The 111,190-nt window shown below is 41.2% G+C and overlaps 2 protein-coding genes and 1 long non-coding RNA gene across 7 annotated transcripts; 1 reads left to right on the top strand and 2 right to left on the bottom strand.

The window, feature by feature from the left end:
* Window positions 1-17,282: 17,282 nt before the first annotated feature.
* FADD (Fas associated via death domain) lies at window positions 17,283-20,393 on the bottom strand. Its single transcript, XM_052695157.1, has 2 exons — window positions 19,945-20,393; window positions 17,283-19,210 (listed from the first exon to the last, which is right to left on the bottom strand). Exons 1-2 carry the CDS (start codon window positions 20,243-20,245, stop codon window positions 18,924-18,926), a joined length of 588 nt encoding a protein of 195 aa, XP_052551117.1. The 5' UTR covers window positions 20,246-20,393; the 3' UTR covers window positions 17,283-18,923.
* A 12,878-nt stretch (window positions 20,394-33,271) lies between these two features.
* On the bottom strand, window positions 33,272-105,624 carry ANO1 (anoctamin 1). Of its 5 annotated transcripts, none has more exons than XM_052695222.1 (27): window positions 105,605-105,624; window positions 73,141-73,319; window positions 71,045-71,368; window positions 69,189-69,287; window positions 67,948-68,099; window positions 66,809-66,863; window positions 65,191-65,242; window positions 62,617-62,682; window positions 62,063-62,118; window positions 60,352-60,393; window positions 57,179-57,243; window positions 56,452-56,586; window positions 55,007-55,167; window positions 51,370-51,452; window positions 49,520-49,531; window positions 48,622-48,693; window positions 45,570-45,644; window positions 44,641-44,842; window positions 43,860-43,971; window positions 43,129-43,186; window positions 42,920-43,020; window positions 42,311-42,456; window positions 40,465-40,617; window positions 39,643-39,695; window positions 37,887-38,071; window positions 35,976-36,081; window positions 33,272-34,989 (listed from the first exon to the last, which is right to left on the bottom strand). In XM_052695222.1, the coding sequence occupies exons 2-27, from the start codon at window positions 73,246-73,248 to the stop codon at window positions 34,732-34,734; spliced, it is 2,931 nt and encodes a 976-aa protein (XP_052551182.1). In that variant the 5' UTR covers window positions 73,249-73,319; window positions 105,605-105,624; the 3' UTR covers window positions 33,272-34,731. The 5 variants fall into 5 exon arrangements, with proteins under 5 accessions (XP_052551182.1, XP_052551178.1, XP_052551180.1 ...); XM_052695218.1 differs by lacking the exon at window positions 105,605-105,624 and adding an exon at window positions 105,201-105,450; XM_052695220.1 differs by lacking the exons at window positions 62,617-62,682; window positions 105,605-105,624 and adding an exon at window positions 105,201-105,451.
* Window positions 104,831-105,369, top strand: LOC128086520 (uncharacterized). The gene is made up of 2 exons (XR_008209398.1): window positions 104,831-104,921; window positions 105,089-105,369. It is a non-coding gene; the product is annotated as an uncharacterized LOC128086520 (long non-coding RNA).
* Window positions 105,625-111,190: the final 5,566 nt, after the last annotated feature.

Genomic DNA, 111,190 nt, shown 5'->3' with positions numbered 1-111,190 from the left:
AACAGTCTAACTCCATAACTCTGACATAAGTAAAGCGGACGGGAGAGCCAACTGCTCCCTGCTCCTCTTGCCTGTGCAGGACAGGAGGTTTAATGGTGATGGAAGCAGTGTGCCGAGCTTCCCTTCAGCAGCGATTGCCGCGCTGTATGCACAGCCCGACCCAGGTCCCACCAGCCAGAGGTGGCCTCTCTGGCACGGCTCATTCCCCACAGGAAGCAGGCTGTGGGTGCGCTGACATAATAATGTCTTTTTTTTGCTTTCTTTTTTTTTTTCCCTGCATGTGACCTGTTTCCAAAACAGCATAGATGTGTTTTCCACATAGTTTTCACTCTGTTCCTGGATGATTGTGCTGCTAGAGCTTTTTTTTTCATGCACCTGAATAAAGATGGAAAGTGTAGGCAAAGCTTTGAGAAATCTTTTCTCCATTCTTCTCGAGCTCTGTGAGAGAGTTGTGTTACTGCTATGAATAAAGCATTTGCATTTTGGTTCCTGTTCTTGCTTTTATAGTGCAAAGCTCTGAAAAGCATCAAGGGCCGGTTACACAGACAGAGGCAGGACATGCCAAGAAGTAGCAGTACCCGCGCTGAAGCTTGTGTGGTTTTGTGCCCAGATTATATGACACCTCATTTGTGAATGGAACATATTGATACCTGGCACTGAATAGAAAGGACCGTTAATTAGTCACTCTTCCTTCCCCTGAGTACAGAAATCTTTACAATTACCAGTTTACTACACTGTGCTCTTTTTCTTTCCTTTGGTATTAGAGTCTTTAGGGTGAATTCGGGTCACGTTTTTAAGCTTTCCTCCTTCCACAGCCATGAGGTTTGATTTTTTATTTTTTTTTTCCTTGAGGGTTGTGTTGTTATCACATGACTCTGGGAGCTGGAACTTTAAGGAAGAAGCCGAATATTATGAAGCACATTCAAATCACGAGTTCTGCCAAATGCTGGTTAGCAGAGTTAACACTGAGTTAGGGCACGATTTAAGCATAATTAAAAACAAACAAACAAACAAATAACCTGAGATGTATCTTTTCAGTATAGAAATGTTAAGGAAAAAAAGGGTAAAATCAACTGTGCTGTTTCAGAGGAAACTGCCCAATGCTATGAATTAACCTGTGTTGTCCAACAGTCTTAGTATGACTTAATACTATTACTTATAAGCATTGGTATATTCATACTGACATAGCTAGAAGCTTGTAAGCTTGGATTTTAACATAGTGTGCTTAAAATGATCACAGGAGGGGAGGAAGACAAGGACATTCTTCATTTGGCCTTCTCCTTTTACGTGTTACTGAGGGGTCCTGTTATATAATTCACATTAATGTAAAAACTAACCATGAAGTCTGGGCTATGGTTATGAAGCACAGCAACACATTTCTGGAGGAAAACAAAGGTAGTTACTTAATGCTGCAAAGTAGGTCCTGAGTATTACCTTGAACTTAATCAATTCTTTATTTCTGAGCACACTTCTACAGAGGAATGCTTCTATTCTTTTGCCACAAACTGCATTTTGCCAGTGTTAACAAAGCTCTCCCATAAGTTGCATGCAGTTCATCCATGATTATATTATGTACTTGTACACCACAGGTGGTGACTTTCATTCTATAAAGAAAACAAAAATATTCTGGCAAAGATACATAAACTTTTCAGATTCAAGTGAAAATCTGACCCAATTTTCTAGGCACAGTCACAAACATAGAATGAAAATGTACAGGGGGAAGAGAAAAGATGGGATTTCCTTACTTCTCAGACTAGGATTTCAGGTAATTCTTTCCTTCCTCTATAATGCAATATTCACAAAGGAAATAAAAAATGTAAATAAGTCTAATTGATACTGGTCTAATAAAGTGGGATTTTGAAAACTGAAAAGCATTTAAAAACTAAAGCAAACTTTTGGAAGGAGTGAAGGGTTGTTTTTTTTCCTGTCATGATTTTGTTGTCACTTGTACTAGTAAGTTTAATATCAGTGGTACTCTGCTTATTTTTTTTTTATCAGAAAGCCTTCCAAATTAGTATTTACCAATTATGTATCAAAATCTGGACACCAATTTCTTCAAGTAATTCTCTGCAAGGGAAATAATATTTTCAGCTGTAGTAGTAGAACAGCCATTTCATTACATCCACTGATCTATTCTAGGTCCAATTTATGCAGTTTCTAGATTTCATGCTTACACCTGCATGAAAAATATCTTGAAGCAAAGAAGAGTATTTCAGGTTAATTCTGAAAGGAGGAAAAACATATTTTACACATGAAGTAGAAAAGATACATGAAAAAAAATTCTAATTTTTCTGTCATTCTCCAAACATTACTAGGTATGGACCTCTGCAGATGAACTGTTGTGCGTAAACTACCATCACATGACAGACAGTGGAATTTTTCAACAAAATCTTTGGGCGTAACAATTACAGGATGCTGAATTAAGCTGCCATCAACTGATTGTAATCAAATATTTGTTAGGTTTCTTTATTACTACTAGAGTGATTTTTTTTCCACTGACAACAAAGAGTGTAGAACTCCAGCCAAAGCTTTCCCACTGCAGTTGTTTCAATGAATCAAGAAATACAGCTATTGAAAGGAACAATTTGTAGGATAGGGACCATGATAACTTTCGGAAAAGTAATCAAAAAAGTGCAACTACAAATTTCAAAAGACTTTCAAGTATTCAATGGAATTATCTCATTGCCACTAATTGGCAAGCAATAAACTGTTGCAGCATGGAAGTAGAGATTAAAATATGAGACAGCACAGGCAATCGGTAGTTAGTGTTGAGATCTTTTCTGCTTCACAGACTCAAAAGTTGCGTCTTGTCTCTTATGCTAAGCTGAGATCTGAATTTTTGTCCCCTGTGAATATGTTCGTCAGCTGTTCAGCCGTGGTGGCAAGGGCAACAGTCATGGGATACCTTTGCTGATAGGACAGTGCTCATTGTTTTGCCCTCGTCCTTTGGGAGTCAGAGTTCAAAGGCACTGAAGGTGTTTGTCCTGACTCTGCCTCATCAGTGTTGCAAGTCGAAGAAGTCCTTACAGGTGAGAATGCAGGTGGGACAGTACATGTTAGCAAGGGTGAAATCCTTACGTGTTATCTTGATTACTTCTGCTCTACCAGTTCTGTGGACAGAGCACTTCCATCAAAGGAGCTGCCAACCAGCCTCTTCAGAATAATGTTTTCAAGTGAAAGCAAAACTTGCTGGGAAAAAAAAAAGTAGAATTTACAGCTGTATGAACAAACACTATTTTACTTCAACTTGTCATACATAAAGAAAAATGAAAACGAATAAATTTCCCTAGAAGGAATACAGCCTGGTTTGATTTTCATTTAATACATGAGTCAAATGGAAGGCTTGTGAATGTAAGGGTAAAAGGTTAAACACCAAAGGCACAGAACTGACAAACTATATAAAACTGGACACTGCACTGCATGCAGTCAGACTAATAGACAGTGGTTATGTGGAATAAATTCATAAGTGAGCCTCTGTATCCACAGAGATCCTGAAAGATATCATTACATTTTCTCTCAGTTTGGGATGACCTAGAATGTAGATATTTTTGCTTTTGAAACTAAATGATGTTTTGGCTTTGAGTGGTTAATAACAAAACTGAACCATTCTACCAAAACTATAATCATGCTCCATTATGAAGACAGAAAAAAGAACATAACACACAATTCTGAATTGGAGAGTAAATATGTAGGAAATGAGTGAATTAATCCTGACTTCAACTAGTCAGTTCACAAGGCACAGGCACTCTCATTCAGCTTTCCCAGCTCATCTCACCTGTGGCCAGACTTCCCTTCTAAGAAGCAAAAAGTGTCACCTGAAGACTCTCCTCAGCCTAAAGGAGTTGCCACCACAGTCCTTGTCATCTCCAAATCTTGTATTACTCTATACACAACTTTTAGAGGAGAGATGGAAATGCTAGTGGTTTAGGCACTTGATAAATGGGTTTCAGTCTCCAGAGCCTCAGGTAGAAACAGAGTTCGCATTGCATATTAAATGTCTCATATAAAAGAGAGGCACTGTCTCCTCATATATAAAGAGCCAGGCATTTATTCATGCCCAAAAGGATAGCTTAGTCCAGAAGAAAACTCAAATTCAGATGATCCCATTCAAGAATACACCTCCCACACACCCTACTGCAAATGTCTTTGTCAGGCACCCTGCTTTCTGAGTGCTATACTCCAAGACTAAACCTTACGTACAGCAGAAATTTCTAGGGCACCCCAAAAAGATCAGGATTTTAAAGGCACTTTGTGTAGCCCCCTGTGTGGAATTCAGCATTGGCCAGGGCAGACGAGCGTAGGTAGGATCAGTGCTTCAAAGTGCTGAAGACTGAATCATCAAATCTTTGTGTAACACTCTGTCTTGCACATAGTACACATGAAATACCCAGGATAGAATCAGGAAAAACCCTAGGTATTTCCTGTAAAACACCAAAATACTTTTCAGCATTTCTCTTTATTTGCAGTACCAGAAAAATGGTTTCCTTCTTTCTTCTACCTGGGCACGCACCCCGAGACACACTGTACAGCATCAAGTGTGAGCAGCTCGAACATTTTCACTGAATGAGCTCGATGACTTTTTTTACTAGTTCAGTGAGAGGGCTGGCTGCTCGCCCATGGCATTTGGTGAGACATGATCAGTAAGAGCCATGCACTAAAGAAACTGGCAGCAAAGTCATTGCTTTGGAGACCGGGGTTTGATACTCAGTCACTCCCCGCACCTCATAACCACACAATGATGTTCAACAAAAGATGGTAAAAACAGAGAGCAAAGAAAAAAAAAAAAAAAAAAAAAAAACAAGAAAAAGAAAAGGAAAAAAAAAGAAAAAGCCCAGTTTTCCTGTCACATGATAGACATGGCCCCAGTGTTTATCCCATCCAAGCAGCAGCAGCCCCTTCCTGCCCTCCCCAGCTGGCTGAAGGAAGCCACCTGCTGCTCCTGGCCTGCCTGCACCACATTGCATCACCTGGGGGTGATCAGGGCCCACAGGCTTCTCCCTTCTGAGCTGAGCTTGTGGCACTGTGCTTACTCCTCATCTTTCCCAGATGCCTTACTGGGAAAATGCATTTTGAACACGTCTCTCTCATTTCTTACTGAAAGGAGAGGATTTTTGCCAACAGCACCAATTACTCTTCTGTCAGTAGATGCGTGGCCATTCTTCTACCATAACAAATGCATCCAGAGGTTGCTGAGCAGAATAGCCTCTTTGCCTGGAGGGAGAAGCAACAAGAGGGGACAAAACCATATGGTGGTCTATAGAGATGAGGACAGAACAATTAATTGCTATGCCAGAGTGTAGGGGTAAGTGCACTAGAAATTGTGTCAACCCTTTGGCAACAGAAGATGTGACTGCTAGAAAGAGTGGCTTGCCATAGTTCTCTACATCAACATATTATTTGTACCGCACAGATTTAGATGGATTTGTGTTTGATTTATGCAAGTGTAAATCAGATCAGAGTCAACTGCTCTGAAATCTCAGAGGGTTTTCGGTTGGATTGCTTCATCTGATAGGAAGAACAGCCTCCACAAAACAGACAGCTCTGAAGATGTGCAGAAAACTTTTAAGAGAGCAGATGAACGTAAAGTATGCATTTTAATGGGAATCACACAATATTTATTTTATTGGGTATGTCAGTACTATAAATATTTTCTAAATTCAGCTGCTGTTCCTAACAATCAAAAATGTATATGCCCACTCAAGTACAAACCCACTGAACTCGAAAAGGTTTGCAGATTACTTTCAGCTCCAGTTGTGCAGTTTACAGCACAGAATTGTTGCAGCTGTTGTCTTTTTTGTATTGATCTACAGTGACAGAAACCCCCCTGAGCTACAAGGATTTTCTAAAGAAAAGTATCAGTTAGTTCAATCTTGAGTGAAATATATCCCTAATATCTAATGCATGGGTAGTTTACAGTAAGTGAACATACTGATTTCAGCGCATCTTTAAATAGACTGAATTTAACAAATAACAACTTCTACCTCCAATCCCTTTCAGTTGTAAGTTCAGGGCTGAAAATTATTTAGTTGCACTAAAAAAAAAATTAAAAAAATCAGGAAATTCATGTGGCATAGCTGAAGCAGAAAGGTCTGGAGTCAAGGATTCAGAAACAGCTGTGATACTGCACCTCCTGACTCACTGGAGCAGGTCTGGATACATTCCACCTGGCTGATCACCTACATTCTGAACCCATTTACCCTTGCCTGTCTCTGTAATCAGTGGAGTGAGAGAGCCGCTCCGTGGGAGCGATTCAGACGTTTGGTGTGGTCCATGAATCACCCTCTTGGGATGCTTGTTTTCTCACTGGCTGCAGCGGGAGCCTAGGGCAGCTGCACTCTGGCCGTGGGAGACACAGTTAGTTAGGTCACTGAAGCAGCCAGAGACAAATTTGGGGCTGGGATGCCAAATACGTGTGAGAAATGGCACAGCTCGTTTGTAGGAAAGCAAGTAAAATGAACATGAATGTCTGTGGAAATAAAAAGCACTGCAATCAGCTTCTCTGCTTTGTGTTTTGCAGCTCGAGGCTTGCCTGCCTTACTCATTAATTCTAACTGGTCTGGAATTATACGACTATATTTGCACAACTGGGACCTACAAATACAGAGCCACGGCAATCTCTGAGGATATATAAAAATTCAATTACCAAGAAAAAGGAATTATATATATTTTTTTTATTGCAAAACACCTTATGTACTCATGTGCTGATCCTAGAGTGAGCTCTATAGACTATCAGTCTTTCAAGCTTCTGAATACTAAGAGGGACTGGGAGTTGATATCTGTGCAGATCATTTCAGAACTGAGGTCTCATCTTTTCAGAATGCTTTAGGAAAAGAAAAAAAAGATCATTTTAATAACACACACAGGGAGTTTTATAGATAGCCTAACTAGATTTAAAAGGATTTGCACAAAAAGTAACACTTCTGCTCCTGTAAGTTAGAGTTTGAAGGAGATATACATAGGAGATATTTATATATATAGCTTGTCTGCTATGCAAAGGCTCCTACTGCTTCAAGTGGCTATGGAGTAGGCACTAAGCAAACTGGACCATGATTTCTATGTACTCAGCATCCTCTATTATTAGCCCTTCATGCTACTGCAGGAAAGTAGACAAAGGCATTTAAAAATAAATAGAGAGATCTCATATAGTACTTAGTCTTATTTTTAATCCTTAACCGACTAGTTTTCAGGATGTTAACATACCTTTCATTACGCACACATTGCCTGCATGAAATTGCATGCAGAAATCACTATCATCATTATTCAGATGCATGCTGAATTGGAACTTGTGTATGTGAAGGTAATAATGTTGGTAAGATTACTTCCAAATCGCATGTGTGTAAAACTGACAACATTTTGCTGTGCAACCAGCTTTAGCTTATAGGCAAATGAAAATGTAAACACTGTTCTTAGTGAATCACTGGTTTATGTACACTAGAGTTAAATCACAAAATCACAGGGATTGGAAGGGACCTCTGGGGATCAAGTTCAACCCCTCAGTGTTTGTTTGCACCATTTGATAATTCCCAACGGTCTTGAAAAATATTTGCTAAAAATATCAATTTGTAAAACGAATCTGCCAAGTTAGTGCCTCAGCCTCAGAATCAATTCATACAGAAAACTGTAACAGATTAAAATATTAGCAACTATGGATACCTGCAATGGCGCCGGTGCATACTGTCAAAAAATATCTCCAGTTTCAAGGTTATCCCAAGGATCAAATGAAATTATCTGCCAATTGATATGGTGTATTAAACTGCTGCCAAAGAAAGGTCATTAGCCAACATCATTTTTCTGTTCTGATTAACAGCAATTCTTCCTAGGCAACCAAGCCATTTAAAACTAAACATCACCCTTGGCATTTGGAGGAGAAGAGGGTTACTAGGTCAGACTCTGACACAGAAAATTCGTATAAGCCATATAATAGAAAACATTCAGCTCAGAATACCTAGTAGTAGCCTTAAGCAGCAGACTGACTTTTAAAAGGAATCAGTCAGAAAAGAACCCGGAGGGAAAGTAGACAGTATTTTAGAAAAAGGAGATTTACTTATGCCAGATGAACAAAAAAAAAGACCATTGGGAACAGCGCTCAAATCAACTTGAAACAAACACTAAGAAAAATAATGGGAACACAGCAAGCAATGCTTCTCCTCTTCTGCAAAATTTATATAATGTTTTTTTAAGTAAATTCCTTCTCTGTTTGCATGTATGTTGGTCAGTCCCTACCATCTGGTGCTATTCCAATATGATAAACTCTTTAATTTAATAAGTAAATACATGAAAGTTGGCACATCCCTTTCAATATATAAGCCAAGAGAGTTGCTCCCATCCGTCTTTTGAAGAAATGCCATGATTTTGAGCAAAATGCCTTGCAAATCCATAAATCTAGAGTATACACAACATGACCTGGGTGAGACATGCAGATGGGAGCAGACTCTGCAAAGCATTTCAGAGAAGGTGGAAAGACAGCAGAGCCCTCTGCACCTCACCAGCTGCAATGGTCATCCCTACCACTGCATTCACGTTCACTTTAAAGAAAGGCAGTTTCAGGGTTCCTGTCAGAAATCACCATTTTAGTGCTGCTGGGATTTCCTTGCTTTGAGATGTATGCATTAAGGATGACCAGATTGCTGAATTATCTTTTTTTAACAATAAGATAAACATAATGAGGCTTTGCGTCCCTTCTTGGCTTGACACTGGCTGCGTGTCTGTTACTAGTCTGACCGAACTAGTTTCTTCAACACATCATCTCCTCTATAAAACTTGCAGTCATGCAGCACATGAAGGCAATTCAGGTTAGATATCAAGAAAAGGTTCTTCACTAACAGTGTGGCTGGCAATCAGAACAGCCTCCCAGGGGAAGTGGCCATGGCACCAAGCCTGCCGGAGTTCAGGAAGTTGCTGGACGATGCTCTCAGCCACATAGTGTGATTTTTGTGTGCTCCTATATAAAGACAGGAGTTGAACATGAATACTTTTATGGGTCCTTTCCAACTTGGGATATTCTATGATTCTGTGATTTAAAAACTGAGAAATGCCTTCTGCATTAAGGTCTTAAAGAGCAGTCTTTTAACTCACTTTGTCTACCAACAAAAGATTTGCTCCTGTGTTTTGCCGAATAATACTCTTAGTCACTCCAGTTCTCATTTTGCCTTTTTGTTTGCCTGAATGTCTCCTTCGTTTGAATGTATTTACATAACTTTTATCAAATATCAGTTAACCAATGTAGGCAGGTACTAGGTAAAAAGACATAATCTAGCTGCTGAAAATAAAATTACATGGTGTATAGCTTGCAAAAGAAATAAGAGGAAATGCAGCCCTCTCTTAGCTCTTTCTTCAATTATCATTATTTCTAGGAAGTAGTACAAAAGCTGAAAAAGCCTTGTCATTGTCTTGCCCCTAAGTCATGTCAATTAGTTGATTTTCAAACAAATTGAGAATAGTAATATAAAAACAAAACATTTAAAAACAGCTGAAAGCCATCCTGTGTAAGATAGAAAGGAATATAACTCTAATACAAAAATCAGCAGCCCTGACTTTTCTCATCAATACTCTAACAAGCAAGGCAAATAATTAATTTCAGAGCTTGTTCTCCTGAACATGGTTCATATTAAAGACACTATGATCATGTCCTCAATCTGTATCGTAATTCACGTTTAAATGAGTCAACTTAAATATTTACTCATGAACAGGCTCTAGCTGTGGTTTGTAAGTGAAGCTGCCATAGGACACTTACACTCGTGCACATAGGCAAAGAGTGCTGGGATCCTTCTTTGTGTGCTGCACACCATCAGTCAGACCCTTCCCATACAGGTCAGACCCTCCTGCAAATCCACATAAACCTAACTTCCCTTTGTCCCTTAAACAACTGTGGCTGATAATGCCTGCAACTTCCAAGAATCATTTATTCATATACAAATATAAAATACTTAGTCTAGCCAAGGTGAGGTTAATTTGGTAGTTTCACTTAGGTGAACCATTGCCTTTGCCACAAAGGAACTTGGAGCTAAATTATTCTTTGTACTCTCTGTCAGTGAGTCCTAAGACTGAAGCGGATGAAACTCACCTATCTTCTTCCTTAATCATTTATGGACAGGCTGGGAATCAGGTTGCTCCATTGACAGCTTGGGAGAGAGCAGCATTTGCACCACAGACAACTCATCTCAAAGTCTGCACAATGAGAAGGAAGGATCCTTCCATTCATTTTGGTCACACACACTGTTTCTGAAATATGGACGCTTATTAAAGAATTGATGTTGACTCTCACTCTTGCAGGAAGAATTGATGTTGACTCTCACTCTTGCAGGCAGCAGCTGTAACGAGGTAAAGAACAGAGGGTTCACGTCAGCATCACTGATTTGTATTGGCATCAAGTATTACACTGAAGGAAAATGCTGATCGTAATAGAAACCCATGACTGCTCTAATGTATACTAGGAAATAAGCCAACTCTTGCATTTAACTTTGTGAGACTGAAACACTGCTTTAAAATCACTTTTTCTCTGCCTGATCTTAAAGATGCAGCAGCTGGCCCTGCATTTGTACTTGATATTTAGTGTTGGCCCTGAAATATAACACAACTGTTTCAAGCAAAACTGGGGCTGATCTTGGAGACTGTCAGAGGGATGCATTTCTTTACAGCTTACAGCGATAGATGTAAGTCTGAGAAAGAGTATTGAGAAATAGCACTGTCAGGAAAATCTTGTTTTCCAGATGATATCAAATAGCTTTATTTAAGGGTGTGTGCATGTATGCATATGTATACATATATACACAGAGATATGCGTATGTACACATACACAAGTGTATGTGAATTGGGGAGACACGTCATTCTCACATCTAACACTTTCTTTGTCTCCCATAATAAACTGTACAGTTTTCTTTCACCAAAATAACACAGCCCAAGTTGAATCCACTATATCATTAAGCCATATACCAACAGGTTCAATGGAGTAGATGGCAGTTACACAAAAAAAAACTGTGCTTACTGCTGCACATTCACAAGCATCCAGCCAGGAAGGAGATTTTTCAATGACACTTATGCAACAAAAAAAAATCTTACAGAACTGTATTCTTACAGTAAAAAGATTTACCAAACTTCACGCTGTTCCAATTCTGCAATCCTGAATTTAAAGCGTTAGGTAGTAAATCTAGCAATGCTTTGTTGGATTGGGCCATTCTATCACACCCTTTGCAGAAAGGTGATGATGCAGAGCAGTCACAATGGGGAAAAGACTCCCAGCTTTCAGTGCTCATACAGAGCATCTCATACTGTTATCAGTTTGAGACCAAAATGCTGCAGAAAAATCCATGTATAAGGTCTTCAGTAAGTTCTTAGCAGTTCAGTAAGTTCTTTAAGAGCACACAAAGAAAGGTTTTTTCAGGTCCTGTGGCTCAGTTCAATTGCATGGTTAGAAGCTGTTTTGCCTGCCTTCAATAACACCACCTCTGTGGTACCAAAATACGTGACTGAAAGAAGCCAGCGGCATTCTTTAGCCAGCAGCTGCCCACTGCCTCTTTTTGCATGGGAAAACAGGAAGCTGCCACTGCTGCTGTAACATCTGACATGATAACACTTCAAAAAAAAAAAACAGGATACAGGTACCGGGGTAATTCTACTAGTGGCCACTTTCCTAGAGTTGAGGCTGTCATATCCTATTTGAAACCATTAAAACCCACTGAAACAGCCTATCTGAATAGCTTGAGATGATTCTAGCAACGTCAAAGTCCTTTTCAAACCAAGAAAACAAGTATTTGTTTTCCCTCTGGCTTCCGTATGATAATCATTCAACAACATTCATGATGTGCAGGGGTATGAGTTTGTAGGAGGGAGATAATGGATGAAAGTAATCTTTAAAGGAGAAAACGAGACAAGCCTACGAGGCACTATAGGTGCTGTTTAAGTAAAAGGAACTGACCTAATTTCTCCATAATTCCTTCTCAAATTCCTCTAAATTAACCCGTGGGAACTTCTCAGACCTCACGGAACAAATTGAGCTCCCCATAGCTTAACCCTGAGCTGCAGTCATCTCTCTTTGCTGGCATGTCCTGCAGCAGGAGGAGGAGACTGCAGTGCTGAAGGGCTGCTTGGGATCTCAGACACCTCCCTGCTCCACACCTGCTTGGTGCACTGAAGCCAGGATGGAAATAAGGGCCACATCCACAGTGTTGCTCTTAGAGTGAAACCCACTGTTTTTGGGTACCTCCTGTTCAGTCAGGTTGTTACGGTAGTGGCATATACTGTGTTAGCATAACACAAAACCACAGGTTTGAATTGTCACTCACCTCAGTGATCTCATTTGGTTGTGTGAGAAAGGCTCAAAGTGAGCCAGGGCTGGAGTGCTGGTAATGGTGAAGGTTCAGGAAATGAAAGAAAAAAAATGCTGTATGGAACAAAGAGACTGTTACCTGCAGTTATCTATTATACACCGTACCTCTTAATATCCCTTACAACTCACAGCCCAAGTGTGAAACTTGACATTCAGATGCAATGTATCATAAGAGAGGCAACATTCTTTTATATAAGAAGTGCTAATTTTTGTAAAAAGTAGAATGTTTTGGAGGAAAGAGTTGTATAATGAAATCCACTTATTTAAGGGGCATATGACAGAGCTACAAGTAGCTGTTAGCTAGAAAATGTATGTGCTTTTTATTTTTTTTTTTTTTTTTTAGCTCACATTAGCTTTCATTCATCTGCATATATATGAGTTACTTCATGCACAAACACGCAGTTAGACACACAAGTTTGAGCTTTACAGCCCAGGTTAAATGCAGAAATGGAAGCACCAAGTGCTCAGCTGATGTTTAGGAAATGTCAAAGGCAAATACTTTGATTTCTAGGACTGCTCTCCCTCGTTTTTCCCATCTCAACGGGGCAGGAAGGGAGAAAATCAAGTCAGGAATTCTACTCAATGTTCCTGCACTTGGAGTTAGGCTTTCTGACACGGTCAGCTACCAGAGACGGCAGCAAGTCTCCCAATTAGTAACAGCTTCCCAGCATTATTCAGCTAGCTGGATAGCCAGGAGGGAGCATGCTGCAGCCACATGCCCAGTGCACTCTCGTGCAAAGCAGTTGCCATGGGAATAATGGCTTTGAAGGTAATTCCGGTTAGCCAGGGTTTCCCACACTAGGGACTTCACAGCCAGGAAGTTGTGACTAAATTCTACTCCCATTTAACATGGCATAAAGAAAGAATACAGGATTTAGAACTCAGAAACCATGGGCCCAGACCTGCCAGGTGCTGCACCCTTTTGATTCCCGTTTTCTCTGCAATTTTTTTTTTTTTTTTTTTTTTAAATTTGGCACTATGCCTAGAAGCTACAGGAACCAACTCTCAGGGAGACTGCTGGTTGGAGGAAGAAAAGAAAAGCATTAAGCTCTAATGGTCAGATCCTTCGTTTCCTTTTTTTATTTAACAGATGAATCTAGATGCAGGAACCTCTTTTTCATAAAGAAAAAAAACCCACAAATCTTTCAAAAAACAAATATTAAAAATTCTGCAAAAGAGTCAGGGAAAAAATGAGGTAATTCTGTCTAGAACTACAAGTGTATAAATGCTTAAAATTCAAAAGGTTATAGCAAGAATAATTGTGAGGCTCAATTTTGCCCAAGGAAGCTGTGGATGCCCCATCCCTGGAGGCATTCAAGGCCAGGCTGGACGTGGCTCTGGGCAGCCTGCTGTAGTGGCTGGTGACCCTGCCTGCAGCAGTGGGGTTTAAACTAGATGATCTTTGAGATCCTTTTTAACCCAGGCCCATTCTACGATTCTATGATTTTTATATAAAACTTTCCTCGTAGCTTATATGCTCGCTGTATGTAAATCTGGTGCCAGGTTTGCACACATAATCACTTCCCAACCAGTGTACAGAAATACTGCCATACAGCACCTCAGGCAAATCTTCACTACAGGCAGTGGCAAAGCTGTTAAGTTGGCCACAATAAGAAGCACTCTTATTAAATTGTGCAAATTATCTTCTAGAGCTAATAATCCATCTGTGATCAACAGGAATAATGGAAGTATGAAGTAGAAGTAAATAAAAATTGTGAGCATTTTTAATTGCAGTGCTATTGCTTTACGTAGAAGTCTGTACCAGTAGACTCACCTGCAAATCTGTCATCAACAGAAAAGCCCCACTGAATCTTTATACACCTCCTTGACAAGGGTCCAAATTTCATCTTCTATAATTTCACTCAGCACAACAGTCTGATCAAAAGGCCAGAAAACTACGAAGTAAAAATGCCGGTTTCAGAACTTTGCGATAGAGAGTTAATGTTAAGCTACTCTTCTTAGCAAAGGTACTTATTACATGCATTAGAGATGTAAACCTGGAGAATAGCTTTACAATGTATTATACAATATATATTAGAGAAAATATCAACCCCTTCACAGCTTTCAAGAACACAGTTTCAAAAGCCTTTTCTACAACAGCTGGTTATTATGTAGACTGAAAGCCATCTTAAGTATAGAGCTGTCAGTGACATGAAATTAACCTTTGATTTGACAAACTAAACTCCAGGCTGAAAGAAGGGAAAGCTTCATCACCATTAACAAGCAGTACTGTGAGCACAGACTGTTTTGGAAAACAACGAAAAATCACCTCCAATATTTATCCAAGCACAGGAATTAGTGAATTTAAACTTGACTAGCATCAGCTATGCAACGTATTTTAACATGTTTAATAATGTTTTGTTTTTTTAAGCAGTCTGTTTTTAAGAAGTGAATGAGTAATGCTCTCAAGGGGAAACTGGAAGAAATAGATCTGAAGAAACTTATGCCCACGTAGTCATTAAGAATGCATGTGAGTTTATTGCACAGAAGCCCATCTTTTCTTTCTTCATTAATCCGGACTTTACTGGCAGCTGCGTACATTTCATGCTTTCTTCCTCCTAAGCCTACAGTTCCCAGAACCCACTGCAAAATACCCTCCCAACAAGGAGGAAAGCCTCCGCTATGAAAACTGTTATGAAAACGGATTCTTCCAGAGCTCTTGTACTACTCACAGGCATCAAAGCCCCATACCTCTCATCTGACCCCCATAATTCTTGCTCTGATGGAATGCAGTTGAAGCAGTGAACTGGTTTCCGCAGTTCTATTGGTGCATCCTTAAAACTTGCAATAAAAACACTGGCGGAGGAAAGAAGTAATAAATCATATAGAGAAAGCAACTTGGAACAATATTTTCTGTGCTGGAACATATTTTAAGGACATAGGTGATCTATGCAGAGAATGGGAAGAAAAACACAAACCACCTTCTGGCAATCATGGGAGAAACAAAGACAGTGACTAGAAATCAAACTGAAATTGAAAAATAATCAACAAAACAGTCTGTATTAAGGACATGCTGAGTGCCAGCGAGAGCTCTGAGGTACAGCATGTGTTATTAAGCTGTCTGCATTAGACAATTAAATGAAGCAATTAGATTTCATAAAGTAGCCCATTATTTTAGGAATGAAACAAAGGCTGGAGGAAATGCAGCTGCCTGTGTTTGAAGAATGGAGAAAAATGGAATACAAAGCACTGCATTTGAAGTAGTCACAAAAACCAACTCATGCAGGGGGAATTTAAAAGTCTAGAAAACTTCTCTTAAACTGTCATGGAAAAAAAAAATGCAGCTTCTTAAAAAATAAATAAATAAATAAAAAATCAATGTGCAATATGCAATTATGGACATCTTCAAGTATCAAAGGAAATGGCAGGCATGTAGTGAAAGGGACTATAAAGGGACATAAAGAAAACAATCTGCCAACATCAGATTCTCCTGAAATACTGCTTTTTTACTGCGCTTTGACATGTTCTCTTTTCAAGGCTGCCAAATAGTCTCAAGGGACAAAAACAAACACTTTAGTGATTCTCACAGATATTCATGCAGATTATCACAGAGAGAATTTGCAAAAATGAGTAATTAAGTTACTTGCCTTATGCATTCAAAGTGTTAATACTCTATTACCAGAAGAGACTTCAGAGAATAAGACTTCTGAATGCATTCTCTAGGCGCCTGCAGGTTTAGTACAAGGCGTAAACTACAATTTTAATTATAAAACAACTACAGTATCCTTACCGCAGCATGACCAGTATAGAAAAAGTAAGAAAATCAATTTTAATACGGTTATTTACTCATAAAAGGTGTATGTCCCATGCATACACTGTGTTCAATTTTAGGCTCCTAAGGGCTGGCAGAATTTTTTTTTTCTTGTATACCTCCCCAGGCAAAAGCATTCAAAGCTACAGCTACTTCCCGCTGGCCCTCCCATCCTTGCTGATGTTCCAAGAAGGACATGGTTAACACTAGGCCTGTTTACCACAACTCCTTGCATTAATAGTCCCCACCATTTATTTTCTCCTCACTAGAGATCTCCTCATAAACAGCAACCCTGTAAGACAAATCCAGTTCCATTTCATTTGCTTTTAAAGAAATACATTTAATGAAATACGCACAAGATTACATGGTATAAAACTACGCACAAATCCTGAAGTTTTACATTTTCTAAGGCAGGAGATTTCTTGCAGATGAACATTTGGCTACAACTGCTATTCCTAATGATTCTAAAAATACCCCGATTATATACAGTAGGCAATATACTTCTTTTTAATATTCCAGATAAATGAATCTTTGGTAAACCAGAAGATTTATGACAAGTAGATAAGGAAAACATGTTAGTGGACAGACTAAACTTGGAACTGCTGCAAACTGCTTCACCACAAACATAACTCATTTTGCTAACTTCACTTCTCTTCCACTCTGCTCACAAAGATCATTACTACATTACATGAAGTAAAAAAAAGATTAAATCTTCAAATACTGCAGAATGCGGATCAACACTATTAAAAACATCTCTAAAACTTCTGAGGTGAAGTGCAGCATTTCCTCCCCCACCAGAACTTTGGAACTGAGAATTGATGCTGACAGAGTATTGGAACAAGCACTTGAAGAACTGCACCTGCCAAAAACCAGAGGAACTTTCATATTACCCATTGTTTTTTGCTCTCATATAATCACTAATATGATTTAAATGATTCTCGCAAGCATTTTTTAAAAGGAAAGCCCAAATAAGAACTTCACGTTACAGCAGTTTCCATCAAGTACAATCAAGTATTCAAGGGTAATCTTCTAAACTAGAAGCACCAACTTCAACAAGAACTTGAAAATTATGACTGTTAACAACATTTATACAGAGCAATGATGTAATACTACATGATGATACTTGGTCTTCACAGTAATAGCACCATGCAACAAGAACTTGGGCAAAGCCAAGTCACATGGGTACAGTAGCAAAAAAAAATAAAAATAAAAAAAAAAAAAAAAAAAAAAAAGCCTTCCTGTTTAGGAATCATCTATGTAGCTAGATGAATGTTTGCAGTAACAATCCAACTCATCTAAACAATAGTAATATCAGAGAATTTTCCCCTCTGGCATAACAAATAACTCCAAGGCTTCCATTGCCCTATGTGTCTTGAAGCATGTGCAGCTTTTTCCAGTGTTACAGTAGGCATAAAATCTGTACTTTTTTAGGTCTGGTCTCATTTTACAAATGCTCCTTCAACTGTGAGTTGCTTACAGCCACTTTCTAGAAGAGTAAAGGAAAGGGAACAAAGTAAAGAATTGCAGAGAACTTGGAAGTACTACCAGTTCCAGTAGTACTCGAACCAAGAATGACAAAAGGTATCTGATCTCCACAGGATATCAGTGGAAAGTTAGTACTCTTCCCATAAGCTTTCAGGCTCCTTGACTAAAAAGAAGTCATTTTTGTTTTCTAAGTTCCTGTTACAGCATTTTTATTTATTTATTTATTTATTTTAAACCAAGACCACAAGTAACTGTGGCTGACTGATGAGGTGAGCTGCAGCATCCAGCAGACACAACCACGATTCCCCGATATAGATTATGAGATGACTAGCTTTAGAAAATCTTAAAACATTCAAGGCAATGAAAAAAAAAAAAAAAAAAAAAAGTCTGCTGTAAACATCCATAATCACTTTTGTACTGTGCAGGTGACAGAGCACTGGCACAGGATGCCCAGAGAAGCTGTGCTATCTTTCCTCTGGAATGTTGCCTGGGCATGGTATTGGGCAGCCTGCCACATGTACTTGTGCTTCAGCAGGCAGTTGGACCACATAACCTGCAGAGGCACGCTCCAACCTAAACCATTCTGTGATTCTGTGTATAAAGGCACTTGATAATTAATTTCAACAAGATTGTTTTTCAATCCAGGCACATTTTTTGCAAAAAACAAAAACAAAAAAACACTACAGTAGTTATGAGTCCTAATGCACTGATGTCTTACAGACTGAGCTTACGGTCTTCTTTGAATTATTTTACTGATAGCAAAGGTGTTAAAAAATTATGGAAGATATTACCTTATGCTACTCAAAACAAAGAGAAGACTCACTACATAGCTAAGAGCTCAGCCTCCTTCCCCCTTTTCACACTAGTTACAAACAGATCACTTAAAAAGTATATATATATATATATATACTTTTTATTAGGAGGTTGGAATATTCATGTATATATATACACACACATATACATGTGTATATGATATATACATATATATATATATAAAATGAAATTGTCAGTTCCCTCAGAAGTGTCCCATGGATGTAGTTACAGACAAGGCACTTGTAAGGAATCTGCAATAAAGCATATATTATTTTTAGGTGGGGGGCAAAACTAAAGTCTCGGAATTTTCTGCAAAAAATTTGTATTCCAAAAGTTAAAATCTCTTAAAGGAAGCACCAACTGTGAAGCACTGCCTGAAAGGAAGGATTTGTTTTCACATTAGTTATAACCTGATCTGAAATTAACCTATTAATTTTAAGGCACATAAATTAATGGCAGAATTAACAGAGCCAATGACAGATGATCAAAAGGCACTTTTGCTTCTTTCTTCATTTGCATCTGTGATGTGAAAGTGCTTTTCTCTTCATTTCACATGTTTTCTGTGTTCAGACGTGAGAGCTTCTCTTCAGCTATGTCTGCCACTAAATTCATATTACAGTCTCGAAGAGCCTTTATTAGGTCAGTCACCTTTGCATCTTTCCCCTTCAATTTCTGCCATTCTCGAAGTGACTGAACCAATTGCTCCCGCAAATTCCGTGGATTGTCTTCTTCTATTCTCTCTATCATCACTTCCGAAAGGTCAAGTTTTCGCATCAGCCTTCTCCAGTCTCTCCCAACATTTTCGCATATAACTTCGATAACTACCTTCTGCAAACCTGGAACAGCAGAAATACATATGTGAGGACATACAAAGAAAGATACTTTTATTAAGCAAAACACTATTATTGATGTATCGCTCATAATGAAAAGCTACTGCGTGCACTGGAAGCTCCTAGTACAGAGCAGGGCTTCCAATTAACCACCAGGCTGAGAGCTGAGAGACTTGGGACTCCTCAGTCTGGAGAAGAGAGAATGAGAGAAGACTAATAACTGTTTGCAAATATCTGAAGTGCAGGAGTCATGTTGACAGGAGTGGATTCTTCTCAGTGGTGTGCAATAGAGCCAAGGGCAACATACAGAAAGTGAAACACAGGAAGTTCCACAGAAATACAAGGAAGAACTTCTTTACTGTCAGAGTGACAAAGCACAGGAACAGGCTGCCCAGAGAGTGATGGAATCTCCTTCTCTGGGGATACTGAAGACCCACCTAACTGTCTACCTGTGCAACCTGCTGTTAGCGAACCTACTTTGCAGAGTTCCTTTCCAAACCCTACGATTCTGTGACTCGGTGACCAGGGCTAAAGGAGCAGCTGCTCGCAGCATATGCTGCCCTCAAGGTACGCTTCCAGGGTATGACACCGTCTCTGCAGCAGCAGTTAAGCACAGCAACAGCACCGTTGGCAGCAGCCACAGATGGGAACTGAGGGCTGAGCACTCTCACGCCTCAAACACACGTTTACTGGGATCACTTGGAAAAAAAATAACGAAAAAAATAAAAAGCTGCACCTACGTCTTTCCTTCACGTCAGGCCGCTCATCAGGAGCGCTGGCTTCTCCCTCCTCTATGAAATGCTCCAGCCGTAAGACCAAATCTTCTCTTTTAATGCTCTTAAACATGGTTTTAAGCAAGTGTACGTTATGACTTGAAATCAGCTGCTGCTCCATGAGGAAGTTGAAGAGCTCCCTGCCGCTCTGGACAGACTCCAGCTTCCTTTTCCCAATTTTGTCCTGGCACAGAAACTTCAGGTCGTGCAGCTCGCTGGCAGACAGACAGGCGGACAAAGAATTCAGCAGAGCCAGAAAGGGATCCATGGGGCTGAGGCCTACAGCGCAGCCGGCACCGAAAGAGGCACAGAGCGCACACTCCACCCTGCCGGCGGATTTCACTCGCGCTTCCGCAGTGCCACCGCGGGAACGCCAAGCCCGCCCCGGCCCGGCCCCGCTACGGCGGGGTGCTGACCCGCGCCAGCCGGGCCGGAAGTGACGTCACGGCGGCGGGTTCTCCCGCAGCTGTCAGAAGATGGCGGCCGGTGTTTCTTAGGGGTGTGGTAGCGCCTAGCAGCTGTGCGACACGGTTTGTGTCTGAGAGCAAAGACTCATGTGCTTCCAGTTTATTATGAGGAAGAGGGCCCCCTTCGCATGGGGCTGCTCAGACGCCTCGGCTCCCTGCCTTGGGACTGCAGGGCTCCCTGCCACCTGGAAGTGTGTGGGGCTTTGGCAGAACCAAAGTGCTAGTCATTGTGCTCGTTACCACTTGGCCTGTTAATTAGGAACCACACAGTGCGCAAAATCCCCTGGAGATTAACTGACTTGTCTCATAGTACTGAATTAAAAACGTGTGCTTGGAGCCAAATGTGAGATTGCCCATCTCCTGCTGCTCAAGCAGTAGTGCCAATTCCCTACACCTTGGCTTTGATTGGGCTGTCATTATAGTAATGCATCTATGCCTCAGTTGGGAGGCCTGTATGTTCCCTGTAAGTGCACAATTACTGGCTTTCTTGTGAGCTTTATCACATAGTGTTTTACCTACCAGCTAAATGAATGAGGATTATTTGGGGTTATACACTGATGAAAGGAGCCAACAGAGAGTAAGAAGTGCAGTATCACAGCCCCTTTCTCAAAGAGATACTGCTATGTGCATTATGTCCCTGGAAGCTGCTTAAGAAAGGAACCTCTGCCCTCGCCTGAGCCAGAGGCCTGAGCCATTCACTAGCAATGCGGGGCTTGTTGTAGCGGTCTTATTACTTGCAAAGATTAATTGTGACATGAAATAACTCCTGACCTTTAAAACAGAAGAAGCAAGGCAAATCTTTAGTGTCCACATTTTAAAGCCAATTCTTACACAAGGTGAAAGGTTGTGAACTTATGTTGAATGGGAAAATTCAAGTTCATGCCATTGTTTTGTATGTCTCTAAAGTTCAGAGCAACCGTACTGGTTTGTCTCACAGCACAGATAGGTAATTCAGGACTTTCCTTGTTCCTTTGGTTGATTCCCCAAGCTACTCCATTACTAGATTGCTTCTAGTATATCCTTCAATTTACTGTCACTGCAGTACACAAATAGAACTATGATTCTTGGCGTAGATTGCAGTTGCAGATACATAAACTTGGAAGTTATCATTTTCTACATCTTCTTCCCCAGTCTCACATTCCAAGCTGAGGTACAACTCCTACTACTCCCAAAACATTTCTAAAACTCCCAATTCAACTCCAAACTCCAAAACAATCTCTCCTTAGATAAAATTGCTAGATTTTCAGCATCCTGTTTCAGTCTATTACGCAGATCTAGTCTTGCATATAATCAAGAAAGCCAGTATACAGAACTAGCTACAGACATTAAGTCCATCTGTGAACTAAACCAGTTTAAAGCAGGATTTTTGGAGTCCTTAATTGCTACAAATTGGATATTGCATGGTCACATGGGAGGAATGAGCTGTGCATGTTCTCAGGGATGTATTTTCTCCCTGTAGTCCTGAAGATTCTTCAGTGTGTGGAGGAATGAACATGAATAAAATGTGTAGTGTAAGCCAAGGAGGAATGTGCGTGGATTAATTTAGAAAGCAGACAGAAGTCCCAATTGCAATACAAGAGGTAAAAAACAACAAGAAACAAAAAAACCGGATTAATTAAAATCTCACTTTAATATTGCCAAAACAATGACTCTATAAAGCAAAAACGTATAAGGAAGGACCAAAGCACATGGCACGCAGCTTGTGCTCAATTCAGAAACAAGCCTACATGAATGAAGCCTACATAAGTCAGCGTAGTTTATACCTTTTTCCTCAGTCCCTTTCATGCAACTGAAATCAACATCACCTGAGATTTTCATAGGTTTGCATGAACTCAGTGGCCACATTCTGCACTGACGTATGAGGAGGTGTGAAAACAATCCCATATGTCTGTGTAATTTTCAGGGAATCTAAATTAGTAACAAACACAGAACTATGCAATATAAATCATTATTTAAGACGTAACTCATTGCTTAAAATGCTTTTGAACTCACTTTTAACGTCTGACATAGTAATTTAGTAACACCTTCTGTTATGTCTGAAATCTGAGCTGTTAACTGCACATTCACAGATAAAAATCCTGGAGCAACGTGCTTTCCTCCAGTTGTTTCCTTTGAAAGTGGTTTGAGATGGGGTTTGCAAGGAAAATATTTGCCAGGGTCAACAGATCATAACGGCATCTCATTAGAATAAAATTTAATGGAAACGATTTGTTCGACTAGCTCAGATTTCAGCAGACGTTTCCCAGAAATTAAACGATCCGGTTCCTTACCACATAGGTTCCTTGAGGTATGACGATTCCTTCCCAAATGCTGCAGAGGGAGCTCGAGGCTTTGGAGTGCACCGTGCTGAGCTTTTTTGACTTCATCTCCGCTGAAGGAGCAGGACGAGGAGGGTAAAATGATTCATTACTGCCGAGACTTGGAAAGATGTCGGTCACTAGGACACATAGGAACAAACACATTTAAAGAGTGGGGAAGCGAAGCAGCAACACACATGGGCTGACATTCTCAGGGGCTGTGCAGTCATGGCATGTGAATACCTGTGGGCAGGGTTTATGACTTACTAAAGAACTGCTTTAAAAAGCAGCAGAGTAATTTACATGCCCATAAGAGTAGAATGTTCTAATGAAACGTACACCGCTGTCCTGACTGTAGGTGACTGACTCAGCTTTCACAGAATTTCTGGAAGATGCTGATAGTGGCCTATCAATATCTAAAGAGGGGCTAAAAGAAAGAAGGAGACAGACTCTTTAGCAGGCCTATTATGATTATGACATGGGGAAGTGGTCTCAAACTAAAATAGGGGGGATTTGAACTGGATATAAGAGAAATTTTTTACAGAGAAAGTGCTGAGGCTCTGGTGCAGGTTGCCCAGAGATGCAGTCTTCGAGAATGTCTTTGGAGACATTCAGGGTCAGGCTGGATGGGGCTGTGAGCACCTGGTCTAGAGTAGGTGTTCATCTTCCATGCAGCAGAATTGAACCAGATGGCCTTTAAAGGTCCTTTCCAATTCAAACAATTCTATGATTCTTTCCAGCCAAGGCAACTTGAATTTCTTGTTGCCTTCCTTCTTTACTCTGGAATCATAGTCTAATCTGCCACACAGCTGATGAAAGTGTGTGACATTTTCTCTGAGAGCTCTAAACCAATCTGATGTAATCTAATTTGCTATTAGTGCTCATTAGCAAGCATATGAGTGTGTAAGTCCAGCTTTGATGACTCTGTTTCCTCTAATACTGTCAAACAACTTATTCCTCATATGGCAGATAGCTTTCTATATATACTAACAGCCTGCCATCTCTTTTCAGACAGTTTCTTTTATCTAGCAAGGGATGTGCTTGTAGTGTGCAACTGACACAGCAGAACTAGTTTTAAACAAGCTAATTCAGATGCTGGTAGCAATACAGCATGCTCAAATTTGAGATAATATTGCAGATATTCAAAGAAATGCCTCTCCTGAAGCCCATAGCAAGGGCTACACATACATAGAGTTTAAAATGTTAATCTGTGTATTTTTTTTTCTTTACTCTTCTTTTGCAAAGAGCCATGCATTTTTGAGCCATATATTTGCTGCTTTGTATGTACATACTTTGCTTACCTTTGATATGTTTGGAGTTTAAATCATTGCTATCATGTCAGTCCTGTCCCATCAGAGAAGAGCTCAGCTCCTGGGTTTGTAAGGAGCAAAGAATTCACTTCTGTATGAATTCCTGTCTGGTTTTACAGAGCAGAAGGAGGTGAAAGTCTGAAAGGAATCATGACTGTATCTTTGCAGACTTGTAAAGGCATTTTACTGATGTTGTAGTTGCTTTAAATAATATGCAGGATGACAAGATGGTCAACAGATACCTTCAGAGGTGCAAACTGAAATCAAACTAATGAGACCTTGATGTTCTACTGCTGTTTCTTTACAAGCTGCATGTTGGTACTCATGAGGTTGTCTGGGCTGACTGTAGAATTGGCAAAAGGGTATTTTTACTTTTATTTATTTTTTTAATAAGTGGAAGCAAAAAGGAGAATGTCCATATGGCAAAGGTGGCATCAAAATTCAAAGCGTTCCATCATTATAAGGTAAATCTATGTGCTGCTGCCCACCTTCCAGATAGACTGCATTTGTGCTTTCAGAAGTCCTGCATCTAGAGAGGGGAGCAGACTCACCATTTTGAGCAGGCAATGAGAAATGTCCATAGAAATCAGGGCATTTAGGTGAGGTGCTATTTATGAATGAAATAGCTTTGATACCTTTTCTAACTTATCAGACAATTCAGTAATGAATAATTCAGGAAGATTATAAAATCTTCCTGTCACTTCTGAAAAACAGGTTAGACAAACTTCTTGGCAGAGACATTTTTAATCCCATGGTGAATAAACTGACTTCTTAGCCAACCTATTCCAAGTCTCACATTCATTGTTTGCAAAATCATAAAACATTTTCATCAGATAAAGTTTCTGCAGTTCTGCTGTTGTAAGGTTTTGGGTTTTTTTGTGAATAAATCAAACTGTTCATAATTCCTATATTTCCTTATCAGAGATCACCTCTGTTACTATAATATCTTGTGTAGAAAGAAATGCTCTCTAGTACAGAAACCACTTGTGAAGGGACCTGGGATCCTAAGAGAACACTGTCCATGATAAAAGGGACTACAAGAAATGACGAGTTATTGTAGGTTGTGGGAGATAAAATTAGAAGCAGACTGTGGGAAAAGCAAATAAGTACTGAAAAGTAAGTTAACTCCAGCATTGTTGTATATGGATAAAAGATCTGGCCACGTAACAACAACAACAAGCAATAAGTTGTTAACAGATGCTTGAACTTAATATTGAAACAGAAGAAGTGTTGATATAATTCTGTTGATATAATTCTGTTGTGTTGTTGTTGGCAGAAGACGTTAGTTAAACTTTAGGAAGAGGGTAAATTGTAGACTTCTGTTTATTTTCTCAAGCAAAAAACTTCTGATTTGGCACTTTACCTATTTTTGTATGGACTTTTCATCATGCTGTGTGAGTATGAAATCATTCAGACAAACATTTCACATGTCAGTAAAGCTATGTGTATGTTTTACCCTAGCACATTTCATTCCACTAAACCATATCTATTACTTAAGCTATGTAACATTAATTTTTCAGTTGGAATAACAGAAAAAACAGAAAAGAGAATTGTCTACAGAGTAATGTCATTGTGAAGTAAGCTGGGAGGTAATAAGACTCTGAATAATAACGAATTATCGTTAGATCTTCTTTGGGGCACTTTTTTTCCCCATTCTATTCAGTCCTATCTGGACTGGCTGACCTTCCTGACACTGAAAATGCCCATGCCCTGAGGACTACCTCAGCAGCATAGAATAGCCACGTGAGGTAGATATTCTGAGCAACTTCCTCAAGAAGACGAAGCTACAGCAGAATATGATACAGAGATGCCAAAGCTCACGCGAATTGGTGCAGAAGCCATGCAGAAGCTGTGTGAGACTGAAAGGAAAACATCTCCATTAGAGTGGTGCAGAGCCACTGCATTTTCATATTTTTCATATATTTTCATATTTTCATGCACGTTTACCACTCAGCCCCAGTGACTCTTGTAGTTCTCTACTGGAGACCACTCCATCATGCAGTGGTGTACTGCTTCACTGGTTGAGAAAGAAGCAAATGAAGGTAAGGTATGATGTGGAGGTTGCCAGTAATCCAGAGAAATAGTCCAACGGTTCTGATTGCCAGGCTGCTAAGCTAATATTAATTAATTTCTGATGAGCATATACATTTGTTTTTTATTTTCCTGGGCTATTGTGTTGCCAGTTCCCAAGACCAATGAAGACATGAAAAGTTAAATACGTGCTACATTAAGAAATATTTTTTTGGAAAGAAAACAGATGGAAGATTTTGTCTTCAGTTTCTTTTGCAGTGATGAAAAAGATTAGGCTAGTTTAAAAGGGTAAAACAGATCAACTTTGCACTAGTTTGTATCACTTGGAATTATTTCCTATAAGCATGCAAATTGTCTCAGGACTTCATCCTCCCCTCTAAAGAAATGGGGTTCTTTTCTTTACTTTTACCAAGTACAGCACTGCTCAGTTTTTGTTTGTGCTTATTCCAGCTCTAATTTCTTCTGGATTAATAGGTTCTATTTTGGAGGTGGTTGTTGTTACCCTGCAATTTGACTGCAGAAGGTGTCATGAAGAATGAAGCCTTTTTTCCAAACAGGTATCTGCATCCATCCTGCAGAACGACCTGTTCACAGACCAGAAAATATCTTGGCTTCCAACTATCTCCCAGAGTGACTAAAATTTTGCCTTAACGTAAGTAAAAGAATCAGCCTAGCCCCACTTTAATTATTTTTGTGTTTAACTCAGTTTTGAGCTCACTGACCACTACAAACCAAGAGGGGAATGAATTTCTTAACAAGAAGTATTGACCGAAATACCTGTGGTTGGCAGTAAAACTATCCGCTGGAGGAAAGGCTGATGGATTTCTGTTCTTCCCTTCAAGAACGTGCCAATAGAGTGTTTTCCATCTGAGTCATTATCTCACCGTCACTGAAGTTGGAAGGTGCAAGTTTTTTTAAAATCTGATTAAAGAGGGAGTGCCTTGGTCTGCCCCAACACAGTGTGGCTATTATCTGGAGCAATCACTTCCTTTTAAAACGTGAATAGTTTTATGCAACCATTAAGTGACACAGGATATGACTAGGTTAGTTACTCACAGGAATTTAGAAATAATAAATAAGAAAGTAAATCTGGTTTCATTGTGCTCCTCCCTTGATTCTTAAGTGTAGGGGCATAGAAACCATTATTTTCTGCTCTCTGAATAAAAGCTTCAATTTGAGCTAGTCCTCTGCATTGTAGTCAGATCCAGATACAGTTAGACTTAATCCACAGTTCATTGGAACTGTGGAAAATGTGATTTATTCCCAGAAATGAGAAGGCAATGACCTTCTGAGAAAAGGAGTGGTTAACATTATACAACATATAGCGTTTATATACTTTGCCTGCACTCTGTATACCTTCGAAGACAGTAAGAAGTTGCACAGCTTTGTCTGCCTACCCTCAAAAGTTTATGTACTACATTTTCTTACTTTCCTGAGTAGTTCTTGTTCAGAGACACAACCATAACAAAGCAATTTGCAATGTGAGATCAGATCTGTGTTCACATCCTCTCTCAAACACACAAATACTTCTGCCATTTTTCACTAATTTTGAGTGTTATTTTAAAGCTATAATAAAGGTAGCCTTTATTACATCTATGCCAAGTATCTGATCCTGGAATTAACTGGCATTTCTTACTCACAAGAAGCCCCAGAGGTGTCTACCAGCTTAGCTGTGCAGCTCTCTTTGGTCAGATCTAAAGGACACACATTTTAAAGATGTGGAAAATTTTGTTTTCAAAACTAAAATTCATAGGGATAAAAGTGGAGAAATTCAGTGGGAATTTGAAGCTGACTCTCAATTTTACTTCTCTCTCTGAAGCAAGGAAGAAGATGCAGCTGAAATTCACATCAATCTACTCTCAGGACTGTAATTGTTCCTTTCCCTGCTACCAGCTCCATCCCTCTTCCAACAATGCTTGTGTAGAGTACCAAAGTACTTGCAGGAGTGTGGCCCCACTTCCACCAGGCCACAGAGCCATCTCTTCATATCTTGAGCATTTTGTGCTTGCTTTGTGGCACAGAGAAAGAGCAGAGGAAGGAGTGCAGCAGTTTAGGACCAGTTTTGTAATTTGACCTTGGCATTAGAAAAAGTAACTCAAGGGAAACTTGAATGCTTTCAAGGTAAAAGTAGTCTAGACCTCAGGTCTCCAACTCCCCGCTATGTGATCTAAGCTATAAAACATGTTTGTCTCTATTTTATACAGAATGAGATTTGTTTTCAGGAATCGCCCACTTTGAGTGAAATTTTGGCCTCCAACCAACCTCCTCACCCTGTTAACCTTTAGGCAGGGCTGGAAACTCAGTTTCTTCACTGGGCTAATCCTTCCCTATCAGTAAACTTGGGGCAGGCTAGTATGCTGAGACTTACTGCTTTCCCACTTGATGGCTAATTACCTGTGAGTAATTATATTTCTTTACCTACAGATGTTTTTGGAAGATTAATATATTAAGAAATGTAAGCAGCTTGGTTAATTATGTGTTCTTACTAGGATAGATGGCAATTCCATACTTGTGAGTACTGCAAAGCAGTGAGGCAATGCTGTGGTTAGCCATTCACCTGCACGTTGTCTGCGAGGCTTCAGAAACTTAGCTGCTGAAGAGGCTGAGAGTATGGTCTGACTTCAGTATTGGAAATGGCATGAGAGCTCATAAATCATTCTGATGCATCAGAGTTATAAATCATGCTGATGTTAAAAATAACTGTTCTTGGAGGAACGTGTGAGAAACAAAATGATTGCACTGGTCTAATGCTAAGGCCTCTAAATTGTTGAGCCAGAATTTAAGGTTAATCTGAAAAAAAATACAGCAAAAAAATAAATAAGAAAAATTATTGCTATTTGGGTGATTATGTCGCCTTCCTGGCCCCCGAAAAGAGATGCTTTTTGAGTAGAAAAGATGGCTGGCATGCTCCCCGTGAAAACCCTTGGTTTTGCTGGGCCTTTTTATTTTCGACTGCAGAGGCTCGTGGTATTCTTTGCCATACAATACATTCAGAGGAGAACAAGTCAGCAAGTCTTCACTGAAGTCTGCTCTTAATGAATGTTCATTGCATTTCTTACCACATTCTAGCCTTCACCTGCACATAAGATCAATAGTATTGCACTGCTTGGTAGGGTGAGATTGCGTGTTGCTCAGAAAAGATTAGCAAAGGATATCTGATAACCTGCCTATGGGATGGTCTCACCTTAGGAAGCAATTCTAATTCCATAAAAGCAACTTCTGCAGCTGATCTGCCAACTTACTTGCACCTGAGCACATCACTCAAAAGCATTTTCTTCATCCCTTCCCTACCTACCATTTAACCTTAGCCTATATCTCCTTTACTTCAGCTAGAAAACATGGCCACTCTTAATTTAGAAGTATGGAATAACTTTTTTTACTTGTATAGTGAAATTTGCTTCACTATACATATCTAACTCTTGCTTGGAAAAATGGATTTCATTAAGCTTTTAAGTTTCTCAGCACAATACTTTGTGTCACATGTTGATTCTTTTTCTCACAAACATCTTGATGGATCTGTTAGCCATTTTTTTTGCAGGAATTTTCTCATATGTGTGGAACTAAGCAAAATGAAATCTGTGACCTTCAAATTTGTGCAGCTAGCTAAGTTTACGTGAGCGTGTAATGTCTTTGATTTTTGGGACCATTTTCCTCACGGAGGCTAATACAACAGTGTATGGAACTCTTTGCTGCTTGCACAACTTATCTGCTTCAGTGTCTTTTGGCTTTAGCTGACCCACAAGGTTATGAAAGTTGCATAGGGTGAGTACTAAAAATTCTTGTTATAAGTGAAACCAATCATTCAATAGGCAACGCTTAGTCTTATGTAAAATATACTGAAGTCAGAGGGAGTTAAAGAAAACATTTTCCTTGGCTGCAAGTAGCTCGGAATCAGGATGCATGCAGGGTACTGAAAACCAAGGAAGAGCTGAAAATTAAGAAGCCATTTTACTGGTTTCTTCTTTTGAAAGGCCTGTTTGGTTCAAAAAAGGAGGAGGAAAAAACTAACTTTCTTTTTTCCTCTGCTGTACTAAAAATGGCATATTGTGTTTGGCCATGGAATAAATAGTACTCAAATGTGAAAAGAATTGAATCAGAGCTTGAATGAGATCCATGTAAATTTTAGGACATAGTTTCTTCAGTGGCAAAAGGAAAAGTGTTTACTTTGAAAACGTCATAGGAAAATATAAATGTGCTCCAGTGATTAAAAAACTTGAGGAGAGTTCAGACTGCTGAGGTAACAAGACAAAACGTAAATTGTTTTATTATCACTTATTGGAAATGGCAACAGCCAAAAAGATCATTAACAGCTCAGCACCAGAAAGCACTGAGGGTTTAAAATAGAAACATATCTGTGCCTTGACTTGAGACTTATTCACCCTTAAGCTATTTAAGACTGCAAAATATTTGTAATATGGTATCTTAGAAACACAGTGACATCGAAATCCAGAAGATTCAGACTTGTACTGTCAACACAACAGAGTGCGTGTGATTTCCTCCTCAGATGTACCAACTGAAATTCTGCTTTTTCCACAAACTTTGGTTAGCAAAATGCAAACACTCTATTTTAGCAACAGTTCTACATAGCCACTTCCAGCTATAATCTTTCCTACTATTCTCTTTATCTGCAGCTTCTTGTCAAGACCTCTGCTCTTTGATAGAGATTTTCCTGTTTGATACACTGATTTGTTTTGTTTTAATCAAAAGACTTCTGTACTTAGAGCTTTTTGGCAGAAGTATGTCAAGCACAGGTTTGCATGCAAATCATAGGAAGTCATTCACAAGATGAATAGCTATCCCCTATGACAGCTGCAAGTCACATCCAGCTGCTTTCAGTTATTCCTTGGTCACCTCCAGTTCCCTGCTTCTCCTTCTTCCCCCCTCCCACCTCTTCCATTAAATCTGTATTAGCATAACTCTTCCCCAAATTTGCCATCAGTATAATCAGTATTTGTTACTACTTGCATCACAAATAGAAAAAAAAACACAAAACAAACACCAACCAACCTGTCAGGAATAGGAACAGAAATCTTTGGCAAATCTTTATGGAAGATATCTTCTATTTCACAGACTCAGCTCAACAGTTATGTTTTGAAGAACCAGTGAAACCAAATCAGCTACCAAGCAGGCAGTGATATACCTGCTCCTACAAAAGTTACTTAGAACAATGAGAAGTATTATTTGACACAGGTTGTTGCTTAATTCAAAGATGCATCTTTTGAAGAAAAATAAGATCTCACCTTTGTTTGGACAACAAACAAATCCAAGCACAACACAAACCAACTGCAGTGCTTGACAATGTGGTACGTAGTCCCTAAAAGCTTACAGCTTTTAGGAATTGGTTTTCACAGCCATTATCTCTGAATAGAATTCTTACCTACCAAATAAATTCAATTACAGTTAGAAGCATTAATATTTTCTGATAAAAAGGAAGAACTGAAATGAAGAATCATTCTTTTCCTTCTCACAGAAAAGTTAGAAAGGAGACTGGAAAAGGCAAGTGAGGTTCTATACCCGACTCTACTTGCACAAATCCTACTGTCCAATTAAAATGGCCTACAGTGCAACTCCAGGCCTGCACTCAGGACACAGCCCAAGGAATCACTGAGTTTAATTCCTTCAGTTTACCATTTATATTTTCTTCTAATAACAAATACATTTTTCAATTTAAATGAACAAACCAAGTAGTTGTTATGAGCTCATTTCAAAAGTCTTGGTGAAAACTCTTACAAGTTTACATTCTGCTAAATGCCCAAGACTGACATCAAAAGAAAATTAAAGCTCCCAGGCTAAGATTTGTCACTGTGCATGCACCATCCATGTCTATGCTAGAAGCCAAATCTCTCTTTGTGCTTATGGAGACAGAAACACCTAAGGCAGGATGCATTAGAATTCCAAGTGGGGTTTGATGGCACTCTGACCCAAAGAACTACAGCAGCCACAACCCAAGACTTGCCATCTCAGTTGTCAAGAAGATGGCTATAAACAGAGAAGTCAATATCTGCAGAAAAACCACCTGCTTCTGGTCTCTGCAGTCTGAGTACGTAAGGAGCACTGCAGAGTGTCAACAACCATTTTTTATGCAAACAAACACAAGTTACCATATTTCTCCAACCTAGCAGTACTTGTAGTTGCACTCAGAGCACAAGGAGGACTGGGAAGTGAGCCCACCCCACAGAAGCAGCTCTGGCACGTTTAAGTTTATTTCAAATAAATGCTCAAAGAAAAGGAAAAAAAAAGAAAAAAAAGAAATAAAACAGATTTAGTATATATTTACTTTTCTTAAAAAAAGGATTCCATGAAAGTTTTATAGTTATCTAAGTAGTAATACAGTTTTTATATACAAAATTCCATTTCAAACAATTTACTGTACAAAAGAAAATATAAGCCACTGTTACTATTTCGATTTCAGCAAATAATGCAAATTTTTGATAAGTATGTGTTCAGGATATAGTTCTACCATTTACAGGAATGTCAGTATTAAGCTGGGAACTGTCAGATCAGTATTTACAGATGAAATTCCCTTAGAGGAAGTTCCATTAAATGTCTCTTCAGAATAGGTAGTTCAGATTTAGCTTTCTTCAAGATCTTTCGGGCTACCACGGAATGAGAGAAAGCACACTTGTATAGGATTCACAGACAAAATTCTGCTTAATTTATTTGCACTTATTGCAGTCCATGGGCCTGACCTTGTAAATACTTACTGCCAGGCTTAATGCTTATAGTGTGAATAAATCAGGCAGGATTTGGCCCTATTGGATTAAGCTATCATAAATTACAAATTTAAAAAATAGTGACATTCCTGCAAGTCAAAATACAACAGAAACAAGAGTTAACAAAATATAAGCCCTTTATTAATAAAAATCTTTGGTTGGATCAATATTTTAAATAAGCTTCAAGAATATTTGGTTAATACCATTTTCTTTCTTCCACATAATATCTTTTCTGGTGCCTTTTTCGGACAGACTACAGAAAAATATCAAGTTTATCACATACTTTAAAACAAATAAATATATCAAAAGCTAGATATGGCTTTTTTTTCTTTTTTTTTTTTTCTTTTTTCTTTTTTTTTCTTTTTTAGTTCTGGCATTAATCTTTAAATTAGTTTGGCAAAGAACGAAGAAAAGAATAAAGAAACAACTACTGAAAACAGTCTTGACATTTGGTTTTGTAACAAACCATACAGTAGTTAGACTTTAAAGAAATCTTTACTTTTTATTTTATTCTTCAGTTTTATATTCATAATGCAAGCGCCATGGACAAGACAAAGCGATAAAAGAAATGAGGTTAATTGCACCAATATTATTTGGAAGTGCAGTTCATCATTTGACAAAGCAAAACTAGAATGTACTATGCTTAAAAAGAGTCGAACCGATGAGATTTAGATAGGCTTCATAAGGAAGGATTTTAGACTTCTATTCAAGGAAGCTCCATGTATAAAAGATAGGGTATTTTAAGACAAAAGAGAAGTTATGTAACTAACTGTAGGTCTGGTCCTGCAGCCCCAGTGCAGGCTAAACTTCCCTTGAAGACATTGAGCGTACATGTTTTGGATTTACTCTTCCAGCATAGCCTCCAGGAAATGCCATTCAGCAGTACAAAGTCTGCAAGGGCAACCGGCTCCCTTCTCCTGCAGAGGACAGAGGGCTACAGAGAAAAACCTGACTAAGAAGGGGATGTGCTAAAAGAAAGGGAAAAAGGGACTCCCCTCAGCAAGAATGGTGGCTGCATATCAGGCAGGGCAGTTGACTCATTGTAGCTCTACATGTGCTCATTAATTCAGGGCATTTACCAAAATGCTCCATAGTAATCGACCTGCTGGGAAGATCTCCAAAATTGTGCTGCTGCTGCTGCCTTGCTATGGGTGAGGAGCCTCTGGGGACCACTCCAACACAGGTGATGCAGCCTGGGGCACCGAGGTAGCTTCCACCACATCAGATATGCACTGGTAAGGAGGTCTTTTTCAGATCCATTTTCCTGATGCTTGTGAACAGAACAATGCCCAGTGGAAGTCTCAGGCATGCAGCAGACAACCACATGTGCCCTAGGCATGTATTTGAACCTAAAACTCAATGGGAGCTTTGTTTCAGACCTGCAGGTTCAAACACAGATGTCTGCCAGCAGAGCTAAACCTTAACTTTGACAGCAAGTAAATCTGGTAAACTTTACATGGTTCCTCTCCTGCTAAAAGGAGGCACACTCTAATGCTGATTTTGCATATGCTTTTTAAAGTTTCCTGATAGAGCTACAAGCCTGGGGCTCCAAAAGTATTTTAAATTAGTAGTATTATCATTTTTTAAAATTTAGCTTCAATGATTTAGTTATTAGCCTAAGGTCAAATTCTCAGAGAATATCAAGACATACTAAGTACATCTTTATTAATGCACACCAATGTAAATAGTGTTATCTAATGATGAAATATAAAAATTCCCTGCATTACTGCTTGTGCAAAAGAAAAAAACAAAACACATTATCAGAAATAGAATATGGTCCTCCATATTTGCAAGAAGAGCATTTCTCACAAAGATGGGAGCGAAATGGCAGCACATCCTTCAACATGCAGCAGGTTGTCCATTATTCAAGTCCTGCCCTTTATGTGATGGCTTATGTACCAGTGGAATGCCCCGACACAATCAACTCCATCCTCTTCTATACGTCAACAGGATACGAGTGACAGGAGGACAAGCTCCCACTGTGGCTCAGGGAGAGTCTGGGGCTGTGATTGTTACAGTTTTCACCTTTTTTCTTGTCCTTGTCTTTCCAGGTTTCCATTTGCAGCTTCCCTTGCTCTTCTCTCATAAAGACCTCCACCATGAGAACCTTCTCTTTATGAATCTGCTGACTAATGTCCTTGGGAATGTCTGGGATAATCCAGTCAACAAAGTCACTCATAAACATGACCAAATTCTGAAAATGAAATTGTGAGAAAATGTCAGCCTGGGCAAATGAAAGGATGACTGTAGGGGAAGGGGTCATTTCACTGTAGCTGAGAAGGAAGAACAAAGAAAAGACAATATTTGAATTGGGCTCAACTGCATGCTATAAATGCGATGCCGAGCCAAATTTACCTCAATTTCCTGTTCATACTAGAAATAGTGAAAAATACCAGGTGCAGATCTTTATGATTTATCTACAAATATTGTTAGAGCCATTTGGAAATGAAAAGGAAATACTGGACCTGATGGAATTTTACATCAGCAAGGCAGAAGTAAATAAGGAGAAAGTAAAAACAATGAAAGTTGGCAAAAAAAAAAAAAAAAATTAAAAAAAATCATGAAACATTTCAACATTTCTGATTTAAAATCTTGATTCCATGAAAGGGAAACCCTTCTCAAATGTTTCCCCCCCCAAAAAATAATAATTGAAACAAGATTAGGTAAGGTAGGATTAAAACACTTGTATCACAATAACCAGCTTGATTGTTGTGACTGAACGATGTAATTCAATGAAAAATTACCAGATTTTGCCATGCTGTTCAGACATGAAATAAAATACAACTGGGAAATCTTGGAAATTTCATTTCTTGGCTTGGTCTAGAAATTATTTTGGAGGAAATTTATGTTCACTGTAAACGTCCTACTGGAAGGATGTAATTGGCACCAGTCTTGTGCTCTCCCATTCACTAAGGTCATTAAGTTGTTTCTGCATCAAACCAATTAAGAGAATCACTGAGAATGAAGTAACCCTCTGCTGGGGGACATCTGGGACTGTATGGGAGGCAGATAGGTGAACAAGAATGGGCAAATTCCTTTGATTTTGCAAGAAACAGCTGTGAAAGAAGATACTTTCTTTGGCCTAATAACTATTTCTGAAGGTGGCTTGCTTATTTAGCTAAAGAAATATGACATCTCTTTTTCCTTCTCATAGTAGAAGTGCCTGCAGTCATAACATACCTGGAAAACTATCACAAATGCTAGTCTTGCTGCTAGGACAGCCCAGAAATCCTTTGAAATGTCATACTTATTCTCAGACCAGGGCGGCTCTCGATAATCTTTGTACCTGCAAAAAACCAAGACTCAGTAAATCAGTGATGTCATTCAGACGTTGTAGCACAACAAGGAGTTAACACTGAATGGCTGAACAGTAGGTCAAATAGTCTAAAAGAATGTTCACTTTTACAACGTGGCTTTGTATTAACCTCTCACAAACAAGACACAACTGAACCTCCCACAGCCTTTAAGTTTTATTCAAGATTAAAAGCCTTCAATCTTAATACCCCCTGATTATAAATAATATAAACTCTAATTACAGATAAAATAAACTCTGCATAAAGACAGCAAACAACACAGCTCAGTCTGGTTTCTTTGTTGTTGCCGTTGCTTGAAATAAGACTTATTTTTCAGCCAGTACTGATCTCAAGTCCATAATGTGTGCTGTGCTACGTGGCATTCTACTGGTTCATGATTGGCAAAAGATCACTGCCAAAATATAGAGAGAACATGAAAATTTTCCCTTAGCTATAGCTTCAAAAAGAAATCTGTGAGCTAATCAATAATAACCTCTTAGGAACTGGACCAAGAAAAATACATTTAATTTAAAATATGGCATCCTGTTAATATTTAGGAAGAATTAGGAACCCCTGTTTTCAAGTGATTTAAAAATCCCTGGAATGTGGGAGAAATGGAAGAAAGAGGGTGGGATTAGAAAGTAGAAAACTGCCATTTTTACATTGGACTGTGACACTAATACACCCTAACACTTCTGTAAGTTCTGTACTAAAAACGTGTTTGCCTGCCTAATTTATCCTCTATACAAAGATCACCAGGAGGAAATTGTGAGAAATCAAAAATAAGCTAAGCTGATATATATGTAATTTTGGTTGGTTCTCTCTTTCATCTCAGGGTGAATTTTCTGTTTAGCATTCATTCAGCATTCGATTTAGCATTCAGTGCAAGTTAACCTGCTATGTCAATATATAAAGAATAAATTGAAGATTAAAAAAAATAAAACTATAAATATTTTGTTTTTTTTTCCTGGTCAGTGTAATTTTTCAGTGTATCTACACTAGAATCATTTTTCTTTCTTTTTTCTTCCCTCCCATAGTTTGTCTTCCTCATTGCCACCATTTATCCCTACTATTTAGTCTTTCAGTTTTGCTGTTCCAAGTGCTTCCATTTGGCTTTCGTCCCTGGTTTATAAGGTTGAAAACATTTGTTTTGAAGACGATGCATATCTAAGGAAGCGTAGGCAAAGTATGCATTTCAGCATTTCAGAGCCAAACTGCTTGATAAGCTGAAATATGCAAACAATAATTTGCCTTTAGCAATGAAAATAATATGTAGAAATTGTTACAGGCATGGATATTTCCTGCATAATCACAATTTGAGTGGGTCTTAAATTCCAGTGCAGATCAGGCTGCTATTACTGTCATCAGCAATTGCTACAGAAATTGGAGAAGTACACTGTGAAGTCACAGTCATCCAATTAGAAGGCTGTGATATAATACCATGATTGACATCATTTTATTCCCTTAAAGTATCATTATGCTGTTTATCACTATTTATCTCCTTTCTTGAAAATACATTGTAATAAAAATCTTTGTAGAGACAAATTTGCTAATGCTACTCTCTGTTTCCCAAAATATACAGTACTTCTTATTCAGGTCTTGTGGTTAATCTGTAAGGCAAGACTTGGTAATGGCTAAAGGTAAGACAAGGTAATGGCTTGATTCAATATAAAAGACTACCAAGGTCCTCAAAAGGTGTTGACAATACAAGGGACCAAAGTCAACCCCAGGAATATTAGAGTTTGTCATGTTCTTAGCTGGTAAAGCACTTAAAATTAGTTGTTACTCAAGAGAATACCTGCATATCTGAACCTCGTAGCCAAGTTCCATGGGGTCGTTTGGAGCTGTTCCTGCTTGAAAATCGCTGACATTAAAAGAGGATAGTGTATGGTTCACGAAGCCATGCATGGTGCCATTCTCACTGTACATATACAGGTACACGAGGCGTGGAATGAAGTCGGATGTGAATGAGATCACAAATGCCTAAGCCATAAGAGTAAAGAATGAGCGCAATATTCAGGCACTGTTTCAAGTTAACAACACACTCAACTATGTCTTGCTCACACAGCTTATACAAATAAGGGGCTGTCATATAGGGGTTGCTGCAGAAACAAGGTGGAGACTGCAGCGTACAGGCCCCTAAATAGAATATTAACTGCTGTAACAAGGTAGTATTTATTGCTGACACCTTCGAGTTGCAGGGCATAATATAGAGCAGTTCCACGTTGACTAAGATTTGTATGTGGTAACAATCTGAATTCCCCAGACCATGGAGCTGCTGCATCCCCGTGTCAGGGCAAAGCAAAACACACTGCTGTTTCCTTGTGCCCCCCTATGACAACTTGACCCCTATGCATTTCATGAGGTCCAACTGATTTATTTACACGATTTCCTTTTCTGTTCTGCAAACAACTTACAGTGAGTTGACTCTAAACTCTCACTGCACTGTGAAAGCCCATTAATTTTACATATTCTTTAGCTCCACTGGGGTAAAAGGATAAGCAGACTAAGCCAGTTTTATTTTTATGGTCACAAAAGTTCCACATTGTTTGGTTATTTTAAAAGGTTTTGTAAAAACGTCATACACAAAGTGCAGGACAGCCAAGTGAATGGACATCTTCATAACTCTCGCTGTTCTTATTTATCATTGTTGCAAAACATTTTCACTGGCACAAGTCACGTGGAACAAACACAGTACAAAATGTTTTACTTGTTCTGTGATAAAAAGGGACAGTGCATAGGTCAAAGAAGGAAAATAACACTGGATAATGATGAAGAGAGACTACAGGGGAGAAAAGAGAAAAATAGAGAAATTATTTCCAAAGGAAAAGGTGAGAAATGGTAAAGACAAACTAAGGCAGCGTCCCAGATACCTACCAGATGGTTTGGCCTTAAAAGAACAGACACCTGTTGGCAAAGCTAAGGGATTTCCACTCTGAATAATGGGGAGAAAAGAGGAGAGCCCATGGATGTGTGGCTGTAAGCCCTGCACAGCTGCTATTGTGCTACATTAGAAACATGTTTTCAGCTTGTCATTCAACTGTTCTTTTCATCTCTTGCCAGATGAAGGTGACAAAAGTGGACTTATATTTATTTAGGATATTAGAGATTAACATAATGGAAAGAAGGTGAGAGGGAACACAACTTTTCTGAAGAATCAAGATGATGTAAACTATGCCAACAAAAAGGTAGGCTGAAATTTTTCCAGTGGATAGGATATTCAGTGCTGAAGTAACTAAAAATATCTTCATCGATTATCAGTGCTATATCTGAGTGAGAGCATTGCATTTTGAGGCCAGGTTGTACTCAGATTTTCAGTTCTCCCTATTGTTCTGAATACTGAAGTTTGGCCATTTTCTGTCCCCAGTGCACCACTGTGCAGAACTGTCTCAACTTTAAAGTAACCACTGGGTCCGACTCTGTAATATTTTAGCAAAATTCTGAATCATTTATTTTCACTGAATTTGAGAGATTTAAGCTAAGATAAAACTAATGGAGCAGAATGGAGAAGCCAACCTATTGAAGTAAGATTTTATTCATGCAGAATTACTTACATTTATTATGACAGCAAGCTTTCCTATCCCCCGGAGGATATTGTACCAGATTCCTAAGGAAAGAGACAAACATGTGAATGCTGTGCTAGTCATTAAAATTAGCTAAATTACATTTTTCAGATAGCAGAGTTAGGATTGTACCAAACTAGAGTAATATTGAAATTAAAAAGAATATTTTGTAAGAGACTAATTTAAAGACCCATCAAGCAAAGTGATTCCAACTCTGTCTTCCAAAATTATGCTTAGGTACCTATTTCTTTAGAGGTTTTGAGGGAAGGGGAGGATTGGTCTGCTGCTGCTGTACGACTACAGAACTAGGTTCTAGCCAGGTTCACCTGCTACACAACTAGGTTCCAGCACCTTTCCAGCTTCAGGAATGAGTTTTGGGATAAAAGCAGGGATGAAGGGACATCCTTTACCCACAGGCATTCAAGTCTTTTCTCATTCCCAAGTCTATTTCTCCAGTCCAGTCCAGAGTTACTAAACACAGAAATTTTTGCTTCTGCAAGAAAACTGCACTGCCAGGAAAAGCTGCTGGTGTGCAGAGCCACGTGAGATATTTTGCTACTGTATTGATCACTTTGCTTTGAAAAATGACACTGTTTACCTAATAAAATATTCATCTGGATTTAAAGCATTGGTCTTTCTATTTTGAAAGCAAAGCCTTGGTAAGTTATGACAGTTCATAGTTAAGCCACAATATAATGCTTTGAATTGTCCTATAAATGTCTTCCTGTTAATGAGACCAACTCAGCACAATAGCATCCTGCCATCAGTCCAGGAATAAACAAGCAGAGAGTGACAGCAGCAATGAGCACTTACCTATGTCCTTTGCTCTGACTGCGACTGGTCTCCTCAGCTCTGTAACAAATTTTTTTGCATCTAAACGGATTTCAATGATGTTGTTCAGCAAAGCAAACAGAGGCGCCAATGGGAAGGATGCGACAAACAAAGTTACAAATCCAAACTGAATAACTGAGAAGAAAAAAAGAATGTCAGTGGACTGATTCGTATTTATCAAATGCATACACAGAGTCATAGAATGTCCCAAGTTGGAAGGGACCTATAACGATCATCGAGTCCAACTCCTGACTCTACACAGGACCACACAAAAATCTGATCATATTTTTAGACAGTTGTCCAGATGCTGCAACATCATCATGTCAGTGCTATTCCCCCAGATTCTAATAAGACAACACCTGCTGGGAGAATAAAGTGCATTTTCTTCACCATGTCCAGCAAGGCCAAATGACCACGGAAACAGGGGAGTTCCTAGCTTCATCACAGCAATGCCGACCCTGCTGCTCGCTGCCTCTGTGTCCCTCCAGCAAGGCAGGGGCAAGGGGATGCTGTGCTGCAGCAGGATGGAGTCCTGCTCCACTCAGGCCTCAACCGTGGGAGCTATCTGGAATGAGGAATGTGGGATGACAACAGCTCTTCTGCCACCTGCTGCAGCATGAGCTCCCACATAGGATTGTCATGCTCCAATGGCAAGGCTTCAGCTCTCGCTAAGCCCATTGGAAACTCTTCTGAAGTTTATAAACCTTCTGCATGCCAGCCCACTCTCTCCGTGATTGTATGTGCCAGTTCTTTTGCTAGCTTTTGTGCTAGCTTTGTTCTTCAAATTGCATTCATCACCCATACTAATGCTTGCCCTCTCCGTGTACTTATGGAGAGAGATTTAAATCTCCCTTGAACTGTTGTTCCCCACCTCAAAGAAGCCAAGATCTTTTCCATGCTCTCCTAACCAACTCCCTCTTCCTCCAGCCACCCCCACAGCCTATCTGCCTCAGGTGAGGTTCTCCCTGCAGAGCGGGCAACAAGAGCCCATATAGTGGCCTGGTGCTGTGCCCCTTATGGACTTCAGGAGGGACATGACCAATTCCTGTCTGTCCTGGACACAACTACTCTAAGTTATTCTAATTCACTCTATATTAGCTAGGGAGGCCAATTTTTGGCATAGGCATATTTCATAATTTTTTTCCATTATTTTTGTCTAGTCGTTCCTGAAAACACTACATAAAGTTGCTTGTCTAAGTCTGACACTTCAGGAATCTCTGACACTGTCAATAACAGCATTAAGAGGAATAGATTTCTCAGGATTTTCAGGTGGAAAGAAAATGCAGCTTCTGGGCCTCAGTAATGCAGAGTGTGATGTCCAGTGCTTAGATTCCATATCAATCACTCAAGATAATGCATTACTTGCAAAAAAAAAAAAAAAAAAAAAAAAAACAACGTGATCTGTCAGGTTCAACCTGGCCTATGGTCAGATTTAAAAAAAATGGAACAAACCTGGTGTGAGAATAGACAGTGGAAACTCAAATCTGAATTAAACTGATATTTTTTTTTCCATGTAAGGTGCAACAAATGACACATCTGTCACCCAATCTCAGGTTTAATTATTTAACAGTAATATGGCGCATAGCTTAAAAGAAAATATCTAAAATATAGTGCTAAAGAAGGGATCATGATCACCAAAATAGCATAATTTATCCCTGAAGCAGCCCATGACTGGCCAAAATATGCTACTGTCCCAAATCATACAGATCATACATTTAAGTTCTGCACCATATCCACTGTCCTCCAAACCTACAGTTCAAAAACCTCAGCTCCCATTCCATTCAGTTAGCATAATTTGCTTAAGACGCCTTCTTTCCACATCACTCACTCATTTCCATATATTCAGGAGTAAGTCCAGAAAAAGGCTCCAGGTTATAGTCTACTTCATAACGCTGCTTTTTTTTAATGTGCTCTTCATGGTCCAAGGAGCGTCGACGCTTTAATTTCATGTATCTTATGAATTTCTTCATTTTGCTGGGGAAAACAGAAGCGATCCAGTTACCATGCCACTCTGTGCACAATGCCCACTTCTCAGGTGGGTGGAGGAACAGTAAGTTTTTTTACATTAACAGACACAATGAGCTCTGTATCTACTTTAATATAAGCTATGCAAGAGCACAATATGCTAAAAAGAAGTACCAATACTCAGATGGTTATGGCTGAATCACGTTTAGAACTGCACCAACTGCTAGTCGGTAAGAAGACAATAGATTTCCTAACTCTTCAGAGGTGCTCTGCCAGATTTAATGACAGCGATGCTGGTGCAGCTGCAGGACAGCAAGGACACAGCACTTGCTGTATGGCATATAGAGGCTCACTGCACAGTACTTGCAGATAGCCTGCAAACCACATTCATATCAAGGGGCTGTAAACACACAGTTTATTGGATACATTGCAAAAGATGTGTTTGAGAGAGAAAAAAATTGTTGCTACTTACGGGATGCCGATCTCAAATAAATTGTTTTGAATCAGCTGCTTGCCCAACATGATGATGCTCAGCTGGATGCACAGCTCCATCAGACAGCCACCCGGTGCACACTGCAGCAGACAGAGGAAAGGGAAATCAGGACACCTGTTCCACCCTTGTGACAGGGGAAGAGGGAGCTCACACGTGGTGTGAGCACAGGTAGGGTGAAATACAATTACCTCTTCCATTCGGAAAGAATGGAAAATGTAGACATAGTCTCCTGGACGTCCAACAAACCTAGAGTGCAAAAGTTAGAATTAAGAACTTCATATCGATTTCATACTTCTAGTATTTGATTCCTAAAGTAACTTGTGTGAAATGCTATGTCATTGAGCACCTAATGATCAGTTCTAGAAAAAAGAAGGAAATCAATCCATCTTAGAAGTTTCTTGGTTTTTGTTTCAAAAAATAAGTCCTATGAACTGAGTGAGCAGCTCAGTACAAATGCAAGCCACGTGCCCTACAACAGAATAGGTACATCTTGGCAGAAATCCTATAAAAAGAAAATAGAAATCCTATAAGGTATATTAAAAAGGAGAAAAAACAAACATAAAACAAAATGAGAGGGACAGGGAAGAAACATTTGAAAGTAAATTAGTGAGGTAAGGTTAGAAGAGGGGAGGCAATAAGCTGTGCAGGCTGAGCACCAGCTGTCCACCTCAGCCTTGTTTCCCCAGGCGAGCTGCCTGCTGCCCAGCACCCCACGACACCTCAGCATTGCCCTCTCACTAAGAAATCATACTAGAGCCAGAACCTGACTACCCATAGGCACTTAACCTCATTGCTGTTGTGTTAACCAGAACATGTCCCGTGGTATCTTTACTGTCACCCACCCCAAGGAATCTTCCTTATCACCCAAGTCTTAACCCTACTTGAACCAAAACTCTGAACAGACTTTTTTGTTACCTACCGGCCTTTGAAGAAAGCAACATAGAAGATGGGTGTGTAGGCATTGACAAATTTCAGAAGAAAAGCCTTAAAGATCAAACGCTCTTCAAAGTTCTTGTCAGTTTTTGGAACCTCTGGAACCAATGGGACACATGTAAGAAACATTAAGAAACTGCCCGACCTGGAACAATCCATGACCTAATAAATACGGACTTTGGAAAGCATTCTCAGCCACCTTTTAAACAAAGAAAGGTAAAGTAAGATGGCCCTCAGGGAGGTCAGTGGTAAGCCCTCTGAAATCCTCCTGTTCAGCTTCATTGCAACAACTCCAGCATCTGGAGTTGCAACTGTCACATCTGGCTGACCTTCATGACAATCATTTGCAGGATGGAGAACTTAACTGAAAAGAATTCTGGACCTTTCATCAATCATGCTTTTTGGAATCATTTTATTTTTCTGCCTTGTTTTTCTTTGCATTCACAGTTTTCCATTACTTGAAATCTCTCATGCCAAATAAGCAAGAAAAAAGAAAGCAGTAACTGTGTGATAGAGAAGAGTCAATGTCAAGAGAAGGTACAGGAATTTAGCTGTATCTCTGTCACACATAACTGGATTAGCAATTAAGACTTTAAAGCTGAATCCATCTAAGGTTTGGTATTTGTAAGTGACTGGTGAGAACTCAGGTCACCCACTCGAATTCCCTGGGTTTGCTCACTAGTTTGAAGTTAACCACGCAATGCAGTCCATCCAGTATTCTCATTTATAACTGCTCCAATAAAGACCACCTGAGGACTTGCACCTACCGATCTGAGTTAGCCACCTTGCTATGCAGCCATATACTTCATCCAGGAAGATGATGACAACCAAATTGATGATGACAGCGGTGGCAGTGACAGTGACCCTGACGCTGGACCGGCCCGATGGGGTTGCGCTGATTGCCAGTGCTGCAGCAGTGGAGATTCTGTATATTATGACTCCAAACACTATAGCGAATGTCAGCCCCACCTGCAAGTAAGAGCAGCACAACCCCATTACAAAAGATTTAACTGTAAACACTTGGCACAAGACCTAGCCATGGCCTTACACATGAGGTCTATGGGCCATACCCCAAACCCAGAAATTGTGTTAAGGCTCCTAGTCACTGTAAGAACAGATCAAATTTTACTTGTCATTTGGTCATCAAAATCTCCGGAAATATATCAATTAAGTCAGCCTGGTGTATTATACCTTTGGAAAGGACTTAAAAGCTTTTTATCCAACTGCCGCTCTGTCTTGAATTATTATTTCCTTCAAAATTTGTTTTAAATGATGATGGCTTATTAACAACTGGGAAAAAAAAAAAAAAAAAAGAAGAAATATGCCATTCTCTCCTTCCTGAGCACTTCCCAAGAGCACTCTCTATGTGTTTTAAGCTTCGTCCCATCAATCATGGTGGTAATCCCCACCTCCATGCCTTCATTTTTCCCTTACCATGTTCAGACATACTTATTTCTTCAGTGGAAAGAGTAGTACTTACACTTCCAAGAGTAGTGCTAAAGTAGTACTTCAAGCACTTCAATTTCTGTAAAAGTTTTTAAGTTACAAAAAACTAAAATGTTTGAATGTTTTTGCTGGGAAAAAGTTGTTGAGAACCACATTAATCTGACAAATGGTTTCATCAGCATTCTTATCTCTTCTGTTCTTTCTGATCACTCAGTAACGTAAATTTCAGGCTTTGCCAAGTGATGCTTACCATGAAAATAATGCCAACAAAATTGGTCAAGTAGGCTGGAAAACGATCCTTCCATGTCAGCTTCTCTTTATCCGTCTAAAATTTGGGGAGGGGAAAGGGTACATTTACTAAAGATAGATCATGTAATTTTGTGCATGTGACAAAAACACAGAGGGAAAATAAAGGCTAACAAATAAAGGCTAACAAATACACACCCAGTTAGCAGATGCAAAGACACAGTGTTTACAGTTACAATTCCACACAGGCAAATTGTTTACTATCTAGGTTCAAATTGGTCAAGTGCCTGCATTGCGGATATAAATAAAACAGATTTTTCTGTGTACTTTTTGGAGGAAGCATGCAAATAGCCTGTCATAAACCATGATGTAAGATCTCTCCCACTGTTAAATATTTTATTTTCCCTTCCCTGGAAAAATCCTTCCTCTTCTTTCCTTCTCCATCTCCAGTCTGTATTCGCAGCTTTGCATTTACCCAACTGGTGCCACTGAAATACAGACTGTACCAAAAAGCTTCAGGATGAGCACACAGTTGACAGGGAAGTTCTTGCTCTGTGATGTGACCAACCTCAATTTGCTTCAATAGTAGCAAGTTACGTGACTGTCCATATGGTGTCTGATGGACCAGGCTACTGGAGTTAAGATGCACATGTGTGGTGAGATGGTCTGCAGACTATCCTAAATCCCATCAACCTTCTAGCGACTCTGCCACAGTGAATTTGGGGATGAAGATTTCATTTAGAGCAGTATTGCTCATCAAGTCTTTCATGAACTTTCATGTCGGGAATTGTTTTTTAAACACCAGAAAATAAACAACAAAGTAGCATTACAGAAGATGACGCACACATTTTAACGGACATAAAAAATATTACTCAAAATTCTATTTTTATTCCATGCACGTTGCCTTAAGGAAGTGCAAGCAACTCTCTCAACACACAGCCCATGCTCCACTGCAAAACATAACCTCAATCCAGCACAGTACCCCTAAGGTTAGCCATGCAGTGCCATTCCGGATGCATAGAAACGGTGGCTAAAAGAGTGCTGAAGGAAACCAGGGAGGGAGGAAAAGAAACCCAAAACTGAATGTGAATATTAAACAAGAGTTCAACAGCCAAAAATAATTGATTTGTGTCTTCCATAATTACACATAATTTGAGCTTCCTCATAAGTTTGAATAAAAAGAACCAATTTCACCCCAGCCATGACTGTCTTAACTCTTTGTCTCCATTTGTTTGCTGCCTCTTCTGGAAAATACCGATGCTTCTGATGGCAATTAAAGGAAACAAAAAAGGATCGGGCAATACAGCATTACAAAGCACTGCTAAATTCATCTCTATAGTCTCTACAAACTGTATGCACTGCAGTTTAGCCACAAGTGAGCGCTCTGTTTGTGTTGCAGCCTAAGGTTAATAAAAAAATAACAGCAAAGCACAAACTTTTGTCCTAAATCTTGGGATAGGTCAAACTGTCCTGCAAAGAATTTCTCATTTTTAATTTAGGATTATGCCATTCTTGTTCCTTTATGATGTGTAAAGGATGTCCAAAGTGTTTTTCCTTTCAGAAACATGTATGTAATTTTTTAATCAGAATTCTTTTGAAAAAATGTGAGCAAGTTCTGGGTTGACATTAGATAGTTTTCATTTAACAAAATTTATGAGTTGACATTCAACTGTTGAATTTGAACTCGAACACTCCAGATCCCAATGAAAGATAATTACCAAGTCTTTCAGAAAAAAACTTCTTTTCTCACGTTTCCCAAATTAGCAACATCCATATTGAATGCAGCCCAAGAAGTTATAAATAGTCTGGTTAAAAAAAAACCTCTCTCTTTATTGCTCAGCTTTCCTTCTCTGATATTTCGAGGTTACGATTAATTGTCTGATTATCCTAATCTTCCACATTCAGGATCTGAATTCCTAATATACCAAAAGGAACAATGAGTTGCATATTTCTGGTAGAATTCAACAAAGTCTACATTCAAATGTTTATGTAAGAAGGCAGCAATATGAATTCTTTTTCTCCTGCTAGGGATTTAAACCAGGTATTCCACATTGCACAAGACAACTTTCACGCTGCACCCCCTCCATTAAGTAGAACGTATTGACATCAGCATCCTGAAAAAGGGGTGCAGCAGTACTTAAGCTGTTCAAAGGAACTGTACTGGCTGCGGGTGAGATGCACTCCAGGATGGCTGGCAGCACCTTATTCACATCAGTGTCAAGATCAAGGTAAAAGCAAAAGTGAGCAATACCTTATCCGGTGAAATATAATAGAAGTTATGGTTTTAAAAGGCAGAAAGTTAATATCAAAGCTGGAACTGGGCAAGAAAACTGGTGTTAGTGCTCCCGACTAATGCTCTAGAAATATTTTCATTTACAAAACAGTCCCAAGACCTAAAGCACAGTCAGATCCCAGCTCAGCAGCAGGACATTTATCTTATAAGAGCAGTGTTAAAGCAGTGCCTTGCCTGACCTACACTATCAGCAAATAGGCAAAAGCAGATGTTAGGGCTCCCAGGGGCTTCCCTAAGGCAGCCACAACAATGCCAGAGGCTTCCCCACATAGCCAAAACCTCTGTATGAGAAGCACCAGATTTCAGCCCTGCAGGTTGACCTGCTGGCGGGAGGATGGATGTTTGCAAGACAGTGAACCTCCCCTGAGGCACTTGTAATAGCAAAGAATAAGATGTTTTGTCCTATTTTTCTCAAGTTGCATTGGTTAGCCTAACAGGACAGCCCCTTCAATCAGACAAGATTTCTTAAACCACACTTCCATGTCTGACCACACCAATAAAGGCATTTCTAGGGTTATTTGGGTCTTAAGTATGAGAGTACACATGTATACTAGGGCTGAAAACATCTGGAATTTAAATGCTATCTACAGTTTTTCTGTTTTGTTTTTTATTCTTTGTTTTTATTATTATTATTATTACTATTATTATTATTATCACTGTAACCTATTTTTTTTTTTTTCCTGGTTGTGAGTCAGTGCCTGCTATAAATGGCCTTTATCAAAGCTTTTTTAATAGATGAAAAAATTAATATTTTTTACCATACCTCTTTATGTTTGTGTTCTTTCCTCAGTGATTTTTCTAAAACTTTTGCTTCGTATTCTGCTCTGGGATGAGCCTGTGAAATAAGTCATATTGAATAAAAAGCCAAGTCATCTGTTTTCAGCATCAGCTAAGTATGAATCATTTGCAGGTCAATTTCCCAATAACCTCTGTTTTGTAATTGAATTCTAATTCACTCAATACATTATCTCAATTGATAGTTCATTATACATTTAACCAGATGTTAAATGCTGTATGATTTGCAATTGTACAGCAGCAGATTGATTTGCAGTCATGATTTGCCTATAGCCCTGTGTACATTATATTTAATTCTTAAGAGAACACAGGACGTCCTGCAGACAGATTCAAACTGTGTGACATTGTACTTGGATTTCAGTGACCTGTCCTTGTGATGACAATTAGATTTTGCATACTAATTTTGCATTCAGTGACTCTCAGTTCTTGAAGGAAACACTTATTTGTTGTAAATATGCAAAACCCATTGTTTTGGGATCCCAGAAAATTGTCATCTGGGGTCTTCCCGTAATCCTGTCTCGACAAAATCCACACAATTAGCCATTGCAGGAGAGGGAGTAGGAAACACTCAGAAGTAAGAGACAGCCAGAAGATTCAGAAAGATTCACGGCTTCAGAATTGACAATAATTACGCATTCACAAAAGATGCAGAATTCAGAGGTATGCATTGGATGGAAAACAGAATGGATCTGAAAAATGTCTGAGCAAGTGGAGAGGGGGAGGGTGTAAAGGAAAAGCAATCAGTGGGAGCTGTAAGGGAAATCTGATGCTCAAAAAAAGAAGAGGTGGAGATCAAAAGATGGCATTCATCAGTGGACACGTAATAAAAAAGGTAGGAGCAATTTTTTAAAAAATGTTTTCCAAACCTTGACTGCCTCCTTCAGGAAACCAGAAAAAAAATAAAATAAAAAAAATACGACACACAAAAAAAAAAAGAAAAAAAAAAAAAAAAGAACAAGGGGGAAAAAATATTGATTACTGAACTGTCGCAGATTTGTATTTTCACAATTACATGAAACAAACACAGGCGCAGTGGATGGTAGAAGCTAACACGAGATCAGTCCACTCATGTTCCATGCTATCTACTGACATTACTGTAGGTACTGTATGACATCGGTGTCCCTAAAAAACACTGGAAGATGAGACACTTTGTATTTTATTATCCACTTTCGACCCCAGCTCTTAGCGTGATACTAGCTTAAGTTTCATCAAAATCAGAAATAAGGAGGGACTCAAATTCCTTGCTAACTTCACAACTTATCTAGAATTGCCTATACAAAACAAAGGATAGACTGTATTTTATTAACAGCTGCTGCCTTTGGCCACACAAGGTTTTAGCCTGGTAGAGCTCTAAACTTGGACGTGAAGGAGATGGCCATCGGAAAGATACAGTTAATCCTTTCTACTTTCATGTGTGCTATCAGCAAGCTGCCAAAAATAAAAGGGCAGTATAGCATGCAGCAAATAAAGCCCCATATTCTCTCCCAGTCGAATAGATATAATCTAGCAAAGCGCATGGTAGAGTGGCTGCTTGCACAGTGTGCCTAAATATATTAAGGAGGAGCTAAATATATTAAGAGGAGATAATTTAGCAGAAATGTCTGGGGGTGAGGGGAGAAATAACTGCCCAAGGCTCACCCAGCTGCACAGCACCCTGTCAAATCTATGAGGCTTTTGTTTCAGGGGAACAATATTTGTTGTGTATCTACTTAGGACAGCTTGTGATACGACAAGTGCAGCCGTGCTCCTTTTAGTAACAACAACAGCAATAAATCTGAACAGGCAGGAAGCAGGGCAGTGGCCCCATGCCAGCTGTATGCCCTGGCTGGGATGCTGCAGTGCATGGGGTGACACAAGGGACCTGTCCCCCCGGATTGTGACCAAGGCCATGGCAAGACTGGCACTGCTGTCACTGTGCTACGGTCAGGGCAAGCAGGTACTGTTAGTGAAGTGGCAAATTTAGAAACAAAAAGGTGTAAGGCAGGTCCTAAGCTGAGCATTTTATCTCCTTTTCTTCAAGAAATTCATTGATTTTTAATACCCTTTCTTAAATATACAGACCCCTCTTTTTCTCCTTTCATACTACTTAGCACGTTTATCATAAACCTGACTAGGGATTTTTTTTTTTTTTTTTGGGCATCCAAAATAAATACCCCTCACACTTGCATCTCTTCCAGTGCCCCCAGTGCCGCAAACACTCGTCTGACAGTACCTTCTTAACTATTTGTCAAGTCATGGCTTGATCTTGCATCATTCAAGTGGAATTTTCAGTGCCTTTTTTTTTTTTTTTTTTTTTTAATACAATGCTGTAACTTTATCAGGTTTGATACATTCATTTCTGATTTCATTTCAGCAGTGCAAGCTGAACGAAGTTCTGTGGTTGTTAGTGCCCTGACAACAGCCAGGGAGTAACGCATGAGCCATATATTCCATGCATATGCTGCTAGGTGTGACCTGGTTGCACATCTACAAAAAACAAAACAAAACAAAACCAAAAAAAAAACCCAACACCAACCATGATTTTGTGGCTATACGATTATGTTTCTATGGCAACAATACATACTAGTCATAGCCTGGCTATAAAAACATCATATGGTTCATGTAGGGATTTTCCTGTCTTTTAAACACCCCACAGGCCAAGGTCTGGTGGCTTGGGGCATGGAAGGACTCAGAGCACCGCGTAGCAAGACAAAGAGACAGAACAGAAGGGACAAACCTCCTCCTCTTCAAACCCAGTCAGGTCCCACCTGTAGTTGAGCCGCATCTGCTTTCTCTTCCAGTGTTCCATAAAGGTAGCAGCTGAAACAACAGGTTGACAGTTATTTTGATGTTTTATAAAGGTTCAGAAGCCATATCATCCCTAGGTATGTGCCTGGAATCTGTGCTAGCAGCCAACTTTTCTGTCTGTGTAAGCTAAAATAAAGGACATTTACTATGCCCACATGACTTCATGCGGAATGATGCACACAGCTTTTAAGAGGTCTAAGAAAGTCAAACACCCAAAGTTATTTAAATATTTGCATGTGACTAATAATACCGTTGGTCTTCATCAGTACATAATTCCATTTGTAAGTCCAAACAAATCTGTTCTTCATCTACACAAAATATGACTGATTTAACTAGTATTGTACTGCTGGTATAATTGTTCGCTCAAAGATATCAAAATAAAGCATTTGTGTATTCTCATTCCATCTATCTAGTCATCATAATAGTTACATTGGATCTAATAATCATGCTGAAACCCAAATACTTATCATATTGTTAAAGCTGCAGATGAGCAAAGTGCTAAAGAAGCCTGTGATGGTTTTGGGTTTTTTAATCATTAAAAACACTGAAATTTTGTTTTAGATGAGGACAACTTCCAGAAAAGAAACATCTCTAAAGCATTTCTTGAGTCACGGTGAAAAATCCCAGTCTATATCAGTCTCTCTGCCTCTGAGACTGAGCAAGTTCTCAGAGGACGTATTTAGATGCTGGGAATACACCAGCACTGTATGATAAATAAGCGATTATGAAAGAGGCAAGACTACCCAGAAGTGGTGTTCCCAGGGGAGCTTCACGCAGTGAGCATTAACAGATGTGCTCACAAACATTTGCCCTCTTGTTCAGGAAAAACAGAGGCAGGGAAAGGGCAAGAGAGCTGAACACAAAGAGGAGGACACCATCAGGTCCAGAACCTGGCTCTGTTCTTGGTATTCCAAGAGTAACTTCAACCTGCCAGCCTTTTGGCTGAGCCTCGTCACTGTACCCATACCATGTAACTGTCTCTTAAGAGAGCATGTCAGGGTCCCAGAGATCACATCTCTTGCTGCTGGGGCTCCTGTCCTGCAGCCTGTAGTCTCCATCCACAGTGAGGAATATGGACATGTTGTTTAATGCTGCTGCTAGGAGCTGTTTCGCGGCACTGCCTTACAAAGATGCAAAATTAAAATACTGCATCTGAAATGCAGCCAGTTCATTTCAAAGCAGTGAGCGAATGTGCCAGGTATGCTGCAGTAGTTGAGCACAGCCACTTCTCCACACATATCTCTGCATTTTCATACCTCATCTGGGCCCATCAGTGTACACAGAGCTCAACGCTTCCCAGAGGTTATTATCCAAATGATTTTATCTAGATCCTGTGAGGTTTTCATGTCATTTAAGACCACAGCTTCATGCCTTTGGAAGTAAGCCAGTATCACTTAAAACCAGGTAAGCTTCCGGGCTGGCCAAGGAGTGCCGGCTGTTTTGGAGAACAGCACTAGACCAAGGCTCATGTGTAATGTTGAACCTGTGGCAGGCATGGGTCAGTCCTACAGCTGCTCAAACTCTCACGGAAGCAGAATTCTCCAGAACTCTGTAATACTGGCCCAGTGAACTGGTGGAGTCACCATCCCTGGAGGTGTTCAGGAAACATGGCGATGTGGCACTAAGGGACATGGCGGGGATGAATTGGCAGTCGGACCAGGTGATCTTGGTGGTCTTTCCAAATTTATCATTTCTATGAACAACATCAGAGAAACACAGCCTGGCCAAGATGGCTCTTTTAGAAATTCCCTCAAACTTTGAGTAATTTCCTTGCCATGTTAAGGACGTTTTGCTGCCATTTTGCTGTTTTAGATTCCATCTACCTCAGTTCTTCAACTGTACAGAAGCCTAATAAAACTCCTTTCAGGCAGAAGTGTTCATAAATGGCACTGCAGAATATACACATACTTACATATAGAGGGAATGAATTTCTCTTAATACTATTTCCTTAAGAAATAAATTTCTAGTTCCCTTTAGAAAAAAAAATTTTTTAAGAAATCTTTAAAAGTGAAGTTTAAAATAATGCAAATTCACAACCTTGTGGAAAACCTGACCTCAAATTCAAAATGACATTATTGAAACATTTTTTATATGATGTTCCACCAAAATCAAGTTTTACACTGACCTAAAAATAACTTGAGGAATTTCACATCCCACTCCAAAACTATTTCAGAGATTAAGCCTTATTTTGCACAGAGCACAGAAACTGACTTCTTCCAATATGTCTGCCTTTGCCCCAGAAGGTAAAAAGCGCATGAAGGAATCCAGAGTTTCTTGCTAAGGAAAGGGAGGCAAACAGCCCTACTCTTTGGACAACAGAGCATTATGTGTCAATACCTGTGTGTGGATCACAATAACAGTAAGTGAAAGAGACCGAAACTGATACTTGACTCTCCACATGAGAACATCAGTCTATTTAAAGCCACTGACACGGCACCCAGCTTTGGGGTGTATCACGTTTCTCCCTGTGCATTATATGGCCAGATGATCTTGAAGATCACAGGTGCTCCTTCTTGCGGCGATTTCAACCTCCCAAGGTCTCCAGCTTTTCCTTTGTACCTGCAGTGCTCCTGACTCCCTGCTGCCCTTAAATCCCTCTGCAGGACAACCCTTTTCCTAGGCAGTGAGCTCTCAGCATCAGCCCTTAGCTTACTGCAATTCAAATTAAGACATTGGTGAAGACAACACTGCTCTAAGAGGAATTACATTGGCTTCTACAAAAATCAGTCCAGAGCAAACTTTTTGCACTTCTCTCACCAACACTGGGAACCATGAGGCTGGTCAAACTACACAGCTGAAGGTAGTGAAGTGTTCTATGTAGCCTCCCTGTACAGGATTCCAGTTACAAGCATGGGCTTTGGACCCATTGTTCCCATTCATCTATCTAGACAGGTCCCCATTGCCTAGCACAAGGATGACCGTGGCTCATATAGCCCTCTATAACTATTTCCACAAAAAATTTCACAATGCTTTTAACTAAATTCCACAGATGAGAAAAGAAAGGTTAAGTAACTTGCTCAAGTACAGGGCCAGTCGGCATTAGAAAAAGTACCTATTATGACACAATTCCCGGCTCACGATCTGCATGCTTGATGTCTTCTTGCTGATAAACTTAATTGCATCTCGGAACACGCTCAGGAATCAATGTTGGTTTGTCCAGAGACGTTAAAGGCCATTACACTTCCCCATGGAACCCTCCCCTCAACCCCAAAGTACATCAATACATTTCTTCCGTAATGCTCTAAAGTGGAAGCTGGCTTTGCAAATAGATTTTTTTGGCAAGCTATGCAATCTCGTTAATGAAATTTTGACATACCATGCTGCAGTTTTATGACAGATGCTTAACAATTTCATTTGACATTCATCTTGAGCAACTTCTTGAATTTTAGCTTTCAGTCCAGAATATAAATCTGGGAGTGGCAGTTTCATGGCAGGGGTGGAGGGGGGAGAAAGAGAAGTCCTTAATATAATTAACTGAGTATAAATATACTGCTTTATCTCTTCTGCTCCTTCCTGTTATATCTTAAATAATTAAAAACTTAACATCAAGGCATACATCTCCTTACCCCAGAGAGCCATGAAGACTGAGAAGAAGACAGTTGCAGGGTTATCAAACAGATGACTTGCACGAGCAGTCGCACAAGCGGAGCTCATCTTCCAGTAACTGCATGTTCTGTCACACAAGGGACACATGGTGATATTGTTTCTCTGGTCACACATTTCCATACTGCAAAGAAGCAATACAACACATGAAAGGCAATGTCAGTATGGCTCAACATCCAAGCTCTGATAGTCATTTCTGATGGGCCACTCTACTCGGCACAGTATCTGTTTCTTATCTGTAGGACCACCAAACGCTACTCTTGTAGTCTTTCCCTCTCTTGGCCTAGTCAGCAACTTCATCCGTAACCCATGCTAACGGAGGGGCTGAAATAGCAGATGCAAAAGACTCTGCTTTTATAGAATATTATTGTTAAAAAAAAACCAACAAAACAAACTTATTTTAAAATACTAACCACAGCAACAGATAAAGTACAAGGGAAGTGCTGAGGATCAACACACTGGAGTTCAACAAATTTAATTTCTCTGCACTCCATCTGCAGACAACCAATAGTAACGTTTTTGACTTTCTTCCACTGTTGGAAGCAGTACAAAGCAATCTTAACCAAAAAAAATCCATTAATCTGCTTTGTTAATCACCACTCTTGGTTGTTGTACAAACTATGTAATTTTCATCTACAGCTGATGATGCACGCGGGGCAAATAATGCAAAATCATAGGGCTTTATAATTATTATAATAACAAAACGTACTGAAATTTAAAAATAGTGGGACATCACGACTTTGTTAATCTGACTGCAATTGCTTAGTTTAGACATACACATTCTTGATTTATCTTCATGTCACACAATATGCTTTTCAGCATTTTAAGAAGGGAGCACCAAAACCTATCATCAGCAGCCTTTTGTTAGTTTCATATAATGATCTGCATTAGAAAAAAAAACCCCACACCTGAGCACCCAGCCAAGAATTAATTTTAGTACATTCAGCACAGCTCAACAAAGTAACATTAACAATAACTGCTAATGATCTTAAGACATGCTGCAGTTCTGGTGCCCACACTCAGCCCTCGGTATATCTCCATCACTTACTGGAACACGAACCTGTGGGACTGCAGCCCCCCCATCCCATGGAGCTCACCCACCCCTTCAAACACAGCTCCCAAAGGATGAAACATGCAGGATGTGAAGAGGAACATGGACAGAGAGCACTCACTGCACTCTGGCCAGTGCCAGCTGGCAGCCAGACCTGGGAATGCCATGGCACACACAGACAGGGCACTGCAAGAGGTGCAAAGAAAAGCCCAAGAAATGGGAGCCACAGTTTTCAGCTGTGCTTGCTCTAGTTATTAGTGACAGAGCATCTACACAGGTAACATTTTATTTTGAAATTCTAATTGCCTCAAATGATAGAAACATCTGTTGCGTATTTTTTTTTTTATTTGCTTTTACCTTGGTATGTTCTCATCCACAGTTGCACAGCCATATAGGAAAACGATAATCCCTACAATGGAAGCTGGAATAAGCATTTGTGTATAAACTCCCAGCCAGGCAAAATATAGTCCAATCTTCTCTCCAAAGTATTTTCTGAAAAACATTAAAGATTTTTAAAAAGAGAGAGGAAAAAATGTTTCCTATTTCTTAAAATATAACGTGGCTAAAATTATGAATCACAGCTGGATTAAACATGGAGAAAGTAAGATCCAATGACCTGTGGGAATGTTTTCCTCAGAGGACTCTCTTTTTCATGCATGGAGTTAATCCAGTGATGCAGGCACCATGAAAGCCAGTTAGTCCAACTGAACATTTTTTTCCTGTGTTTCTGCTGTGTAAGTTGATATCTCTGGATGTTCTGAGAGCTATTCCTCTTACCAAAGCCCCTCATTTTCTGTAGCACAGTTACTCCAGAGAGTCTCTGCTCTTACCAAGAGTGAACGAAACACACAGAAAGTACTGAAAACCCACACAAACCTCCTCCCTGCCCACCCTAGCTCCCCTGCCTTCCATCGTGGTGGCTGGAGATGTATGTGCAGGGACTCCTGCTTGACAAAGAGATGCAAACATACACAGCTGCGTGTCCTTGGGAGCATTATGGGGTGGCTCCACAGGACCGAAGCACTGCAGGGCACTGGCAGGCATGGCTGCAGTGCAAGAACATGCCCTCAGGGTTGGCTCTCACCTCACCAGATCAATGGGCTGGTACTTATAGAAGACTCCATAGCTTGCCCACTCCTCACACAGGAGCTGTAAAAGAGAAAGGAAGGTGAAAGCTGAATCCCAACATGCAGGGCAGATTTCTCCTTTGCAGTGCTCATGCTTTGTGGTTTCAACACATAACTCAGATCTGCCAATATACATGGTCTGCATTAAGTATTAAAAGCAAATTTGATGATCTGGCATGCTATAATGCAGTGATGAATTCTAGTACATTAAAAGGCTCTTCAGCAATGGGATTGATGGATAACTACAGCAGAGATGGAGAGAGCAGTCCTGATTTTACGACCCGCAGAAGGAATTTAGCAATACATATAGAAAAGATGAACATGCTTTGAGTTAACAAGACAGAGAAAATAAGCATTAGTGGGTTTGTTTCCACTGCACAAATATTCAGTGTTCATCAAGAGGAGCTGTGCAGAGCTGCCTTGAAACCCACATTTAAGAGATGCTCAGCTTTAAACTACAAATATGTGATGATTTCCTCTCATCCTTTCGGTTAGGATACAGGCCAAGAAGAACAATGATCCCTATTAATGATTTATAAAATTGAATCTCTCATAAAAACAGGCTCCTCTGAGACCTTCAACTTCTCTTTTACTTTGTAAAATACATCAACAGTGCTTCTCTGATCTAATTTTTAGTTCACCTAACAGATTGAACAAGAAATCAATGTGTCTAATACACACTGGATAAAAAGAACTGTTCTCACTGGTTACCTGTACCAGCCTGCTTTTCCTGGGATGAGGGAACCAGCCTGTCTACACATGCTGCAGAATTCATTCCTTCCTTTTCAGCTTGTCTCCTTGGTTTAATCAAGTTAAAAGAGATAGGGAATACATTACTGAACAAATAACTAATATTTCAAGGAGATAATCTGTTGGCCATTTCTGAGACCACTTCCTAGGGGAGCAGCCCAAGCAGGATGCCACTGCTCAAGTCTATAAGCTCTATGCCTGTGGCAGGAGAAGCTTGGCACATGCAGCCATGCTCCTTGAAGCAAAGCAGGCCGGGCAGGTTGGGCACTCCAGCCACTGCCCACAGATTGCCCTATCTCAAGCATCACAGTGCAGAGCCAACAGGGTTTCCAGAGCAGTTAGCAATTCTCCTGCCAAATCATTGGTCAGATCTTCTAAGTCGAACTGCTCCATTGTGCTTTTGAATCACTCAAAATTACGACTTTCCTTCCATGGAAATGTGATGTCAAAAATAAAAGTGGACTATGGATTTTCCCCTCTTTCCTGAAAATAATTCATCTTTACTAGTTTCCTTACAATCATAAGGTCAGAAAGTGAAACCTGAAAGGCAGGCTTTTATTAAAGATCAGCATTCTTGCGTATGTGATTTTTCGTTCTACTGCAGGTTTCTTTCAACCATTTTTCCAAGAGTTTCAGCTCTGCTGCCTGTGCTTGGGAAACATGCAATGATTCAGACAATTCAACATTCATGTGTACCAGCTGAAACTTTTTTTTTTTTTAATTCCTTTTAATAAGATAAGTTAGTGCTGGAAATGAGATGATTCCTCAGTAAGCTAATCTGGCCAAGCCTATCAGGAAACACTAAATGAAGGAGATTTTGCATCTGTGTCATTTTTCACTTTTGTATGCTGCTTCAAACCAAGTTTGCAGTTAAAGTACAAATGAATTATCTCATTTATCTTGACATTTATCAGCTTGATATTCAAAGCGTAGCTTCAAAGACATGATTATAGAAGATCAGTGAGCTATCCCTAAATATTTACTTCATTTCTATGTCACAAATTTAATTTTGTTGTAAGAAAGGCACAGTCTGGCCTAGCACTGGATTAGATTAAAGAAAGCTTCAAGAAACCAGAAGAGATGTGCCAAAGCACACCAAGAGATTATTTGAAGAAATTAGAAGCCAAAAGCCAAGGTAAACATTTCAAAACAGACAATGAACTTGTGAAATAAGTGCATCTGTGAGGCTAGTAGTGAAGATGGTAATCCAGCTGATTTACAAAACATGGACTTTCATCCATGTTTCATCATTTTTCAGGGGTGTATTGCTCAATGATGAAATGATAAGCATGTGGTATTTTTAACACAAATCAATGGGGAGGAGAAGGGGTTGGAAATTAACAGTAGCTGTCTCCTGATGACTCATTTGCATGTTAGGCCCAGCAAACCTCTAATTTTGGACACCTATTTTCATAAGGCCAACATTAAGGGTTTGAACCCACTTCTACACCCTGAACCACGCTTTTCCTCATGGAAATGTGGCTGTGAAACAAGTTGGAAGGCAAAGGCAGGCAGTCTAGCAGCCCAAAGTAGGTGGCAATCAAATTCATTAAAACTCCTGTCATGAAGCAGAGAGTTCAGGAGCATGCCCAAGCTCTCTTTTGACACACTGATAGTGAGCTGATGTGCTCTAAAGGAGCATGGTCACCAGTGTGCAGAAATTCCACTCCAAATTTAAGAAACTTAAGACATTTCTGCAAAATGTAGGGAAATTTGCATTTTTTTATGAGAAGTATTCCCTCAGAATGGTTACTAAACATGTTTTTTTTTTCAGTATACATACACTAAAAATAATTTAAACTGCAGGCTTATGCAGAAAATGATACAGTAATCAGTACACACCCAATAGGACCACCTCTGGATGTGCTTCATATTAAAGCTTAAATGGAAATAAAAATTGAGTGTTTATGAGGAATGAGCCAGTCTCTATCCTTCTCATTAGCTGACATGCCCACTTTTTGGGCCTGATTCTAACCCCATGCTCCAGAGTAGCAGCACATTAATCCCAGAGAGTGCAATGAATTTTGCATGGTTGGCTGTGGCACAAAGCAGGGTTTGTGCTGGGTATAGATATCTGAAGATAGCTGAGCATATTCTCTCATTCAGACCTGAAGTTGCAGCACCCTAACTTTAGGTGTTGTGTCTAAATGCTCTCAGTACTAATGTGGTAAGAAGTGCACTGTTACTAATCTGGCATTTCATACATAGCCATACTGAGCTCCACATGAAGGCAAACTGAAATGTTAGAAAGTATTCACATACTTCTACTGCATGGCATTTGTGTGATATGGTGTGCGAAATCTGGGCGATGCCCAGATTCCAGCAGGTAACTTCAGGCTGGGACTTTCGTAAGTCTGTCAACCCCCTGACATCCACTTACTTTTCTGTCATTGGGTTCGACGTTTTCACCTTCATAGTCGCCCTTTAAAAGAAAGAAAACTCATGTCATTCAGTGAGTCACGCCCAGAGCTGCTATGCTTCCTGCACGCCCATGGATCCCTCTTGCTTAATGCATCAAAACCAGAAAAGCAATCTGTAAAATAATGTTGCATTTTAGGAGTTCATTTGTCATAGCACACTTTGTCTCTTGTCATCGGGCACATTAAGAAAGAGTAATGGTGTCCATCACTGGGGAAAAAGAAATGAATAAGTGATAAAGGTGGCCTAAAAATGTCAAGGGAAAGGATGCGGTATTTCCGTGGTGTTTGGGGTTCACCTCAGGCCACTTGACAGAGGAGAGAGCAGCTGAGATAGCTGATCTGTACCCAAAGTCTCCAAACATTCAGGGCTGATTAGATCTGTGGAGCTATTTTTAAGTATGATAAAGGAGTAAATGAAGACAATAAATAAATTACTTAAAACAGAGCCCATCAGCAGTTATCTAAAGAAGTGGGGCCAGTACATGCAGAGAAGTTTATTTAACTGTTCTGGATTTTTAAGTGATATCACTATAGCTTACGAGTGCCTGATGTTCACGATAAGTATCGGACAGGCAACGGGCCTGTTGTGATTGCTGTTACCCAGAGATAAAACACTGGAGACACAGCAAACAGGACAGAAAACTAAGACAGCATGCTTCATTCACACGTTCCCCATGGGGCAGCCTGCACTGGGCTTGGCAGTCTCTAGACTCTTACGCAGCCAGCCCATCATGAGCAGTATTTCTGTAATGTCCTCTTGACATCCACTAGGCCTTTTTGCAAGGCTGGCTGAGGACAAGGCTGATTGTGTTTGACAGTTTTAGCCATGCCATGAACTTCCAAGGGAAGGTATCACCAGCACCCAGCTGCTGTGTGCCTCTGCCTCACAGAATCACAGAACGGTTGGGGTCAGAGGGGTCCAACCATCTGGTCCAACCCCTGCTCCAGCAGGGATACCCTGAGCAGAGTACCCAGGACTATGTCCATGCAGTTTCTGAAGATCTCTCAGGAGAGTCTATAACCTCTCTAAGAAACGTATGCCATCACACACCCAACACAGAAGTGCTGTCTGATGGTCAGAGAGAACCTCCTGTGCTCCAGTTTGTGCCCACTGGGCAACAATGAACAGAGCCTGGCTCCATCATCTATGCACCCTTCCTTTGGGTATTTTGACACATTTATGAGATTCCCCGAGGCTCCTCTGCTCTAGGCTGAGCAGTCTTAGCTCTCTCAACCTCTTCTCAAAGGAGAGGTGCATCAGTCCCTTCGCGACTTTGACAGCCATCCATTGGGCTCTTCCCAGCACGTTTAGGTTTGACATCACTCACCTTGACAGTATGAAGATCCCCAGCTCATGCATGGGCACCACCTAAATTCCCCACTTTCCCCTAATCCTCTCTATCCCAGTGAACATTATGGCTTAGCACACTTGAACATCTCATGAAAGACATCACTTAGGATCATCAGAAGTAGGACAGAGGGGAGAAATTCATTAATAGTGGGCACAGTGATGGAAACAGCCTGCAGAAATGACTACAGTCATCACACAAGCAAGCAGGAAGTTGTATTCCCGAGCATCAATGTTTGGGATGATGCCATTAATGCATTACATATTAAAAACTGCTTGGTGTCAGACAGTAGACATGGAAAATACATTCCAAGATCACTTACATCATGCAAAGGATATGCAGCACTGTAAACTCCATTGGCAAGCAGGCTGGTTATCCCTTGAAAAATAAAGACATAACAGTTATTTACAATTTTTAGGCTAGACAGTCCCACTTCATCATGCTTCCTGGAGGTTTCCCTCAAAATAACAGCAATTTGGTCAGCTAATGATTTTTCTGCCATCTCATTCCTTTCCACGTGCTTTCATTTTTAATCATATAGGTTATTAAACATGACTCATTTTATGAAATGGAAAACTGCAGAGAGCAAGAAGAAGTCATATATATTTGAGAATCAAGAATTAGAAGCCAATGACTTGAAATTAGTCATTATAATAAATTACATTTTCTGAAAAGTCAGTTTGATTTAAGGGCAAGCCTGCAGATTTGAAAGCATGTAGCAGAAGGTTTGATCACAAAAAGAATATGGTTGCAATTGATGGTATAAAGGAACACACATACACACTCACCATACACACAGAGCTTTGAATTTAGATTTCAGATTGATTAGAGAAATTGTAGGGAAAGCCTTTGCAAAGACCTTGGCGTAATACTTACCATATTTACCACATTTTCGTCTTTTATTTAAAAGGGCAGTTTCCTTCTTTCTTCCCTCTCCTTTCCCTGTTTACACATCCGTTTATTAGTTAGATGCATGAGCCTGAAAGCACTTAATGCTTCATCTACAAAATGCATGGGGCATAAGGGGCAGGTTTTTCCCTCTCAGGTGCGGTACTGCTACCTCACCATGGCAGGAGCGCAGCAAGGCCGAACTGGGGAAGGCGTGAGCACAGGGCTGAAGGGCACATCCATTGAGGGACATGGTTTAGAATGGTCACAAGTATGGGACGATGGTTGGACTAAGTGATCTTAGTTATCTTTCCAGCCTTTATGATTTCGTAGTGCTCCCTCCCACAGGTCTCTTGGCCAAACCATGGCCCTTGAGGGCGCACACAGCCTCTCACACCCTGCTGCCATTCAGACAGCTGCTGCCAGTGATGGAGGGGTGCCCACATCTGAGCGTGCCATGTTATTCATAAAGTTATGGCTGGTGATTCAACCAACTGGTCTTGGCTGTGGAACCAGAGCTACTTTGGGTCAGTCGGTGCAAAGCCAAGCAGTTCTCTTTGTGCAAGGCTAAACAACAACAAAAAAAAACCTATGGCACTGTGGAGAATTCAAAAGAACTCAAAAATTAAAAAAAAAAAAAAAAAAAAGCAGAAAAATTACATGCTATAGCATGCTCCGGGTTGACCATCCACTCATTGCTACCTAGTGTGGGACAGCGAGTATGAACCAGGAAGCAATCACTGCAGGTTCAGGAGCTGTTTTTGATTGTTCTTAAAGTAAGAGTTTTTCAACTTCAATAATACAATAGCACTAGCTGGAGAAACTGCTCCAGGAGCATTTAGTATCCTGTAGTATCATTATTTTCCAAGTCATATTTAAAATTATGCAGTGCAATAAGTTGCCTGCAAATGTTTCCACACTTCTAGCACAACCAACTAGGGAATGGATAAATTATCCTTTTAGGGCAGTGATACAAAAGAGCTACATAATACCACATACCAGCATTTAACAGTTATGATAGGTTCACATTTTCACAAATTTGCAAAATGAATAACAAAGAGCGCAGTGTTCGCTGTGCTGCTGCCCTTTTCCAGCTGGATAAAAGTGTTGCAGCATTATCTGTGTTTACTCAAATCCATCTGCAACCTTTACTGGGTTGTAACCCAGCATTCCAGCACTGTAACACAAAGAACCCAATTGAGTTATACTGATTACATCCTCGGATGTGCGGGCCTAATGACATTTTTATTGGGTATACTTTGTGATCTTGCCAGTCTATTGAAGAAGAACAATCCAGGAATCCTAACTGTTTACCTTCCTTTAGCCTCTGCCCTATTCAGCTAATCTCTAACCAGTTTCCCATTTTTTTGATAAATAAAAAATAAAAAAATAAAAAATAATCAAGTGAGCAACCAACTCTAAGGCAAGAACTCAAACTACATGGTCCTCTCCCTTCAAGAGTGCATGTACATAACTTCCAGTAAAATGATCTGGCATCAAAGGGTCCTGAAAGTCAGAAATTAACTTGGATTTCCCATGCTACAGGGAAACAAAACTTCTGTTAATATTGGCTGAACCCCAAGAAAATTTAGTGTATACAAGGACTCCACAATTATACATTGTATGCTGTTACTTCAACAGAAAAATCCAAGCATGGTAATTGTTTCTTGTATAATTGTTCTTTATTATTTGATGGATTTCTAAGCAGCTGATGGGTCAATATTGAACAGAACTACCTGTAATTCAAGTTCCCATTGTTTTACTTAGCTGCTTGTAGGTAAATAAACGCTATAACAGACTTCAACAGTTATCAAATACCTTCTCCCACATTTTTTCCTCATCCAAATATGTTTCTATTTGTCATCTGCTAAAGCAACAGGATATGAGAGAATACAGCCTTTCATCTTACACAATTTGGTTTACCATTTTTATTTTTGATTCCTCAGATAGCTATCTACCACTTCTGCCTTACAGTGCTTGAGTTCATATTTATTCACATCAGGAATTTATTTCTTAAGAAAACCAGATTTAGGTGAAATCCTAAAAACCATTGGCTGTAGCAGCATGAACTTTACCCACACCTGCCATGAGGGCCAAGGGAAGGGCTGGCCTCAAGTTAAACTCACTTCTACTCATAACAGTGATTGGGCAGTCACCACTCCACTCAAGTCCTTGCAAAGGGAATGAAGTGGCCCACAGGTTTCAGGGCAGTTACGGAAGTGCATGGCATTGTTCTCATCCACTACCATGGGTGATAAACTGAACTGCAGAACTTTTGTCACCCCTAGCTCTAGATCACCTTCCAGCCCTGCCATAAAGGTCATAACTAACATACGAAGGGCCTACATGCTCATGCCTCATTTAGAGTTGAATTTATAGATTCACATTTGAAAAAAATTCCAAATAGCTACGGTAATTATATTTCCAAATAAAACACTTACATCCACATACATCAAATCAGAGAGCAGGACAAAAAACAAAACTTCACAGCCGGTTACAGCTTGCCATTATTTTCAGTATCTGAAAACAATATTGATCTTAAATCTCAATAAAGTTCCTTACCCATGCTATATTTTGCTTTGGTACATGTTGTTCTTTTCAGAATTTCATAAACCTGTAGAAGTAAAAAAAAGAAATGCTTACTTGGGATACTGCCAGCAAAAAGCACAGTCTTTTTGTGCACAGCTCAGATACAAGTATTGGCAGAACAAAGACACTGGTGAAGTCATTATTCGTTAATAAAAATTGTCCCGCTCAGCACATCAAAGTTTCAAGACTTCCTTACACAGTTAATAATACAAGAGAGGAAGGCTCAGCTCGCTGGCCAGTTACTACTGCTTATTTGAGGGGGACAGGATTACATTTCCCTGCTGTCAGACCTCCCCTCCTTGCTGCTCATGCTCCGCAGTGACCTGCAGACACTGCTGCCTCCAGCCTCACGAGCTTGCACACGTGTGGCAGCTATCCAAAAACAGGTAAAAGAAACAGTTTGACCCTAACCTTTCAGAGCCTGGTGTCAAAACAGACATATTCATTCTATGTTTTATTCTCACTTATTGTCAAATAACCTTTCCATACTGGTGTGGAGTCAGGATGGCAGGGGAGGTCAACCTGCATTTTTGCACATAACCATTGGCAGCTCTGCAGGGGCAAGCAGCACAGTTGCTGCCTGCCAGGTCACAAGGAACACCTGAGGCTGCCCCTCTGCCCAGCACTGCCCTTCAGCCCCCACAGGTTAAAGAGCTGTCACAGAAAGATGGCTAGTTACATAATTTGATTTTTTTTGTTTTGTATTTTAATAAGTTCAAGCTCTTCAGCTTTTTCTGTTCACCAAAGTCTCTCAGGGAGTGACTGGATTCCTGTTCATTTTGCTGTAAGTGGGAGGGTCAATATTTGCACTGTGGTTTAAAAATACATATGGGAAAGGCAGGAGAGAACTTTAAGTAACAAGAATACAAAGAGAAATGCATGCAGGATAAGATGATGCTGCACACTGCTCAATCTACCTTTTATTACCAGGTTATTTGCAGGGATTTCAAATGAAGCAACACAGAATCAGCATTACTGCTGCATGCCTGGTGTTCTTTAGGAGCCTTAGGGAAGGTAGGCAAGAAATCAGCACCATGCTTTGCAGAATTGTTGCTGCAACTGCAGCTTAGCACAGCCCTGGATGCCATGTAGGCTTTACTTTTAATATCCCTTTAATATCTGACTACAGAGGAGCACTTTGTCCCTTTTCTATTTCATGTTCTGAGTCAAAAGATATTACTCAGATGTAGTTTGTGATATCTTATTCCTGCTTTAGCCTTCACTTCTGTAAGGGAGCTGCAGAGTTGCAATAGAGTAATGTATAGTTTGGGACAGATAGGCGCAATGCAGAAATCTGTTCCCTCCTGGTGATGTGCCTATGAAGAAATCATGTTTCACTTACACCATGAACCAAAAAGAAGATCCAAATCATTGTCCAAAAGGCAGCAATCTGTTAGCATCAAACACAGTTTATTGTACAAGCTAAAGCTGGAAACATTTACTGGATAAATAATTAATGTCACAGGTGATCTCTGGCCTTAGGTACAAAGGGACAAACTTGCAATAGGCTTTGTACTAAAGCCAGCAAAGGGGCTATTAACACCAGGATGAAGGCACTATCTACCATAAATTATTTATAGACAGTACTTACTATAGTGCTTCTTGTTTTGCTGTCAAAGAAGGAATCTCTGTCAGACAAATCAAATCTGTTAAAAGATCAGAAGGAAGCCATTATGTTAAAAAAAAAAAAACACAACAAAACACAGTAATTTCCTGGTCTTGTTGACCCCTTCAGTATTTTCTTTTCTCCTGGGGTTCGCTCATAGCTAACATTAAAGGGTAGCTTGTGGAAATCTCGTTAAAAAGAAAGTCCAACTCTTGCATTTTAAAGACATGCTTTATGTATTTCTAGCATTTCCACACAAAAGAGGCTGTTGGTGCTCATCTCATTGAATTCCTGACTGCTACACGCCTTAGGTTTCTTTCTCCTAATAATCTTTATATTTGGGCTGTACCCACAAAACCTGTAAGAGCACTCTGGCTTCTCTCATTCAGCAAATGCCTAAGATGGTCTCACTGAAGACAGCCACCTCTGCAAGTATCATAAGGCATTTCCAAGCACAAGCTAAGGAGCACCTTCTGGGCTTTCTCTGAGCTATCAGTTTCCTTTGCTGCAGGAGCATCCTACATGCAGTACATATATAAATATAATAGCTGCAAGCCTAAGAACACATCAAACATCACATACATCGACTGGCCCCACTATCAGGCACGTGAATCTAATACATGGCTCCATTAGTGTCCCACATCCCTTTATTTAAAAAAAAAATTAAAATAATGTTGTATCTAGAGTGAAGAAATCCTTCCCTGGGACTGGTATTTGTTCCAGCTGGCACGCACATAAACACACTCTTCAAAGCTTTGCCTCTGGGATGCTGGCCAGGGAAGAGCAGCAGCAAAGCAATCCAAGGCAAATGAAACTCTGGCTAGGCCCCACCTTATGATTTTTTCCCTCCACCCACGTCTATAGCTACTCTTACCAGTCCACTGGCTTCGTATCACTTACAAGACAAGACCTGATTTGCAGTACACGTGAGCTGCCCATAGCACATGATTGGAACTATCTTTGTCATTATCAATCCACAACTCTGCCCATAGAATCTTACTGAGCATTTTCATTTTACACGGAAAAAGACTGTTGTAAATGACATTATAAGTTTTGTTTGACATTCATTTCCTTTTCAGCCACTACCAGAGCAGCCCAGGCCTGCTGGCACCGTGGTCACTTACAAGTGCTGCTTCTCCCTGGAGAAGGGGTAGGAAAGGCGCTTCACTGTCTGTGGTTTGTGCTCAGCCACCTTGGGCTGGATGGGCTCCGTTATCTTCTGAATTACTGAGTTGATCTTTTTCAGAAGACCATGGGTCTGATTGATTTGATACATCTGAGGGGGAAAACAAAAGAACAGTAAATCTTCATAGTTTTCTGGTTCACAGAGATGCACTCACAGGTACAATTTCCTCAGTGCAACAGGATAAAGAAGTAATGGACAGAAGTGGTCAGCTCACTCTGCAGCACCAGGGGCTTTTCTCTCAATATCCTGCAGCTTTCAGGATTTTCTCCTCTTCCACGTAATCAAAGATTATTGAAGATATTTTAATTCCCTAACATTGAAGCCACTATTCTACTGCAGTTCTCTTTTTATCTAATTACGCTTCTGACTAAAATCGGCAGTAAGTGAGGCAATAATGGGGATTGATATAAAATCCAAACCAAAGGTGTAGCTTTAGTTTTGTAATAAATGATGCTAAGCTTTGAGAGTGTCTCTTTCTCCATTACAGACTTCCCTTCGCAGTCTGGGACATGCACTTAGCATGTTTAAATATTAATCAATCTCTAAGCTACTCTCACTGAGCAGGTAGCAATCTATCATAGATGACTTAGAATTTAGCTCATGATGAAAATACACCGTCACATCTTTAATGACATTTCAAATATTCTGAGAGGTAATTTACTTTGTGGTAGAGTAGTCCCAACTCCTGCAAGAATGACTGATTATGTATGTAAGTAGCCACCTAAACCCAGTTAGACTACTGTGTGCAAAGTAGTACATTCATTTTTAAGCAGCCCAACCTTTTGGGTGAGAAAGAAACCACCAAAATGTACAACCACATTTCATTATCAACCTCCTTTAAAACACATTGGGAGGGTAAGGCACTGCATAAAATCATTCGTACTGCACACAGACAACGGCGGGAGCCACAAGTCCATGATTTCCATCACTGCTTCCACTTGTTCTTTCTGTTGTCCCAAGCAAGAAATTTTGTGATCCTCCCATTTTTCATACTAAGTGCCAGGGGGTCACCGTTCTCCTTGCCAGGCTGTGCAGGTTAGTTCACTATTTTATAAATGCTTATGGGAATAAAAGTATATTTGAAAGGTGCAATGAGCATGTGTTTAAAGAATGCCTTCCAACATGGATGGGGGAACAAAACACCAAGAAAAAAAGAAAAAACAGGAAAATTGGGCTTACTTTTTTTGTTGGCATCTTGAGCTTAAGAAACTCTGCCTCTCGACACAATACATTCCATGGCGCGTGGATTTTTACAAATCCAACCCCGTGGATCTTAGTCTTTAAAAAAAAAAAAAAAAAGCAAGAGAAAAAGTTACTGGTGAGAGGAAATTAAGCATTCTCCCCCTTGTGTTTCATTTACATTTAGAGAAATGCCCATTACAGCCAACATTATCACCTCATTTGTTTGAGCTGACCAGTTTCTAACAACAGGACAATCACTGGGTACCTCTCTGCACTGAGCTGATATAAAACGTGACTCAGAAATGCTATTGTCTTCCAGAACAATTACCATTAGGTTAAACAGATAAAAAGATAAAAACTGTTTGGGAAATAAAAGCTAATGGCTACGGACACAAATATAGGCTAAGCCAGGTAAATTTGATTCACAGGCACAGGGCCAAATGCCACGTGTTGTAAGGAGTGGAGCTGAGGGGAGTTCTTGCTGCCTCACAGGAGCTGCTCGGAACCCACAGCATGAAGGGACAGCTACCTTTCCCAGCCTGCCTTCCAGAAACCCACTGACTACCCAGAGGACATAACTAACTGCCAGCCTTCCAATCAGCCATCATTTCCAAGCCACCCTTGAATTTACTTCCTTGAAGAGCATTTTAGTGACTTAATGAACAAGTGAGCAAAACTACTCGCTACAACAACCTGACACAAAGCAATTCATATTTTCACACAGGCACAGAGAAGTGGAAGATTTCTCACACTGTACCATAAGCCTCACCTGTTATTTGTGATTTAGAGGTGGCAGGTTTATTTAACACTGATTGCTGTTCTAGGTGTTTAATGTCAACTGTTGCATCCAGTAAATAAAACCAACACAAACACTCACCCTCTGTCATGGAGATTTCAGGCATATTGGTTGGATCAGTTAATTGTAATAGCTTTCTTTGAAATTAATATGACTGTGGCTATTTCTACTAATCACACATTGGCAGTACTTCACAGACATCACTTTTCATGCAGTCTAATGGTCTTTTAATAGAGTATGCTGTTTTCAGGGTACAGGTGAAAGGCTGTAATGTTCACATCTGAGAATGGAAAGAGCAAAACTGCAACCCAGAGCCACATGCTTGAACCAGAGTATTTAGCAGAACACCTTGCACAAACACAATTCTCCAGAGGCTGCACCAAGGTACGAAAATTTTACTGTCTGCATCAGATACTCTTCATCAGAGCCAGAATTACCAGTGGACCCAACCCAAGGCATACCATCAATCCATCAACCTCTGATTGCTGTTTACAGCCAATCTAAGCCTCGCCTCTAGCTATGATAACACACCAGCAAGCTGTGTGGCAGTAAGGCACGTGCCATCATGAGTGATGGCTGAGAAGTTCGGCCTGTTGCCCTGGTGAACCTCCCCTCTGCACTGGTGAGGCCACAACTGGAGAAGAGAAGGCTGAGAGGGGATCTCATAACTGTTTATAAATATCTAAAGTGCATGAGTCAAGTCAACGTAGGTGGACTCCTTTCAGACGAGTGTAGCAATAAAACAAGGGCAAGGGGCAGAAATTGTTACACAGGAAGTTCCATGCTAACACAAGGAAGAACTTCTTTACTGTCAGAGTGATGGAGCACTGGAACAGGCTGCTCAGAGAGTGGTGGATTCTTCTTCCCTGGAGGCACTCAAGACCCACCTAGATGTCTGCCTGTGCTACCTGCTGTTGGAAACCTGCTTTAGCAGGGGGCTGGACTCAATGATCTCTAGAGGTCCCTCCCAACCCTTTTGGTTCTGCGACTCTGTGATCTCCCCAGATCTACTGCCAGCTATCCTTCTTATCATTACACATCTACAGCAGCTCCTTACATCCTCATCACGTTCCAGTTCCAGGCCAGCCTCCACCAGGTTCCCTTCGTACTCCTCCCTGCGAAACCTCTTGTCATCTTCGTGGCAGTCAGTGTGGGGCTCACTCTCACCCATCTCCATTTGCACACCCTTCCCAGGCAGTGGGTCCTGCTTGGTGCTCTTGGCACTTCCATCATTGTGCAGGGCTCTCCTGGTGAGCGTCCTCCCTGCTGAAGACTTCTTGTAGTGATAGACCAGGATGTAATCCACTTTCCTCTTGCCATCTCGGAAGTAGAGTCCATACTTGCAGTCAGCATCTGGATTTTTGGATAGGGAGTTCAACAGCTGGAAGCAGGGAGTGGGGTGTGGAGGGAAGGAGAAGAATAATTAGTGCACAGTCAAATGGGCACCAAGCAGATCATGGCCTGGTATCAAGCACTGCTTTCCAAGAGCACGCCAAGACCTAACCTCAGGCAGCAAGCCTGCAGGCGGAGACCCCACATGCTACTCACTCAAAACAATTCTGCAAGTTAACACTTGCAATTTTCCTGATAGCCAGCTGGGATTTCATTGGCCAGAAGTAAATAGATAAAATGATTGGGATTTAATCTAATTCTCAGCACACTGCTTCATAAGTCAGCTACTGGGTAGCTTTGGTTGTCTCTGCTGAGGGCTAATTGCCACTAAGATCATCTGTCCTCTTCCATCTGGGACATTTGTGTTTTGATTCTGACAGATAGATTGATATCATGTGCAAACATTTCTCGCTTCTTTTATCTGTTGCTGCTAGTTTGTATCATCTGAGAAAGAGATCAGCCCCCCTACAGACTGAAGGGAGCCAGCTGGGTGCCGAGGGCAGCCAATACTGGACTCCAGCCAGGGAAACGGGCTCCTTGCTAGCTGAGTTCAACACTCTTCTCCCCACTTATCAAATCCCAGGCTGCCTCATAACTGAGGGTGGCATGGACTTTATTTCTGCCTTGAACTAACACTGCGTAGGTTGGCTGTGCAGTGCTGCAGGACACAAGAAACAGAAGTCTCAAAACACAGCCCTATTTTCACACATTTGCCTGAAAACTGGACAGGATAACCACAGAGACATACCAAAGTACTAAAAGATATTAATTTCCTCCTTTCCTTGAACTTGTTGAAAAGTTGACCCTCTTGAGGACTGGCTGACTTTGTAGGAGAGCCTGCTGCATTCTGCATACAAAAGCCTCAACGCATTCCCTAAAGATAAGAGTATCTCTACTGAACTTTGAAAGGGATGAGCCAAAGGACTCCAAAGAAGCCTGTTGTCCTGATTTAAAGAAGTAAATAGAGTCTTTGCAGGATGTTCTTTAATACTGCAAGATTCTTGTAGGCCACCAAGGTAGAGAGGTGCATCAGCTAAGACCACGCATGGCCCTGTCCCTCTGCTTGTAGAAGAGACAAAGAAAGGGCATCTTGGTTTCAAAACATTCCTGACAAAATCATTCCACAACATTCAACTCCAGTTAAACATAAACACAATGAATCAAGCACTGCTTTTATGGTGACTCTTTCTCCAGCAAGGTCTGTCACACAGCTCACTCTACTTCCATGCCTTCACCTGAATAAACTTTCTTTTATGAGCTTATGACACAACCAGCTCCTAATCCTGTGCATTTATGTTACTAACTTCCTTTAAAACTGCTGATAAAAAGTTTTAACCAAGGCACAATTAATGACACTAGAAATCTGACAATGGGGAAAAAACCTCTGCTGTGTGTTACAAACTGTTTAACATTACCTCCACTAACAGTAGTTTTCACATGCAATTTTGGAACTTCTGCTCAGCGTGGGCAGAGATTTAAAGGTTGCCACAGCCTTACTGACAGATTACTCTGAGAATAACCAACCCCTTTTTAGGCTAGGAGTTAAAAAAAGGATCCCTTATTTCCCTTTGCCAGCCCACACACCCAAGCACCAACCCCACCAAACAAGCAGGTGCTGTGGCTGGCAGCAGCCTCCTCTGCAGCCTTGAAAGGGAAGGGGAAGACAGTCAGAGCCTCCAACGAAACGGAGCATTTAGGAATAAGGTAAGGAAAGAAGCACAGTGTGCCAGCTGCTGCATATCTGGCAAGTCCTTTACTCACTGTGCTTTCATGCTGGTCATATCCTATATCCTCAATAGCTCGGATGTTGATGATGTGGATCCCCTTCTCCTCAGCAGGCAGGCAGGAGTATTTCTTGTTCACCCTCATGCCTGTCTCGTCTGGAACGTCACTGAGGTCGTCAGGCAGAAAATCCACCCCATGAAAATCACTGTCTGCGTCTGAAAGGAAAAGGAACAACTTCATCAAGACACTTTAATCCCAACACTTGCTCCTCCCAGAGCCACCCCAGCTGAGACGTATCCTGTTCCTGCCCTCAGCTGCCAATGAGCCTCACTGCAGGGCTCCCACCCCCCCTTGCTTTGGTTTGGGAGCCCATGGCCCTGAGCTCAACCTTCTCCTTTGAGGAACGCTCCCCGACATCCCCACCATGGTGCTGTGACACCAACTAAGTGTACTTTCCCTCAGGTACACATGTACTGCATAGAATGTGATGAACTGTTCCGACTCATGTGGACTTCTGAATATCAGGTTTACTCAGTCCTGCTCTGCCAGGCACCCTCAGTGTTCCTACTTAGTATTTAACTCTATAGCGGGCTAAAGGATTTAACGTATAAATTTCACTACAAACGGAACCACCAGCTAACTCCTGAAAAACAAACTGCTGCTTGCATTTGTACATTGATACATGCATATGTACTTTTATACATGCAATTGAAGGCAAAGTTTTCCAAGATTTGATTCACTTTGACACTGAAACAAAATACTGCAGAGCAATGCCTTTTTCCAAACCCCTTGGGAGCAGGATTTGCTTGTCTAAGGAGCAAAGATAAAGCAAGAATTTTAGAATTTAGCCTTGAGAGGATACTAAATTAACTTTCCCCCAAAGACAAACAAGAAAAACATGCAGAAGAGCACATTCTAGCAGCTAGGCTGCACAAATCTGTTGCTGCAGTCTGTGCTCTGCCTCTGGAACAGGGATCAGCCAAAGCCATACACATTGTGCACAGTGCCTCTGAGCCTAAAACAGAAGTAGCCCCTTAGAGAAATTCTCACTTTCTACCTACTGACTTTAGGATGAGGTGATGAAAAACATCACATTGTAGCCGGCTATTTCTTAGCCTAAGGGAATGCTGCTCTACACCCAATACTCTGTCTGAATGTGATGGAGCTTCAGGAGTTGCATGGCAAGGAAGGCAGGGGAGTTTGCATTCCCCATCAGGTTTGTTGAAGGCATGGGATGCAGAACATCTGATAAGGTGCAGAGTAGGGATGCCACCTCATGGCTCTCGACAGGCTGAAGAAATGCAGCCTCATGAAGCTCAGGTAAGTCAAATACAAGATCTGCACCTGGACAGCAGTTAATATGGGCAACACCTGCACCACAGGATGAAGATGTGGTGCTTCTTGGGCTTATCAGTCATAAAGAGAAGATCACTGGGTAAGAAGGCCAAGTTTCTCTGGAACCATCAGTCATGCTTCTCTGGAAATAGCAATTCCCATAAGTTTATGGATCTTCATTTCAGTCTCTGTACTTAGGAAATCCGCTGTCCCAAGCAACATTCAACAAGCTCCACATTTTCCCTGTGTTGTTAAGGCATTCTTAGGAACTGCAGTGTTCAGATCTGAAGTCTAGTATCCACATCCTCCCCACTCCTGACCAATTAACACCATAACCTTTGCACAGAGCTCAGGCAGCAATTATCCTCATGTATTTCATACGCACAGCACGTAGCACTCATATCTCTGCACATACGCACTTCCATCCTTGGCTTTCCTTTACAATTCTGAAGTAGTTATCTCCTAGCTCACTCCTTTGATCTTGGGACAGGATCATCAAACTCAGTAAATCACTTGAACAACAATTTGTAATATTCAAATAATTTTTTTTATGGAGTAATATAGAAATACACACAAAAAATCAAGTGTCTAATGGGAGCAACTAGCATGATGATAACAATTCCCTACACACCTCTGCTCTGTTTTTCCCCAGCATACACCTGCACACACACAAATTCCATGAGCGCTCAAGTACTTAAACATACGTAATCAGTTGCATATTTTTTTTTTTTTCCCCATAGCTTTAAAATACATAATAATACAGCTTTTAAACACATAATAATACAGCAACTTTTGGAACTTCCAACACATAACTACGTACATTTGTATTTGGAAGAATGCCTGAAATAATTTTCTAGAAACAATAGCTTAAATGCTATAGAATCTTCTTTCCTTCCTCCTCCTCTGACACATGTAGAAAATGAAACCTAGGTACTCCACCAGATCACAAAGATCATTATGAGTTAAGTGTCGATTGCTGACTTATTGAATCTAAATATTTTTTGTACCTTGTAATGGGTCTGTGAACTGAAAAGCACTAGATTAGAAACCACAGTTAGGATGAAAAACATTTGGAATGGAAAACCACAAGCTTCAGTGAGCCCAAACAAACTCCCTGTGCTCTGCTGAGCTTCTCAACTGTATTTGTTAAGACTGCAGCGCAGAACAAGGAGACCTACTCCGGTGATTCAGTGCTATTGTGTAAGCCCAAGCAATCAGCCGTCCGCAAGCATATATTTACATTTCTGTTTACGCATCAGTAGCCTGGCAATATCTGAAAGAACAGTGCTTAAGGTAGGCAATGAATCATAAAATTTTGGTTTATTACGACTACTGGAAAAAGATGAGAAATGGTGAGAACAGCATTGATACAATCTTAATTACAAGAAGTTTGATTTCTGTGCTTGAAGGTGATGTCAGGATTTACGGCTAAGTAAAGTCATCCAAGCCACTTTGGTAATTATAAACGCACAGGGATTACCAGTAGTTCACATATGCTGATTTGGCAAAGGTCAAAGCATTCTATTACAGAACACCTTTTCATACAGGACACAATATTTTAAAACCTAAGTCTGTATTTTGAGTTAATCATATTAAATAATGACAATAATTTAATCTCAAATTAAATGTACGTTCTAAATAATATGGCAAGTTAGCAGACACAGAATGAAGAGCACAGAGCATGCTGGCAACCTAATTCAGCTACAGACACATCTTAATCTCTTTGTAGGGAGCTGAAAGAGCAGGATTATTGTGACAATTGCTGGCTTCGCTGCCTTCTAACATTGACTAACCCATTCTTTTCTATTGCTAACCAGAAAGTGCTACAGCAAAGTCCTGAAGAAGTGCTTGACATGTTTCAGTACAGCCATACGAAGAGCTGCCATCTCCCCTCCCTTTCCACAGCCAATGGTGTTCAAAACTCCATGGATTTCAGGACAGCAGAAACTCCTGATACCGTAAACTCAGACCCATCCAACACTTTTATGCATTATTAAGTATTATTATGGAATTATGGAATCACTTGAGTTTGAAGGGACCCTTGAAGGCCACCTGGTCTAACTCCCTTGCAATGAACAGGGACACCTAAATTGTACCAGCCTGACCCTGAATGTCTCCAGGGCTGGAACACCCAACACCTCTCTGGGCAATTTGTGCCAGTGCCTCACTGCCCTTATTGTAAAAAACATTCTCCCTATATCTAGTCTAAATCTCTCCTTTTTAATCTGAAACCACTCCACCTTGTTCTGTCACAAATGTCTGTCTCCTTCATTCTTATAGCCCCCTCCTTTAGATATTTTGCCATTTCTTAGCGTTTGCTATGAATTTCAGATATACACTACAGTTCCAATTAATTCTGCCCCTGAACCTCCTGTGAGTATCTCACTCTGAATAATACAGGAAACAAGATAACATTACTAAAAAATACTTGGAAACATCTGCTTCTTTGAACAACTTTCAATTGCAGCTGCAAAACATCCTCAGGCAAACTCCTCTTAACGCTAATTAACAACAAATTTTCTACCACAGAAATCTGGCACACTATGCTGCAACCTGTATGCATTTAGACAGTACCTCTTCCTTCGCCAAACTTCAGTGATCAGGTGAACAACAGCTGAAAATCTGCTCAAGACGTAGATGCATTTTGCCCACTACTGGGCCTCAATCAACTACCTTGTGAATATCATAATCTCTTATAACCACTAAATATTAAAATAAATGGAAAACCGCATTCTCACAATGTAGCTTTACAGAACCATCTGGATCTAGATCTAAAACAAGGCTGAGTACATTTAAATAACTGAACAACTATTTCACCACTCAACATGAATGCCGTAATGCAGCTGAAGTCATCTCTTATCTCCTCTTGCTTTCTTTTTTTAGGGAGTATGCTTAAGAAAGTGGCTAGAACAAGAAGTTATAAAGACATTTGAGCTAGCTATCCCAGTTTTTCTCAATAAGGAAGAAGCAGGACAGTTACAATGCTGTGTGATTTAAGATTTTCTAGTGTCCAGATTGTTATCTTTTTGCTTTATATAAGTACTCATAAGAAAATTTGAGGATCGTGCAGGATATGTTCCTTGAGCTTGAGGTTTTAAAGAGCCAGGAGCCAGAGCACCACTTCTTCCCAGCAGCCTCTGAAACACTTTTAGATCCCTTAAACTGAAGGCATTTCTTTCATCTGAATTGTGATGGAAAAGTGCTGTGCGTGGTCTCTGAAACTGATAGTGATCCCACTTTGATGGAGAGGAGAGAAAGTCACTCACACACAAATATTTTTTTTTAAAAAATAGAAATATACATACACAGATATAAGTAAGTTGCATATTTTGTTTATACTGTGCTTTTTCTGAAGAAGAAATACCAGTGTAGCAAAATATCGGGGACTTTTCTGATTGCAGGCTTTTGTGTTTTTTAAACTTCAGCAGATAGAAAGAACTTCTCAGTGTGTTTTTGCTTAATATATATTGCCCCCTAGCAGCAGAATCCTCCTTCAGCACAGCCTCATCCATTTCTTTACTTCCCTTATTGCCCATATTCAAAGCTACAGGTTAATGCTTGAGCTAGGAAAACAAACAAATAAACAAGCCCTCACAATCAACTCACCCATTACTATCTCCTCTTCTTTATCTCATACCCAATACACTGACAGGCTCACTGGTCAGATTTGGAGCCTGAAATCCCTGCTTCGTCCTCAGGAGAAATAAGGCAAGGCAAATGTCAAGGAAGCCTCAGGCGTGCCAGCCCAGCAGCACGCCTCATTGCTGACCTATGGGTCATTCCTCCTGACCCACTAAATCCTGCTGCAGGCACGCCAGCGAGGATACCCGCTGCTGGCACATGGGGAGGGCTTTTTTGGGAGGCTGACACCTGTTTACAAGGCACTGGCCAGAGCCCAACATCCCAATCAGGAACCGCTGCACTCTGCAAGGAGTGCTCGTACATGTCCTGAACTTTTGTTCTGTTCAAAGTCCAGCAGTTGAAAAGTGATTAGATCCACATCTGGGAGAATGTGATGCAAACCTCCTCGCATCTGCTGGCTGCTAGCTTTGGCCTCAGGTTGCACCACTTCAGAGCACAGGAGGCTGCCCCGGTGCCACCAACAGAGCATGCAGCGGGCTGCTGTAAGAGGCAGCCGACCTGTCCCCGAGCAAGGTGACCACTTTCAGCCGTGTCGACATCTTTCCAAGACATGACTCCCTCTTCCTTTCATCTTCTGTGACATCCTGCTCAGTGGGACACCCTGGAACTCACCCATCTCAGTGCTTCTGCATTTATTTTAGGACTTGGCCACAGCCTGGGTCTGCACAGAGCATTACCTTAATGAAGCGAATAGAGAGGAGGGCACGATCCAATTCATTAACAATAAATAAATAAATAAATCAAAGAGTGATATCAAAGAGTGATATCAAAGAGTTCCAAGGACAGCCTCCTTTCCAGAACAGAAATATTTCCAAAGCAGGGCAGTCTCCATACGGCTGAAGCCGATAACTTCATCAGCACTCCCAATCACACAGCAGAGCCCATTCAGTGCATCCAGTGTTTGGGAGCCCGAAAACCAACCCCTGTCACATGGGTGAAAGAAAGGACACTCCCGGCAGGATTATTTGAAACATGGGCTCAGGCACATTTCTCAGTACTGGATCAGCTGCGGTTCTCCAGAATGGGGTTGCAGCTTTCCCAGAAGGCTGTCACAGCTTTAAAGCTATTGATCTATTATTATCAGCAACATGTTAAAAGAAGGCTGGACAACTATGGCATCATTTTCTATTTCTGCCCTTCTATTTTTGCTTATAAAGGTTAATTGGCACTGTTTGCAGCGTTGCAGCCCTAAGTTTGAACACACCTGATCTGATACAGCCCCTGTGAAATCGGAACACGTAGAACCAATTACCTTAAAAAATACGATAATAGAAAAATGAACCTTTGGGGTGAAAATGCATTTTCAAGGACGAGTAAATATAAATTCTACTGGGAGTCACAGAAGTTATCCTACCAAGATATGCAGACCTTGGAAAATCCCACATTTTATAAAAACAAAAAAACACACAAAGCCTTTTCCCATACACCCTCCTAAGACAGAGTGCACTTTTTCCCCCCAATTACCAACAACTATTTCATGGTTTATTAAGTACATCTGTTTTCAGACATGCTTCTAAAATAGGAAAAATCCAGCACACTTACTCTTCCACCACCAGACATTGGAAAAATATTTCAGATTTGCTACTGTTGCTATTCCAGGAAAAGCATCATTGAGGCCACGCTCCAGTATAATGCAGATTGTTCTTTGCAAACCGTAATTGGTTTTATAAATTATTTACATATTTCTGTAATTTGATAGCGTTTGACTGTAAAATAGACAAAAAGAGCAGGAATTCTACTTCTAGTTACTTTGGTACACATACAGAACAATCTTTGCATTATTTTCATGTTTCAACCAGTTTTAAGGAGAACAGAAACACTGGCATGATTCACCAAAGCACACTGGAACTAAAGACTGTACCCCTCCTTCTTACAGAAGTTACTGCTGCCCCTCAAAGCACCTGCTGATATTTTCCTTGGATGCACTCTGCAACATCACATCCTCAAACATGTCATGGGAACAGGAGAGTGCATTATGTAAGGAAGAGCAATTGTCTGCCATGGATGCTGGTAGGTATGTTTAGAAGGGTTACAATGCTAATTATTTTTGTTTGCATGCTCCAAGGGAAGGCAATTGCTGCCAATGAGAGCACTAACATGAAAGGAAAAGGTTACTAAAGATACTGTGGGGAAAGTACCGGTGTGCATTGGAACGACGTATATCTAAGCTCTCATAGCAACTTTTTAAAATATTTAAATACATTTAAAGTATTTCATGTATTTTCCCTTTCCAGACTATTAAAAATAGCTCTTCAAACTAAAAGTGGAGGATCTATTAGGTTTACTGCAAAGGTATGATTCATAGACTGCAACCTTGGACGAAGGGCATAGCACATACTGACCGGTAAAGCTGTTCTTGTTACAAAAGATTTCCAATTTCTAATCTTGAATCATCAACACTTATGTTTAAATTTCTATTTATCTACATCACAAGGGCATTCAGATAGCATAGATTTAGGCATGAAGACTCACAGCAGCTGATGATTTCTTGCAGGAAACAAAGCTTCTAAGCTTTGATAAGATATGCAGGGCATCTCTTGAGATGCTGCAGTTTCTTGGACCTCATTATAGGACTAAATATTCTGAAAGGTTTTGCCTAACCTGATAAGGATGTTTTTGACTACAGTCACCACATTCAGCAGCTGTAGCTCCCCTACACTTGAATTCAAGGAGCCAAGGACTCCCCATCTGAGTCAGCCTGGGTGGAGTCAGGTTCCATATGGCAAAGCTCCACGTTACACATGTTATTTGGGTGTGTCAGAACAGGTGGAGCTGATTTGATAGTGAGGTGGTGGTAGGCAATTTTCAGCCAGGGCCTAGGGCAGCCTCAGCTCTGTGCTATTTGAAATGCCTTTCCACAGCTGATAGAACTAATAATCACATGCTGAAGACATGCTGTCCAGGCTTTAGCAAGCATTAAGATCCTGCAGTTTTAACTTGGACACAGAGAAACACTGCAGTCAACTCAATCAATCCACTGCAAAGTTTCACTGGCAAATGAAATAATCTTTATCTCACATCAGGCAGGTGAACACAAATGAATTGGGGAAAAAATGCTATTAACTCTTGCCTGAGAGAATTCCCATGCAGTCCCATGTCTTAATGAACTGAGTTTAGGCATGCCAGAGGCACAACACCTAAGGAGTCACTACTGCAACCAAGCAGGCTCTTTGTTTTTAAGGAAGAGCTAACTGCTATAAGGAAGCTGATGCTCCAGCAAGGTGCCACAAGTCAGCAAGCTTGCCCTGTGCTTGAGGATGCACATGCAACAGGTGCTCCCACTTAATACTCCTGGATAGTCCTGTCCTGAATTGCAAAATTCTTGGAGCTTCCCTTCAGTTCTGGCAAGAGCAAGGACAGGGACAGGGCCTTTTTAAGGCATGTCAAGACCCCCGGATGAAAGGCACGCTTGAAATGTTTGAGCAGAGGTGTGCATTCCTCACAGTTTGGCCATCCACATGGAAGCTGGTAGTGACAGCAGCACTGAGCCCAGACGCACCAAGTTTCCTCCTTAATGAGCTTTTGATGATCTTTGCTATCTATTACATCCTCATATCAAACAAGCAGTCAAGACCTGGTCCAAGTGTAAACTGATGCCCTGTAGGTTTTGTGGCAGACTCATTAAAGAGTGTGAATTACTCAAAGGAACACTGGTCAATCCACTTTTTCTACAGAAGATCGAAAAAGAGGAAATTGCCAGGAAATCTTTTTGACTATAAAAAGCTAAGAAGCAGATCCAGAAAAGCACGGAGGGTTCTTCGGGGTGCTACGTGTGGTCAGAGCAACCTTCCAGCTCCTGGTTTCATTCCTCAACTGCTCTTGCATATGTGTTGCAGCAACAAAACAACTGTTCTAATGTCATGCAATTACAATAAGCACTAATGAAACTAGAACAAAAGAAGAGCAACTGTAGCTCAATATTATATCTCAAAAACACTGAGATAAATAGAAAAAAAGAGAGCTGCTTCTGTCTTGTTCATTATCCTTTCAGTAATCATCCATGAAAAGAGACCAAGAGCTGGGACAGCAACCAGCTTTCATGCATTAGTCTTGCTATAACATACTCTCAATACATGTATAAGCCCTCTTTCCTTTAGGAAAGAGCTCTGAACAGCATAAATGTTGGACTCACCACGACATAAGCTAGAAATCATACAGTTTGAAACAGTGCCTCTCTCTTGTAGACAAAGATTCTGTTGATTCCCAAATTTAGCTGTTCCATTATAATATAGCAAGCGAACAGCATGAGCCTCTCTTGGACCATACAATGTGAGACTCAACCAAAAAATGCTTTCATTTTACTTGTAGTGCACAGAAAACGTACTACTCCTCCTTAGAGAACAAAGTGTCACTAACAAAACTGATGACCAAAAGGTGATGAGACATTAGTGAAACATAACCATGAAGTGGACCAAAACCCATGCATCAAACCCACATAGCCCACAGTCTGAAGATATTCTGGGTAAGAAAGGAAATGACGATTCCTGCCAAGATCCAGAACTTGACACAAAGGCAGACACACAGAAAAAGAGAAAACATTATTTGTTTTCATATTTCCTGATGAAGACATTGAAAATGATGTAATCTTGATATCTGGAGAGGGCCAAGATTTCATCCTAGAATTTAAGAGCAATTTATTTTCCTCCACATGTGATTAAGTTTGCAAGCATAAAGTAAAAGTTATATTAAGGTTTTCTAAAGTTTTCACAATTCATTTGCTGCCTTTTTTTTTTTTTTTTTTTTTTAATGAAAATGTTCTGTTCATTTATTTGGTGTTTATCAGCTCAGTGAGAAAAACTAAACAATGGAACAAAACAGAATTAAAATTTAATATACCACTTCTTCAGGCACTGATATATTTAGAAAAATAATATTCTGTATGAAAAAAAGTTCTTATTTTACCAAAATATTTGGAAGAATTATTTATTTGGATACTGTCTTTTAAGGTATCTGCTATCCCATAAACTTTTTTTTTAAAAAAAAAAAAACCACAACATCATAAGTTGCTAATTGTAAGCTTTATCATATACTCTATCTTGGTTGGTAATTACTGCCAGTTTACAAAAAGCACGACACATTCTTCTAGCTGGGTTTCAAGTCTCATGAATATTCTGTTTATTTATTTAAATAAAATTACTCATGCTCTTTAAAAACTACTTCAAAGGGCTCACTTTTTAATCTAAAATACATTTAGGAGAAAAAAAAATGTTCTTCTCCCTCATCACAGTGATTAGGTCAACACTGGAACTGAAAGGAATGGAGGGCAACTAAATAAATATAAATGAAGTTGATGCAGTTCTGAACCATCTTCAAATCTGAGATAGCTCTCTCGTAATGTCCTTGAACTGTTTGCTTTACTAACCTTTGGGGTTTCTGGAACCTGTATAGCTGTTACTATTTTCTATTATGACTGGCTAATATTCTGTGAAGTGATGTGATAGAGCAACAGTGGTTACAGTGGAACAGGTGCCATAGTGCTGGATCAGCTATTGCTCAATGCATTAATTTGGGAGTCATATGATATTTAAACCTTTGAATCAGTTGCAGTGGTTTAAAAAAATTCCAAGCAGTTAAGCATTAATTTTTTGTTTCCATACTGTCACTTTTCAACCCAAACTCAATATGAAGGCAACTTTTCAGTAGCTGCTCTGGCAGACATTCAGACTTGATGTCAGAATATGGACCCATTTGGCCACCAAAGCCTGAAAAAAAGATTACTCTCCAAGGGATGGAAATCTGTTTCATGCCCATACGGAAGCCATAGAGGAGAAGCAGCAACAACGTGTGGGACTAAATATTGCTATTGAATTCCCTGGTTCTATAGCTTGTAAGAGAGCATATGTGACACAAATCGGAGGGGGCTTGGTTAGAGAAAGCTAAGGATCATAGAACGACTAAAGTTGGAAAAGGCCTCTAAGATCATCAGGTCCAACCCACCAACCCATCCCCACCCAAGCCATGTCCCTAAGTCAGATCTCCCTGAGTAGCAGCATCCTTCAAAGAAGCTCCTCTAGCAGCAAAGAAGAAATACAAGAGTTCTGTACACCACTAATACTCATGTCAAGGATATTAGCACCCTAGAACAGTGGATGGTGACTGCACTTTCAGATAACGTAGTTATCTGAAGAAATATTTCAGCATTACAACATGCAACAAGTTTCTGAGTCTGTTTTCTTGACCTAATTTTAGCAGGAGGCTGCCTTCTCTTTACATAAAATTAAGTCATCTTTCTTATTATCATTCATCTCTAATTGCATTCTTCCAGGAATTATTTATAACACAGACAAACAATTTTATCCTTTATTCCTTGCCTGCCTGCAGGGTCGATTCTTGCCTGCGAAGCCCAAGTGACTGTAGACAAAAGCACCACAAGACAACTCCTGGCAAGGTGGTTCAGCAAAGTGCTTCAAGGAAACTTTGGAGAGCACAGGAAATCTTTTTGATTAATGTTCTGCAATTGTAGAGGCTTAAAGTACACAACAAAATTGTATTTTGCAGAAAACTTGGTGCTCTAACATTAATGAAAATTGATGCAAGTATAAGCTGAGATATGACTTGACCCGATGCAAAGCTGAAGAGTGTCAGCTCTCATGTGAGAAGATATCTACTTAGACTAACGCTGTCACCCCAGAACATGACTTGCCAGCTGAAATACTACATCCAGGCTGTGCAGCAATTCCTACAGTACCCTATCAGGACCCCCTTGGAAAAGAAACTATCAACTGCTTTTTCTGCTAATCTCTCTGCCTACTAATGGGGCCTTGGGGTCTTGGAAGGGAGTTGGCCCGTGACCTTTTAAACAAGATTTAGGAAGCCAAATGCCAAAATCAGCCAATTACAAAAAAACCCTGCATATGAAATGCTGTTTTTCATGGGAAATCATTATTTGCTGGTTTGACAGACAGGATTGTATCTTGCTAATCTTGAGGCTTTTTAATACTTGTATCCTGTTTGACTCCTCTCCTTTTGCCTATTTATTTTGGAAATTTATGGTGTAATTCCCAGAGGTTTGGATGGCATATCGCATACCCACTTCAATAAACATTCTGGAGTACTGCTTAAATATGGAAACGCAGCAGCACACCCAAAGTGGAGATGTGCCTTAGGAAAAGAGGGAGGGAAGGAAGATGATCTGCATATATCCATGTGCGTGCCATTAATTCAGCCACACCAAACAGTTGTAAAATTTACAAATCGCAAAACATTGATTCAATTCAGAAGATAAAAATTTGTACTTAGCAATGACCTTTAGAACTCTGTTCTTCTGAACTGAGCCCTGTTGCTTCATCAGGAACTGAATGTAACCAAAATAGGCATGCTGGTAGCCTCCTATTAGTCACAGCCCTCACGGGTGCAGAACTTGCTGTCACTTTGAGCAGGGATGCCAAGTTTCTGTTACTTAGAATGCCTCAATGTCCCCACCATTGGCAAGATGCTCAAAAGCAAGGGTCTCTAGGTTGACTGCTCTCGAGCTGGAGTCTCTCTCTTCTGGTTTGCAGAAGGATACACATAGTTTTTACCATTTACTAACATTTCTGCCTTCTCCTTACTTCATAGGTGACAAAGTCAAGGTGGTTTCTGTAAAGATTCCAATGACACCGAAGTTGTCAAACTTTTCAGAACATGTGAAATGCAGCCAAATACAGGGTGATAATCCCCACAAGGTCAAGCAGTTCTTCTGTTTTCTAAATCTGATCTCTTGCCTAACCTCCTTTAAGAAGTATCTCCTCTCACAAACAGAACTTACTGTCCGCAGCAAGGACATATGACTCCCTCTACTGAAACAGGTAAGCATTATTAGCTCAGACTCTTCTGAATCTTTATACTACTGCCTTATGATGGTTCCCTCCAAAGAACAGTTCTAATTTTTCTTGTTTGGTCTCCAGAAAATCTCACCCACTACATCAGCTCTTCTCTCACGTGACAGTTAGGGGACAACTCTCTGAACATTTATTCTTTGGAAAGCAAGCAGAGATTGGTTTTACTGCAACTACAATTCCAAGCTGCTGGACTGCTGGAGACTCTTCACAGTGATGTTAGAAGCTGCCAACGCCATGCAGCTGAGAACATCTGGTAGCAGCATGGGTGTTCTCCAAATAGAACAGCACATATTTAAACTGTGCCAATCCAACCTATGGCTAACACCCTATGAATAAAACTACATTGACTGGCCATCCTGCACTCAAAAGCAACAGGACTTCTCAGTTTCAAGGAACATCCACAAAAAATACATTTCCTATTATTATAATTCCTTTGCAAGTCCATCAAGTCTCTAAGAAAACTGGCCTGTGTTTTCTGCTCAAACACAGTCTGTTCCTAATCTTCTCCAGAGATGTCACATGCTAGCTCTGTCTAGCATCGCAGACATTATAGGGCACCTTTCTTCTATGTCAGCAGATCACAGCACAGCTATCCATCTCTGAGGCACATCTCAGAAAAAGGCAAATTTTAGATTACATCAAGCAAAATATTTCTGGTGAAAATCAAAGAGCAACAGCAGTGATCCTCTGGGATGCAGCTCACGTTTTTCGTCACCCCTTTTCCAGAAACATGAACTCAAATCTAAGTGGAAGAAAAATGACTTGGAGGAGCAGTGGTAGATGGAGAAGCTTGTCTTTTTAGAAGATGAAGAAAGAAATTTGATGTTTTAAGCTAAAAAGATCTAGATGGATTCCCTTCATTACTTACTTTCCCCTTATTTGGGCGGTTAAGCAGCCAAACGGCAATGAAGAACAAATAAAATGCACATATAACCACCTTAATGTTTAAAACACTCATAGATGGTCCAGAGATGACACTGGATCCAGAAGCATGCCTGAGGTTCAAGTCGGCAATGAAGGAAAAAAAAAAAAAAAAAAAAGAGGAAAAAAAAGAAAAAGATACAAACTATTTTTATAATGGTACTTGAGAAATTTATGAATGGGGTTCTGTGATGTAGTTGCCCGAAATAGCAAAGATTTGGACATGATGACCCTGGAGTTCCTGAAAGCAGCTGGCACACAGGCCGTATGTGCACAGAAGGTTTCCCACTGCTTCTATTCCCCTCCTGTATCATGGACTTTCCCCTCCAAGTTCCGAACAAATATCAGCATTAACATAAGGAAATGTAGAACAGGGCAAGGATAATGAATGTTCCCCTACATACAACAATTCTACCTAGAAAACGTAATGGAAATTTGCAAACTCAGTAGGAAATGCTACTCCTACTTTCTTCTAAGATGTATTTTATTGGGTTTCTTTTCATTTTTTCCATTCTTCTCTCAGATTTGTATGATCTACACTTTTCTTGCAGAAAAATGCCCCAGACTGCATATGGTATGCCAGCTGAGGATTTTCCACCCCTGAGAAGAATTGTATTGCCATCTCCTGCCTACACCACTCAGTTTTTCCCCCCCACAACATACGATGTTGTGGATTTATGTTTAGTTTGGGACTCCCAGATCCTTTTGTGAGGAACTGCTCTTTATTCAGCTAATTATTCCGACCCAGATGAAACAGTCTGCGCTTGTCTGGTTCTCAGCCCAAGCCATGGGAGCACATCCTTTTCCAGGAAGATAAGCAACAACAAGTCTGTGGTTTAACGATGTAGGATTTAAGGCTGCTAGCACCAGATCCAAAACTCCATAGTCACATAACACAGAATGCAGAACTGTGAAATACACTCACTGTATTGCTCCAGGTTTTTCAAAAATAAGTTTTTGCTGTGGCAATATGGTATCTGTTTTAGTTCATATCTGTTACCAACTGTCCTGCCATAGCCAGCCTAATGTTGCCACAAAAGAACAGAGCTACCTCTAACTCTTGCTCGGGTGCGTTGCTGAATTTGAGAACTGCACATACTCAAAGAAAGTCACACCAGTACTTTGTGTGATCTGATAGCACATAAATCCAGTATCTAAAATCGTGGAAGAAGGGCAAAAGTTCTTTTTTGACATAGCTTTGTAGATACTGGATGAGATTCTTTTCTGTAAACACAACAGTACATCTGATGCAAGATAAGAAAGAGAACTTACAGTGACACATACGCTAATTACACTGAAAAACAATCATCACTCCAGAACAGATAATACTGAGAAATGAATACTGAAGGAAACTTCGATGTACTTCTTAGATAACTGTGGTACTTTAAAACTGGATTCTGTTCAAACATTTGAAACATCTCAGTCCGAGATCTACAGATCAGATTGAGAATGTGTTGATGTGCAACCAGATTTTAAAATAAATACATGGTGGAGCAGAATGCAAACATAAATTATTGGTGGTTTTTTTTGTTGTTGTTGCTAAAAAAAAAAAAACCCTTTCTTCAGCTAGAACTCCCTTTGTTCAAACAGCCTTAAAACCACTTCCACTTCATGTAAGCTAAATCCAGAATTTGCAGTAGCCGTGCTTAACAGGCAATCCTGCAGCCTGGATTTGCTGAGATGTGTGTTGACTCGGTGCAATGTGAGTCGTGAGTGCAGCCTGGGTGAGACTGCTGGCTCCTGCTCTAACCACTTGGCCACAGGGCCTTCTTTACACAGAAGCTGAAAATAAGTAAGTAAAATTAAGGACACAGGACACCAACCATGGAGGAAAACACAAACCTAAGCATGTTTAAGCAGGCAATTTGTCTTGCTGATGCTATGTGAAGATCTCTTAGTTTGGAAAGGAGTGATTCATTGATGAATAACTTGTAGGATCAAGCTGAAGTGTTCCTGAAAGAGTCTGTGTTCCATTGATGACAAGGATGAGGTACAACACCACAAAGCAAAAGGACAGAAATGTGTAATACTATTAATTATACTCCTAACTAGCACTAAATTATTTTTCTTTAACACCCTTCATCAGAACATCACCTATGACATACCTAAAAAGACTTCTTCAGTTTTTTCTAAGACAGCAACTGAGTTAAATAAATGAATGCAAGAGCCACCACAGGGAGAAAAAAACCCAACACATTATTCCAAAAGCAGCAGACATCAGTCCCTCAATCTATACAATATAGAATGCTAATGTGCTCTTTTTTTTTTTTTTTTGCTCTGCAGTCAAACCACCATAAGCAGAATTTCTCACTACTATGCAACTAACATTCATGTGACTTTGAGAGCCTCTGGTTTCACAAAAAAGCATACAATAATTTTCAGTATACCATGAAAAATTCTGAAAATGGATTCAACACACAGTCAATCTTTTTTTCCCCCACATTTCCAGCTACATTTCCTGTACTGTTACCTTAAAAATTCACAGGAAAGCCCTAGCCAGGGCTATGGGGAACACACATGGATGGATCGGTCCCATGAGCTCTACAAAGAATTAACAAAAAGATGCAGACTAAAATTTTACAACACCTACATATATAATAGTTATATATATATACATATAGGCTATAGAGTATAAAACAGTATGTGCTCTCGGGATTACTCCACGTGACCAAGCTGTGCCAGCTCCTATGGTAAATGACAAATTCTGTTTTTATGGTAGATTGTAAATGAAACTTACCATTAAATTTAAACGCTTTGGAGCTGGAGAAGATCCCATCTTGCTGGTCCATCCCCAAGAGAGGATTCAATCACACTGCTGGGCAGAGACCAAGCTTGCATCTAATTGCTCCAGGGACAAGCCCAGGACGTGAGCAGATCCATGTTTTTGCACGGTACCACTCACGTGCCCTGCGTTACATACATGCCCTGCAAACTGCAGCTTATAAAAGGGAAGCAGATTAACCAGCGGCTCTTTTTAACACAGCCAACCTTAAGGACATCTGAACCGAGGGCACAGCTTGGGGCATCAAAGGGGAGACAGGGCACTCTCAGTTGCAGACAAGCACGGGCTTTCTGCCACCAAAATGTCCCCACTCCATTCCATCATGTTATTCTCAAAGCAGCTGCTCCCCACTGGTGCTGCCCAAGCGTTTAATTACACTGGGTGAGCATTGTGAGCCTGCTGCTGCCTCTGCCTCACACAGGGAAGGGATGTGTTTGTACCAACCAACCATCAGCACGAGCACTGGAAACACGTTGCACGGCAAGGCCCAGCATCAGGGCCCAGACAGGATGATAGTGGCCATCACCTGCAGCACAACTTCTCAGCCCACCCCTGAGGAGGTACAGAGGCACCTCCTCACTGCTTGGGCCTATGGTCAAAACCCAGGAAGGCCCTCGGACCCTTTTGCAAGCACAGCATCTCTGAAGCACCCTGACGAAGTGGCACATGAAATCTGAACACGTATCACTGCAAATGTTGGCTCAACACGCCCTTGCCTTAAGAGGTGAAGGAATCAACTCTTGTTTTCCTTTTCAGGATATAACACCAGCTGGTACCAAGGAAAACAGAGGTGGAAATACTTCTGAAAAGCCCTTTTCAAAACATCTGCATTCACATGCCAGATGACAGAACAAGTTCACACGCTGTATGATGCCGGGAGCAGACAAGGGATTTCTCCCTTCAAGGCAGACATTTTCCAGTGAAGGGACAGCTGGTGTTTCCTCCAATTACCTGCATGCTTTCGCTCAGCTCCAGTGAGTGGAAAACACCAATAGGAGGACTTACAAATCCTGCAGTTTATAACTCTTCTGGCCCACATCTTTTACTTGCGTACGAAAATTGAGCAAGACAACTTGCATCTTCTCCTCCTCACTAACAGAGTTCCTGCATCCCCCGCTGCAGGCTCCTAGGCAGCAAGCCCTGCTCACACAGAAATTTAAAAAACAAAACTAAAAATATCAGAGTTGTAACTACAGCTTTAATTACATTCCACTTTCATTATAATTTTTCTTTTAGTTGCTCTCTTTAGCCTGTTCTCAGTGGCTGCCTCTTGCAGACATTTCCAAACTGTAGCACATGCTTTAGTGACTATCAGTTTCACTTGCTCTTTACTTGACTTTTTCCCCAGCAGTAAAATAGGAGTGAACAGTCTATAAGTTTCTCCCATGTAAAGCACTGTACAGCAAGTTTAAATGACAACCTTGTCTTCACCACTTTTGGAAAGGCTCAGTGCACCAGTGGGGTTTCACGTAGCACATGGTCCTCCTCCTGGATGAGATAACTAGGCTATGGAAGGTAACAAGAGAAGACACCACAGAGAGCTGGGAAACAGGATGGAAGAGTAGAAGTGAAACATAAGCAGTGTTAGACTTCTGTCTCCCATTTTTGTGAGGTTATAGAACACTCACAAGCTCCAAGGGAGAGCTCCTATCCAAGCTAGAAGACTGCTCTGCAATGGTCTTTCCTGGGTCACTTAAACTCTCTCGATTAATAAATGAACTATCTGCAATTGCCAGTTACACACTCATCTGTTAACTTTCACAAGGAGCTGGCAAGAAATAATAGGGCAGTTGTTTAAAACTGTAAGAATATTACATAAGTTAGTGTTGAAAGCAACAGCGTCATCAATCCCAAGGACAGGCAAAAGCTGCACGTCCCAGACCTGTAAGCGATCAATCGAGTGTTTCAGCAAGAGGATCAGAGAATAGCTTTTGGGTTGGAAGGGACCCAAAAGGTCATTTAGTTCCAACTAGAATGGTGAGTGCAGAGTAAAAAGCAACAGGAGGGTCCTAGAGGGGACAGCCCCACTGCCCTGAAGAGCTGAGGCCTCGCAGCTCAAATCACATTCAGTGGAAACCAAGATATGTTACTGACCTGTGGGTTCAGTAACACTACATTTACATCGCTTATGGCTTGAATTCATTTCAGGAGATGCAGCCTGAAGGAACACTACAGTTTCCCATGGTGGATATCTATGCCCTTCAAATTCAGTAATTATTGCAATGAGCATCTATTTGCCAAATCATGGATGTACAACACATCTGTCTGCTTAAGATGGGAACCTCGAAGAGAGCATCTTCCCAGGTGCAGCCTCTCTGGATAGCTCTTATGTTCCTGTGTTGGTCTCTGGAGGACTCTGGTTCCTCCTGCTCCCAAGCTTTTGTTCTGAGTGGGAAGCAGGCTGCTGCAGCACAGCTGCTCTCCCTAACTCCAATCACCTCCCTACCTCTGATCACCCTCACTCCCTACCCTCCAAGCATGGCAAGTAACAGAGCCAAGAGCACCCTGAGCCGCTCAAGTGATGAGCACAAGCAGGCTGCAAGGCATCAGCTGCACTACTGCTCAGTTTAAATGGTTAAATCTCCTCTTCAAAAGCATGCTTCAGATAATCAAAATTTTAGGCATCTGGTCCATCGTAGCACAGCCACGCGATTTGGGAGCCTGGTCCAGCCCCAAGCCTGAGGCTGGCAGGAACAGCGGTGCTGCAGCTGGCCCTTACTTCCCCATACTCAAGTGTTATCCGACCAAAGAAGGAAAAGGAAGGAAGAAAAAAAAAAGAGAAAAATCTGGATTCCTGTAAGCAGACCTCGGGGGCAACACAGGAATATCATCTTTTTCCAGGAGACACTTGGCAGAGTAGGGGTGCTTGTGTTGCTGTCGTGTGTGTGTGTGTGTGTGTGTCGTTTCTTCAATGAAAAAGAGTAAGTATCCACAGAGGGGGGGAAAAAAAAAAAAAAAGAAAAGAAAAAAAAAAAAGAAAGAACAGACACAAAATTAAACAATCTACCTTAAAATAAACTCTGCAGTATTATCTGTCTCTTGTCAAAAGTTATTAGTGAATAAAAGTGACAGACTGTCTCCTAAGATACATTCCATGTCCAAGCGACATACCTAAAGCTTGTCAGAGACTTCCCTCTGTTGATGTGTCTGCTTATCCTTAGTGCCCACGCATCTTCCACTGCAGTGCATTCTTGTATGGTGGAAGCACTTGATTTATTTGCTGAAAGGAAGAGAATACTTTTTTCCCACCTAATTTTACTCTTCTGATTCTACAGGTCTTTGTTCCTCATAAAACAGAAAAGTTCTCGACTAAAACCAGACTCCACATAATTATTTTTCCTTAAAAATAGAGTCAATAAAGCTAGCAGATGCAAACAAAAAATGGAAACCATCTATCAAATCTAGCAAACAGGTCTTCCTTTGTTGCACATTCTTCACGTTAAAAAATTACTAGTGGTCAGCATTAAAACCAGACAAATTACACGGTGCTTTGGGGAATAAGGGGAAAAAACAACTCTCGTAGACAAGTTACAGGAACAGATGAACAAGATGTTGCCTCAGTCCAGACAGCAGTTATCTGCTGCGAGCTTGGTGTCTGCTCTCCATCCCTCGCTGAATGTTGCAAGCAGGGTCTCTGTCTAACATTCCAAATCAAAACTGAAAATTCAGACCCAGCCAACTCTGGGGGTTGTTTGAAAACCGAAGTTCAGCCACAGCTTTGATGTGGTTGTGGACTGGGTGCATTCCCATGAAGTTTTAGTTCTTGTTGAAGCTGCAGAAGGGCGGAGCAAGGACACTCAGCACACTCAGGAGGAGAGTTCTACCATGAGGGCAGTGTGGAAAGGGTTTGCTATGTGGTGGTATGTACTGTACAACCAGAAACATTCAGAGATCAAAAAAATAGTTGAAGAGTTGTAGTTCCTGTTAGAATAAACTTTAAATGAAAATTAAAACAAGCTAATAAAGTGAACTGCAGATTGGACAGATTGGGAACAAACCAAACTGCCTGGTTTTCACCCATGCTAACAAAAGAGGAACGTGCAAAGTCACCATGATCCGATCTTCATTTCTTCACAAGAAGCCATCCCATCACCAAACACTGCATCCCTGTGCTGCATCAGAGGGTCACAGGAAACCCTTCCACAGCACTAATGACAGGAGACATTTCCCACAGTGCCCAAGGCCACCTGGTTGATGGAAAGATATTATCAATTTAACCTCAACCTTCATTTAGACAATAAAACACAATTTTTTTCTTTTGTTTCTTCATCTATTTGTTGTTGGGAAACAACATGAACTGTGCCTTCTTCATATTGGCAACACCCACTTTCATTTACGTTTAACGTAATGCAACTTCTGTGGTGCCAGATAACAGCCACACACTTCTTACCCATCTCTGTGACAAGCCCATAGCCCGAAGTACCTGCAGGTCACTCTGCCATTTTCAACTGCTCTGCAGAGCACCCAAATATCAGCAGAATGCTTCTTCACCATACCGCACCATCCAGCTGCACAGCCAGCCTTCAAATTGCAAAGGAAGATCCCCAGCATCCTCCCAGGGTAGCACAGAAAGAAGATGGCTCATGGCTGAGCCCCAAGAAGCCCCCAGTCACAGAGGATTTCAGCTTTTGATATGGTTACATTAAAATCCTATCTGCCTCTGTGACTTCAATGGAATTTTTGCGTTCTGCATCAAAACCAAAACTGGCAAACGAAAACAAAGAACTTGACACCTACAGCCTCCAATACACAAACAACTGATTGTTTCCATAGAAAATTAGAGAACAGAGAAACTGAAGTAACTCTAGGAAAAAAAAAAAAAAAAGAGAATCTCTAATTTTGTAATAAAGGCCACGTGGTCTGCTTTGCTGAGCACAGAACTGGAAAGGTATAACCACTGGCTTTAACCAAGTATTACTGCTGATGCCATCCATGGCTATGAGCCATTTTCCTCCACCTCAGGACATGTTCCTGGGTCTCAGTCAATGGGAACTCCAGGACTCACCTTACTTAAGAGAACATAAAGGGAATCAAATATTGAACACTTGATCTGAACTCAGATCAAACACGGAGCGAACTTGCTTCAAAGCAGGAACTCAGGAGAAATACAAAAGAAAGCAACATTATTGCCTGAACTTAAGATGTTGAACTACAATCTCTTATCTGTACACATTTAAACCATTTTGGTTTGAGTCGTACACAGATTTATTTATACTTCAAATTTGGGAAAAGCTCCATATAGCAAACACATAATGGTAATGGCACATGGAAGTTAGATATTACAAACATCTTTTGTGAGATTTAAATCACCACTACACCACACTCTGAATTCTAACCTAATTTGGTAACAAGCCAATATTCTGAACACCATCCTACAAACAGCATGATCCCAAACTCAACTTCGTCTCCAGAGCCATCACCATAAGCAAAAAGTCTCTGAAAAATAACCCTGGGATTGAAAGTTCACACAAGGAAGAGTGCTTGCAAAGGCTTTGAATGCAAGCTGAAATCCCACTTAGTTACAAATATTTTATTGTGGAAAAGGATGTGGAAACACAAAATAAGTTAAAGTGATAAAGAGACCTGAATAGAAAATCTGTGGTTATAAATGGAACAGTTGCAGTAAGCAGATAGTTCTGTACATCCACATCTGTTCCAGTTCAAAACAGTTCATGTGAACCAGGGGAAGAAACTATTTTTTCTTTTAGCTCCACTGCTCTGGACCTATCTGCTTCAGGCTAGGGCAGGGATTAGGAAGAGGGAGAAACCACCACTGATGCACTGGCTCACTGTTCAGAATTTTAACGAGATGAAGCAGTCCCTGCACATCTCCCATTGCCTTCACCCTCTTCCCCCATTTAAAACACTTTCCAAAGAGAGCAAAAGCATTTGCAAATACTTAAGGCAATTAAAGCTATTTGTTTTTGCTAAAAACCAAGACATTGGTAACTTAACAAAACCTCTGTTTTTGCTTCTCTACTCACAGACAGTTTCTGTTTCACAACTATCCCTTACGGGGCCACTTTGATGATAACGTGGGAAAAGCAGGCAGAATAGCCAAACAGGGAAATAAATATATAAAAATAGCGAGGCTGCTCCAGAACTCATTCAGGTTCCAGAGGAGCTCAAATTTCCTGCCTGTGGATGTCTGAGACACTTTCCCCCCATGCCCAAGTCCAGCCTCTGTTTCTTTGATGGCCTGTTTTCTCCCCTTTCGGAATCTTAAAAATAAAATAGTAAGAAAGAAAGCGTCTGGGAAAAGGATGTGGTGCGGGGAGCCATGATATCAAACTTGGCACAAGCTGAAGTTGGCTGCCCATTTTATATTGACAACGACACCAAACTCAAGAGGAAGGACCCTCCCCTGCAATAATCTGGTTATGAGAAATCAATATTTTTCTACTTCCATGATTAAATGACAGCCTTTATGCACCCTTCACACAGTGCCTGATATTTAAATGTCTTAACAAAAAATAAAATAAAATTTAAAATAATTAGTTGCTCACATAGAGATTGAAATGCATTCACTAAGATTCCTGAATTTATTTTCCACTTGCAAAAACATAAAAGCTTCCCGCAAGTGAGTCTCCGTAGGAAACTCCTGCAGCTGACAGACCACATGCACACACCAGTCAATACAAAGTAATTGCTGGACTGGAATCAATTGCAGGCTCCCAGGAACTGCTTCAACTGGATTTTACTTGAGAGATTTAGTGCTGTAACTAGCGAGATGCTGAGCTCCTCAGATACCACTAGATGCGTGCATCCTTGCCAAAATGAAGACAAATGGTAAAGCTCACAGTGTGCTAGAGCAGAGCTCATCAGAAGCCACCCATGAGGCACGGGACCCTGCGCATTGCCACCCTCCATCTCTAAAGAACATCCTCCACCTTCTTCTTCCATGAAATAATTCTCCAAGCTCCTCAGGGAGATGCCTAAGTGAAGGAGCAGGATTTCACATCAAAATACTGCTCGCACAGAATGGCAAACATACTACAGGTTTCCCTCAAAAACCCAGAGGCACGGATGCTAGCAAGACAAACAGTTGCCCACTTTCGCCAAAATCAGGGCTATCTGCCTGCTTAAGTGCTTTACTGGACAAGGGCCAGAGGGCACTGCAAATTGCAGGATGCAGCCCCTATAAACTATTCTGAGAAAATATACTGAAGAGAAGAAGGGAAAGCTTTCATTAATTTATATTATAAAGACAACAAAGATGTTGTTTTGGAAACAAGAGTCTAGCTGTTTTAACTGGAAATTTGCTAGCACAATGCTACAAGGACAAAGCTTAAAAAAATAAAGTAATTCATCCGCCACTTAGAAACTATTAGCCTTAAAAGACAGATTTGATGTCTGTGCCTCTGATATGATACTAGGATGCTTAAAATCTAAACTCAAATCTATTTCTGCTCTTCCATTGGTAACTGGTACGTGTTGGGTTTTTTTAGGGGGTGGGGAGGAGAGGTTTAATTATTATTATCCATCTACTTACTAATCTTGCCAGATGAACTTAAATGTGGCAAATTAATTGATAATACTCCAATTGCAACACACAGAAGACAGGCTATTAGAGTGGTATTGATGTGCAGCTATCTTGCTGTAGATGATCAGTTGTTACTCTTAGCCATTCATTCCTCAAGGAAAGCTCTGGACTGCATATTTAAAATATGAATTATTTCATTTAAACTGACGTGCAGCTGTTCCCTGCAAAGTAAGCAGCAGAGAGATCCAGCATGGCCTGATAAAACTCAGCTCTGGACAGCCTGACCCCATTTAAGTGGGGGGTAGACCCACACCACTGTTTCTTCCACTCCCAAAACCCACATAATACATGTGGCTACACCCTGGGCAAGCGTTATGAGTTCATCAAGTGAACTGAAATGACAATTCTTGCTTTTGTTACCTGCCAAACACCTAAATTCAACATAGTAGTTCCTGGTGTATAAAATAAGTTCTGCTGCAGCAAATGGAAACGATGAGAAAGGAGGCAATGGGCTCTCTGAAAGGCTCCCTGAAAGGCAGGTAACAAAAGCAAGAAATGACAATTCTTGCTTTTGTTACCTGCCAAACACCTAAATTCAACATAGTAGTTCCTGGTGTATAAAATAAGTTCTGCTGCAGCAAATGGAAACGATGAGAAAGGAGGCAATGGGCTCTCTGAAAGGCTCCCTGAAGGCTATAAAGTCTTTTAAGATCTGTGGCTAAAGAAATATTTTGCACTTGCATGTACAAAAGGGCTAGGACAGGGTGTCTGCACTCAGCCTTTGCCTCTCAGCCGGGCTTCCCACCACGTGAGCTAAAGGAGGACACGCTGCACATCCTCCCGTACAATTGTTATAGGATCTGTTCCTATTATGAGAGCCCAAATGTCCTCTGGTGCCTCAAGGCACACAGGGTGAAATAATTCTACAAAGTGACTGAATTTGAAATACCAGTCTGTAGCATAGAAATAGTTGTCCTTGATAGCTGAGGTACGTCCTCCTGATGTACCTAAAGATGTTCTCTCTTCTTTTCCAGCCAGTCTCAGCTATCTGCCAAAGGGGTTATTGACAGCAATTGTGAAGAGGAAATAGCACTTCAGATCTACATCCCCATCAGTGTCAACACTAAACCGTAGCAAGCTGTTCACACACAGACTTAAGGAACTGACAAACACAACTCTGATGCCCGCATCCCTGGAAAACTATGACATTGCAACAAGATATTCGGGACTCAATACTCAGAGAATCACTGAACGAATTGGGTTGGACGGGATCTTAAAAAGACGTCTAGTTATGACCCCAGTGGACAGGGACACCTTCCACTTGATCAAGTTCCCCAAATCCTCTTACGAAAGGCTTTCATTTAACTCAAAGTAACTGTAAACATGCATCCAGAGCAAAGGTTGTTGGTTTTGGAAGCTTTGAGCTGTTTTAATTAACAGGATAGTAAAGAGTGAAGAATGCAAAGCTCTGGCAATATCCAACTGAACAGATCCCAAAAAAGCATTCACATTCACCAAACAATCTCACAGCAGCTCCAAGAACGGCTGTGGATGAAGGTAGACAGGTAGAGTTCATAATGAAAGGAGAAAGAGGGGAAGGAAGTAAAATTTCCCTAAGAAACGATACAGATGTGGTACACATGGAAATGAGGCAAGTGTATGTATTGGCAAGGTTAGAAAAGATACAGGGATAGCGAGAGGAGCATGGGAATGTAATGCCATCTCCTACTACATACAGCATCAAGTGTTACACCCCAAATAGACTGCACTTTCAATAGAGCTGAATTGAATGTATTTCATCTTCGGAAATGAAAATGAAGGGTTTCTCAACTCGTGTCTTCTATACAATCAGTTATTCTGATTAAAGATGGAAAATATGGAATATTTGGACATTCACCCTGCATTACTCTGCTTGGGAGAAAGCCCTCTTCCTGCATAGGACACCAAACCAGTCCTATTATCCACATCATGGTATGTGGATACACTAAGATTCAAACAGCGCAGATTCAAACTGTTCAGTATACCTCATAAGGTGCTTTTCTTATTTAATTTACGTTATAATATGCTTTATATACCCCAAAATGTGCAGATACCCTTCTTCACAACAGAGAGGCCCTCCCAAGCTACGCCATATCATAGAATCTTATGTCCTGGGGTGAGAAATAATGCTTAGCATGTTTTAGATCAGATACTAGACATTTCTCACAAGTAAAAAAAAATTACCACACTATGATCCACAGTACAGAGCAGCCTTTAATTCTAGTAGGCAATCAATCATCACAGAAGGGAGATCATTTCCCAAAAAAAACCAATAACACTAATTTATTTTCAGATCTGTTTGATTCAAGTTTATGATTTGTCTGGGACATGGAATCAACAATATGATGAATTGAATACATCTCCTGAAAGACTAAATTTATTAAAGTACATTGCTTGAGCTGATTAAATGAAAGCAACCATTGGTTTGGACATCGGCTTGATCAATAGTAGGGATAATGCTGGAGAAATAATTAACTGGAACCTCACTCGGGTTTTATCATTTTAAGGATAAACTAAGGTGATCACTTTTTCACTGCCTCTTCACACACAAGGCCTCTGCAGCACAGCCCAGAGCCATCTCTGTCTGTCCTTATTCCCATCCTTGCTTCGCAGCTCCCATACTCAGCTGGAAACCAGGATAAAGCCTGGCTCCAAGTCCTCACTCAGTGTCTGGGGCTCAGCTCTGTTTATACTCCTGTGAGCTGAAGAATGACGATGACTAGTAGCTATATAGATAAATAAAGTATATTAAGTCACAGGAAGTAAAAAGGGAAAACTATTAATTTATTTTTAGAATCCTGTTCTTGCCATTCATCAAAAAAGAACATTCAAAAGTATGCAGCAAGATACAAGCATCTGGCTGAGGTTGGCTGACCACATACCAGCATTCAGACTACACACAGAGCCATTTTCCTTTTTTGGGCCAGGCAGACCTGGTGCCAGAGAGCACAGGACACTGACAATAACGGGGCAGTTCCAGCAGACATGGGGAACAGCCTTTCCACCAGCAAGCTACAGCTGTGTGGGCATGCCCGAGGCTCCCCATCCTTCCAGTGGCTCCACACTCAATTCCTCCTTTTGGATACACTGTGTTACTACCAGCACATCCCAATCTGCTACACCCATGCCATCTACTAACAGCATCCAAAACTAAATACAGAGGAGAAGACCTTGATGCCTAAGTCAGCTCCTCCAGATGCAGGCCATGTCATCATCAAGCAAAACCAAACGCGTGATGTATTGTGGAGCTGGATGCTCAATTCCCCAAAACTGAGCAGCAAATGCAGTACGCCCACACAACCCTTCTTCCCATCCTATTGCCAAAATAGCATGCATACATCAGTAGAAAGCCTTTTCAAGACAATAGTGCCACAACACACAGTGATGAATTTAATGGCATTTGCATAAAAGCTTCCATCTTTTGCAGTCTGCAGTAGATTTTTTTTCTGGGCAATCATACCAGAAGCATAAAGTCATGCCATATTTTGAATCTATGCCTGCCAAAATCCGGGAAGAATTGCAAAGCACACTCATTGACATATCCTGCAGTACATTGCCAGCCAAGATGCTATAGTACAAATGAGCGGACATAAATAACAGCACAAGATCCACTTCTGCCACTTTTCTTATACCAAAGGAGCAAAAACCCAACATGTAGAGAGAAGCTTCACCCCAAAACCTCCACATCAGAGGTCTTATTCTTCTCAAGAAGAATTATAGGACTGCCACTGTATCGTGCTAAAAAAGCTTTAAGGTGACTCCAGAAGACTCAGCATTCATTACTTGTGCCTTCACAATATTGCTGAAGCCAGTAACTGCTCAATTTCTGTATATACTTTTTCTAAGTGCACCCTCAGACTGCACTTTCAGTTGCCAGCCTTTTCCCTTTTTTACTGAGTGCTGTAAAATGTGTTTTTCTCTCTGTGGGCAGTTTTCCTTGGAGAACCTTCCTTATCACACACAGATGCCTATCACATATTCCAAGTTCGTTCTGCAAGTGGTGCATGAGCTGATATCAATAAGTAAGTACATGAGGCAACAAATATTTGCAATGTGTTTAGAAAACAAAGTGTTTCCTCCTCATAGTGTATGCTCCCTCTGCATAGGATACAAACAGTGGGAGAGGTAAGGCATCAGGACCAGCAGCACAGAACTTGCAACCGCTGAAGCCAGGATATAAAAAAAGTAATTTATAAAAATTAAAAGAAACAGTTAACACCTGCACACTACTTAACCTTTCCACAACAGGTTTCAGATTTTGAAACTCCCTCCGAGCACTTACAGTTGTGCATAAAAAGTCATAGACTCGTGTCAGTTTACAAAAGAAAAAAAATAGCATTTTTTGGAGTACAGTCAGAGAGGACAATTTTGATGATTATGTATATTATTAATATTCCACTCAGAGGAGTAAGAACGCACAAGCAAGCTCTCGCATTGACTTAGAGCTGCCAAGAACAAATCAGGTATGCAGATACGGCAATGGGCAAAGATACTGCAAGGAGATGGCACGGGATCTCCATCCTTCCATCAGGTCAGATCTGGAAATAGCTTCCATAGCAGCTGGAAGCACAGACTGCCAGGGAAAGGCTCAGAGATGGGAACTGGAAGAAAAGGGAAAGCAGCAGAACCTGGGGCGACAGTGAGGCTGAGAGCCCTGGGGACAAGCCAGTATGGCAGAGTGTGACATGGAGTGTGTGAAGAGCGGGGATACAGCCCAGCTGTCCCAGGACAGCGGCTGAAAGAAGGCGAGGGAGCACATGGAAGGGCCAGCCTCCCCTGCTGGGCTGCAGCACCACTCTCAGAGGCACTGGGGTAGGAAACTGAAGGCTAAGCCAAACAAACACATCTCTTCTTCCCGTGGGTGCACAGGGGCAGGCCTGGGGCAGAGGCTGTGACTAATGTAGCTGAGGCTGCTCTGCTTCCTGCGCCTGGGAGCGGGACGGGTGGCTTCTGAAAGGCCTGCGCGTGCCGTAAATTACCTTGTGTGACAACTGAGGCATCACCGCCTTGTTGCTCTTCAAAGCGCTGGAAATAAGCTGCACGTTGCTGCTGACATCACCCTGTGATGTGACACCAGCCCAGCAGCCGGCATGGGGTGGCTTAGCATCGCAGAATGTGGTGGTGCCATGGGTTCCCACTGGGCATTCCTAAAAACTGGTCATTGGTACAGCTGCCTGTGAACATACCAAGCTGAGGGCTGACCCATACAGTGACTGAACAACTGTGTGGAATGAAGCAGGGGGAAAATGAGCAAGCTCCGTGCTCCTCAACCTTTTGCACAGTAATACTCTGAAGCCTATCCTGTCCGCCCCAGTCCCCTCTGCTCTTCCCTGCCCACAAACTGATCCTAATTTAAAACCAGCTGTATTTTCCAGCCACAGCATGTCCCTAAGCATTTCCTTTTCTCAAAATCACCAGAAGCCAAAGGGTGTAATTAACGTCAAAAGGGCCGTTTTTGCCTTGTGGATGCCAATACCGCCCCTTCCCGGGGCCGCTCTCCTGCCTGCTCACTCTGCCTCCTCATTCCCCATTCCCTCTACATCTCTGTGGCCCAGCCGCAGAAATTAATAAGTTATTAGTACAAATTAAAATATTACATTAATGATGTACGTGAGCGCAAGTTACAGAGCTGGAAAAGAAGTCCTAATTAAATCAATATGGTTATTAGTCCCTTGTCATCTCTGATTAATTATTAGCTTAATATGCTTCATCATTTTTGCTGTTAATAGAATTGTTGCAGCACTACCACAGGGAGATTGGTGCTGCAGAGGAGTCGATGGAGCCGTGCTGGGGGACCCTGCTCAGGCATGAGTGAAGTAATCCTGAGAAAAGAGGGGGAAACACCTCACTTTCGCGTACAACAGCCTCATCACATAAGAACTCCCATCGTTTTCAAGGGGATCCAGCTGTTCTTTCAGGGGCTTTTTAACTGTTGATATGCAGGGGATGATGGCACGACTGTGCCAAGCTGCGCCCCAAGCACTTGTCCCAGTGCCCCCATGCCTTACATTGGCAAGATGATCTACTCTAGGTCTTTCCCCAACCAACACAACACTGCCTTTTCAGCCAGTTCTGCCCCAGCCCTTTCTTCACACTTCCTGATTGCCCAGAGCGCAAGGAAGGAGCAGGCAGCAAGTCAGGAGACACCACCTTCTGTGCTTGGGGCTGTGGACAGGGCAGGGGCCGAGGACCCCCAGCCTCTTCTGCTACCTACAGAACCAAAGACAACATACCAAGGTCACCATCCAGCTCATTCCTAGAAAAACATGAAATAGTCTTTAGGTAACTCCAGATGTCTGGCAATACACCTCTCCTTTGCTTTTTTTTTTTTTTTTTTTTTTTTTCCTCTCCTGCCACCCTCCCTCTGATACCAGCTTTTCCTAACTCTATCCCACCCCGGCTGCCTGCAGCAAGGCTTTGTAGGGATAAAGACCTGGTGCAATACAAATCTCCACCTGATCCTCCTCCAGCAACAAGTGCAGAACATGATCGAGGACTGACCAGGGCTAGCATTGCACTGCAGCGCATGGATCCATCAGGAGCTTCATCCCATAAACAGCTTCACAAACATACTCTTTGGGATACGATAGCAACAGGAATATGCGTGTGCTTCCAGGAGCAAAGCTGCTCCTTGAACTCACTAACAAAGCTGGTGCACAGTATTTGTGCTGCTGATGGGTGATTAAGAAATTAAATAGAGAATGCCACCGCAAATCATTATGCTGAGTTCCTCACAGATGAAGTGCCACTTGAACTTCCCAGGACTCGCCCTACCGCTGCCATTACCTCAGGATAAATGGCCACTTGCACAAAGCCAGAGCTTCGCAGTGCCAGTTTTGCCCCTTGCCCTCCTACAGCCATCCCTGATAACACCTCAGCCTCCATTCCACAACACACAGCACGGAGGACTTCCACCTCCTACATTCAAATCAGAACATGGGGCAGGCAGAATTCAGCAACCTCGTTCCCCAGTGCTGAGCTGCACAGCCCAGCTGCGCCATATCACAGACTCAGAACCTGTTCCCTTCTCCTCCTGGTTGCTCCACCAGCCCATGGCGTACAGAGCATTTCAGAACTGGGCTGAGCTCCAGTTGAATGTTTGGCCATGTAGTGAGGAGACTCCAGGATAACGGTTTTCGTGGGAATCCAGAAAGAAGGAGTAAAGAAAAGGGCTCCACGCGCTATTTTTAGCTGCAAACAGTAAGATTTGGAATTCTGATTGTGAAGTATGGAATTCACAAATGGTGCCACACTAAATTTACTGCATTTATATACAATTCTGCAGGATAACCATGGGGGTTACAGCATGTTCCTGGTTAGCATCTCAGCCCTAGCTTTATAGCCTCTAAACCAGGAGAAAAATGCGTTCAGTAAATAGTGCTTGTGAAATTTGTGCCCCAATGCGTGCACATGAGGATTTTCTGCACGTGGTGTATATGTGCATGCATGGTATCTTCTACAAACACGTGTGTCAGTGCATGTGTGCACCCACAGCCACCGAGCTAGGATTTATTTCCACAGCGAAGCCAAGGAAATTCCCACCCCCTACCATTTAAGCGCTTGGCTCTTTGGCTCAAAACATTCTGCAACTTCTCAGCCAAGGAATGTATTTTCCCTTTCCAATATATATAATTTATTTTGCTGCACACGTTAGTTAATGATTCAGAGACACACCATTAAGCCAGTGCTGTGAGGACACTACCGACTGGCTGAGCAGACCCATTTCATTTTGTGAGATCTTTTTTGCTAGCCTGCAGCGGCACAGTGTGAAATGACAGCAGCCACTGAATCAAGGGTTTGTCTCATCTACTTCGTACTCCAGCAATTTTTCATAATTAGCCTGGCTTCCTGAGGCTAGATGAGCTTTTAATTACTACATTAACGTAGATAAAGACTTTATGCCGCTCTACGCTTCTGGGGGGTGGGGTAAGAACGCCGTTTTATTTCCCTACTACTTTGCAGAGATTACTCCGGGATCCGTAACACCGCTCGGCACCCCGCAGGGCAGCACCACCCGTAACACCGCTCCCGCAGCGCAGCGCGTCCCGCTCTCCTCTCCCCGCCGCACACTTACGTGGTCCCCACGGCGCGGCGGCAGGCAGCCTGTGCAGGTGGATCTCATCCTTATCCATCGCCCGTCGATCCCCGCAGCCCGGCTGAGGTACCAAACTCAACTTGCCAGGGTTCCTCCTACCTCCTTTTTTTTTTTTTTTTTTTTTTTTTTTTTTTCTTCCCGTCCCTTTTATCCCTTTCCTCTTCCTCCCCCCGCTCGGTGCACGGGGAGGGCTCGCTCACCCGCCGAGCGGCACCGCGCAGCGCCCCGCCGCCCCCCGGTCGACTTTAAATAAGGGCGCCGGGCGCCGGCCCGCCGGGAGCGCGGCCCTCCGCGTCACGCCGCTGCGCTCCCTCCCTCCTTTCTCCCCTCCCTTCCTCTCTCCCCGCCCGCGCCCCCCGCCCCGCGCAGAGCTCCGCGCCTACCTGCGCGGCGACGGCGCTGCCCTGACCTTGGGCGCCGGAGGGACGGCGGCAGCTGCGGCCGGGCGGGGGCAGCGCGGCCGACAAAGGTCAGCGCGCCCGCGGTGCCCGGCGAGAGCGGAGCGGTGCCGCGGGGGTTCGCCCGAGGCCAACCCTCGCCCTGCCCCGCGTGTGCCGGCTTTCACTGCGCGCAGCCGGCGAGGGATGCTCGGACGCGCTCAGCTGCAACCTGCCGGCCCCCGTGTCGCTCTGGTCCCGCTCTCGGCTTTCCTGTGTTACCCAAAGCATACTGCGTTGGGGAGCCGCTAGGTTTTGAAAGTTTTCAAAACTTTCAACTTTCCTGGGAAGATCTGTGATTTGATGCGGTGGGTAGAGAATACATCAGTTAAACATCAAATAAACGCAGGAATTTACTCACACGGGCTTCTTCACGGACTACAGTCCTTAGAGGCTTCAAAACCGAAGCAGGATGCTTTTAGGCTAGGTTTTATATCTTTTTACTTCATAATTTTAGCACTTTTTTTTTTTTTTTTTTTTTTTTTGAGAAAGCTTGGATTTAATCTATTTTTAGAATACACATTTTAGTTTACTATTTATTAGCTTATTATTAACAGAAGAGCAGATGAATAGATGGTGTTGCACAAAGCTCCATGTACCAGTTTGCCTTGCCAGAGTTCAAAAGGCGCTTGAGAGCAAGATCTCCTACTTACAACTACTTTGTTCTGGACTGAGTTTTGCAGCAGAACCAAATGTAGGCACAAGCCCAACCTATATATTTGTCTCATGAATACAAAACACAAAGAAATCTGGAAACAATGCTGGATTCCAGCATCCTATCTCACTGTGACCACAGGCTCCTCTGCTGCCCACGGCTGACGAGGCACATGGGTGGGCACTTGGCAGGGCTGCACAGCTGGCATAGAGCTGGGTGCTCACCAGAACGTGGCCCTTGCTGCCCATCATAGAATCACTAAGGTCAGAAAGACCTCTAAGACTGTTTAGTCCAACCATCAACCCATCACTCATGCCCACTAAATCAAGTCACTCAGTGCCACATCTGCCCTTTCTTGAACACCTCCAGGGACTGTGACTCCATCACCTCCCTGGGCAGCCTATGCCAGTGCATCACTCACAATAAGAGGCCAGCCTCCACCTTGCTACAACCTCCTTTCAGGTCATTGTAGAGAGAAATACAGCTTCCCCTGAGCATTCTCTTCTCCATCACCCTGTTGAAAGCCACACAAAAGGCCAGCTGAGCCAAAACATCATTTCATAATGAGGTTTAGGAAATTCTAGTCTAACAGGTGGCATGTCAAAAATTGAGGTTATTCTCCAGCTAAACACATGAAATAAAAATTAAGCAGTAGACATTAAGCACCTGAACAAGGCTGGAGCATAAGTGTTAAAGAACAATAATAAATAAAAAAAAAAGTGGCCTAAAAAAAATAAAATCAAACTATAGTAATTCTTTGCAGTTATTTCAGAAGGCCCTGGCCCGGCCCTATTTTCATAGCAGCGGAACCTCCAAGCACTGCCCCCACAGCACCAGGAGGCCAGGCACTTCTCCCTGCTCCATGAAGAAGCCTGAGCAGATCCCTCAGCTGCTTCAGAGAAGCCCACAGCTGGACACAGCTACAGGAGAATGGAAAAATCACACAGACAGACAAAAGGCTGCACGGCTGCCATCCGCTGGGATGTACCCACACCCTGTGGGCAGGCACAGAGCTGGGCTGGCATCAGTCAGGGTGCTGCTGTGCCCAGGATGGCAACTGAGCTGTAGGGACACTCAGGCCATGCGCAAGAGCAGAGGAAACGTGATTTGTCATTACAAGAGCCGCCGAGCTAAAATAGGCTGCAGGGCTGATAGGAGACAGCGGCTTTGTTGCAGTTTTCCTCCTTGGCATGTGATAAACCCACTGTGCCATCTCAACACATACTTGCAAGAAGAACAGCAAAGGGACAGGGAATCTACTTGTCTGTGCAATAAAACAAAAATGCTTTCCTAACAATTAGGAAGGAGACAGTGCTACTTGGCACCCACACCTACAGTAAGTGCATTTGCTGAAAATATTTATAGTTTGCTCCTGCAGAATGTACTGTGTACCTTTGTAACAACAATAACACAGCTCTCACCTCTTGTCATTTGAAGACAAGCACAGGCTCTGGGTGCTCATGCTGGAGGAACGCTCGCTTGTGACACAGCCCCACTGGCCACAGGGGCAGCCCTGCAGCTGCTCACAGTCGCCTTCAGATTTATTTTCCTGGCTGTTTCACTTTGGAGGCACACAGCGAGGCAGTCCCTGCAGCGGAGACACTCAGATAAGGACCACAGCCCTGGCAGCCACCCAGGGCCATGCCAGCACAGTCACATGGGGAAGGACGAGACCTGGCTGTAGCTCAGCACAGCTGGTCCCACCCCCTGCTCATCACCTACATGCCAAGTAAAAGCAAACGGGTGAGTCGTAGTGTAAGTAGGGAATGAGATACTGGAGAGTTCTAAAAATCACAGACAGGATCTGTGAGGAAAAGAGGGAGTAGAGGGAGTAGCTGTAACAGCTAAGACATACCCAGAGAAATTGGCAGGTGGTAATGCTAAGATAATCAGCTGATGGTATTTCTGAATACATAGTATTATTAAATTACTCATAACATTAAATACAACCAAACTATGGATACAGAGTGTAGCTACATTTCATGCAATTCAACTAAGCACAGACTTTTTTTTTTTTTCTTTTAAGGGATGTGAACCACCCATTGAAATATAGGTTCGAGTGATGTCTTCTGTACAGAGTAGTCTGGCTATAGTTTTCAGCTGTATAAGCTCTTAAGCTCCTGGTTGCTGGAAAGGCATTTGTGGGGAAGGATGTTCTGTTTCTCATCTCCTTCCCTTGCTACTTACCACTAACATACACTGGTCCTGGGCTGGGGGGATCTCAGGTCTGATGGCATGTGGCAAGTCTCCTGGCTGTGCATTTTGTCTTCACATAGAGCTCATGTATCTAGAACACAAAACATTGTGCATGTTACAGTCTCATCCAAGTCAAACACAGTTGTGTTGGAATGAAGAAAATACTGCTAAGAACATTATTTCAATCAGTGCACCAATCTTTCGAATGCTTCTGTACAATACTTAAATATTTACTTCTGTCAACACTCCCTGCTCTTTTTTTTTTCTTTTTCTTTTTTTTTTTTTTCTTTTAGCCAAAATTGAATGAGAAACTTACTAAAGTTTGCAAACAGTATTGTCTGGTGTGCTACATATATGGTCAAAGACGAATGCAATATGATGATTGATGCAAAAAAATATACATATATTTGTTGTTAAGATTCTTCTCTGCTTCATAGGTGTTTGCTTGTGCCAATGGTAGATACATATTTAAGGTCACCATAGAACCCCTAAATGAGGATATTTAGGATGGCTGATCCACACAATTTTAGGCAACATTGGGCAAGTGAATAATTAGGTTCTCTTAGGAACCTTCTTTTCCTAAGAACAATTCTGGGACAGAATACCCTGATTTTGCACACGTAAGAGCTAGTCCCTTTCTCATTTCTGCATGAAACACTTTCTCTAGTTACTATTAGCCGCTACAAATGCATGCAGGGTTTTCCTATTAATGCTGCTAAATTTTCCAAGTGTCATTTTCCGAAAGTCTGAGGAACCTCCCACTGCTTCCCACTGTGATTTACAGTTGGAGGTAACACCACCCAAGAGCCTGGCCAGAGCTTTGAAATTAAATTAGAAGATGCTCTAAGCTGTGCTCAGAAACATCGAGAAAGAAGATTTGACTCAGACCATGTGAGTCACAGTTGGTCTCCCGCTCTCCCCTTGCTGCCGATGGAAGGAAATTACAGCAGCCATGGCACTGGCCCAGCTGCACAGGCTGGAGGGTGGGGAACCAAAGCAAAACCCACTCCTTCTCTGTTAACCCTCTACCTTGAGTTCATCCTCACTCCATTCAATTGGACTCAAGCTGCTGCTGATCAGACTTTCTGATTCTTTTTTGAGATCCTCATCATCACTTTCAAGCTGCTGCAAGAGTCCAGTGCTGTACACAGTTATCCTTGCATTTGTGCTCTAGCACGAAGAGATTGAGATGAGAGACAAGTCCATCGATCCACAGCCATTTCCAACGGACGTGAAAATGCACATTCCCTCCTCTTTGATCTGTGTGGCTAATGGTTAGAAGCAGCTATTGATTGACTTCTTGAGCTGAAGCTTGAGGTAACCAGGACAGGAAGATTAAGACTAATTTTCGTGTGTCTTTGTTTTCCCTTTTTGTGGCGTACAGCTCAAAACAAAAGTCAGCCCAAGGTGTTTCTGTGCAAGCTGCAGCAGCGTGCAATGACCTGCCTCAATTTCTTTAGTCTTGTAATGCAATAACAAGTATAGCAATGACAGCAGGGCAGTAAGATCCTAGGCTGCAGCAAGCAAGGATTTGCTGAAACAACCATGGGCACAGAAATAAAGGAAAGCTGCTGCTTACCCTTAGAAAGCCTCAGGTAGGCAGGGATCCCCAGCAAGATATCCTTGCCTCCACTGCTAACCCTTAAATAAGGCCTGGGAAGGGGTAAATCTATCCCTTCTAGTCACTCAGGTGCATTTCATTGCATGCACCTGAGTTCCCCTGGGTTGCCCTTGCCTTCCCACCAGGTGCTCAATCACTGCTTCAGGCTGTGACTTAGCATTTCTGCTACAGGTCTTAAGTGAGAAAGTTAAAAAATAAAAATAAAAACTGCTTACACTTGACATTTACAGGAGCCTGCATCACCCTCAAAGCACATCTAGTATGGGTGATCTCCTGTGATTTCCACAAGTCTGCTGTGGATGCACCATTTATAGCAGAAGTAGCAAAGCCTTTTCTTTAAAGATACAAAGGGACACTAACAATCATTCAAACCAATACTTTCTAAGCACCTTGGACAGGAGAAGACCACAGATGCTGCTTCTAGCCTCTCCTTGCAGTCAGCTGTCCCTTAGGACCGTTCTCACCAGCCTGCATTGGGCACTTAATCCCTAGAGTTAATAGGGATCGTCCCCAAAGGTCTAGGTACTTCCATCTGCCCATCCACCCAGGAGCTCAGACCAACTTTCCATGCTCCACCCAGCCCAGGTGCTAGGGGAAGAATTCAGCAGTCCTTTCCCCCCTTCCCACTGCTCTTTCTGCTCAGCTGTTTGCAACCTGCAGAATGGTTGCATGTGGGGAGATGCTGGGGCCTCCGTCACTCTGCACGGGCTGCTGTTCTTGCTGAGGAACCGCTCCCATCACAAGTGCATTTTATGCTGTGACGGGAAATTTAAGACTATTATTTTGTAACAGTGCTTCACAACAACAAGAGATTAAGACTTGCATAGATGAGTGAAGATTTGTTATAACAGTACCAGGTTGTGGTATAACAGCAGAGGAGCTGCTTTGTTATTGTTTGGATAGCACTATGCACAATCATATGGCTGCTTTTTCAGAGTCTAATTACTCAGTGCAAGTCTCACTGGTCTACAATAGCAATTTGTACGTAGTATACAAATCTTAGAAGGTCCTTACAAGGATATCAGCAGGGAAATTACATCTATGACCATCACTGAATTGT

The sequence above is a fragment of the Tympanuchus pallidicinctus genome, unplaced genomic scaffold, assembly GCF_026119805.1.
Source record: "Tympanuchus pallidicinctus isolate F22 unplaced genomic scaffold, pur_lepc_1.0 scaffold3, whole genome shotgun sequence".
NCBI lineage: Eukaryota > Metazoa > Chordata > Aves > Galliformes > Phasianidae > Tympanuchus > Tympanuchus pallidicinctus.
The sequence above is the reverse complement of the archived record's forward strand: the minus strand, read 5'-3'. Positions and strand labels throughout refer to the sequence as shown.

What these genes read in the sequence shown, in the direction of transcription:
- ANO1 (XM_052695218.1), bottom strand. Translation starts at nt 105,258, where the DNA reads ATGGATAAGGATGAGATCCACCTGCACAGGCTGCCTGCCGCCGCGCCG. An exon ending in TCAAGATGCCAACAAAAAAA is followed by an intron (nt 68,100 to 69,188) that starts GTAAGCCCAATT and finishes TTTCCCCCTCAG; the next exon opens with ATGTATCAAATCAATCAGAC. An exon ending in AAGAACACAAACATAAAGAG is followed by an intron (nt 45,645 to 48,621) that starts GTATGGTAAAAA and finishes CCCAAATTTTAG; the next exon opens with ACGGATAAAGAGAAGCTGAC.
- FADD (XM_052695157.1), bottom strand. Translation starts at nt 20,245, where the DNA reads ATGGATCCCTTTCTGGCTCTGCTGAATTCTTTGTCCGCCTGTCTGTCT. An exon ending in GCCTGACGTGAAGGAAAGAC is followed by an intron (nt 19,211 to 19,944) that starts GTAGGTGCAGCT and finishes CTGCTGTTCCAG; the next exon opens with GTTTGCAGAAGGTAGTTATC.